At 43.5% G+C, this 144179-nt stretch overlaps 4 protein-coding genes across 10 annotated transcripts in view; 2 read left to right on the top strand and 2 right to left on the bottom strand.

Annotated features, from left to right (window-relative positions):
* The window catches only part of ccdc90b (coiled-coil domain containing 90B), a 17393-nt gene extending 14701 nt beyond the window's left edge, over nucleotides 1-2692 (bottom strand). Inside the window, exon 1 of the mRNA XM_055943050.1 lies at nucleotides 2202-2692. Coding sequence (XP_055799025.1) covers nucleotides 2202-2307 — 106 coding nt within the window. The 5' untranslated portion in view covers nucleotides 2308-2692. The remainder of the gene's footprint in view (nucleotides 1-2201) is intronic.
* alg8 (ALG8 alpha-1,3-glucosyltransferase) lies at nucleotides 2639-30277 on the top strand. Of its 2 annotated transcripts, none has more exons than XM_055943049.1 (13): nucleotides 2639-2831; nucleotides 3181-3259; nucleotides 4941-5134; nucleotides 10165-10274; nucleotides 10607-10674; nucleotides 15753-15879; nucleotides 16142-16245; nucleotides 18450-18570; nucleotides 19512-19651; nucleotides 24235-24374; nucleotides 24640-24737; nucleotides 24875-24947; nucleotides 29579-30277. In XM_055943049.1, exons 1-13 carry the CDS (start codon nucleotides 2743-2745, stop codon nucleotides 29802-29804), a joined length of 1569 nt encoding a protein of 522 aa, XP_055799024.1. In that variant the 5' UTR covers nucleotides 2639-2742; the 3' UTR covers nucleotides 29805-30277. The 2 variants fall into 2 exon arrangements, with proteins under 2 accessions (XP_055799024.1, XP_055799023.1); XM_055943048.1 differs by having other exon boundaries at nucleotides 15753-15888.
* An 8964-nt stretch (nucleotides 30278-39241) lies between these two features.
* On the top strand, nucleotides 39242-56771 carry guca1d (guanylate cyclase activator 1d). Its single transcript, XM_055943047.1, has 4 exons — nucleotides 39242-39879; nucleotides 43141-43290; nucleotides 53633-53720; nucleotides 53798-56771. The coding sequence occupies exons 1-4, from the start codon at nucleotides 39685-39687 to the stop codon at nucleotides 53920-53922; spliced, it is 558 nt and encodes a 185-aa protein (XP_055799022.1). The 5' UTR covers nucleotides 39242-39684; the 3' UTR covers nucleotides 53923-56771.
* An 11488-nt stretch (nucleotides 56772-68259) lies between these two features.
* rap1gap2b (RAP1 GTPase activating protein 2b) lies at nucleotides 68260-142568 on the bottom strand. 6 transcript variants are annotated; one of them, XM_055943041.1, is made up of 25 exons: nucleotides 142220-142568; nucleotides 139782-139817; nucleotides 97173-97263; nucleotides 95556-95591; nucleotides 95065-95115; nucleotides 94547-94579; nucleotides 94082-94321; nucleotides 91307-91410; nucleotides 90809-90887; nucleotides 90568-90621; nucleotides 90391-90474; nucleotides 90177-90277; nucleotides 88647-88776; nucleotides 75182-75337; nucleotides 74676-74747; nucleotides 74432-74518; nucleotides 74045-74188; nucleotides 73802-73909; nucleotides 73509-73609; nucleotides 73111-73215; nucleotides 72850-72970; nucleotides 72622-72724; nucleotides 72420-72490; nucleotides 72245-72287; nucleotides 68260-72136 (listed from the first exon to the last, which is right to left on the bottom strand). In XM_055943041.1, the coding sequence occupies exons 1-24, from the start codon at nucleotides 142261-142263 to the stop codon at nucleotides 72279-72281; spliced, it is 2160 nt and encodes a 719-aa protein (XP_055799016.1). In that variant the 5' UTR covers nucleotides 142264-142568; the 3' UTR covers nucleotides 68260-72136; nucleotides 72245-72278. The 6 variants fall into 6 exon arrangements, with proteins under 6 accessions (XP_055799016.1, XP_055799017.1, XP_055799018.1 ...); XM_055943042.1 differs by having other exon boundaries at nucleotides 95065-95112; XM_055943043.1 differs by lacking the exon at nucleotides 97173-97263 and having other exon boundaries at nucleotides 142220-142237.
* Nucleotides 142569-144179: the final 1611 nt, after the last annotated feature.

Genomic DNA, 144179 nt, shown 5'->3' with positions numbered 1-144179 from the left:
ACATTTCATGAGCATCACCAGTGGCATGCCAGCAAGGATGGGGATAATCATGGCATGGGGAGACATTGTCAGACAGAAGTTGTTGGATAGCTAACAATATAGGGACTAACTATGTTAGTTAGACAAACTGTTCTCAACTAGCCTACCTGGTTAAATATATATATATATATTTTTTTTTTAACTAGCTAGGCTAGTAAGCTAGCAACACTATCAGTTGGACTGCCCTCAAGCTAGCTAGCTAAGTGAGTTAGCTAGGCAACAATTATATAGCTACAGTATGTTAAGACTTAGGAGTCTTAACATAGTTAGCTAAGCTTGCTAGTTAAGTTAGCTAACTTCTGCTTGATTCAGGACATCCCATATGTGACAATAGCTAGCTAACAACTACCTGTATGTGTTGATGACCTGATGAGATGTCACCTTCCGGTCTGTACTGGAGTATCATAGCCCAGCCGCTTCTCATAGAAGGGATGCTCTTCAGTTGGCCTCTTGTCCACGAAGTGATAGGATCAAACGTTGGGTCAGTTTGGTGGTTTCTTCAAGTTCAATGCTTTGAGCCAAAGAGACTCATCCTTCTTAGGAGGTGGGTGCAAATCAAAAGGCACCTAACAACTGCACTAAAAAAAAACTGGTGGTCAAAACACTCCTCCATGAACAGCTTCCATTTATGCCAGTTATTGTGGAATCCCCTTACCGAACATAAAATGCCAGTTTTGCATGAATCCATGTTTGGGAAGTTGTGAGAAGCGGAAGCGATTTGCTTTATCTTGGCCAGGTCGCAGTTGCGAATGAGAACTGGTTCTCAACTAGCCTACCTGGTTAAATAAAGATTTTAAAAAAAATAGTGAGCTAGCTAGCTGCGAACTATTGGCCGGAAGTGCTTAAGTCCCCCATTTAAAAAAACGGAACAGACCACACCCATATTTCTGTTGAAAATGAGGTACATAAAGTCTGGATGTTGTAGACGGAGCTAGAAAGTTGGCTGTCAGAAGTATTACTATGTAAACTTACTGTCTGCATATTTCAAGACATGGCCTATGGGGGTGTAGTGAAATACCAAATGGGTTGGACGATTCTCTTGAAAAAAATTATACTAAAACCGTAGAAATCAATCAACCCACCATCATTAACACAATGGAAAAATCTTATGATTTATTTTTGAAATATTGAAAGTGCGTGGGCTATGGAGTGAAACAAAATTGTGCAGTTTCAGGCCATGTGGCGGAAAGTGATGTGGGGGCTGGAGATGTGTGGTGTGTGCTAGTGGGTTTGGGCAGGTGTGATAGTTGATGTATGATGTTGTCGTTTGTTTTGTATTGCTTATAAAATCGTACCAAAAACATTTATGGGCAGTTTTACAAGCATTGAATAATAACGACTCAATGTAGTCATTGGTAGCCCAGATAGCAATGAGGAATTGGCCCTGAATCCGCCCTCTAACGAAAGCATTGATGCAGTGTCTTAGACCGCTGCACCACTCTGGAGGCTCCATCCACAAAGTATCAAAATACTATACTACTTAAACAGGAATCTTAAATAAATTAATTTAAATGTTAATTGTATTTTTTGATCACAGAAACAATGAGAAAAAAATGGAAAAATAAATAAAGAATGAAATGTTAATTATATAAAGCAGCCCGTTTAATCATCTGCCATTGAGTAGCCTCAATCGGCCCGAGCCCCAAGTAATATTTGGGCCAAATAACTCTCACCGGAATCAGCCGAAGCTCAATCCCCGCATCCTAGCCATACGTAATATGCCTAAAGTGGCCCAGTTTCGGGCCACATGACGTCGGCCGAGCCTGACTCTCAGTTGGGTGCCCCGACTCTCAGCCGGAATAGGTCCAGATCCACTGCGCTAGCTGGGAGGCTAGCTACACTCCGTCAAAACGAATATAATCTAATTTAACGCCGTGCCACTCAACTTCATTGAGCAGTGTGGATTTGAGAATTATTGGCTAACAAACAGACACACGTTTTGTTAAGGATAATAAACGTGTGCCCACTTGTGTAGTAAACAAAAGTTAGGCCTGCAATGCTTAATAGCGAAGGAAAGGAGTATACCTAGTCACTTGCACAACTGAATGCATTCATTAAATTGAAATGTGTCTTCCGCATTTAACACAACCCCTTTGAATTAGCGTTAGTACACGGGTATAGAGTAATTACCTGCAAGACTACTAATATACCAAAACGCTTACCTCTCCAACTCTGTGTTCCCCTGTATGTGCCATTGTTCGGATGCCTCTGACAGTGCCGGAATACTGACCGGAAAAGAGTTACACAGTGTCTGTTTACACTGATCATCGCCCCAGACACAAAGACTTTGAAACTCACGGAGCAACAAATTCTCTTTCAGTTCCAACACTCTTACGATCTGAGTTGTATTACACGTGTGTTATCTATATATTGAAGTACAAAGTGTGATATCTATCCCACACCGACTCACACACAGAGGACAAGCAAGCGTTTATGACACCGGATGGTACGTAAGAATGCAGTTTACGAAGTTTTTCTTCAACGTTGCGCAACATGTGACCATTCCGCACGGCGACGGTCCATATCTAGCTAACAATTCAATATGTCTACTCGTCTTCTTTTGCTTTGTTTGTATAATTGAATGTGCTAATTCGACAATGTGATTGCGGGGAGGACCGCGTAACAGTCTAGAACCGATACTGTACATCAAAATACTGTACATCTCAATAAAGTTTATTTTTACAACCCCCCCCAAAAACTGTCATGGCGGCGCCCAGAGCAGACGACTGGAGTTGGTTTCCTGCATTAGCACTTGGCGTTTCTTTCATGAAATGTATTTTGATAAACGCATAGTAAGTGAAACATTCAAATAATTTATAATATATTTCTCAACATGTATATTTCAACGTATGTTATCTGTTCTACTTCATTGACTAGTTGTGTCGCTAGCTAGCGTTAGCTTGATATCTGCGTTGGCAGCTTTGCCACTGTATTGAAAAAGTTATTCAACCATACACGTTTACACACATAACTAACTATAAATAAGTGGTTAGGGCATTTATTCTCACCAGGAAAATATGTCATAAGAGCATCAAACCTCCTAACTACACTGTCCTATAACTATCTGTGTGACGTTTTTTTTAACAGTGAGGTACATTGTGTTGTGTCGTTGACTATGACAGTGTTTTCTGGATATTTCAGTCATTCCACAGATTTTGAGGTTCACAGGAACTGGCTCGCCATCACTCACAGCTTTCCTGTGTCAGAATGGTACCATGAGGTTTGTACATGCATGCATGCATACATACATACATGCATACATACATACATACATACATACATACATACATACATACTGTACATACAGGGTGCCGTCTTTCGGATGGAACGTTAAACGGATGTCCTGACTCTCTGAGGTCATTAAAGATCCCATGGCACTTATCGTAAGAGTAGGGGTGTTAACCCCAGTGGTCCTGGCTAAATTTCCAATCTGGCCCTCAAACCATCATGGTCACCTAATAATCCCCAGTTTACAATTGGCTCATTCATCCCCCTCCTCTCCCCTGTAACTATTCCCCAGGTCGTTGCTGCAAATGAGAACGTGTTCTCAGTCAACTTACCTGGTAAAATAACGGTAAAATAAATAAATACATACCAATCATGTATTATGCATGTATAAAAGTGTGTCACTCACCCCTTAAGTGCTATTTCAAGCTACAAATCCTGTAGCTAAATCATTATTTTGCGCGTGACGAATTCACATGGAGATTGAGGGAAAAGTGACGCTACCTGTCGGCAATGTTACCTCTAAAATATCATTAGTCGAGGTAATTGACGTACTATGTACATGTAGGCAGTGGTGGAATCAACGCAATATTAGCCACTGTCTCATACATAGACATGTACAACATTGGTCATCATGCTCAGACTTTAAACATAATGCAACATACCGAAACTCTGCAAAACTAACTAAGCAAGAGATTTTGTTGTAGGCAGAATGCTTTGGAGTAGGATTCTATGGCATTGACAGGCATGACTCAGGCCTGTACTCTACATAGACCAGTGCGCCATAACCAATCAGAGCTGCTGTAGGCCTATATGCAAATAGACCATTGCCATAATGCATCTGTGCCATTCACTTTGAATTGGAATGTGTTTACTGCATAAGTGGTCGTGAGTAGATTAGTTTGTTTTGAGATCAAAGCAAGAGCTGCCTGTTGCCACTTGTGCACATTTGTTCATATCCTTTGCTAGTTAGTGAGTTATTAGCCCCGTTATAGATCATTTGTAGTAAGCAATGGGGGAGTGATTGCTTCTTACAAGAGCACAAAATGTGTACATTTCTAGACATCTTTGAAAAGCGAGTCGGGTAAAGAGCTTTTTTTTTTTTTGCCAATAGGCAGAGGGTAGCATCATTTGTCTGATTCACTGTAATAATGGTATGGGAATAATGCATTTTATTTTGTAAAGTGGTTTCTTGAATTAAACAACACAACAACATTTTTAATCACCTCCTTGTCTGAAGGACAAGTGGATAAACAGTTTAATGTCAAGCCCTGCATGTTTTTTTCCAAAAGTTTAATGGAAAGTAGGCCTACATTGAACACCATACATTGACCATTGTAGGCTGAATGATAGAACAGCTATTTCCATGTTATGGAATGCATTTTCTCTATTGTTTCAGATGGTAGGCCACTCTGGTAGGCCTACATTATGATCATCCCCAGGAGCCTACTTGACCACTTTCTTAAACTGTAACGTAAAGTGGGTACAGCTTCAGTGTTCACAGTAAACGCACGCTGGAAGATGCACAGAATTTTCAGAATGTTCAAGTTTGCCCTCATCAGACCTGAAATTTGCTCACTGCCCCCACAAAATAGAGGGAGCATTGCCTGTCGGAAGTCAAATTTTACCTATAGAATACAAAATGTTTATGACTGTGTGTTTGTCTTTCTGTGTAGAACACCTCAGAGTGGACCCTGGACTACCCTCCTTTGTTTGCCTGGTTTGAGTATGGCCTGTCCCACGTGGCTCAGCACTTTGACAAGGAGATGCTGGTGGTTCAGAATCTCCTCTACACCAGTCCTGCTACCGTCCTTTTCCAGAGGCTCTCTGTCATCGTGACGGACATGGTCTTCATTTACGCTGTCAAAGAGTGAGTGTTTTCTCCAGGGGAAAGGGAGAAGCTAAAGAAATGCAAATATGTTTTATGCATGGAGGATGCCTTAAGTATTAAAGTATCATAAATAGACATGTACTACATTGGTCATCATGCTCAGACTTTTAAGGTATAATGCAGCTGTGTTTATCATTTCTGGGTAACAATTAAGTGCTTTCTGAACAACGTCCTATTACTGTCAATTTGTATGAACATAACAAGATTCAACAACTGAGACATCCACAGATGTGACTAACAGAAATTAAATAATGTGTCCCTGAACAAAGGAGGGGGGGGGGTGTCAAAATCAAAAGTAACAGTCAGTATCTGGTGTGGCCACCAGCTGCATTAAGTACTGCAGTGCATTTCCTCATGGACTGCACCAGATTTGCCAGTTCTTGCTGTGAGATGTTATCCCACTCTTCCGCCAAGGCACCTGCAAGTTTCCAGACATTTCTGGGGGGAATGGCCCTAGCCCTCACCCTCCGATCCAACAGGTCCCAGACGTGCTCAATGGGATAGAGATCCGGGCTCTTCGCTGGCCATGGCAGAACACTAACATTCCTGTCTTGCAGGAAATCACGCACAGAATGAGCAGTACGACTGGTGGCATTGTCATGCTGGAGGGTCATGTCAGGATGAGCCTGCAGGAAGGGTACCAGATGAGGGAGGAGGATGTCTTCCCTGTAACGCACAGCGTTTAGATTGCCTACAATGACAACAAGCTCAGTCCGATGATGCTGTGACACACCGCCCCAGACCATGACGGATCCACCTCCAAATCGATCCTGCTCCAGAGTATAGGCCTTGGTGTAACGTTTTTTCCTTCGACGATAAACGAATCCGACCATCACCCCTGGTGAGAAAAAAACACAACTCGACTCGTCAGTGAAGAGCACTTTTTGCCAGTCCTGTCTGGTCCAGCGATTGTGGGTTTGTGCCCATAGGCGACGTTGTTGCCAGTGATATCTGGTGAGGACCTGCCTTACAACAGGCCTACAAGCTCTCAGTCCAGCCTCTCTCAGCCTATTGTGGACAGTCTGAGCACTGATGGAAGGATTGTGCATGGTGTAACTTGGGCAGTTGTTGTTGTCATCCTGTACCTGTCCCGCAGGTGTGATGTTCGGATGTACTGATCCTGTGTTGTTACACGTGGTCTGCCACTGCGAGGACGATCAGCTGTCCGTTCTGTCTCCCTGTAGCGCTGTCTTAGGCGTCTCACAGTATGGACATTGCAATTTATTGCACTGGCCACATCTGCAGTCCTCATGCATCCTTGCAGCATGCCTAAGGCAGGGACCCTGGGCATCTTTCTTTTGGTGTTTTTCAGAGTCAGTAGAAAGGCCTCTTTTAGTGTTCTAAGTTTTCATAACTGTGACCTTAATTGCCTACCGTCTGTAAGCCGTTAGTGTCTTAACGACCGTTCCACAGGTGCATGTTCATTAATTGTTTATGGTTCATTGAACAAGCATGGGAAACAGTGTTTTAAATTAAATTAAGATCTTTTTACGAATTATCTTTATCTTTGGTCCTGAAAAAGGGAGGTTTCTTTTTTTTGAGTTTACTTGAAGTCCTTGGCCACTTTAATAAATGGAACACTAGTCAGTCACTTTAAATAATCACTTTAATGTTTACATATCTTGCATTACTCATCTCATATGTTTATACTGTATTCTATTATATCTACTGTATCTTAGTCTATTCCTCTCTGACATTGCCCGTCCATATATTTATAATTTCTTAATTCCATTCTTTTACTTAGATTTGTGTGAATTGGGTATATGTTGTGAATTGTTAGATATTACTTGTTAGATAATGCTACCCTGTCGGAACTAGAAGCACAAGCATTTCGCTACACTCTCAATAACATCTGCTAAACACGTGTATGTGACAAATACAATTTGATTTGTCTCAACTATGGAGTCCATGCAGTCTCGTTCCCGAGGAGAAGCAAAAACAATAAGTAGCAGTGCTTTCTTGCTGCGTTCAAGTCATGTTGGGACCATGTGCAATATCACCTTCCTTCTAGGAAAATTCATGTGCATGCCCGTCCAACTCTGGTTTATGACTAGGCGACTTGGGTATGATATCTGGACCCCAATCTTTTTCATATGCTGGGCTTCAATGTCATGCACCACTGAGAATGGCTGTCAATGGTGACATTGAACATTTACATTTTGTTCATTTGGTGGATACTCTTATCCAGAGGGACTTGCAGTAGTAAGTCCAGTGCTTTGTTAAATATTTTTTTTAATTTAACTAGGCAAGTCAGTTAAGAACAAATTCTTATTTACAATGACGGCCTACACCTGCCAAACCCTTTTACCCAAGGCCCTATGGTGTCCGAGGGTATCGAAAGTATGGTATCACCCATATGTGAGCATAAATCACTCTCTTCAGGCACAAGAGTGGCGGGTGTGTGAGGACATGACAAAATAACCACATTATCCCAGTCCTCAAGGTGGTGCTCCACCCCTCCAGATGACAATATATAGGTGGTTGACCGCATGCTCCGCCCAGCGGCGGGCATTCAAGGCGTCACCGTGGGTGTGTCCTATCGCCTGTTTTGAGAGAGAAGATTTCCTCTCTTTGGAAGTGGGCTATTCGGGTGGTTCCCATGTCGGAAGCACAGAGCGGTTGGTACAACCTGTATTTTCGAGTTCCAAACAGCAATGGAACGCTGTGTCCCATCCTGGACTTGCGTGGTTTGGACAAGCACCTCAAGGAGTGCATGTTCAAAATGCTCACCCTTCGGTGGCTAATACAGTCGGTGCGTCCCAGCAATTGGTTTACGTACAGCGCCTTCACAAAGTATTCACACCTTTTGACTTATTCCACATTTTGTTGTGTTACAGCCCTTAGATGTAGATGTTTTGTCACTGGCCTACACACAGTACCCCATGGCGTCAAAGTGGAATAGTGTTTTTATACATTTTTACAAATTTGCGGAACAAGTCACAAGTTGCATGGATTCACTCTGTGTGCAATTATAGTGTTTAACATGATTTTGTAAAGACTACCTCATCTCTGTACCCTCACACATACAATCTGTAAGGTCCCTTAGTCAAGCAGTGAATATCAAACACAGATTCAACCACAAAGACCAGGGTGTTTCTCCAATGCCTCATAAAGAAGGACACCTATTGGTATTAATTACACTTTGGATGGTGTATCAATACACCCAGTCACTACAACGATACATGCATCCATCTTAACTCATTTGCCGGAGAGGAAGGAAACAGCTCAGGGATTTCACCATGAGGCCAATGGTGACTTTAAAACAGTTACAGAGTTTAATGGCTGGAATAGGGGAGAACTGAGGATGGATTAACAACTGCAGTTGCTCCACAAAGCTAACCTAATTGACAGAGTGAAAAGAAGGAAGCCTGTACATAATACATATGATCCATCAGACACTATCTTCTATCCTGTTTGCAACAAGTCACTAAATTAATACTGCAAAAGTTTTAGTCCTGAATACAAAGTGTTAGGTTTGGGGAAAATACAACACATTGAGTACCACTCTCCATATTTTCAAGCATAGTGGTGGCTACATCATGTTATCTGTATGCTTGTAATCATTAGGGGCTGTGGAGTTTTTCAGGATAAAAAAGAAACGGAATGGAGTTAAGCACAGGAAAAATCCTAGAAGAAAATCTGGTTGTCTGCTTTCCACCAGACACTGGGAGATAAATTCACCTTTCAGCAGGACAATAATATAAAACACAAGGCCAAGTCTACACAGGAGTTGCTTACCAAGAAAACAGTGAATGTTTATGAGTGGCCGAGTTACAGTTTTGACTTAAATCTAGTTTAAAATCTATGACAAGACCTGAAAATGGTTGTCTAGCAATGATCAACAACCAATAGGACAGAGCTTGAAGAATATTTTTTATTCACACCGACGCACGACGTCGGTGGCGTACATCAACAGGCAGTCTCTCTCCTAACCCATTACCTGCTCTTAGGGCGCAGTGCGCATACACCCTCCGGATCTCTCAACGTGGGTGCGGATACACTTTCAGGGGGGTTGCGCATTATCAAGTCACAGCAGGTGTCATGTTGTTTTGGACTTGCAGTTCCTTGCGTGAGTTCTGACATTCCAGACTCCTTTGGTCTCTGTGCAAGCCTTTTTGGAACCAGTAAGGTCTATGGACTTGGGCCGCCGTGGTCGATGTTAGGCAGTGTTTTATCCTGGTTACCACAGTTCTCTGTGGGTTTGAGCCTTGTGCTGTCATGGGAGCGCGTGAGTACCGGTACACAGTTCCCAGGCTACTGCAGGCTTCCTGTGGGTTTGAGCCTCGGGCTGCTGTGGTTCAACGACTCTGGTCGGTGCTATGCAGCGTGCATGTGCGCTTTACCAAGTCACGACAGGTGTTCTGTTGTTTTGGACTGACTGAAAGGTAACGTTTATGAATATACCCACTGTTCCCTGAAGGAGGGAACGAGGTATAACATATTTTGGGCCGCACCGTCAGGTGGTTTGGGCTTGCTGAAGAGCAGTACTGAATTGAGGAAAGTAATGGGAGCGCTGGTGTTATAGCTAGGAAGGTGGGGCTTGCAAGGGCAGGCTCTGCATTTATTAGCCCATTGGGTGTGTTTTAGTGTTCTTCAGGTGAATGTGATTGGTCGTTGACTCCCCATACTATGTTATACCTTGTTCCCTCATTCAGGGAACAGTAGTTATGTTCATAACTGTACATTATTGGCAGAGAGGAGGGCACACTCTTTGTTATTGGTCTGATAATTTATAGCAAAAACACCACCCATGCAAAACAAGCTGACTTTTCAGGTACTTTTCAAACAGCTCTTACACTAAAAGGGCATCATCATTTTCACGATTGCATAGTATTATTCCAACCTAAGAGTGTGGAAATATATTTAACACACGGGAAAATAATGTTTTTGACTGCCCTGCCTCTTTAAGGATTTTATTTGTTAATGTTTCTTTTTTGTGTTTTGTATATACTGTACAGTGTATGTTTCAGTGCCCCATTTATAACCACTGTTTTTCTCTCTTCCTCCAGATGCTGTAGAAGTGTGAGAGAAGAGAAGGGTTCCAAGGACCTCCTGGGGCATCCATTTTTCATCCTGGCAGCTCTGCTTTTGTGGAACTTTGGCCTCCTCATCGTTGACCGTATCCTTCAGTCACTACTCTGAGAGCTGGGTTGTGTTTTTCAGGCCTCAAAATGAAAGAAAACACACTGAAACATGGAAGGATTACCGAGACCTGTCCAATAGGAAACTCATATAAAACTCCTGTTTTAAAACGGTGTGCCCTTATGAACATGAAAAGAAGAGAAAGGCCTGCACACTGAATTTGCTCCGAATTACCACCTTAATTTACTTTTTGATCCACAAAGATCTTCATCGGGTCACGAAGTGGTTAATAGGGATCACTTAATGCTGTTAGCTACCATAACAGGTATTAACCAGCTAGTCTCTCAAGTCCTTAGCGTTTCCATCCAGACATTCATTTCCAGTACAATGGATTCCTGTTTGGAATACTACTGCTATCAGTGGCAAGACATTTACAGGTACTGTACCTACCCAACCACCCTTCTCCACAACACCAATGATTCCTGCTTAACTCAACCATGCTGAATCATGAGCAAAGTTAAGGTCCTTTATTTAGATTAGTTTAAGAAACATGAATGGTTATGCCATCTTGTTCTTCATTTGAATGTAGTATTGATCAAATAATATTGTATTTGTGACATGCACCGAATACAAGAGGTGTAGACTTTACCGTGAAATGTTTACTTACGAGTCTTATCCCAACCATGCAGAGTTAAAAAGTCTGAAAAAAATACACACAAAAATAACAATAACGAGGCTATATAGAAGGAGGACTAGTACCAAGTCAATGTGCAGGGGTACGAAGTAGTTGAGGTAATATGTACAGTGCCTTCAGAAAGTATTCACACCCCTTGACTTTTTCCAAATTTTTTGTATTACAGCCTGAATTAAGAATGGATTAAGTTGATATTTGTTGGTCACTGGCCTACACACAATATCCTATGTCAAAGTGGAATTATGTTTTTTGAAATTTAAAAAAATTTGATTCAAAATGAAAGGCTGAAATGTCTTGAGTCAATAAGTATTCAACCCCTTTGTTATGGCAATGGAGTCAAAATTTGCTTAACAAGTCTGTGTGCATTAATAGTGTTTAACATGATTTTTTTCATGACGACCTCATCTTTGTACCCCACACATACAATTATCTGTAAGGCCCCTCAATCGAACAGTGAATTTCAAACACAGATTCAACCACAAAGACATGGGAGGTTTTCTTTGCCTCGCAAAGAAGTGCATCTATTGGTAGATGGGGGAGGGGGAAAAAAGCTGCCATTTAATTTCCCTTTGAGCGTGGTGATGTTATTAATTACACTTTCGTACACCCATTCACTCCAAAGATACATGTGTCCTTCCTAACTCAGTTGCCGGAGAGGAAGGAAACCGCTCAGGGATTTCACCATGAGGCCAATGGTGATTTTAAAACAGTTACAGAGTTTAATGTCTGTGATAGGAGAAAACTGTGAAAAGAAGGAAGCCTGTACAGAATTTTTTTTTCCCATCGGACACTGTTCTGCTGAATTCACCTTTCAGCAGGACAATAACCTAAAACACAAAACCAAATCTACACTGGAGTTGCTTACCAAGAAGAAAATATAAGTGGTGCAGTGGTGTAAGGTACTACATCGCAGTGCTAGCTGTGTCACTAGAGATCCTGGTTGGAGTCCAAGCTCTTTCGCAGCTGGCTGCGACCGGGAGACCCATGGGGCGGCGCACAATTGGCCCAGCATCTTCCGGGTTAGGGGAGGGTTTGGTCGGCAGGGATGTTATTGTCCCATCGCGCTCTAGCGACTCCTGTGGCAGGCCGGGTGCAATGCACGTCGACGCAGTCGCCAGGTGTACGGTTTTTCCTCCGACACATTGGTGCGTCTAGGCTGGGTTGTGCACCTTGGCTGTTCACCTTGGCTGGGTTGTGTTTCGGAGGACGCGTGGCTTTCGACCTTCGCCTCTCCCGAGTCTGCACGGGAGTTGCAGTGATGGGACAAGACTGTAACTACCAATTGGATACCATGAAATTGGGGAGAGAAGACAAGAAAATATTAATGTTCCTGAGTAGCCGAGTTACAGTTTTGACTTGTTCTTTTTTAAATTTATTTTTATTTAACTAGGCAAGTCAATTAAGAACAAATTCTTATTTACAATGACGGCCTACCAAAAGGCAAAAGGCCTCCTGCTGGGATTAAAAATGAAAAATAAAAATATAGGACAAAACACACATCACGACAAGAGAGACACCACAACACTACATAAAGAGAGACCTAAGACAACAACATAGCAAGGCAGCAACACATGAAAAAACAGTATGGTAGCAGCACATGACAACAACATGGTAGCACAACATGGTAGCAGCACAAAATATGGTGCAAATTATTGGGCACAGACAACAGCACAAAGGGCGAGAAGGTAGTGACAACAATACATAACACGAAGCAGCCACAACTGTCAGTAAGAGTGTCCATGATTGAGTCTTTGAATGAGGAGATGGAGTTAAGATGATCCAGTTTGAGTGTTTTTTGCAGCTCGTTCCAGTCACTAGCCGCAGGGAACTGAAAAGAGGAGCGGCCCAAGAATGTGTGTGCTTTGGGGACATTTAACAGAATGTGACTGGCAGAATGGCAGTTGTATGTGGAGGATGAGGGTTGCAGTAAGTATCTCAGATGGGGGGGATTGAGGCCTAAGAGGGTTTATAAATAAGCATCAACCAGTGGGTCTTGCAACAGGTATGACCATTTTACAGAGTATAGAGTGCAGTGATGTGTCCTATAAAGAGCATTGGTGGCAAATCTGATGGCCGAATGGTAAATAACATCTAGCCGCTCGAGAGCACCGTTACCTGCCATCTATAAATTACGGCTCCATAGTCTAGCATGGGTAGGATGGTCATCCTAAATCTGCTAGAAAATCTATCGCACAATCTGGAAATAGACTTGCCAGAGCTTGAAGAATTTAAAGAACAATGGGCAAATTAAAGACTCACAGCTGTAATAGCTGCCAAAGGTGATTCTAACATGTATTGACTCAGGGGGTTGAATACTTATCTAATCAAGATATATTAGTGTTTTATTTTTCATTACGTTTTTTTTTTATATTTTTTTTTTTACAAATGTTAGAATTCTTCTTCCACTTTGATATTAGAGAGTATTTTGTGTAGATCATTGACAAAAAAAGGACAATTAAATCCATTTGAATCGCACTTTGTAAACAACAAAATGTGGGAAAAGTCAAAGGGTGTGAATACTTTTTGAAGGCACTGTAGGCAGGGGTAAAAGTGACTAGGCAATCAGGATAGCGCAACAGAGTAGCAGCTGTGTGTGTGTGTGTGTGTGTGTGTGTGTGTGTGTGTGTGTGTGTGTGTGTGTGTGTGTGTGTGTGTGTGTGTGTGTGTGTGTGTGTGTGTGTGTCTGTGTGTCTGTGTGTCTGTGTCTGTGTGTGTGTGTAAGATGGCAGTGAAGTGTGTGTGTGTGTGTGTGTGTGTGTGTGTGTGTGTGTGTGTGTGTGTGTGTGTGTGTGTGTGTGTGTGTGTGTGTGTGTGTGTGTGTGTGTGTGTGTGTGTGTGTGTGTGTTAGATGGCAGTGAAGTATGTGTGGGTAGAGTCCAGTGAGTGTGCATAGAGCCAGTCCAAGAGAGTCTGTGCAACAAAAAAAGGTCAATACAAATACTCCGGGTGGCCATTTGATGAACTGTTCGGCAGTCTTATGGCTTGGGGGTAGAAGCTGTTCAGGAGCCTTTTGGTCCCAGACTTGGCGCTCTGGTACTGCTTGCCGTGCGGTAGCAGAGAGAGCGGTCTTGGGTGGCTGGAGTCTGACAGTTTTTGGGGCCTTCCTCTGTCACCGCCTAGTATAAATGGCAGGGAGCTCGGCCCTAGTGATGTACAGGGCCGTACGCACTACCCCCTGTAGTGCCTTACGGTCAGATGCCAAACAGTTGCCAAACCAAGCGGTGATGCAACCAGTCAAGATGCTCAAAATGGTGCAGCTGTAGAACTTTTTGATCATCTGAGGGCCCAGGATAAATCTTTTCAGCCTCCTGAGGGGGAAGAGGTGTTGTCGTGCCCTCTTCACGACTGTGTTGGTGTGTTTGGACCATAATAGGTCCTTAGTGATGCATACACCGAGGAATTTAAAGCTCTCGAACTGCTCCACTACAGCCTCGTTGATGTGAATGGGGGCGTCATCTGCCCGTCGTTTCCTGTAGTTCGAATCAAATTTTAATAGTCACATGCGCCGAATACAACAGGTGTAGACCTTACAGTGAAATGCTTACTTACGAGCCCCTAACTGACAGTGCAGTTTCAAAAAACATGAATAAGAGATAAAAGTAACAAGTAATTAAAGAAGAGCAGTAAAAAATAGCAATATATACAGGGGGGTGCCGGTGCAGAGTCAATGTGCGGGGGCACCGGTTAGTTGAGGATGATCAGCTCCTTTGTCTTGCTTACATTGAGGGAGAGGTTGTTGTCCTGACACCACACTGCGAGGTCTCTGACCTGCTACCTATAGGCTGTCTCATCGTCGTCGGTGATCAGGCCTACCACCGTCGTGTCGTCGGCAAACTTAATGATGGTGTTGCAGTTGTGGGTGAACAGGGAGTACAGGAGGGGACTTAGAACGCACCCCTAAAGGGGCCCCCGTGTTGAGGGTCAGCGTGGCAGATGTGTTGTTACCTACCCTCCCCACCTGGGGGTACCTGTCCGGAAGACAAGATCCATTTGTAGAGGGAGTTGTTCAGTCCCAGGGTCCTTAGTTTAGTGATGAGCTTGGAGTGCACTATGGTGTTGAACGCTGAGCTGTAGTCAATGAACAACATTCTCACGTAGGTGTTCATTTTATACAGGTGGGAAAGGGCTATGTGGAGTGCAAAAGAGATTCCGTCATCTGTGGATTTGTTGAGGGGGTATGTGAATTGGAGTGTGGCCAGGGTGTCTGGGATGATGGTGTTGATGTGAGCCATGGCTTTCAAAGCATTTCATGGCTACAGATGTGAGTGCTGCGGGACGATAGTCATTTAGAGAGGTGGCCTTGGCGTTCTTGGGCAGAGGGACTATGGTGGTCTGCTTGAAAAATCTAGGTATTACAGACTGGGTCAGGGAAAGGTTGAAAATGTCAGTGAAGACACTTGCCACCTGGTCAGTGCATGCTCTGAGTACGCGTCTTGGTAATCCGTCTGGCCCTGCGGCCTTGCGAATGTTGACCTGTTTAAAGGTCTTATTCACATCAGCTACGTAGAGAGTGATCACATGCATGGTTCAGTGTTGCTTGCCTCAAAACGAGCATATTAGACATTTAGCTCGTCTGGTAGGCTCGTGTCACTGGGCAGCTTGCGGCTGGGTTTCCCTTTGTAATCCGTGATAGTTTGCAAAAAATGCCACGTCCGACGAGCATCCGAGCCGGTGTAGTAGGATTCGATCTTAGTCCTGTGTTGAAGCTTTGCTTGTTTGATGGTTTGCAGGAGGGGGTAGCGGGATTTATTAATAAGCGGATTACTGTCTTTTCATACAGACATTTGAAGCTATTTTATGACATTATTTCTGGTTGAGCAGGGCAGACACCTGGAGGGGGCGTTGCTCTTCGCTGTTCTCCTGAACCTGAAACACATCTACCTGTACATTTCTCCTGCCTACGGGATCTTCCTGCTGCGGAGCTACTGCTTCACCGAGGACAACACAGGTAACAGAGGTAACACCAGAGCTAGCAGGTTACACAGGGTAACTCAGAGTTAGCTGTTGGGTGATAAACAGAAAAGGAACATTTTCAGGAGAAACACCAGAGACGTTACCTGGGTAACAGTAAGCGTGAATACTGGTTGATGACACCTTAAAATGAATTTAATTCCGAATAATGAGATAATATGATTGTAATAAACTTACTGATCAAAGGTTTTGTATCCAACCATACAGTTTATTCACTCTCTGTTGTTTGTTTTCTTCAGATGGCTCTGTGAGATGGAGCAGTTTCAGTCCTGTTCGTCTGGTAGCTCTGGGATCTATCGTGATCTCTGTCTGCGCTCTGTCCTTTGGTCCGTTCATTGCTATGGTACAGTAGGTACTCTGTCAGTACAACAGCAGAATTCTAGCAGAGCATGCTGATGTAGATACCATTTCTGTTTATTTTTACCTCTGTCAGGCTCGCATTAACGCAATTTTTCACGCAGAAAGAAATCCAAGCTTTTGTGAGTGTAGCTTTCAATGCTACAACAGCTAGCCCCAAATTAGCATGGTCACGAAAGTCAGAAAAGCAATAAAATTAATCGCTTACCTTTGATAATCTTCGGATGTTTCCACTCACGAGACTCCCAGTTACACAACAAATGTTCTTTTTGTTTGATAAATATTACTTTTATCACAAAATAATGCCATTTGGGTTGCGCATTATGTTGAGAAATCCAAAGCCGTGTTCCGTTCGACAAATTCCAAAAGGTATCCGTAATGGTCGTACAAACATGTCAAATGTTTTTTATAATCAATCCTCAGGTTGTTTTTAACAAACATAATCGATAATATTTCAACCGGACCATAACCTATCCATTAAGAGACAAAAGGAAAATGGGGTGCCCCTCTCTCGCACGCAGGAAATATTCAGAGGACACCTGACTACTTTTGAAAAATGTCGCTAATTGTTCAAAATAAAAGCCTGAAACTATGTCAAAGCCTGGTCACAGCCTGAGGAAGCCATTGGAAAAGGAATCTGGTTGATACCCCTTTAAATGGAGGTTAGACGGGCCAGGAAACAGATTTCTTAAAAATATCACTTCCGGGTTACATTTTCTCAGGTTTTCGCTTGCAGAATAAGTATTGTTATACTCACAGACAATATTTTGACAGTTATGGAAACTTTGGCGTGTTTTCTATCCTAATCTGTAAATTATATGCATATTCTACAATCTGGGCCAGAGAAAATGTCCGTTTACGTTGGGCACGTTATTTAAAATAACAATTCTGACCCCTAACGCTAAGAAGTCAACTGTAGTGTATGATATACCATTTTCTAGCTCTGAGTCTCTACTTTTATTGGCAGTAGAATGGCCTTACTGAAGAGCTCAGTGACTTCCAACGTGGCATTGTCATAGGATGCCACCTTTCCGACAAGTCAGTTTGTCAAATTTCTGCTCTGCTAGAGCTGCCCCGGTCAACTGTAAGTTTTGTTATTGTGAAGTGGAAAGTAGAAGCAATGACGGCTCAGCCACGAAGTGGTAGGCCACACAAGCTCACAGAACGGGACCGCTGAAGTGTGTAGCGCGTAACAATCGTCTGTCCTCGGTTACAACACTACAGTTCCAAACTTTCTCTGGAAGCAACGTCAGCACAATAACTGTTCATCTGGAGATTCATGAAATTGGTTTCCATGGCCGAGCAGCCACACGCACACAAGCCTAAAATGCAAATGAATTACTTAAAAATCATACAATGTGACTTTCTGGATTTTTGTGTACCTATGATAAAAAATGACAGACCTCTACATGCTTTGTAAGTTTGAAAACCTGCAAAATCGACAGTGTATCACATACTTGTTCTCCCCACTGTATATGTTGTTCTCTGGAGCGCAAAAAATATATACTTTGGATAATATACATATTGATTGTGTCCCTGCTTACAAATTTCTGGGCGTCTGGATAGATAAAAAGCTGTCTTTTTAAAAAGCATATTGATGAGTTAGTAAAGAAGCTGAGAATAAAATTGGGCTTCTATAGAACTAGGTACTGGCTCTCGCTAAATAGTAGAAAGTAGTTATTCGGTCGATGTTCCTATCGGTGCTAGACTATGGCGACATCATCTGCATGAACGCAATTGCCACTTCGTTAAAGCCGTTAGATCCAGTTTATTATAGGCGTGAATTTTAGTACTCATCACTGCATTCTCTACCAGAAAGTTGGTTGGCCCTCTTTGATTTCACATAAGTTGATACATTGCTGTTTTAATTTATAAAGCCCCAAAAAGGCCCACTGTACCTAACGTCTTTACTAAACTTTAGACATACGAGTTACGCACTCGGTCTCCGGGATGGCTAACTCTGGAAATTCCTTTGGTCTCTACTGAGTTAGGTAAATCAGCTTTTAGTTTGTTCCACCAGTAAGGTGTAAGAAATCTTAAAATCTTAAATGTGATGTTTTGGTGCCTCTAGGGGAATTCAGAAAGCTGATTGAGTACCTTATGATGAATGTGTTTGTTTTTTATGACCATGTTTTTCTTTCTGTTTGCATTAGTTTAGGGATAGTTTAGTGACTGTAATTTCTCTCTCAGGGCCAGCTCCCCCAGGTCCTTTCCAGACTCTTCCCCTTTAAGAGGGGCCTGTGCCACGCCTACTGGGCCCCTAACGTCTGGGCCCTCTACAACATGGTGGATAAAGCTCTGTCTGTGCTGGGTAAGGCACTGTTTACTCTCTCTATGATTTCAGTATGGGCCCGTATTCACAAAGTGTCTCAGAGTAGGAGTGCTGATCTAGGATCAGGTCCTCCCTGTCCATATAATCTTACGCATCATGATTTAACCCCCTAAAGTCGATTGACACACCGGTGCGTCAATCTAAGTAATATATATTTGATCAGTCAGTTTAAGCTAGAGATATGTTTAGCGTTGTATGCATCTCAATCCAGCACTTCTGCCGATGTCGAACTTTAGATGTCGCACCGCATCTGCGGTTGAAAGGTGGCAGAGCTAGAGCGGTGTTCGTCAGACCATGGGACATCTCGAAAATCGGTCTTCTCACAAAAACGTCTGTAGTGTTATGACTCACGAACACAATGGTGGTCTCCGTTTTGCTCTGCGACCCACACAAGTGTCAGGGGACTCATCTGAAGTCGGTACCGTCGATGTGTCAACTTCTGTTTGTAGCGTCCAAACCATTTGGGCTACAAACTAATGTGACCCCACTGTGGAAAGGGGACTCGTCTGAAAGTAACCGGTACCAGTTTTAAAAATGAATGGAAGTATTGAGGTAGTTTTGTGCTTAACCAAAAAAAGAGGTAAAATACTGTAAAAAAATATATATATATATTTTATTGAGCTTTCTTATATCTCCAAGACACTTCAATACCTTGTTTCTTTGGGGGGAAAATTGGACTGTCTTTTTTTACATTTAGGAATGTGTTATTCAATGTGTTTCAATGGGATATAGTAGTAAAGGCCAAATTCAATAGGGGGTTGTCAGAGAATTTTGGATTGATAGAAAGTAGCCTATTAATGGGCTGGAGAGTATTTGTATTTATTATGGGCTGGAAAGTCACCGATTCATGGAATAATATTACCGGTTTGAAGGTATTTGAGGGGATTTAACAGGGGTTTAATGGCTGGTGTGTTTCTCAGGTGTGCGTCTGAAGCTGTTGGATGTGGCAAAGCTTCCCAAAGCCTCAATGACTGGTGGATTGGTGCAGGAGTTCCAGCACTCTGTCCTCCCCTCCGTCTCTCCCTCCATCACACTCATCTGCACTCTACTCTCCATAATGGTGAGCATCATCTCAGGCTAAAATTCTACAGCCCTGTTCAGAATCACCACTAAAGACCAGGGGTTGGAACCAGTTCAGGGAACAGAATCAAAAACTGGTAGACATTTTTCGAGGAACAGATTTAGAACCGGAAACGAAAGTGATCTAGCTATACTGTTCCGGAACAGAAGCATTCTTTTAAAAGAATGGGAACCGTTTAATAACATTATTTTACATTCCAGGCATTTTTTTCAGTCCCACAAAAAACATAAGGCACCTATTTTCTGTGTCTGCCTGCTAGCTGAAAATCTTTGCCAGTGTGTGTGCATGTGTAGACAACCTGCACCCTCCAAAGCTGATGTTACAAGGGTGATTCAGAAATTAGGGAGAGATTTTTTTTTACTTTAAAGAGGAATGTATTAATGTATTCAATTCTAGTTACAGATACTATAGTTATCACTTTTCACATTGGATTTATTAACTACTAAAAGGTAAGATGTGTTTTTAATTCTGGTGCCGCGCTGAACACACAAGCTTGTTAGCTAGCTAGCCAACTCAACGTTAAGCCAACTCTAGGAAGTTCAAAGACATTCAAAGTTCCTCCATAGAAGCCGCTCCTCCGTAGGTATAATTGTGTGGGCCTAATTCAGATAATGCATGTCATCACAAGGTGCCCAGCGCTTCAACCCAAGCCTCCCCCTCCACCCTCTCTCTCCCCATCCGCAAAATTCCAGTCGCATCTCGCGCACTACACCATCGTGCATGTAAACAACTATAGCCTAGGTAGCCCAATAGCAAGCTTCTCTATCTGCACTGATTGGGGAAGTAATTTAATAACGATTTCAAAGGTTTAAAAAGGAACCATATAAACCTGTTTTTTTGTGGTTGGGACCGGTTTCAGAACTTTATTTTACAAGTCGGACCAATGGAACAGAACAAAAATAATAATGGTTCTGTTCAGAAAGAAACAATTGGAAAATAATTTTGGTTCCAACTGTCACATTGGAGAGATGAAGCAGGTACGGGGTGTAAAACATTTAATACAGTTGAAGTCGGAAGTTTAAATACACCTTAGCCAAATACATTTAAACTCAGTTTTTAACAATTCCTGTCATTTAATCCTAGTATTCCCTGTTTTAGGTCAGTTAGGATCACCACTTTATTTTAAGAATGTGAAATGTCAGAATAATAGTAGAGTATGATTTATTTCAGCTTTTAATTCTTTCATCACATTCCCAGTTGGTCAGAAGTTTACATACAATCAATTGGTATTTGGTAGCATTGCCTTTAAAATGTTTAACTTGGGTCAAACATTTCATGTAGTCTTCCACAAGCTTTCAACAATAAGTTGGGGGAATTCCTCCTGACAGAGCTGGTGTAACTGAGTCTGGTTTGTAGGCCTCCTTGCTCGCACATGCTTTTTCAGTTCTGCCCACAAATTTTCTATAGGATTGAGGTCAGGGTTTTCTGATGGCCTTTCCAATACCTTGACTTTGATGTCCTTAAGCCATTTTGCCACAACTTTGGAAGTATGTTTGGGGTCATTGTCCATTTGGAAGACCCATTTGTGACCAAGCTTTAACTTCCTGACTGATGTCTTGAGATGTTACTTCAATATATCCACATAATTTTCCTACCTCATGATGCCATCTATTTTGTGAAGTGCACCAGTCCCTCCTGCAGCGAAGCACCCCCACAACATGATGCTGCCACCCCCATGCTTCACGGTTGGGATGGTGTTCTTCGGCTTGCAAGCCTCCCCCTTTTTCCTCTAAACATAACAATGGTCATTATGGCCAAACAGTTCTATTTTTGTTTCATCAGACCAGAGGACATTTCTCCAAAAAGTACGATCTTTGTCCTCATGTGCAGTTGCAAACTGTAGTCTGGCTTTTTTTATGGCGGTTTTGGAGCAGTGGCTTCTTCCTTACTGAGCGTCCTTTCAGGTTATGTCGATATAGGACTCGTTTTACTGTGGAAATAGATACTTTTGCACCTGTTTCCTCCAGCATCTTCACAAGGTCCTTTGCTGCTGTCCTGGGATTGATTTGCACTTTTCGCACCAAAGTACGTTAATCTCTAGGAGACAGAACGCGTCTCCTTCCTGAGCGGTATGACGGCTGCGTGGTCCCATGGTGTTTATACTTGCGTACTATTGTTTTTACAGATGAATGTGGTACCTTCAGGCATTTGGAAATTGCTCCCAAGGATGAACCAGACTTGTGAAGGTCTACAATGTTTTTTTGGTCTTGGCTGATATCTTTTCATTTTTCCATGATGTCAAGCAAAGAGGCACTGCGTTGAAGGTAGGCCTTGAAATACATCCACAGGTACACCTCCAATTGACTCAAATTATGTAAATTAGCCTATCAGAAGCTTCTAAAGCCATGACATAATTTTCTGGAATTTTCCAAGTTGTTTAAAGCCACAGTCAACTTAGTGTATGTAAACTTCTGACCCACTGTAATTGTGATACAGTGAATTATATGTGAAATAATCTGTCGGTAAACAATTGTTTGAAATGCACAAAGTAGATGTCCTAACCGACTTGCCTAAACTATAGTTTGTTAACAAGAAATTTGTGTAGTGGTTGAAAAACTAATTTTAATGACTCCAACCTAAGTGTATGTAAACTTCCGAATTCAACTGTATATAACGGACATGGAATGAGACAGGAACAGCGTTAGTAAACAGGTAACACAAACCAAAAAACAATTAATGCAGCAGCGGGGAACAGAGCAAGGGAACTGACAAATATAGGGGAGGAATTTTACAGATGGGTGAGTCCAGGTGAGTCCAATATCGCTGATGCGCGTGATGAGGGAAGGCAGGTGTGCGTAATAGATGATAGGAGTGAGTGATGCAGTGCAGCCTGGCGCCCTCAAGCGCCAGGGGGGGAGAGCGGGAGCAGACGTGACACCAACCCCAGCCCAACTAAACTAACTTCATCTACCGTATGTACATGTAATATTGCAGTTGTTTTTGAACAGATAATATCAGAGCTACAGTACCAGTCAAATGTTTTGACACCTACACATTCAATGGTTTTTCTTTATTTTTACTATTTTCTAAATGAATAGTGAAGATATCAAAACTAAGAAATAACACATAGTAATCAAAAAGTGTTATAATAATCTAAATATATTTTTGATTTTAGATTCTTTAAAGAAGCCACCTTTTGCCTTGAAGACAGCTTTGCACACTCTTCGCATTTTCTCAACCAGCTTCACCTGGAATGCTTTTCCAACAGTCTTGAAGGAGTTCCCACATATGTTGAGCACTTGTTGGTTGCTTTTCCTTCACTCTGTGGTCCAAATCATCCCAAACCATCTAAATTGGGTTGAGGTCGGGTGATTGTGATTGCAGCCCTTACACAGCCTGGAGGTGTGTTGGGTAATTTTCCTGTTGAAAAACAAATAATAGTCCCACTAAGCGCAAACCAGATGGGATGACGTATCGCTGCAGAATACTGTGGTAGCCATGCTCGTTAAGTGTGCCTTGAATTCTAAATAAATCACAGACAGTATCACCAGTAAAGCACCATCACACCTCCTCCTCCATGCTTCACGTTGGGAACCACACATGCGGAGATCATCCGTTCACTTACTCTGCGTCTCACAAAGACATGGCAGTTGGAACCAAAAATCCCAAATTTAGGCTCCTCAGCCGATTGCTTGTGTTTCTTGGCCCAAGCAAGTCTCTTCTTCTTATTGGTGTCCTTTAGTACTGGTTTCTTTGCAGCAATTTGACCATGAAGGCCTGATTCATGCAGTCTTCTCTGAACAGTTGATGTTGACATGTGTCTGTTACTTGAACTCTGTGAAGCATTTATTTGGGCTGCAATCTGAGGTGCAGGTAACTCTATTGAACTTATCCTCTGCAGCAGAGGTAACTCTGGGTCTTCCTTTCCTGTGGCGGTCCTCATGAGAGCCAGTTTGATCATAGCGGTTGATGGTTTTTGCAACTGCGCTTGAAGAAACTTTCAAAGTTCTTAAAATGTTCCTGCTTGACTGACCTTCATGTCTTAAAGTAATTAATGATGGACTGTCATTTCTCTTTGCTTATTTGAGCAGTTCTTGCCATAATATGGACTTGGTCTTTTACAAAGTTGGGCTATTTTCTGTATACCACCCCTACCTTGTCACATCACAACTGATTGGCTCAAACGCATTAAGAAGGAAAGAAATTCCACAAATTAACTTTTAATAAGGCACACTTGTTAATTGAAATGCTTTCCAGGTGACTACCTCATGAAGCTGGTTGAGAGAATGCCAAGAGTGTGCAACACTGTCATCGAGGCAAAGGGTGTCTACTTTCAAGAATCTAAAATCTAAAATATGTTTTGATTTGATTAACAATTTTTGGACACTACATGATTCCAAATGTGTTATTTCATAATTTTGATGTCTTCACTATTATTCTACAATGTAGAAAATATTAAAAAATAAAGAAAAAACGTTGAATGAGTAAGTGTGTCCAAACCTTTGACTGGTACTGAATATATTTAGAAATTAATATATGGCTTTGGATAATGTGCACCAGCCGTAAGTAAAAGGTTAAAAGTTAATATACCCCCCTCTCTTCCTACCCCCCACCCCCCTCAGCCTGCAGTGTTGAGTATCTGGCGTCGTCCGCGTGGTGCCCGGGGGTTCCTGCGCTGCCTGGTGATCTGTGCCCTGGGCTCCTTCATGTTCGGCTGGCATGTCCACGAGAAGGCCATCCTCATGGCCATACTGCCCTTCAGGTGAACTGCTGATATCAGAATCTGCTATCATTGAACCGTTGATAGCAACTGGGTCATATTCATTGGGGCACACTGTAGCAAAACGTTTTGCAAATGAAAATAAAATGGGCTTTCTTATTGGACATCTCTGGTAGTCCCTCCCTGTTTCAGTAAATGTTCTTCCGTTTGGTGCCTAATGAATACAACTCTGTGGCATAGTTGGTTACGTCTTTATTGTACAGCTACTCTTCCTGTTGTAATGGGTTTTGTGTTGTTGTTTGAGCAGCATACTAGCAGTTGAGAGCAGAGAGGATGCTGGGATCTTCCTGATGCTGACCACCACAGGGCATTACTCTCTGTTTCCACTTCTCTTCACTGCAGCAGGTAAAGAGCCTCTGCAACTAGCCACCACTGGAGCCATTTGGGCTCCCTCTGAGAAGGCATTTTGTTATTTGCAATTAGAAATTTCATATTGTATGATTAGGATCTTAATGTTTGTTTCTCAATCTTTGTTGTCACAGAGCTGCCCATCAAAGTCCTGCTGATGCTGCTGTTCACGCTCTACAGCTTCACCTCCTTAAAGAAACTGTTCAGGTGGTTGAACTTCCATGTTAGAGTCGATTTTGGGTGGTATTGATACATACAGTGCATTCGGAAAGGATTCAGACCCCCTTGATTTTCCCCCACATTTTGTTACGTTAAAGCCTTATTCTAAAATGGATTAAATAGTTTTTTCCCCCTCATCAATCTATACAAAATACTCCATAATGACAGAGCAAAAACAGGTTTTTAGAAATGTTTACAAATTTATGTTGAAGCACCTTTGGCAGCGATTACAGCCTCCTTCCTTCTTGGGTATGTCGCTACAAGCTTGGCACACCTGTATTTGGGAAGTTTCTCCCAGTCTTCTCTGCAGATCCTCTCAAGCTCTGTCAGGTTGGATGGGGAGCGTCGCTGCACAGCTATTTTCAGGTCTCTTCAGAGATCATTGATCAGGTTAAAGTCCGGGCTCTGGCTAGGCCACTCAAGGACATTCAGAGACTTGTCCCGAAGCCACACCTGCATTGTCTTGACTGTGTGCTTAGGGTCGTTGTCCTGTTGGAAGATTAACCTTCGCCCTAGTCTGAGGTCCTGAGCGCTCTGAAGCAGGTTTTCATCAAGGATCTCTCTGTACTTTGCTCCGTTCATCTTTGCCTCGATCCTGACTAGTCTCCCAGTCCCTGCCGCTGAAGAACATCCCCACAGCATGATGCTGCCACCACCATGCTTCACCGTAGGGATGGTGCCAGGTTTCCTCCAGACGTGACGCTTGGCATTCAGGCCAAGTAGTTCAATCTTGGTTTCATCAAACCAGAGAATATTGTTTCTCATAGTCTGAGAGTGCTTTATATGCCTTTTGAAAAACTCCAAGTGGGTTGTCGTGCCTTTTACTGAGGAGTGGCTTCTGTCTGGCCACTCTTCGATAAAGGCCTGATTTGTGGAGTGCTGCAGAGATGTTTGTCCTTCTGGAAGGTTCTCCCATCTCCACAGAGGAATTCTGGAGCTCTGTCAGATTGACCATCGGATTCTTGGTCACCTCCCTGACCAAGGCCCTTCTTCCCCGATTGCTCAGTTTGGCCGGGCAGCCAGCTCTAGGAGGAGTCTTGGTGGTTCCAAACTTCTTCCATTTAAGAATGATGGAGGCCACAGTGTTCTTGGGACCTTCAATGCTGCAGAAATGTTTTGGTACCCTTTCCCAGATCTGTGCCTCAACACAATCCTGTCTCGGAGCTCTACGGACAATTCCTTTGACCTCATGGCTTGGTTTTTACATGCACTGTCAACTGTGGGACCTTATATCGACAGGTGTGTGCCTTTCCAAATCATGTCCAATCAATTGAATTTACCACAGGTGGACTCCAATCAAGTTGTAGAAACATCTCAAGGATGATCAATGGAAACAGGGTGCACCTGAGCTCAATTTCAAGTCTCATAGAAAAGGGTCTGAATACTTATGTAAATAAGGTATTTCTGTTTTTAATTTTTAATAAATGTGCAAACATTTCTAAAAACCTGTTATCACTTTTTCATTATGGAGTATTGTGTGTAGATTGATGAGAAACATTTTTTATTTTATCGATTTTAGAATAAGGCTGTAACATAACAAAATGTGGAAAAAGTGAAGGGGTCTGAATACTTTCCAAATGCACTATGTCAAGCTGGTGACAACTAACTATATCATTATACATTTAAATACTACTTGAGTAAATGTAATTGCTAAAATATTCATAAGTATCAAAAATAAAAGTAAAAATCATTTTAAATTCCTTGTATTAAGCAAACCAGATGGCACCATTTAAAAAAATATATAATAAATGATATGTCCTGCTAAGCATTCAAAATCTAATGAGCGCTTTTGGGTGTCAGGGAAAATGTATGCTGTGAAAAGGACATTATTTTCTTTAGGAATCTAGTGAAGTAAAAGTTGTCAAAAATATAAATAGTAAAGCACAGAGCCCTGTTCCATAAAACATTTTAAGTACATTTTATTTTTTATCTTTACCCATAAAGTTTTCTTAACTTTAAAGGAAAAAGTTTTTAGTCAAATGTCCCCCTTAAATTAAGTGAAAAGTTGTAGTAGGTGCCCATGACGTCCCTTAAGTGCTTCTTTCAGTATGGAGATCAATGTAAACAACATTTATGGAGGTAAATGTTGCTGTCCTCTGCCCTATTTTCAAAAGAAAAACACCTAGCTAGCTAGGTAGCTACTTAGCTAAACAATGGAAGGTGCATGGCTACAAAGCTAGCTGGCTAGCTAGCTACCTACTCCGTAAGTTATCTTGTCGTGCCAGAAATTAATATAAACAAGTTGAGAAAAAGTAAGTCAAAGAAATGTATTTTATTATCTTATGAATCTATTTGTTTCTCCTGTCTTAAGTGTAGGAGTTCTATTTTGCTATCTCCCAAAATAATGAATATCTCCTCAAAGATATATATTTAAGGGAATCAGGTCATCTCCATGATACTTTTTCTGCTGTACATGCTTTCAAACTACCGTAAAACCCTTAAATGATGCCCTTACCCAAGGAAATGTTTGATGGGCTTTATATAACACCCTTTTACATTTTCCCCCGGTATACGGAAAAATAATTCCTTAAAGGAGACACTTAAGATGTTTTTATGCATTCGGGCCCAGTTAAAGTATTTTTACTTAAGTACTTTACACCACTGTCCTTGATGATTAGTTGACAGTTCAATCAGATGTGTAAGTGCTAGAACAAACCCTGCATGCCTTGTGAGTTCTGGGATCTGAGAACCACAGCATACAAATGCACACAAACATCAAGGACATCACACCTGCCCAGACCCACCTGCTCCCACCCCCATTTCCAGCGCCCGCATCACTTTCCGCCACAAGGCCTCAAACTGTCCCATTTTGCTTCACTCCATCACCCACGCCCTTTCAACATTTAAATAACAAAGCATTTGACCTTTCCAGTTTTTAAGTATATGTTTTTTCAAGATGATTGGCGAGAAAAGTAGTTTCCAACCCATTGGGTATCTCACTGCATCCGCATATGTTGTGTCTTGAAATATGGAGACCGACAGATTAAAAGTTAATTTACATTGTAGTACTTCTGACAGCCAACTTTTGGACTTCATAGCATTCCACAAAGGCATAAATTATTGACTCATTGATAGTTTTACACTTAAGACATGACTCTGTCGTTGTGCTGTAGAATTTGTGAATTTTGTCTCTTGTATAATACATTCTATAAATTAGTTTATACTGGATTAAGCGTACATTTTAGTTAACAGTAATTTGGTTAGTTATGTTCCAACATTCTCTCAATCTTCTGCCAATGTCAGTTCTTTTTAAGTTTATATTTTTTTTCTAAGAGGTTGTCAGTTGGATAGGCTCTCTGCAAGGTTTTGTATATCTTATCTATCATTTGAATATCCTTTTCTGACTCATAGGATTCCCTCAAGATTACTCTGATGTCTAAAAGATTTCAAATCGGAATTCCGTGATATCAAACTTTTAAGTTGCATGTATTTGAAAATATCTACATTGGTCAGTCCAAATTGCTTTTTAATTCTGTCATGGAAATACATGTATTTCCTATTACCAAGACATTTACAATTTCTATGCCTTTAGTTTTCCATGTCAAATCAAATCATTTCTATGCCTTTAGTTTTCCATGTGGTCCAATTTCAGTGAATTCTGAAACGCTATTCAAGGATTGTTCCATAGGGTTGTGCTTTTGGTTCTTGTAGAAACCGTTTTATTTTCTTCCATGTTGTTATAGTGTTCTTAACTATGAAGTTGTTAATGTTCTTAGCTTTATCCTAAAATAGACACGTGAAAAGATTCTGGGGATGAGCGTGCACATCTTCAATATGTACCTTTTGTTCGTCTTTTGTGCTTTTAACTATGTTGCAAGTAAAAGCCTTGGGTGGCGTGTTGATACAATTCCAAGTCTGGAAGGTTAAAACCACCCTCAGACTTAGGAAGATGGGAAAATGTTTTATTTTTATTCTATGAGTTTTATTTGCCGGAATATAAAGTCTGTTATGACTGAGCTATACTTTTTTAATAAAGGATGTTTTTGGTGGGATATTTGGTATTACCAAGAATAAATATAAAAACTTTGGGAGCAATGCCATTCTGAAGAGGTTTATTCTACCTGTAAAATGTATGGGAAGATTGTTCCATTAAATTAGATCTGCTTTCATATTGTTGAGTAATGGGATAAAGTTATCTTTATATATTTGTTGTTTGTGGTCCACTTCAAGAATTGCTGTAGATCATGAGTTTTTATTTTTCCTATTGCCATTATTTTGGGTTTTTTCTACGTTCATGTTTATATCCTAAGATTTTAGAGTATTCCCGAAAATATTTTTGGGGAGGCATTGAGTTTTCAATATTGGTCAGGTATATCAAGAGATAATCTGCAAATAAGTTTAGTTAATATTCATGTTTACCAAAACCTTTTGCGTTTGGGTCCTGTCTAAGAGCACTGCTTTTTTACAGAGCATAATTAGCTCCTATCTTGGTATAAGCAGTGTCACTGTGTGCTGCTTAACATTATAGCTTCCTCGCTCACAAGTCCTTACCAGTATTGATCTCGGGTACATGTGACCGCCCGTTTGAAAATGTACTAGCCAGTTGCACCATCGAAACAACACAAGTGGAAACATTTCAAGCTGTGTGAGTTTACACTACGATCTTAACTCTGTTACAGGGGTTCCCTCCTTAACCCTCTGGAAACCACCTACCTCCTGGGCCTGGTTGCCGTAGAGATCCTCTGTGAGGTTGTTTACCCTCTGTCGCCGTGGCAGCATACCCTGCCCTTCGTGCCCCTGCTGGTGACATCCGTGTACTGCTCTCTGGGAGTCTCTTACTCCTTCATACGCCTCTACGTCTCTCTACTGAGGCAGGACGGGACAGACAAACACAAACAACTATGAGACAGAGAGAGACACTAGTGAGTAGTGACCAATTCACAATCAACCCCTGTGTTGTATCCCAAATAGTATACTATTCCCTGTGTAGTGCATTACTTTTGACCAGGGCCATATAGAATGTCATTTGTGATGCACTCTTTGTCTTACGTTGGTGTGTAAAGAAAAAGGGTGGCGTTTCAAACTTTCTGCGATTCTGTTACGAGTCCATCCAGAGCAGATCTTCAAGTGTGCATCTAGAAGTGTAGATTTGGGATGGGAAACACCAAGGAACAGTCACTTATAAATGCACAATCGAAGATCGGCTCTTGGAGGATGTATCATAGCATGAATAATATGTCTGTCTGAATGTGTGAAAACAAAAAGAACTTTGACCAAATGTCACTCAAATGACAATGGAAAAGTGGGGAAATAGTATGGAATGGGATGAAGTTCATGCTGTATTTCTTATGTTTACAAATAAAAAGATAATAAACAGATTTTTGTATTATGATTATTTTGTGTGCGTGTGGGGCGTTTGTGTGCACAGTGTGTGTGTAAACTGTATGTACAGTCGGGTCCAAAAAATGTGGCACCCTTGATAAAGATGAGGAAAAAAGACTGTGCATAATAAATAATACAAATACTGAGCTATGTCTAATGCAAAAAAAGGGAAGATTTTATTGTTTTATACTAATACAATTGCTCAGAGAAAAATATTTAGTTTAACAAGTAATACTTGTTATACAAAGATAGGGGTCAAAATTATTTCCACCCCTGTTTTCAATACTTCACCCTGCGAGGATGACGGCACGGAGCCTTTTTCTGAAATGTTTTCTGAGATTGGACAACATATTGGGAGGGATCTTAGACCATTCCTCCATACAGAATCTTTCCAGATTCTTGGATATCCTTAGTCTGAGTTTATGGACTGCCCTCTTCAATTCAAACCACAGGTCTTCAATGGGGTTCATGTCTGGAGACTGATATGACCATTGCAAAATGTAGATTTTTGTGGTCAATTAATGTGCTTGGGGGTTATTGTCTTGCCCGAAGATCAAATAAAATAACATTTTATTTGTCACATGCACCGAGTACAACAAACTTACAGTGAAATGCTTACTTACAAGCCCTTAACCAACAAGGCTTTTTTTTTTTAAGTGTTAAGTAGAAAATAAAAGTAACAAATAATTAAACGGCAGCAGTAAAATAACAAGCGAGGCTGTATACAGGAGGTACCAGTACAGAGCCAATGTTCGGGGGCACCGGTTAGTCGAGGTAATATGTACATGTAGGTAGAATTAAAGTGACTATGCATAGATTATAAACAGAGAGTAGCAGCAGCAGTGTAAAAGAGGGGTCTGGGTAGCCCTTTGATTAGCTGTTCAGGAGTCTCATGGCTTGGGGTAGAAGCTGTTAAGAAGCCTTTTGGACCTTGACTTGGCGCTCCAGTACCACTTGCCGTGCGTAGCAGAGAGAACAGTCTATAACTAGGGTGGCTGGATTATTTGACAATTTTTAGGGCCTTTCTCTGACACCACCTGATATAGAGGTCCTGGATGGCAGGCAGCTTGGCCCCAGTGATGTACTGGACCGTACTCACTACCCTCTGTAGTAGTGCGTACGGAGGCTGAGCAGTTGCTGAACCAGGCAGTGATGCAACCAGTCAGGATGCTCTCGATGAAGACTCATGCCAAATATTTTCAGTCTCCCGAGGGAGAATAGGCTTCGTTGCTCCCTCTTCACGACTGTCTTAGTGTGCTTGGACCATGATAGTTTGTTGGTGATGTGGACTCTCAACCTGCTCCACTACAGCCCCGTCGATGAGAATGAGGGCGTTGCCTGGTCCTCCTTTTCTTGTAGTCCACAATCATCTCCTTTGTCTTGATTATGTTGAGGGAGAGTTTGTTGTCCTGGCACCACACGACCAGGTCTCTGACCTCCTCCCGATCCACTTGCGGGCCAAGTTTCAGCCTCCTGGCAGAGGCAACCAGGTTTTTGGCTAAAATGTTCCGGGACTGGGTAAAGTTCATGATGCCGCTGACCTTAACAAGGCCGAAGGACCAGTGGAAGTAAAATAGCTCCATTATGTTAAAGCTCCACCACCCTATTTTACAGTAGGTATGGGATTATTTTCTGCGTATGCATCTTTCTTTCTACGCAAAACCCACCACTGGTGTGGCCTAAGAGCTTTCTTTCCATATCAGTCTCCGGACATGAACCCCATTGAGGTCAGTCCAGAAACTCAGACTAAGGATATCAAGAATCTGGAAATATTCTGAATGGAGGAATGCTCTAAGATTCCTCCCAATGTGTTCTCCAATCTCAATTCTTTTTTGTATTTTTTGCTAATAGGATGCCAATCATTTTGGACCTGACCGTATGCATGAGTGTTTGTGTTGGTGTTCCGACTGTACTGTGCAGTTTGCGTGCCCTGGGTTCCTGTGAGGAGTGTGTGTGTGAATAGAAACAGTGGCCGTGCTAAGAGCTAAGCTCTTGAAAGCCCGCCAACACCCAGACATGAGAAAGACTGCCAAGCACTGTGCTGTACCCAATGCACTGTGCCTAGCTCACTGCCAAGGGGTCGTCCTTACAACCCAGCTTCCAAGGCTAATACTATACACTTCCTAATACACTACCAAGGAGTCTGCCTTCTCTGAGTCTGCTTTCTCAGAAACACCTCTCAATGACATTGCATCAAGGACAGACAGGTGACAGCTCGGCTGCAAATTGATGTGAGGTTGGCCTCCAGCGCTCACTCTCTCACTCACTCACTCACTTCTCATCCCTTTGCCTCTTTCTGCACATACTTCCCTCCCTCCTTCCCTTATCTTTCCAACCCATTCACCTCAACCCCTGACCTCACCCATTCCCAATCTCAGTTGGCGCCGACAGTCCTTAGGCAACTTTGCAGTGTTTTGTTTAATTTACGTATTATTTCTTACATTGTCAGCCCAGCAAATCTGAAGGGTTATTGCATACAGCCGGGAAGAACTATTGGATATCAGAGCGACGTCAACTTACCAGGACTATGACCAGGAATACAACTTTCCCGAAGCGGATCCTTTGTCCGAACCACTCAGGGCATTGGAACTGATTCCAGAGGCTGACCCAAAACGATGTCGCCACAGAAGAGGTAGACGGAGCGACCTTCTGGTTAGCCACCGGGATTCTTTGTGCGTCGCGCCGACAGAAATAAACATATATCCGGGAAGAAGGACGGGGGTGCATGTTTCATGATTAACGACTCATGGTGTAATTGCCACCATCACAGCCCGCTTAGAAGGACTGCGCCCCTCCTTCTCCGTGTCCGACGTGAGCAAGCCATTTAAACGTGTTAACCCTGGCAGGGCTGCCGGCCCGGACGGCATCCCTAGCCGCGTCCTCAGAGCATGCGCAGACCAGCTGGCTGGTGTGTTTACGGACATATTCAATCTCTCCCTATGCCAGTCTGCTGTTCCCACATGCTTCAAGATGGCCACCATTCTTCTGTACCCAAGTAGGCAAAGGTAACTGAACTAAATGACTATCGCCCCGTAGCACTCACTTCTGTCGTCATGAAGTGCTTTGAGAGACTAGTCAAGGATCATATCACCTCCACCTTACCTGTCACCCTAGACCCACTTCAATTTGCATACCGCCCCAATAGGTCCACAGACGATGCAATTTCCATCACTCTGCACACTGCCATATTGCACCTGGACAAGAGCAATACCTATATAAGAGTGCTGTTCATTGACTACAGCTCAGCAGTCAACATCAGTAAGCTTGAGGCCCTGGGTCTCAACCCCGCCCTGTGCAATTGGGTCCTGGACTTCCCGACGGGCCGCCCCCAGGTGGTGACGGTAGGAAACAACATCTCCACTTCGCTGATCCTCAACACTGGGGCCCCACAAGGGTGCGTGCTCAACCCCCTCCTTGTACTCCCTGTTCACCAATGACTGCGTGGACATGCACGCCTCCAACTCAATCATCACGTTTTTAGACGGCACAACAGTAGTAGGCTTTATTACCAACAACGACGAGACAGCCTACAGAGAGGAGGTGAGGGCACTCGGAGTGTGGTGTCAGGAAAACAATATCTCACTCAACAAAACAAAGGAGATTATCGGGGACTTCAGGAAACAGCAGAGGGAGCACCCCCCTATCCACAGCAGTGGAGAAGGTGGAAAGTTTTAAGTTCCTCTGCATACACATCACGGACAAACTGAAATGTTCCACCGACACAGACAGTGTGGTGAAGAAGGCACAAAGCGTGTCTTCAACCTCAGGAGGCTGAATACATTGGGCTTGTCACCTAAAACCCTCACAAACTTTTACAGATGCATAATTGAAAGCATCCTGTCGGGCTGCATAACCGCCTGGTATGGCAACTGCACCGCCCATAACCACAGGCCTCTCCAGAGGGTGGTGCGGTCTGCACAACGCCTCACCAGGGGCAAACTACCTGCCCTCCAGGACATCTACAGCACCTGATGTCACAGGAAGGCCAAAAAGATCATCAAGGACAACAACCACCCGAGCCACTGCCTGTTCATCCCGCTATCATCCAAAAGGCGAGGTCAGTACAGGTGCATCAAAGCTGGGACCGAGAGACTGAAAAATAGCTTCTATCTCAAGGCCATCAGACTGTTAAACAGCCATCACTAACACAGTGATGCTGCTGCCCACATTCAGACTTGAAATCAATGGTCACTTTAATAAATGGATCACTAGTCACTTTAATATTGCCAATTTAATAATGTTTACATAACTTGCGTTACTCATCTCATATGTATATACTGTATTTTCTACCATCTATTGCATCTTGCCTATGCCGCTTGGTCATTGCTCATCCATATGTTTATATGTAAACTCAGCAAAAAAATAAATGTTCTCTCACTGACAACTGTGACAACTTCTCTCACTGACAAGCAACGCATTACTGGTCAGGCACCGTGTTATGCGGGTAAGCGCACGGTGTCGCCAGTACGTGCCCATAGACTCCGGCCGCAAAACCCTAATCTAAAGGGGAGGGTCCGGGTGGGCCTCATTCATGGTGGCGGCTCGGGTGCGGGACGTAGACCCCACTCTACCATAGTCATTGCCCTCTTCAAGGGCCTCTTCAGAGGGACGACCATCGCCTCCGACCTAGGGTCTAAGATCCTAATTAAAGGCCCCACTGGACTGAGAGGCAGCTCCGGACTGAGGGGCAGCTCCGGACAGAGGGGCAGCTCCGGACAGAGGGGCAGCTCCGGACAGAGGGGCAGCTCCGGCCTGAGGGGCAGCTCCGGCCTGAGGGGCAGCTCCGGCCTGAGGGGCAGCTCCGGCCTGAGGGGCAGCTCCGGCCTGAGGGGCAGCTCCGAACTGAGGGGCAGCTCCGGACTGAGGGGCAGCTCCTGACTGGCGGGCGGCTCTGGCAGCTCCTGACTGGCGGGCGGCTCTGGCAGCTCCTGACTGGCGGGCGGCTCTGGCAGCTACTGAATGGCGGGCGGCTCTGGCAGCTCCTGACTGGCGGGCGGCTCTGGCAGCGCAGGCGGCGCTTGGCAGACGGACAGCTCAGACGGCGCTGGGCAGACGGGCAGCACAGGCGGCGCTGGGCAGACGGACAGCTCAGACGGGGCTGGGCAGACGGACAGCTCAGACGGCGCTGGGCGGAGACGGAGAGACAGCCTGGTGCGTGGGGCTGCCACAGGACCCACCAGGCTGGGGAGACCTACAGTAGGCTTGGTGTTAGGAGGAGGCACCTGAAGGACCGGGCTGTGGGGGAGCACTGGAGCTCTGGTGCGCAGCCTTGGCACCACTCCCCCAGGCTGGAATACTACTCTAGCCCGGACCCTCCAGAGTGCAGGCACAGGTTGAACCGGGCTGTGGGTGAGCACTGGAGATTTAGTGCCTACTACACGCACCTCTCCCTTAGGCTCCACTCCCACATTTGCCCAGCACGAGCGGAGCGTAGGCATAGGACGCACTGCACCCTCCCAGCGCTCCGGAGACACAGCACGCAGAGCCGGCGCAGGATAACCTGGACCGAAACCGCGTACCGGAGACCAGACACGCTGAGCAGGCACAACACACCTGCAGGTGTGATGTTCGGATGTACCGATCCTGTGCAGGTGTTGTTACACATGGTCTGCCACTGCGAGGACGATCAGCTGTCCATCCTGTCTCCCTGTAGCACTGTCTTAGGTGTCTCACAGTACGGACATTGCAATTTATTGCCCTGGCCACATCTGCAATCCTCATGCCTCCTTGCAGCATGCCTAATGTGTAGGGACCCTGGGCATCTTTCTTTTGGTGTTTTTCAGAGTCAGTAGAAAGGCCTCTTTAGTGTCCTACGTTTTCATAACTGTGACCTTAATTTCCTACCGTCTGTAAGCTGTTAGTGTTTTAACGACCGTTCCACAGGTGTCACGCCCTGGCCTTAGTTATCTTTGTTCTCTTTATTATTTTGGTTAGGTCAGGGTGTGACGAGGGTGGTTTGTGTGTTTTTGTCTCGTCTAGGGTGTATGTACTGTCTAGGTTTTTTTTGTAGATTTATGGGGTTGTGTTCATTCTATGTGTTTATGTAAGTCTATGGTTGCCTAGATTGGTTCTCAATTAGAGGCAGGTGTTTATCGTTGTGTCTGATTGGGAACCATATTTAGGCAGCCATGTTCTTTGGGTATTTTGTGGGTGATTGTTTCCTGTGTCATTGTTTGTGCCACACGGGACTGTTTCGGTTTGTTCATGTTTGTTGTTTTTGTATTTGTGTTCATGTTCAGTTTTCCATATTAAAACATGGACACCTACCATGCCGCGTATTGGTCCGATCCTTGCTACACCTCTTCAGAGGAAGAAGAGGATGACAGCCGTTACAACAGGTGCATGTTCAATAATTGTTTATGATTCATTGAACAAGCATGGGAAACAGTGTTTAAACCCTTTACAACGAAGATCTGTAAAGTTTTGGGGATTTTTACGAATTATCTTTGAAAGACAGGGTCCTGAAAAAGGGACGTTTCTTTTTTTGCTGAGTTTATAGATTCTTATTCAATTCCTTTACTTAGATTGTGTGTATTAGGTAGTTGTTGTGGAATTGTTTGGAATTGTTTGTTGCTTGTTAGATGTAGCTGCACTGCCGGAACTAGAAGCACAAGCATTTCTTTACACTCGCAATAACATCTGCTAACCATGTGTATTTCACCTCCTCACCCTCTCCTCTCTCACCTACAGGTTCCTGCTTCAAACTTAAGTGTAATTCTACAATTTCTGATTCCTGTAGTGTATATCTATCCCTGGCCATGAGGAAACCCACAGGTTCAGATGTGATTAAATCAAAAGGAAGGATATAATCCAGATACAAGGATCCCATAGGGATAATCTGAGAGTTAAGTTGGGGTGTGTGCTGAAACAGTAGGATCTTCAGTTGAGAACTAACTCTGTTTGACCACAGGCTGTTCTTATAGCATCAACCCCATCAAAGGTCACAACTGTGACCTCTTCACCTTTCCCTGCAGTGAGATCAGCTCTTCTTTCACCTTTTCACCTCTCGTGTGAGATCAGCACTCTGATGCTTGATGCCATTTTCCTTCAAGAATGTCTGAATAACGTGCCTTCAGTTTGTTCAATAATGCACCGGGGCTAGACTGGGAAGAAGAGATAATACTTTATGCTTTCTCTGTTAAAGGTAATCTTATGTAAAATCAACATGACGTCCCCATAACATCACCATAACATCCCCATTTTGTCCCCATTACATCAACAGAATATCGAACACCATAACCTTACAACATTAGACCTTTTAACATAAGCCTTTGTCATAATGTCATAACCTTTGACCTATGTCGTAATGTCACCATAATGTCTCCATAACGCCTTCATAACGTACCGATAACATCACTATTTTGTCCCCATTACATCAACATAATGTCAACATGATATCCAACACCATTACCTTAAAAACGTTTACCTTTTAACATAAGCCTTTGTCATAATGTCATAACCTTTGACCTATGTCATAATGTCACCATAATGTCTCCATAACGCCTTCATAACGTACCGATAACATCACTATTTTGTCCCCATTACAACATGATATCCAACACCATTACCTTAAAAACGTTTACCTTTTAACATAAGCCTTTGTCATAATGTCATAACCTTTGACCTATGTCATAATGTCACCATAATGTCTCCATAACGCCTTCATAACGTACCCGATAACATCGCTATTTTGTCCCCATTACATCAACATAATGTCAGCATGATATCCAACACCATAACCTTACAAACTTTTACCTTTTAACATAAGCCTTTGTCATAATGTCATAACCTTTGGCCTATGTCGTAATGTCACCATAACGTAATGTTTGATCCAGGTAAAGTACTGATTGGTCCTCTAGGAATAGCCTGATTACTGTAATTTATAACATCGTTAACTTAGACAGGGGTGCTCCCTTATATGTCTGCTCTGTCTCCCTGTCTGGTCTGCCTTCCTGTACCTGTGTCCTTGTCTTTGACCATGTCTGGTCTGTCTACCTATTTCCCTGTACCTGTCTACTTGTCTTCCTGTACCAGTCTACTTGTCTTCCTGTACCTGTCTCTCTATCTGGACTGACTCCATGTTTCCCTGTCTGGTATGCCTCCCTGTCTGGTCTGTCTGGACTGCCTCCCTGTCTGGTCTGTCTGGACTGCCTCCCTGTCTGGTCTGTCTACCTGTCTCCCTGTCTGGTCTGACTCCCTGTACCTGTCTCCCTGTTTCCCTGTCTGGTCTCTCTCCCTGTACCTGTATCTCTATCTGGACTGACTCCATGTTGACATGGTATGTCTCCCATTCTTCTTGTCTGGTCTGTCTCCTTGGCTGGTCTGTCTGGCCTGTCTCCCTGTCTGGTCTGTCTACTTGTCTCTCTGTCTGGTCTAACTCCCTGTACCTGTCTCCCTGTTTCCCTGTCTGGTCTCTCTCCCTGTACCTGTATCTCTATCTGGACTGACTCCATGTTGACATGGTATGTCTCCCATTCTTCTTGTCTGGTCTGTCTCCTTGGCTGGTCTGTCTGGCCTGTCTCCCTGTCTGGTCTGTCTACTTGTCTCTCTGTCTGGTCTAACTCCCTGTACCTGTCTCCCTGTTTCTCCCTGTCTCGTCTCTCTCCTTGTGTATCTGTGTCCCTGTACCTGTTGCCCGGTCTGGTCTCTCTCCCTGTCTGGTCTTTCTCCCTGTACCTGTCTCCTTGTCTTATATCTTCCTCTTATTGTCTTGTCTGTTTGGTCTGTAGAGACGGAAGGTCATGTCTCTGAGCAGAGCAAAGGGGAGCTTCTGTGTCCAGCTGCTGTAGCTCGTTAGTTATATAATCACCCCTGTTTCAGTGCCAGTACCCCGTCCTTCACTTGCATGTCAAAGTCTAGCAGAGGGTTGGGATGGGCTGGTTATCTCATTAGGGTGTTATTTAAAGTGTTTCCCTCCTGTTCTGTGTCCTGCAGCAACACTAAGAGGTTTAAAGAGTCCTGTTCTCTGTCCTTCCTGAAGTACATTACTGTACTGTACAGGGCCAGACTGGAGTGACTGATCGCAGCCAGGAAGCAGCTCCTCACGCAACATTGCAACATCTTCTCTACTCTTTTCTTCTGTCTCTTGATTCTCTGAGGGACACAGAGCCAGGGAGTTGGACAGGGACTGCAGCTCCCTCAGTCCCCTAGCAACCTACCTTCTCTACAGGTGAACCTCAGGACCTCTGCATCCATCAGCTCTCCAGAACCCAACCTAATCCAGCAGAACTACCCCATATCACCCAAAAGGGTGACAGCAGAGTCAGCCAGAGAAAACAGGGTCCACTCTACCTCTACAGGTCATTGATCTCAGCCCAGCTTTCCTGTAACCAGTACTCATCCCTCAGAAGGCGAGAGGCTCCATCGACCGTCCCTCTTCTCAGCCCAGCGCCACCTCTCAGACATGGGGAACCATGGCTCTAACCTGGATGATATCCTGGCAGAGGATATGCACCACTGGTACAACAAGTTTATGAAGGAGTCTCCGTCAGGACTCATCACGCTGTTCGAACTCAAGGGCATGCTGGGTCTGCGGGGGATGAACGCGAACGCTACCAGCTACGTGGACCAAGTCTTCTTCACCTTCGACATGGACGGGGTGAGATGATCATGATGATGATGAAGATACACACGTTTATAGAGGGACTGGGAGTGACAGTGCATTAGGATGGTATAAAGCCAATATAAGTCATGTATTTCAAGTGTATGTTAATGTGGGACCTCTATTGTGACATCATGGGACTTTTATTTTGACATTCTGTATGTTGGGAGAAGAGCAGGGGTAATTGGGTCAGTCTTGAGTTTGGAGTTACTGCAGGTGCCACGTTCTAAGTTCCCTCTATTATTTTGTCTCTTCTGTCTCTCACTGCTTAGCTGCTTAGCTGTCACTGGAGCTGCAGGTCCCTGGTCCCAGATCTGTTTATGCATGATGTGTTTGGCATAACAATTAATGAAAAGGAGTGGGCATAAATAGACTAGCACTCAGGCTTGCAGGACCTTACGGTAGGTGTGCCATAGTTTCTTTCTGCAGACTGCACTATTGAGTTGGATGCAGAGATGCAATTGCTGTCATCCTCAGTTTTAATGCATTGGAGTGCATTTTAATGCATTTTAATGCATTGGAGTGCATTTTCAGAGTACATGACATTTTCAATTGTAGACTGTAGCATGTGAGAGGTGGAAGATGGCAGAGCCACTTATAACATGAATATGCTAACATGCTTTGATATAGATCTAAGAGCTGAACCGTCAGCTGAGAGAACAGGAGCTTCCATTGGCTCACACACCAATGTGCTGACAGAGCCACTGTGTAGGGCCAATATACCTCAGCGGAGCCTGTGTGTGTTTATAGTGTTCTAAGTAGATTTGTGTGGTGTGTGTGTGTGGTGTGTTTTCTGTAGGAGAATGTGTGAGGAATGAGCTGAGTTAAAGCAACTGAAGGCAATAAACAACTAATTTGGTAGAAAATGGCCTATGTGGCATTGATATTTGACAGAAACATTTATTCGAGATTCAAAATGTAGTACGTGTAAATAGGATAATTTTTGTCATAAAGTCAGTCTCATCCAAAACTGCAATTTGTGAGATTATTAAGAAAAAAATGGTATGTCACAGAATGAAGGGTACCTTAACAGTTTTCCTTGGGTTGGATTTATATCAATCCAGCCCACATGCCCGATCATTGCGTATAAATCCTTTTTTTTTTTTTACGTATATTAAGCAAACCAGATGGCACGATTAAATGTTTTATTTATGGATAGCCAGGGGAACACTCCAACAGACATAATTGACAAAAGAAGCATGGATTTGAGTGAGTACAACAGATCAGAGGCAGTTGGGATGACCAGGGATGTTCTCTTGAATTTGACAATTTTCCTGTCCTGCTTAAGCATTCAAAGTGTAACAAGTGTTTTTGAGGATTAGGGAAAATGTATGGAGTAAAAGTACATTATTTTCTTTGGGAATATAGTGAAGTAAAAGTTGGTTAAAATATAAATAGTAAAGTACAGATACCCCCCAAAAACGACTTAAGTAGTACTTTAAAGTAGTTTTACTTAAGTACTTTACACCACTGCAAATCTGTTTGTGCTTTTGCCTACTCCATTGTCATTGTCAAGCTAAACAAAATGATTGGCATGACAATTCCCAGCCTGGCCTCAGAACGATACAAAATATACTTCATGTATTTCTGAGCACCTCCAAGACCTATGATACCTACTAATGGTCTAGTTACTTTAGGCAGAAAGGCTAGGTTGGTTGTGGAGAGTGGCTCATATTTTAGCCAGGGACATTTCTATTTCAACGAATCCTTCAGAACTAACCTGCTAACCCACTTAGCCTGAATGAAATTGCTGATTCGCCAGTTGAGGACCAACTAAATCAAGCTCCCTCTTGCAAAGATTGCATCATCATCACCTTCATTTGCAGAAGACATCTGATTAATAATTTTCTAAATTTTATTTTAGTGTGTTAAAAAATGGTCATGTTAATATATGTCACATTACACAATGGCAGAATGTATTTTAAACTTCATGCAATGTAACACTTCTTTCTGTATGACGAATAATACAAAATATATCGATATGAGCGGGGGGAAAAAAGCTTGCACACCAAAGATGGCATTAACGATAAGTAATAAAATAAAGACTGCATTTCTAAAAGCCTATTTCACACCATAGTCTCCTGAATTTGCTAGATCACTTTTCTTTCATTTTGATTTTGGCACAAATGAAAAGGTGTCACTGCCTAGCCCTTGGATTGATGTTTCAGCATTGTCTCAATGAAGAGTTCGTTGTTCAACTTTACTTACCTGGGCAAGTCAGATAAGAACAAATTCTTATTTTTACAATGACCGCCTACTATAATTCATATGGTATTGTACTACAGCTATTACTTTCCTAACGTAAACTAACGTAATATGTCATTCTAAAAGGAGTGTTACAGATTTACATACAGACTAATATGAATTGCCTTGAGACCACGTTGCAATTCCATAAGAAGTTGGCAAGAGAGCAAAAACAGACTGGCACCAGGCAAGTGGAGTAGAATTTGTGACACAAAGACTGTTGAGTAGACGTAGGAGCGGAGATTGTGATCTTTAAATTTGCGTGCTGAGGGAGTGACACAGCTCTAACGTTATCACAGAAAGACACTTAATAGATAAACCTGCTAATTACCTTAACTACCTATGTACTGTAGGTAATCTGGGGATAATACCCCACTACAGTTAATTGACCTACAGTACGCTGACAATGGAAGAGTAGTAAAGTACACACGGCAGAGAAATTAGGTTTTGTACTTTTTTTTGTTCGGTTTCGGATTACATTGTCCAGAACAGACTGGACATGTTGGTATGATAAACTATGTGGGATTCCTCCTTCAGGGGTTGTGCCCACCGGGTGAGTGATCAAAGTGTGCCGTTCTCGAAGTGTGCCATTAGCTAAGTCTCTTAGTTGTCACGGGCTCAATGGAAAGCTTCGTACAGATGGAGAGAGCTTTAGTGGTGGTGCTGTCGCCAGGGGTGGATTGTGGGTGGATGTGTTGACCAAGACGGACAGAACACGGGGTAAACCCAGGACATGACACGACACCCACCTACAGTAGGACAGGTAAACTAGGTTTAACTTTATGGTGCATCCAGTGTCCCTAAGACCATGTGTCCAGAGATATATTTAGATATACAGCATGGCTATGTATCTAATATATGTAATTACAGAAGGTGGGATATATTAAATCAAATATATTATTCTGTGCACTGAGGAGACATTGTTTTGACAAAATGGCTGCAAAGGCATGCAAAAGTATTGTTGTTTGTACCCTTTCTTCACCCTTTCTCTCTCTTTCTCTTTCTCTGTTTTAGGACGGGTACATAGATTTTGTAGAGTACATCGCAGCCATCAGTCTGATGCTGAAGGGAGAAATCAACCAGAAACTCAAGTGGTACTTCAAATTGTTTGACCAGGACGGCAACGGGAAAATCGACAAGGATGAGTTGGAGACAATATTCACGGTAATATAGGCTACACATCGAAAGCGGTCAAGTCTTATGCTAATTGACTAAATCATTTAGGTAAAGGACAGGTATTTGTTGGATGTACGAGGCCTGCCAGGATTCTTTACCATGCATGACTAGAGCAAGCTGCAAGAGGCTTAGCTTAGCCTTAGTTGACTTCAAGACAGGGTGACATCACCATGCAAGGCTAATGCTATTCTATTTTGCTAACCATATCCACAACAAATAGTGTACTACAAGACTGCTTATCAGGGCTTCTAAACATGAATCAACATCATGTCTTAAAAACGTCAAAAAACACCAGGTTGGTGACTTCCCATGACATAAAAAGTAATGGTTAATTTAACAACTTCCTAGAAAAAGTTGAATGGCATCCAATCTAATCCTCAAATGTTACTTTGAAACGGTCAAAATAGAAGGCATCAAGGGAGATTCATTTAAAGAAGTAGGTTGGATTGAACTTGAAATTGGACGAAACAAGGACACTTATTTAATCTGTGGAGATGAGCTCAACTAATCCCTCCCTCACACAGAGAGAGACAGGAAGGAACTCCCATGCTGTGACCTCATTGGTGGAATGACCTCATTGGTGGTGACCTCATTGCATTGGTGGTGTGACCATAGAGTTAGAAGTGATAGAAAGGAAAAAGGTACAAAGCCCCTCAGACCATAGATTCTATACTGAACAAAAATATGAACACAAAATACTGGTCCCATGTTTCATGGGCTGAAATAAAAGATCCCTGAAATGTTCCATACGCACAAAAAGCTTATTTCTCTCAAATGTTGTGCACAAATTTCTCCTTTGCCAAGATAATCTATCCACCTGACAGGTGTGGCATATCAAGAAGCTAATTAAACAGCATGATCATTACACAGGTGCACCTTGTGCTGGGGGAAATAAAAAGCCACTTTCAAATGGGAAGTTTTGTCACACAACACATTGCCACAGATGTCTCAAATTTAGAGGGAGCGTGCAATTGGCATGCTGACTGCAGGAATGTCCACCAGAGCTGTTGCCAGATAATTTAATGTTAATTTCTCTACCATAAGCCACCTCCATTGTTGTTTTAGAGAATTTGGTAGTATGTCCAACCGACCTCAAAACCGCAGATCACGTGTAACCACGCAAGCCCAAGATATACACATCCAGCTTCTTCACCTGCGGGACCCTCTGAGACCAGCCACCCATACAGCTGAGGAAACTGAGGTTTTGTGCAACCAATAAACCAGAAAACATCTCAGGGAAGCTCATCTGTGTGCTCGTCAACCTTACTAGGGTCTTGACCTGACTGCAGTTCGGCGTCGCAACTGACTTCAGTGGGAAAATGCTCATATATTGTAGTGTAATATATAATATACAGTATACTGTATATACAGTGCACTCGGAAAGTTTTCCGTATTCAGCTTCATTTAAAAAAAACATCAATCTACACACAATACCCCATAATGACAAAGCAAAAACAGGTTTTTAGAAATGTTTGCAAATTCATTAAAAAAACTGAAATACTTTATTTACATAAGTATTCAGACCCTTTGCTATGAGACTTGAAATTAATCTCAGGTGCATCCTGTTTCTCTTTAAGGGGTCACATGTGAGGCCATGTGCTAAACAGAGTGAGTGTGGTAGTGTACTAAACAACCAATGATTTGAGGACTAAAGGCTGGTTTGGAATATGTCTATCGACATGTCTGTATGTAACCGATGTGAAATGGCTAGCTAGTTAGCGGTGGTGCGCGCTAATAGCGTTTCAATCGGTGACGTCACTCGCTCTGAGACCTTGAAGTAGTTGTTCAAGGACTGCGGCTTTTGTGGCGCGCAACGATGCTTCGTGGGTGTCAGTTATCGATGTGTGCAGAGAGTTCCTGATTCAAGCCCAGGTAGGGGCGAGGAGAGGGACAGAAGCTATACTGTAACATTGGCGCCGTTACCCGGATCACTGGTTTCTGCGGAAAAGGAGGAGGTCAAAAGGGGGGTGAGTGTAACCGATGTGAAATGGCTAGCTAGTTAGCGGTGGTGAGTGCTAATAGCGTTTCAATCGGTGACGTCACTCGCTCTGAGACCTTGTAGTAGGAGCGAGGAGAGGGACGGAAGCTATAATGTAACATGTTGTCGCAGTGACATCAAGAACATTCTATTGTCAAACTTGTCGTTGACGTTTTGAAAAAGTATAAACACAAAAACAACAGGCTGCATGACATCAGCAGCCTGGTGGCTCAAAATAGCATAACTGGTGTATTTTCACACCAATAAACCCATCCGTTTAAAAATGAATTTAGTATATGTCAATCGAGGAAACCAAGCAACTAAAAGCAACTTTATAAACAATGTTTTGGTTCGTTTCTAGCTTATTGGCTAGCGAGCTAACATTAAATTCAAATAATGACCATATCATATAGTTGACAACGTCTTAACTTTAGCTAACTTGTATTCATTATTACAGGAAAATAAACTCTCAACAAGATCATTATTAACAAATAAATGGTGAGTTATTTACAGAAAATAGCTTACGGTTGTGAGTGTAAGGAAATAAAAGCAGGGCATTTTACCAGAGAATTTTTTAACTTTGACACTGTCTTGTTGGCCTAACTAATCTGACTTTGGTGCAGGTCATGTTGTTCTTCACATTACCATCTCTGGTAAACAGACACTATATCAAATAAAATCAAAGTTTATTTGTCACATGCACAGGATACAGGAGGTGTAGACGGTACAGTGAAATGGTTACTTGCAAAGTGGAGTCTTTTGTTTAGACATGAAGCTAGCTAGCTAGCTAAACAATGAGCCATAATCCCAACTCATATTGTTACTACCCTGCATGAATCTACAGGTAGCTAAAGCTAACCAACTAGGTTCAATATTAGCTAGCTAGTTAACATTAGGCTATTACTAGCAATGCAAAGGGATCTGAAATACGAATAATATTACTACACAGATCATACACGTAATGTTAGCTAGCATGCCAGCCAGCTAACGTTAGCTAGCTAGCTAACAGTATTCTTTAAAATGCAATGAGAAACATGTAATATCTGAAAATGTAGCTAGCTAGAATCTCTTACCTATATACAGTGGGGCAAAAAAGTATTTAGTCAGCCACCAATTGTGCAAGTTCTCCCACTTAAAAAGATGAGAGAGGCCTGTAATTTTCATCACTTCAACTATGACAGACAAAATGAGAAAAACAGTCACACTCCAAACTCCACTATGGCCAAGACCAAAGAGCTGTCAAAGGACACCAGAAACAAAATTGTAGACCTGCACCAGGCTGGGAAGACTGAATCTGCAATAGGTAAGCAGCTTGGTTTGAAGAAATCAACTGTGGGAGCAATTATTAGGAAATGGAAGACATACAAGACCACTGATAACCTCCCTCGTTCTGGGGCTCCACGCAAGATCTCACCCCGTGGGGTCAAAATGATCACACGAACGGTGAGCAGAAATCCCAGAACCACACGGGGGGACCTAGTGAATGACCTGCAGAGAGCTGGGACCAAAGTAACAAAGCCTACCATCAGTAACACACTACGCCGCCAGGGACTCAAATCCTGCAGTGCCAGACGTGTCCCCCTGCTTAAGCCAGTACATGTCCAGGCCCGTCTGAAGTTTGCTAGAGAGCATTTGGATGATCCAGAAGAAGATTGGGAGAATGTCATATGGTCAGATGAAACCAAAATATAACTTTTTGGTAAAAACTCAACTCGTCGGGTTTGGAGGACAAAAAATGCTGAGTTGTATTCAAAGAACACCATACCTACTGTGAAGCATGGGGGTGGAAACATCATGCTTTGGGGCTGTTTTTCTGCAAAGGGACCAGGACGACTGATCCGTGTAAAGGACAGAATGAATGGGGCCATGTATCGTGAGATTTTGAGTGAAAACCTCCTTCCATCAGCAAGGGCATTGAAGATGAAACGTGGCTGGGTCTTTCAGCATGACAATGATCCCAAACACACCGCCCGGGCAATGAAGGAGTGGCTTCGTAAGAAGCATTTCAAGGTCCTGGAGTGGCCTAGATCTCCAGATAGTCTCCAGATCTCAACCCCATAGAAAATCTTTGGAGGGAGTTGAAAGTCCGTGTTGCCCAGCAACAGCCCCAAAACATCACTGCTCTAGAGGAGATCTGCATGGAGGAATGGGCCAAAATACCAGCAACAGTGTGTGAAAACCTTGTGAAGACTTACAGAAAACGTTTGACCTCTGTCATTGTCAACAAAGGGTATATAACAAAGTATTTAGATAAACTTTTGTTATTCACCAAATACTTAATTTCCACCATAATTTGCAAATAAATTCATTAAAAATCCTACAATGTGATTTTCTGGATTTTTTTTTCTCATTTTGTCTGTCATAGTTGAAGTACCTATGATGAATTACAGGCCTCTCTCATCTTTTTAAGTGGGAGAACTTGCACAATTGGTGGCTGACTGAATACTTTTTTGCCCCACTGTACATGGAGTCCTTATGAAGTAATGTAATGTATTTTTCTTCTTATCTTTTGGAAATAAAATATAGCTTCAGACTAAACATTACTCACTCAGTTCCAGGTTGGATGGTGTTTTCAGGTTTCTGTTGTTTTCCAGAGCATTTGCTGTATAGCTTTGGAATAATAATCTTTGGTAGTTTTAAGCCTTCCAGGTGATTCTGTAATTCCGTTTAAAATCAGGTTGTAGGTTTTGATTTGGAGTGAAGGTTTTGTTGTAGAGGGTAGCATCCTGTACATGTCCCTGACAAAAAAAGTTTATCTAACTCCAAATCTATCTTTATTTAAGAACATGCTGAAAAATGCAGGAGCTCATCTGCTCATGACCTCTCTACTCTCTCTCTCCCACCACAAATTGTATGACTTTACGACAGGTCATAAATTCCTGGCAGAGACTCTCGCCCCCTGGTCATGCAGAAAGAGAGGGGAAAGAAACCTATGGAAAGAAACCTGAACTCCTAATCCCCAAAATTGGAGGATTAAAAAATATTTGAAATTTTTGAGAATGTGGGAATGGTCCATGGGTATTTAAAGAACAATCCTGTCAAAGTTGTTTGATTTTGTGACATCATGAAGGACAGAAAACACACAACTATATCTCTTCATGTGTACATTTCCCAGCTGTCAGGTTAACATCTAAATGTTGGATTAAATGAATGAGTAAATATGAAACTATTTGTGAAAATATGTAATGTGATGTTAGCCTTCTAAATGAGAATAGTTCTCCATATAAAAGTTTTAACTAGTCAGTGGCCACGCCCCCGTGAGGCCAGACAATACATTAGACGTCATGGACCGCCCTTCTTCCACAGAGTATAAAACCCACTTCTTACAAAATATACATTAAGTCAGAGAACGCCGGGACAATTCTATAGGCCACGGAGACCATACAGCTGTAGTTTTGGCTACACTGCTGGAAATGGTTAAACTCTGAGACTATCAATCACTACAGAATAAGAGCAAATCTTAGACATATAATTAGTAGTCTGCAGCTTGAAATTACGTAAATCTAGTACGAGAATACCAACAACCGCCGAAACATCTATTCTAAGAACATGGTATGCCTGCTGTATCCATTACAACAGACACTATCCAGAGCCGTGGGGAAAGCTACAAACACTAAGGACATTGTGGCTTCTGGGGAAATTAACCAGAGGCTCTCTGATGAACTGACTCTCCAGCAGACGGACAGGCGATTCCAACAGAGAAGACAACATAAATATATACGTTGCAATTATTCTCGAATGAGCGGCCGTTCATGTGCAAAGATTAGCATTTCAATTAATATAATATCCACTGTGTGTAGTGAATCCATTTAGTCTTTTCCGCTCTTTCTCAGTCCCCACCCCTTTCCTATGTCTACCAAGCCGTCATATCGGCTTCATCCGCTAGGGACTTTTTCTTTGTATCATGTAGTAACCCAAATATCTACTGTTTGTTTGTTATGTAATTCTGTGTGATTATTTAGTTAGTTAGTTAGTTAGTTAGTTATTAGTTAGTTAGTTAGTTATTACCTCCCAGGCCCGCCCATGGCTGCACCAGTGCCCAGTCATGTGAAATCCATAGATTAGGCCATTTGAATGTGAAATCCATAGAATAGACCTAATTCATATATTTCAATTGACTGATTTCCTTCTATGAAGTGTAACTCAGTAAAATCTTTGAAATTGTTGCATGTTGCATTTATATTTTTTGTTATGTATACTTAGTATGTTAGCTAACCCTTCCCCTAACTCTTACCTTAACCCTTTTTGCTAACCCTTCCCCTAACCTTAACCCTTTAACCTATCTCCTAACCCTAACTCCTAGCCTAGTTAACGTTAACCAGCTAGCTAATGTTAGCCACCTCGCAACAATTTGTTGTTCAAATTCATAACATATTGTATATTTTGCAAACTCGCAACATATTGTACGTTTTTGTAAATTAGTAACATATAATATGAATTGTAATTCATAACATATCATACGAAATTGCTGATGGACATCCACAAATGAATACATACCATACGAAACGTAACATATACTAAAGCGATATCGGATTTACATACAGAATAATACAAAATGCTTTGAGACCAGGTTGGGTAGATGTGTTAAAAAAAGCATTCCCTTTCCCTTTGAGAATGGTGAAGTTCTTAATCACACTTTGGATGGTGTATCAATACACCCAGTCACTGCAAATACACAGGCATCCTTCCTAACTCAGTTGCCTGAGAGGAAGGAAACTGCTTAGGGATTTCACCATGAGCCCAATGGTGACTTTAAAACCGTTACAGAGTTGAATGGCTGTGATAGGAGAAAACTGAGGATGGATCAACAACATTGTAGTTACTCCACAATACTAACATACTGTAAAAGACAGAAAAAAGGAAGCCTGTACGGAATAAAAATATTTCAAAACATTCATTAAGACACTGAAATTAAATTGCTGAAAATGTTGCAAAGAAATTAACTTCATGTCCTGAATACAAAGCGTTATGTTTCGGGCAAACACAGCACATCATAGAGTACCACTCTTTATATTCTCAAGCATGGTGGTGGCTGCATAATATTATGGGTATGCTTGTCATCGGCAAGGACTAAGGAGTTTTTTTTAGGGTAAAAATAAATGGAATAGAGCTAAGCACAGGCAAAATCATAGATAAAAACCTGGCTACGTCTGCTTTCCAACAGACACTGGGAGACAAATTCACCTTTCCGCAGGACAATAACCTAAAACTCAAGGTCAAATATACACTGGAGTTGCTCAGCAAGACGACATTGAATGTTCCTGAGTGGCCGAGTTCGTTTTTACTTAAATCGGCTTGAAAATCTATAGCAAGATTTCAAAATGGCTGTCTAGCAATGATCAACAACCAACCCTGACAGATTTTGAAGAATTTTTTTCAATAATATGCAAATATTGTACAATCCAAGTATGCAAAGTTCCTAGAGACTTGCCAAGAAAGACTCACAGCTGTATACACTGCCAAAGGGGCTTCTAACATGTATTGACTTAGGGGTGGGAATACTTATGTAAAAGAGATATTTCTGTATTTAATTTAAAAAATACATGTTTTCACTTTGTCATTATGGGGTGTTGTGTGTCGATGGGTGATACAACAAAAATCTATTTCATCAGTTTTGATTTCAGGCAGTAACACAACAAAATATGAATAAGTCAAGGGGTAGGAATGCTTTCTGAATTCTTTCCATTAGATTATGTGTTTTATAAAATGAAGGGAAAAAAATACATGTATGATAAAATCTGGAAACCTTACATTGACCATCTTGAGGAGTGGGACATTACCTAACAGACATAATGGTGTTTGAATGTTATATGTGCACTGAGTGCTCTTTCAGAGGGTGAATGGGCAAGACAAAATATTTAAGTGCCTTTGAAAGGGGTATGGTAGTAAACTCAGCAAAAAAAGAAACGTCCTCTCACTGTCAACTGCGTTTATTTTCAGCAAACGTAACATGTGCAAATATTTGTATGAACATAACAACATTCAACAACTGAGACATAAACTGAACAAGTTCCACAGACATGTGACTAACAGAAATGGAATAATGTGTCCCTGAACAAAGGGGGGGTCAAAATCAAAAGTAACAGTCAGTATATGGTGTGGCCACCAGCTGCATTAAATACTGCAGTGCATCCCCTCGTGGACTGCACCAGATTTGCCAGTTCTTGCTGTGAGATGTTACCCCACTCTTCCACCAAGGCACCTGCAAGTTCCCGTACATTTCTGGGCGGGAATGCCCCTAGCCCTCACCCTCTGATCCAACAGGTCCCAGTCCCTGTAGCTCTGTTTTAGGCATCTCACAGTCCTGCCAAATCTGCAGTCCTCATGCCTCTTTGCAGCATGCCTAAGGCACGTTCACACAAATGAGCAGGGACCCTGGGCATCTTTCTTTTGGTGTTTTTCAGAGTCAGTAGAAAGGCCTCTTTGGTGTCCTAAGTTTTCATAACTGTGACCTTAATTGCCTACCGTCTGTCAGCTGTTAGTGTCTTAACGATCGTTCCACAGGTGCATGTTCATTAATTGTTTATGGTTCATTGAACAAGCATGGGAAATAGTGTTAAATCCTTTACAATGAAGATCTGTGAAGTTATCTGGACTTTTATGAATTATGTTTGAAAGACAGGGTCCTGAAAAAGGGACGTTTCTTTTTTTGCTGAGTTTAGGTGCCAGGCACACCTATTTGTGTCAAGAACTACAACGCTGGTGGGTTTTTTACGCTCCACAGTTTCCTGTGTGCATCAAGAATGGTCCACCGGTGACCCAATGGACATCCAGCCAACTTAACACAACTGGGGGAAGCATTGGAGTCAACATGGGCCAGCAGCCATCATCCCTGTGGAACACTTTCGACACCTTTTAGTCCATGACCCGACAAAATGATTCTGTTCTGAGGGCCAAAGGGGGTGCACCTCAATAATAGGGGGTGCACCTCAATAATAGGAAGGTGTTCCTAATGTTTTTTATCTATATGGAAAGGGGAGGCTACTGTGTGTTTTTGTACCTTCATGGACAGGGCATGTTGTGGTGTGTACCAGGTGTTGTGGTTGTGTTGTTGACATGTTGTTTGTGTTTATTTTTTATATTTTTTATCAAAGATAAAATAATTATGTTTCATGTATTTATAATTTTGTTCGTCATGATCAATGGCTCTATTCAAACTGTAAAGCTGAAGTGTTACAGATTCCACTGGAGAAATGTAGAGGTCATTTCCGATTGCGCCAACGTAAGCAGTAGGGGTGTGCCGATTTTGTCATACTTGTATTCGCAATCATATCCGTTTATCACACTTGATACTTGTAATCGGATTTACTCGTGGTTGGAAAACCCGGAAGTCTGCTTTAAATGCCGGTAAAGCCTATCCCTCAAGTGCGCATTACTTCTTCACTCAGATCACATTGTTATGTTCCTTCACTCATTCACACACATTATTCAAATGTAAATGACCCTGACAGATGACAATGCACATTAGGGCTATTTACTTACTTAGTCCTACTCAATTATCAAGGAAATAGGCTAATACAGTAAATGGACTAATGCATGGCTGGCTACTACTGCCTGCATTTACTCCAGACAGATTTAGATGAGGGTAGGGTAATTCACTTTACCCATATAGGGGTTCACTTTAGAGAGGAGCAAAACTTCTCTCCTGACAATTATGCCAGAACATTTGATCAATCAAAATAAACTACATTTGTCGTGTTATTTTCTAATGATCTGTAGCTCAGTAAACATGCCTGGGCGAGAATAAATAATAATAGCAAGAAGCATGGGCTTGGATCACGACGTAACAACAGACATTGTCAGCAATAGAATAATTACACAGACAGAAGAGGAGTACTAAACAACACCAAGTAGACAGACAAAAACAACCCTATGGCCTCAGCAAAGTCTACAGAAAATAACTAGATTGAACAACAATGACAAGCAACGGATTCTGATTCATACATGATGTTTGGAGAAGGGGAGACTTGTGCCCTGAGATGAGTGGCTGAGTGATACGTGTCTGTCGGAGGAAATGAGAGCAGAGGGAGAGCGGCTTGTTCTAATCCAATCTCGTTGCAGCAGGCTCAACCGATACCCCGCCCGCTTCTTTACAGGCAGAAGAAGTAGCCAATAGTTGTTTTGAGCACACAAGCGCTTCACACTGTTTGAGTGAAAGAGAGATGATGTGTGCTGGCAGCTGAAATGAGCTTTTTTCCGATCACGGATAATACAAAAAATACTTGTCATAATCGTATTCCAAAAATTAAGAAGCAATTAAGAAATGTTTCTCTCTCTCTCTCTCTCTCTCTCTCTCTCTCTCTCTCTCTCTCTCTCTCTCTCTCTCTCTCTCTCTCTCTCTCTCTCTCTCAGGCAGTCCAGGACATCACGCGGAACCAGGATGTCACCCCAGAGGAGGTTGTGTCGCTCATATTCAAGAAGATCGACATCAACGGAGAGGGTAAGAGTCACCGCCTGTCTGTCTTCCTGGAGGTTATTGTGAGTTGACCCCTGACTTGTCCCCTCCTCCCCCCTCAGGTGAGCTGACCCTAGAGGAGTTCATCGAGGGGGCGAAGGGTCACGACGACATCATGGAGATGCTGAAGAAGATGATGGACCTCACGCCCGTACTCATCATCATCGTCCAAGGGATAGTAGTCTGAGAGAGACCGGGCCAACCACTGCCGTAGCCACTATGTACACCTGCGACCGGGAGAGAGAGATGACAGAAAGACTTAAGTCCATTACAAACATTTACCCCACAAACTAATAATTGTGAGATTTGCCCGCACAACGGACCTGAGGGAATGCGTTACCTTATGAAACAAGACTGTTGTTCCCCAATGAGGTTTCTATGTCACACTGCCAGGTCTGGGGGTGGAGACAATGTAGTCCGTACGTAGTGGACCCTAGGAAGAGAAGCAGCTAACAAGGGTTCCGAATAACTAATTCATAAATAGTCCCAGACTGCTGAAGACTGAGGCATCCAGTCCTGTACTGCAGCCCACTAACCATCCACAGATGAAGGGATGGATGAAGGGATGAAAGAGAACATCTACAAACAAACTGAATGAAAGAGAACATTTAAAGGGACAGCTATGGAGAGCGGTAAAGATACCATCTTCACATTCTGCATGTTTGTGTTTGCTCTCTGACCACTCAGCAAGATGAACACTTGGATTCTAAGAGAGAGAGAGAATTCTCTATCATAAATCATCACTATAGGGCCAGGAGTTTTCCTGACCATTTGACCGCCACAAGGAGATGCTTTGGGCTTTAATTATAGGCTATGTTCAGGAGTCAGGTCATGTCATGAAGGTCATGAAGGTCATGAAGGTCTTGTCTCTAATCATCTCCTCTGTAGGTATGATCATAAACAAGCACAGATAGAGACCCTAGGTGTTCTGAAGTGCCTGCCCTTTTTCCCTCCTTTCGATTGGTGGAATTACTTTGTTCTTTTCTTCCCAGCCCTTTCCCCCTCTTTTGACACCAGGAGAGCCGAGAGCGTCATGTTGCCATTTTTATTTACTCTGCCATTTTTAAAGTCACGCACCCTCCCCCCGTCCTTGACTTTTCCTTAATAAGTCTATATAACACATAATCTTATTATCACAAACAGAATTTGTGTCATAAGTGGTTTTAAGAGGTCATTTCTTGTCCCTGCTCCTCATTCACCACCAGTCATTCACACTCTGTCAGCCTGCCCAGCTGATGGCCCATCGAAACTGCACCTAAACTATATCGAAACTAATTTCACACATATAATAATAGAATTAGCCTAAAGACAAGACTTCATTGACAATAGTCTGATGGGTGACAATATTATCAATTGTCAAATTGTATATGAAGAGATGGGCGCATCTTGGAATTGACACAGAGGCAGGGAGCGCTACAAAGTCACTTTTTCAAACCCTTCTGCAGAGTTACATACATGTAAGATGTTTTGATGTCTATATAGTATTAGAAAGAGCATATTCTGCAGTTTCTTATACGATTACCTTTGTCAAATAATGCTGCAAATTTACTGTACATACACAGTTTATTAGGTACACCCATCTAGTACTGGGTCGGGACCCGCCTTTGCCTTCAGAATAGCCTGAATTCTTCGGGGAATGAATACTACAAGTCGGAAACTTTCCACAGGGATGTTGATCATGCTGACGCGATGGCATCATGCAGTTGCTGTAGATTGGACAGTGGTACACCACCACCCGCTTGTACCGTTGACATCAGGCAGGATGGATCCATGGACTCATGCTGCTTACGCCAAGTCCCGACTCTGCCATCAGCATGACGCAACAGGAACCGGGATTCGTCGGAGCAGGCAATGTTTTTCAACTCCTCAATTGTCCAGTGTTGGTGATAGCGTGCCCACTGGAGCCGCTTCTTCTTGCTGGTAGGAATGGAACCCGGTGTGGTCGTCTGCTGCAATAGCCCATCTGTGAGGACCGACGAGTTGTGCATTAGCCTACAATGTGTGATGTTTTTTTTTGCTGAAAATGAAGGCCTATGCAAAACAATTAATAATGGTGAATTTGGCAAAAGGAGAAGTAGAACACTTTGAATTCAAAACCTGCTCCATCAAAGGTCTGTGTACGACCCCGATCACAAATCATGAATCTCTATTATCAATCTAGTCCAGTCTTTCAGGTCTTCGGTCTGTTATGTTTGCTCGGTGCACACACACGTCTCTATCATATCTATCACTATCTACCAATCATAGTAGTCATCACTGGGCTAGCTAGCAACATGACAGAAGTAAAAAATCAGAAGTAGGCTTTCAAGATCATATCATGATTTTCCAAACATTTTGTAGGCAAAGTAGACTAGTACAGTGTATGATTTATATGGTGTGAAAGGTGTGACTACAGTGTGACTGTAGTTAATTACTTTCTGTATGTTTCTCAGTTATCTGTAATACCGTTTCCAGAGCCACTGTGGAAGGAATCAAGAATTCCTTTCATGACAATGTCACAACATTTCATTATGGGAATTCTAATGAATGCTGTAAGTATTGTTTAATTTGTCTTACATATATTTTTATATTCTGAGAATGAGTGGGTATGTGCTGTATACTGATAAGAAGGCTAGAATGAAAGGCTTCCAAGTGTTGTATCTAATAATTTATGTTTTTATATATTATTATATGCAATCAGATTTTGATTTGTCAACTGACATCGGTTATAGACATCTGCAAAAGTACAACGGGTGAACAAAATGAATATTCCTTTGAGCGTGTTGATGTTATTAATTACACTTTGGATGGCGTATCAATACACCCAGTCACTACAAAGATGCAGGCCTCCTTTCTAACTCAGTTGCCTGGAGGAAGGAAACCACTCAGGGATTTCACCATGCCAATGGTGACTTTAAAACAGTTTGAGTTTAATGGCTTTGACAGGAGAAAATGGAGGATGGATCAACAGCATTGTAGTTAGTCAACAATACTAACCTAAATGACAGAGTGAAAATAAAGAAGCTTGTACAGAATAAAAATATTTCAAAACATGCATCCTGTTTGCAATAAGGCAGTAAAGTAAAACTGCAAAAAATGTGGCAAAGAAATTAACTTTTTGTCTTGAATACAAAGTGTTATGTTTGGGGCAAATCCAACACAACACCACTGAGTACCACTCTTCATATTTTCAAGCATGGTGGTGGCTGCATCATGTTATGGGTATGCTCGTCATCAGCAAGGACTAGGGAGTATAGAACTAAGCACAGACAAAATCCTAGAGGAAAACCTGGTTCAGTCTACTTTCCAACAGACACTGGGAGACAAATTCACCTTTCAGCAGGACAATAACCTAAAACAAAAGCCAAATATAAACTGGAGTTGCTTACCAAGACGATGTTGACTGTTCCTTAGTGGCCTAGTTCCAATTTTGATTTAAATTGCCTTGAAGATCTATGGCAAGACTTAAAAATTACTGTTTAGCAATGATCAACAAACTTCAGAACTTGAAGTTTTTTTTAAAGAAACGTACCCAGAAAGACTCACAGCTGTAATCGCTGCCAAAGGTGCTTCTACAAAGTATTGACTCAGCGGTGTGAATACTTATGTAAATAAGGTATTTCTGACTTTCCTTCTAAACATGTTTTCACTTTGTCGTTATGGGGTATTGTGTGTAGATAGGTGAGAGAAAAAAAATCTATTGAATAAATTTTGAATTTACGCTGGAACACAACAAAATGTGGAATAACTCAAGGGGTATGAATACTTTCTGAAGGCATTGTAGGTTGACTTCTATTAAATAAGTGCAGTCATGGCTACTTTGGTTGTCAGACTTGTGACTATTGTAGTTTTTTTGACTGTAGAAAAATAGGAATCTCTAAATATGTCCCAGGTGAGGCATGCGAGGGAGGTGCGACTGCACAATCCACCGACTGAGCAAAGGAACATGCCCTTAACTGTGGTTGTCACTAGCTTCCATAGCCACAAAGTCATAATTATGTCTAATCCTGCCCATTTCTACAATTTCTCTTCTCAAAATTATATTTTAAACATAACCACACTGCTAACCCCATTTAATTTTTTTTTTTTTCATCACTGCAACACGCTTGTGAGGTGAAGGTCAAGCCATGAGTCCCCAGAAACATGACCTGCCAAACCATGCTTCTTAACACCTGCCCACTTAACCCGGAAGCCAACCACACCAACATGTCAGAGGAAAAATGATTCAACTGACAACCGAGGTCAGCCTGCAGGTGCCTGGCCCGCCACAAGGAGTCGCTAGAACGCAATGATCCAAGTAAAGCGCCCCCGCCCAAACCCTCATGACCCTGGGCCAATTGTGCTCCGCCCTATGGGACTCCCGATCACGGCCAGTTGTGATACAGCCCAGGATTGAACCCGGTTCTGTAGTGACGCCACTAGCACTGAGATGCAGTGCCTTAGACCGTCGCACCACTCGGGAGGCCCCACACTGCTAACCTTAATTAAATTAAGACCAAAATAAAAAAAAATTGGCCAATTTGTACTTTGTGGCCATGAAAGCTAGTGGAAATCTTTAACTGTCAAATAGTGACTGAACTTCCTGATTTGGCCTTGTTTTGAAGCTTGGTTAAGAAATGCAAAAAAATTGTTATGTTGGTGGTGTGGTTTGATTTGGGTGTTTCTTGGGGGTGTCTTTGCCATTCAATCACAACAAACAAGGGAAGTAGTGAGTACAGTGAGGTAAGCTAAGCTATTGTAGCTTTTCTATGGAGAGAACAAAGTCTTGAACTTGAGGACTTCTCCCCTCCTGACTGACTCGCCATCTCAAGATGGCCAGGAAATTCAGTTCTATGTGTAGGTTAAAGCCTAGTCTCGAACGAATCATCCTGATGTAAGCTCGCGAGATCAAGATGGTTCGTACCAGGCTAGGTTGAGGAAGGATTTGCTGCTTAGGTAGATCTGGTTGTCGTTGGCGTAGTATTGGAAGTCGAGGTTGAAGTGGTAGAGGATCTGACCAAGGGGGAGAATGTAGATGATGAAAGAGTAAGGGGCCCAGCACACAAAATGTGTCTTGAAGATTAATATCTTATATTCTGAGAACATAGCAACCATGTTCTGTGTATGTTTGCTATGATGTTGACGGAATATTTTTCCTAACCCTCAAAATTAGACACTGGAATAGTCCTGCAAGGTTCCAATGAAACATATCTAGAACATTCATACTGAATATTCTGAGAAAATGGTAACCACGTTATGGGTAGGTTCTTTTGACATTTAGGGTATGGTCTTATGGAAACAGTCCTTTCACATCACTGGAACATTCCTATGAAAACGTTAGGTAATGACCTAATGAAACTCTTAAGGGAATGGTCTCTAAAATCGTGAGAACGTTGTTGTCTGGGGGTCTACTGTATATATTTTTAATGCAGACATCTCGGTTTTCATTTTTCCATCGCGTGTTCAATTGCGAAGACATTGGCAACTTTGTATAAAGTGACACAGAAGGGCAAAGAAGCATCTAACAACACACTTACAGTGCCTTCAGAAAGTATTCACACCCTTTACTTTTCTACTTTGTTTTACTAAGTGGGATTAAAATTGAATTATAATTTTTTTGTCAAAGATTTACACAAAATACTCTAATATCAAAGTGGAAAAATAAAAATAAATTATTATTGAAAATAAAACACCAGTATAAACTCAGCAAAAAAAAGAAACATCCCTTTTTCAGGACCCTGTCTTTCAAACATAATTCATAAAAATCCAAATAATTTCACAGATCTTCATTGTAAAGGGATTAAACACTGTTTCCCATGCTTGTTCAATGAACCATAAACAATTAATGAACATGCACCTGTGGAATGGTCGCTAAGACACTAACAGCTGACAGACAGTAGGCAATTAAGGTCACAGATCTGAAAACATAGGACACTGAAGAGTCCTTTCTATTGACTTTGACAACACCAAAAGAATCCAGGGTCCCTGCTCATCTACATGATCGTGCCTTAGGCATGCTGCAAGGAGTCATGAGGACTGCAGATTTGGCCAGGGCAATAAATTGCAATGACTGTACTGTGAGACGCCTAAGACAGCGTTACAGGGAGACAGGACGGACAGCTGATTGTCCTCGCAGTGGCAGACCACGTGTAACAACACCTGCACAGGATCGGTACATCCGAACATCACACCTGCGGGACAGGTACAGGATGGCAACAACTACTGCCCGAGTTACACCAGGAACGCACAATCTCTCCGTCAGTTCTCAGACTGTCCGCAATAGGCTGAGAGAGGCTGGACTGAGGGCTTGTAAGGCCTGTTGTAAAGCAGGTCCTCACCAGACATCACCGGTAACAACGTCGCCTATGGGCACAAACCCACCGTTGTTGGACCAGACAGGACTGGCAAAAAGTGCTCTTCACTGACAAGTCGCGGGTTTTGTCTCACCAGGAGTGATGGTCGGATTCGTGTTTATCGTCAAGGGAATGAGCATTACACTGAGGCCTGTACTCTGGAGCGGGATCGATTTGGAGGTGGAGGGTCCGTCGTGGTCTGGGGCGGTGTGTCACAGCATCATCGGACTGAGCGTGTTGTCATTTACAGGGAAAACATCCTCCTCCCTCACCCTTCCTGCAAGCTCATCCTGACTTGACCCTCCAGCATGACAATGCCACCAACCGTACTGCTCATTCTGTGCGTGATTTTCTGCAAGACAGGAATGTCAGTGGTCTGCGATGGCCAGCGAAGAGCCCGGATCTCTATCCCATTGAGCACGTCTGGGACCTGTTGGATCGGAGGGTGAGGGCTAGGGCCATTCCCGCCCAGAAATGTCCGGGAACATGCAGGTGCCTTGATGGAAGAGTGGGGTAACATCTCACAGCAAGAACTGGCAAATCTGGTGCAGTCCATGAGGAGGAGATGCACTGCAGTACTTAATGCAGCTGGTGGCCACACCAGATACTGACTGTTACTTTTGTTTCCCCCCCCCCCCCCCCCCTTTGTTCAGGGACACATTATTCCATTTCTGTTAGTCCCATGTCTGTGGCACTTGTTCAGTTTATGTCTCAGTTGTTGAATCTTGTTATGTTCATACAAATATTTGCAAATGTTACGTTTGCTGAAAATAAACGCAGTTGTCAGTGAGAGGACGTTTCTTTTTTTGCTGAGTTTACTACCATACCCCTTTCAAAGGCACTTAAATATTTTGTCTTGCCCATTCACCCTCTGAAAGAGCACTCAGTGCACATATAACATTCAAACACCATTATGTCTGTTAGGTAATGTCACACTCCTCAAGATGGTTAATATAAGGTTTCCAGATTTTATCATACATGTATTTTTTTCCCTTCATTTTATAAAACACATAATGTTTCTTTTTTTGCTGAGTTTACTACCAAGTACCAAAGGCACTTCAATCTTTTGTCTTGCCCATTCACCCTCTGATTGGATAAGTATTCAACTCCCTGAGGAAATACATGCTAGAACCACCTTTGGCAGCAATTAAAGCTGTGTGCCTCTCTGGGTAAGTCTCTAAGAGCTTTGCACACCTGGATTGTACAATATTGTCTTACAAATATTCTTTAAGCTCTGTCTAGTTGGTTGTTGATCATTGCTAGACAGCCATTGTCAAGTCTTGCGATAGATTTTCAAACTAAAACTGTAACTAGGCAACTCAGGAACATTCAATATCGTCTTGGTAAGCAACTCCAGTGTATATGTGGCCTTGTGTTTAAGGTAATTGTCCTGCTGAAAGGTGAATTTGTCTCCCAATGTCCGTTGGAAAACAGACTAAACCAAGTTTTCCTCTAGGATTTTGCCTGTGCTTATGAAAATGTGAAGACTCAGTACTCAGTACTCAGTGATGTGTTTCATTGGATTTGCCCCAAACATAACACTTTGTATTCAGGACATAAAGTACATTTCTTTGCCACATTTTTTTGCAGTTTTACTTTAGTCCCGTATTGCAAACAGGATGTATGTTTTGGAATATGTTTATTCTGTACAGGCTTCCTTCTTTTCACTCTGTCCTTTACAGTATGTTAGTATTGTGGAGTAACTACAGTGTTGTTGACCCATCCTCATTTATCTCCTATCACAGCCATTAAACTCTGTAACTATTTTAAAATCACCATTGTTCTCTTTGTGAAATCCCTGAGCGGTTTCCTTCCTCTCCGACAACTGAGTTATGAAGGACACCTGTATCTTTCTAATGACTGGGTGTATTGATACACCATCCAAAGTGTAATTAATAACTGCACCATACTCAAAGAGATATTCAATGTCTGTTTTCTTTACCCATGTACCAATAGGTGCCCTTTGCTTACCATTGTAAAACTTGCCTGGTCTTTGTGGTCGAATCTGTGCTTGAAATTCACTGCTTGACTCAGGGACCTTACATATAATTGTGTGTGTGGGGTACAGAGATGGGGTAGTCCATGCAACTTATTATGTGACTTGTTAAGCACATTTTTACTCTTGGACTTATGTAGGCTTGTCATAACAAAAGGGTTGAATACTTATTGACTCAAGACATTTTTTATTAATTTGCAAACATTTCTAAAAACACAATTCCACTTTGATATTATGGGGTATTGTGCGCAGATCAGTGACACAAAATCTCTATTGAATCCATGTTAAATTCAGGCTGTAAGAAAATGGGAAAAGTCAAAGGGTGAGAATACTTTCTGAAACCACTGTAGCTGTTCAGTGGTAGTGGTCTCAGGCAGTCGGTAAATAATGAGCGTTTTCAAGTGCAACTTTAGTAACAATTGTTTCGGGAAAACATTCTGAGATTTATGCTCCTATGAAGGTTCTAACGATGAAATTAGCCTTAAGATGCTTTTGGGAAACTGGGCCCTGCGCAGGTTTGACTGAATAAGGTGTACTCTGTCACGATGTGACCCTTTTTGGGTATAGCTAGTGGCTTCCCCCTCGATCTCTCCTACACCCAGGTTCTGTTTTCTCAGGTCGTAAATTCCTGGAGGAGACTCTCTCCCCCCGGCCATGCAGAAAGAGACACATAGAGAGAACAAAGGATTTCACATGGCGAACTCCTAAATCCCCAAAATGAGGATTTTGATACAAAATGTCCACTTGTGGGAATGGTCTGTGGACACTTATGACAGATATGACGAGTGTGTTTCATTTGGTGACCTCAGAGAAGACAGGAAACACACATGACTATATCTCTGAATACAGTTCAGAATATTTGGCCAAGGAAACATTTCTGGTTGGTCTCAGGGAAGGTAAAACAGTTAGGAAGGGAGACTTTTAAAACAGGGTTGAGTGAAGTAGCACCATGTTAAAGAGCAACTAATGGACATCGAGTGCCTCACACGTTTGACAATGAGCTTATACAGTTGAAGTCGGAAGTTTACACACACTTAGGTTGGAGTCATTACAACTCGTTTTTCAACCACTCCACAAATTTCTTGTTAACAAACTATAGTTTTGGCAAATCTACTTTGTGCATGACACAAGTCATTTTTCCAACAATTGTTTACAAACAGATTCTTTCACTTATAACTCACTGTATCACAATTCCAGTGGGTCAGAAGTTTACATACACTAAGTTGACTGTGCCTTTAAAAAGCTTGTAAAATTCCAGAAAATTATATCCTTTCTTTAGAAGCCTCTGATAGGCTAACTGACATCATTTGAGTCAATTGGAGGTGTACCTGTAGATGTATTTCAAGGACTACCTTCAAACTCAGTGCCTCTTTGCTTGACATCATGGGAAAATCAAAAGAAATCAGCCAAGACCTCCAATTTTTTTTGAGACCTCCACAAGTCGGGTTCATCCTTGGGAGCAATTTCCAAACGCCTGAAGGTACCATGTTCATCTGTACAAACAAAAGTACACAAGTATTAACACCATGGGACCACGCAGCCATTATACCACTCAGGAAGGAGACGCCTTATGTCTCCTAGAGATGAATGTACTTTGGTGCGAAAAGTGCAAATCAATCCCAGAACAACAGCAAAGGACCTTGTGAAGATGCTGGAGGATACAGGTACAAACGTATCTATTTCCACAGTAAAACGAGTCCTATATCGACATAACCTGAAAGGCCGCTCAGCAAGGAAGAAGCCACTGCTCCAAAACCACCATTAAAAAAGTCAGACTACGGTTTGCAACTGCACATGGGGACAGAGATCGTACTTTTTGGAGAAATGTCCTCTGATGAAACAAAAATAGAACAGTTTGGCCATAATGACCATCGTTATGTTTGGAGGAAAAAGGGGGAAGCTTGCAAGTTGAAGAACACCATCCCAACCGTGAAGCACGAGGGTGGCAGTATAATGTTGTGGGGGTGCTTCGCTGCAGGAGGAACTGGTGCACTTCACTGGATATATTGAAGCAACATCTCAAGACATCAGTCAGGAAGTTAAAGCTTGGTCGCAAATGGGTCTTCCAAATGGACAATGACCCCAAGCATACTTCCAAAGTTGTGGCAAAATGGCTCAAGGACAACAAAGTCAAGGTATTGGAGTGGCCATCACAAATCCCTGACCTCAATCCAATAGAACATTTGTAGACAGAACTGAAAAAGCTTGTGCGAGCAAGGAGGCCTACACACCTGACTGTGTAGGCAAAACCAGCTCTGTCAGGAGGAATGGGCCAAAATTCACCCAACGTATTGTGGGAAGCTTGTGGAAGGCTACCTGAAGCGTTTGACCCAAGTTAAACAATTTAAAGGCAATGCTACCAAATACTAATTGATTGTATGTAAACTTCTGACCCACTGGGAATGTGATGAAAGAAATAAAAGCTGAAATACATCATTCTCTCTACTATTATTCTGACATTTCACATTCTTAAAATAAAGTGGTGATCCTAACTGACCTAAGACAGGGAATTTTTACTAGGATTAGATGTCAGGAAATGTGAATAATTGAGTTTAATGTATTTGGCTAAGGTGTATGTAAACTTCCGACTTCAACTGTATGTACATTTCTCAATTATGAGGTTTGCATCTAATTCTTGTATAAAATTAATGAGTTAAGATGAAACTGTGTGTGAAATGATGTAATATGATGTTAAACCTTTAATGTGAAAGAATTGTATTCCCTTTAAAGTTTAACTAAGTAATTGGCCCACCCCCGTGAGCACAGACATGATCTGGCGTCATGGAATCACCCTTTTCTGCTGTTACGAATAAAAACCCCTCCTGAGGAAATCCTCTTCAGACCACGTGTACCTCGATGGACACCGAGGGGGCAAAGGTTGAGTTTAGACCACAAAAACCTCAGTATAAGCTTAGGTTACAATGGTTGTTGAATTCCTAACCATACCACGTGGAGCATTGGCTACACCGGTGGAAATGGTTAAACTCGGAGACTATCGAGCCCGACAGAACAAGAGCAAATCTTAGATACTAATTACTAGTCTGCAGCTAGAAAATATGTCAATCTGGGATGCGAAGACCGACAACCGCCGAAACATCTATTCTATGGGATAATTTCTGAATGGTACTCTGAAGTACACATTCTAACCACGAAAGACTTTCGATCTTCAGGGAGGCAGAGAGAGAGACGATGATGAACTGACTCTCCAACAGAAGGACTGACGATTCCAACAGAGATCACAATGACACACTGGCCGTAAATATATACACTGCTCAAAAAAATAAAGGGAACACTTAAACAACACAATGTAACTCCAAGTCAATCACACTTCTGTGAAATCAAACTGTCCACTTAGGAAGAAACACTGATTGACAATACATTTCACATGCTGTTGTGCAAATGGAATAGACAACAGGTGGAAATGATAGGCAATTAGTAAGACACCCCCAATAAAGGAGTGGTTCTGCAGGTGGTGACCACAGACCACTTCTCAGTTCCTATGCTTCCTGGCTGATGTTTTGGTCACTTTTGAATGCTGGCGGTGCTTTCACTCTAGTGGTAGCATGAGACGGAGTCTACAACCCACACAAGTGGCTCAGGTAGTGCAGCTCATCCAGGATGGCACATCAATGCGAGCTGTGGCAAGAAGGTTTGCTGTGTCTGTCAGCGTAGTGTCCAGAGCATGGAGGCGCTACCAGGAGACAGGCCAGTACATCAGGAGATGTGGAGGAGGCCGTAGGAGGGCAACAACCCAGCAGCAGGACCGCTACCTCCGCCTTTGAGCAGGAGGAACACTGCCAGAGCCCTGCAAAATGACCTCCAGCAGGCCACAAATGTGCATGTGTCTGCTCAAACGGTCAGAAACAGACTCCATGAGGGTGGTATGAGGGCCCGACGTCCACAGGTGGGGGTTGTGCTTACAGCCCAACACCGTGCAGGACGTTTGGCATTTGCCAGAGAACACCACGATTGGCAAATTCGCCACTGGCGCCCTGTGCTCTTCACAGATGAAAGCAGGTTCACACTGAGCACATGAGCACATGTGACAGAGTCTGGAGACGCCGTGGAGAACGTTCTGCTGCCTGCAACATCCTCCAGCATGACCGGTTTGGCGGTGGGTCAGTCATGGTGTGGGGTGGCATTTCTTTGGGGGGCCGCACAGCCCTCCATGTGCTCGCCAGAGGTAGCCTGACTGCCATTAGGTACCGAGATGAGATCCCCAGACCCCTTGTGAGACCATATGCTGGTGCGGTTGGCCCTGGGTTCCTCGTAATGCAAGACAATGCTAGACCTCATGTGGCTGGAGTGTGTCAGCAGTTCCTGCAAGAGGAAGGCATTGATGCTATGGACTGGCCCGCCCGTTCCCCAGACCTGAATCCAATTGAGCACATCTGGGACATCATGTCTCGCTCCATCCACCAACGCCACGTTGCACCACAGACTGTCCAGGAGTTGGCGGATGCTTTAGTCCAGGTCTGGGAGGAGATGCCTCAGGAGACCATCCGCCACCTCATCAGGAGCATGCCCAGGCGTTGTAGGGAGGTCATACAGGCACGTGGAGGCCACACACACTACTGAGCCTAATTTTGACTTGTTTTAAGGACATTACATCAAAGTTGGATCAGCCTGTAGTGTGGTTTTCCACTTTAATTTTGAGTGTGACTCCAAATCCAGACCTCCATGGGTTGATAAATTTGATTTCCATTGATAATTTTTGTGTGATTTTGTTGTCTGCACATTCAACTATGTAAAGAAAAAAGTATTTAATAAGAATATTTCATTCATTCCGATCTAGGATGTGTTATTATAGTGTTCCCTTTATTTTTTTGAGCAGTGTATATTGATTGCAATTATTCCCGAATGAGTGAGCGTTCATGTGCAAAGGATTAGCATTTCAATTCATATAATTATCAACTGTGTAGTGACTCATTTTGTCTTTCCCGCCATTCTCAGTCCACACCCACTTCCCTTTGTCCACCAAGCTGTCATATCGGCTTAGCCCACTAGGGAACCTCCCATATCATTTCCTTGTAACTATAACTGTTGTTTGTTTATGCATTTCTGTGATTATTTAGTCAGTTAGTAAATAAATGATTAAGACAATTGGTGTATGGATGATTCATTGTAAAGGCTGGGTTCGTGCAGGTAACCAACAATTTACGACGTTTGGAATGAGACTAACGTGAGGTAAAGAATAATTCATTCATTAGAAGAACAATTGATCAGATATTAAAATATCTTGAAGAGTTATATTAGGAAAATTAGAACTTTGTAATCTGAAGATTTCCCCTGGTGCCCCAACTTCCTAGTTAATTACATTTACATGATTAGTTTAATCACATAATAATAATTACAGAGAATTGATTTGATAAAATAACAGTCTTCAATTGAATGATGCCAAAGACATGACACCTCAAGGGTGATTAATACTAATTGGCACAGGTTTCTACTTTTCCTGTTATGTGTTGTTGGCTATGTGTGTTTTGCGTTGCTGTGAAGAAGAGAGACAATGGGGTGGCACATCTGTGGATAGGTTTCCATACAATTGGCTAAATAAAATATGATTTTTTTTTCACCAGAGATGTTTCAATCAAATTGACTTGTTGCGGATAAACGTCTGTTTGTGATGACATAGTGCACATAAGAATACATTTGCTGTTAATTTCCCATGTACCTAATAAAAATGACAAGTTTAATGGGTTTCCATTGCATTGAACTCTACTGAGGGTTTTGTCACAAAATAATTGTGTTATATAGTGAATGTGCCCACTCTGGTATTGGCACGTATGCTCTAGCTAACAGCTCACAGATACAGTGTGGGTTTAGCCTACTACATGATGAAATTATTATGGACAAAAGAGCCAGATTATTTTAATGTCAAACGGCAGCCAATCATCATGTCACCAGAATAAGACCCTTGATATTTATTGGAAAGGAGAATCAAGCTCATCACCTTGTACTTTCACCACCTTGTGAAGTTCATCATAACTTATTTTATCTGTAGCCTAATAAATGTCATTCTTTCCCGTAACACACGTCATCACGTGACTGCAAGTTTACTTTGATATTTGCGCATAAAAGCATTTCCACCACCATTTAACAAATTTTACAGACACAAAAAGATTTTTTAAATGTGCTGTTTCCATCAGGCTTGTCATGACATTTTTTTATCCAACATGTACGTTACTCGCATAAAAACGTTGGATGGAAACCTGGCTTGTGACACAAAATACAGCATTTTATTCAGCAAATTCTCCATTGGCACATAAGTCAATTTGATTTACATGAGTTAAAGACATGAGAGTCAAGACAATGGCAACACAAAACCTACATTTTTTATTGTTTATGTCTGACCCATATATCACAGTCATAGGGTTAGCTATGTGCTCAATCATAAATAGTATATAGGCTATAATCTATACATTACCAGGGGTAACAACAATAGACATCAGGAAACGTCCACAACTGTTGTCCCTCATCATACAATCACACATAAATCCAAATAGGCATTTGTCAATCATATAACATACATATTATATATTCATATACTATATTTATATGTGAAAATCACTGTACACAATTACTTGATTCAGTGCTTGGTTATGGGGATAATTTAAGACACTATTGATAAGGGTTTACCACTTGGGTAAAATAAGGTTTGGTAAGGAGAGGTTAGGTGCATAATGGTTGGAAAATAAGTACTCGTGCTTTCAGTGCTATTTTTATTTTTGTATATCTTTGAAAAATAATTTTGACAACAACATCAACAGTGCAATGCAAAGACAACACAAATGGCCGCTCCCATTAGTGGGTGCTCTGGTCAGTGGGTGCTCTAGTCAGTGGGTGCACTTGACCCCAGCCCAAAGGGATTTTCCAAGGGTGGGAAGTACCAAGACCCGCCTGACACCCGGGCGAGCATGGAAGCAAGCGCACCCATAACCAGCAGGTATTTTAGTGCAATTACATGAGAGAATGAAAACAATTTTCAAGACGTGTGCTCTTTAAAAGAAATAATAATAATAATAATATATATATAGATTTATATAAACACTACCGTTCAAAAGTTTGGGTTCACTTATAAATGTCCTTGTTTTTGAAAGAAAAGCTCATTTTTTGTCTCAGACTGGCCAATAAAAAGACTAGATTAAGATGGGCAAAAGAACACAGACACTGGACAGAGGAACTCTGCCTAGAAGGCCAGCATCCTGGAGTCGCCTCTTCACTGTTGATGTTGAGACTGGTGTTTTGCGGGTACTAATTAATGAAGCTGCCAGTTGAGGACTTGTGAGGCGTCTGTTTCTCAAACTAGACTCTCTAATGTACTTGTCCTCTTGATCAGTTGTGCACCGAGGCCTCCCACTCCTCTTTCTATTCTGGTTAGAGCCAGTTTGCGCTGTTCTGTGAAGGGAGTAGTTACACAGCGTTTCTTGGCAATTTCTCGCATGGAATAGCCTTAATTTCTCAGAACAAGAATAGACTGACGAGTTTCAGAAGAAAGTTATTTGTTTCTGGACATTTTGAGCCTGTAACCGAACCCGTAATTGCTGATGCTCCAGATACTCAATTAGTCTAAAGAAGGACAGTTTTATTGCTTTTTTAATCAGAACACACAGTTTTCAGCTGTACTAACATAATTGCGAAAGGGTTTTCTAATGATCAATTAGCCTTTTAAAATGATCAACTTGGATTAGCTAACACAACGTGCCATTGGAACACAGGAGTGATGGTTGCTGATAATGGGCCTCAGTATGCCTATGTAGATATTCCATTAAAAAAATCTGCCGTTTCCAGTTACATTCCAGTCATTTACAACATTAACAATGTCTACACTGTATTTCTGATCAATTTGATGTTATTTTAAAGGACAATTCTTTTTGCTTTTCTTTCAAAAACAAGGACATTTCTAAGTGACCACAAACTTTTGAACAGTAGTGTATATGTGCAACATGATTACACGGCACATTTATATCAATATCACTTACTAGGAATTATTCACAACAGTGTGTCAGTTTAGTGCAAAAATATACCCAGTAAACATGTCCACATTGGCAAGATGTGGGCCCAATGGGGGCAAAAATATTGGCCTCATGTAGGCTGCCAATATTAGGCCAATGCTCCTTTGCTCATCGTCTCAAAGGCATTTGTGCAGAGTGGGCAGCCCATATCTGGTAAAGGCAGCACTCACGTTGCCTGAAACAAGCCCATCTTTTACCAGGAAACATTCCCACATTGGCATGATGTGGAAACAATGTGTAGAGGAAGTTTTCACCACTATTTCAATGTCATTTCTTGTCCTAGAGAGGAAATGCATGTTTAGATTCCACCTCCGAAGAATGACGAAGGCGACTTATACATATTCACAAATTGGGTTTGTGAATTTCCACATAGAGTTTAATACAGCTAATATGTTATCTGTATTCAAAAGATTAGCCAGCTGGCTCTATGACTGGTTCTGGAGCTGGATTTGTCATACGCATAGATTTTGGGAAAACTTTTCCACAGATCGCTCGCTCGGATGCTTTCTCCGGTTCGATACATTTCATCCAATTCACAAGAGGCTGAAGTTATGAAACACAGAGAGACAAAAGACAAATAATTGTGTATGTATTTTTCTTTTTTCCTTGGTACGTTTTTGGGGGAAGCCTGGATTCTCTTGGCATCAATGAATACATGCTACTGGCTTGGTGTGGACTGGCCTGTGTTGGGCTGATGTGGGATTGCTGTGGGCTAGTCCATGTTGGGCTGGTGTGGGCCTGGTGTGGGCTAGCCCGTTCCCACCTTGCCAACCGAATACCCACATGGGGCCAATAGAGTGATGTTTGCTGGGTACATTTTTCTTTTTCTTTGATTTTGAATTGTCATTTTCTCTTTTGCATGGATGATTGTTTCAGACAGAGAAATAGAACAATTAGAACAGAATCAGGAATCACTTTATTCCTTCTGAACAAAAATATAAATGGAACACGCAACAATTTCAACGATTTTACTGAGTTTCAGTTCATATAAGGAAATCAGTTAATTGAAATAAATGAATTAGGCCCTAAATCTATGACTTCACATGACTGGAAATACAGATATGCATCTGTTGGTCACAGACACTTAAAAAAAAGGTAGGGGCGTGGATTAGAAAACCAGTCAGTAACTAGTGTGACCACCATTTGCCTCATGCAGTGCAACATCTCCTTCGCGTAGAGTTGATCAGGCTGTAGAATGTTGTTCCACTGATTGTCCATGGCTGTGCGAAGTTGCTGAATATTGGCGGGAACTGGAGAAAACTGTCGTACATGTAGATCCAGAGCATCCCAAACATGCTCAAAGGGTGACATGCCTGGTGAGTATGCAAGCAATTGGAAGAACAAGGTGCACATGAAATGATCATGCTGTTTAATCAGCTTGTTGATAGGCCACAGCTGTCAGGTGGATAGATTATCTTGGCAAAGGAGAAATGCTCAGTAACAGGGATGTAAACAAATTTGAGCACAACATTTTAGAGAAATAATATTTTTGTACGTATCGTTCTGGGACCTTATTTCTTGCTAATGAAACATGGGACCAACACTTTACATGTTGCATTTATATATTTGTTCAGTGTAGAAATTCCAGGGACCCTCAGATTGTAACATTTTATTTTGTATGGTAAGCCATGATTATTTTTCCCTTTCCAAGAATGGCAGTCTGGACATAAATATTGCCTCCATTGGTGATGCCTATGGCCAGAGTTTTTCCTGTTTTTTCCAGGAAAAACTCCTGGCCTTAGTGATGTTAAATTGAATCTATGCCTTACAGTTATGTTTGGTATTGAATGCAGTTCAGTTGCTGACAAGGACCCATGTCAGAACCACTCATAGAATTTTGATCAGTGTTCAGGAAACAACCACACAGACAGCTGAATATGAAAGGACCGTTACCCACTCGGCAGAGCACAGCTTTGCCTGGGCCTAAAACTTCCACTGTAGTGTGTGTACCGAATCATCCATCTTGAGCCATTTCTCTTCTTTCATCCTCTTCCTCAGGTTGGAGGGGCCTTTTCTCTCTTGTTATTTCTCTCCACCCATCCCTAATGTACTGCCCTTCATACCTCCATCCCATTTGAACTGAGAAAGTGGGAAAAAGAGAAACAGTTCCAACCACAAAATGAGAAATAACAGCGTGAGAAACAAATTAAAACACAACACATGTCAATTCACAACAGCCTCCCTCACCTGTTTTATCTCTCTCTCATCCCACGTCTCTCACCTAGTGTCCCTGTTAGAAAAACAGGAGGGGCTGGTGACACACACAGGTTCCCTTTCTTATACACACACACACACACACACACACACACACACACACACACACACACACACACACACACACACACACAGAGACAATACTTACTGCTGCAGAGTGACTCAATTTATCAAAACGGAACTTCAAGTTGGATCTAGGAGAACTCTTATTCTTTAACTCTAGATTGAAAAGAGAAACAAAACAAGCATTTACAAACAAACATTTCCTCTGATGTAATAACTAAGAAATATTTACGTTAAGTTAGAAAAGTATGATTATGAAAAGTACAGGAAGCTGTTGTCGTGGTTACCTGTGGGGCTGCGACACATAATGACAGGGGTCCCTGAACTCTGACCTTCAACAGTGAGGGAGGGGCTGTGAACAGAAGGGAACACTGAGGGTGCCAGGGTGTTCTAGAGAAAGACATGGGGAGGGATGGAGAGATGTAGAGAAAGGATAAAGTGAGAAATACACATACACAACATTCTCATTCTCTTTGGAGCACGCACATTCACTCAAACTAACAGGTCCCACTCACAGGGTCAGTGTCGGTGGCCTCTCCCTCTCCTGCTGCACTGCTGAAGCTACTTGTACTAGATGAGGAGCATGAGACGTTAGTCCTACTGGCACTGCACTCATTCAACTTTACACTGATGGGCCTAGGGGGGGTGTAAGAGAGACGTTAGTCCTACTGCGCCCCTTTAACTTTAAACTGCTGGGCATAGAGAGAGAGAGAGAGAGAGAGAGAGAGAGAGAGAGAGAGAGAGGGATCCAATTTGGGGCAAACACACGCACACACCTTTCCTTAAGGGAGACCTCTGGAGAGCTGGGGTTAGAGAGGGTCTCTGACCTCACTTCCTGCGTGGGGTGGCCAGTATCAAAGCTTCTCTGGTCACTATGGAGACTGTAAAGGACAAAAGCGGCACTATCATGTACTAAATATTTTTTATCTTAATTGACTTAACAGAGTCCCATTGAAACCAAGGTCTATTTTGCTAGGGAGCCCTGCGTCGTACAATGACATAACACATTTCAAATAGGAAATACATCAGAAATACAAACACAAACAAAAAAACAGTGATGAAAAACGATTCCAGTCCAACAATGAACACTCTGAACTGCCCGAAAGGCACCAACACATTCATTACATCTATAGATGTGATCTACATCCATAGTCTCTGTGTGTCTGTGTCCTACCTGCGATGATTGTGGTTATGTCTCTCTGTCTGGCTGTCTATACTGAGCAGACGAGGGAAAAGACCAGAGCGACGTTTCACTGGAGACTTAACATTAGTTGCCTGAGAGAGAGGAGTACGGAAGAAGTAGGGAAAAGAAAGCAGAATGGGTGAGAAGTTGTAACAGCATTTTATCAACTACAAGACTCACTGTCCCCCTGTCCTCGCCTTTTTAACCACCTATCATCCCCACTCCCCCCACTCTCTCCCACCTCCTGACCCCCGCCTTCACTTCTAACCCCCCCCCCCCCTCACATCAGAGCTGCTGTGGAGCAGAACTCCTCCACTCAGACTGGTGGACAGGCCACCTCCTCCACCCTTTGCCATCATCTCCATGGAGACACTCCTTCCTCGCATCGCCCTCTGAGAGAGAGAGAGAAAATGTATTCTTGTTCACTCATTAATGAATGCCTTTTTGAGTTAAAATATGTGGAGGTAGGAGAGAGAGGAAACATGAAAAGAGAGAGATAGTTGTGTGTGTGTGTGTGTGTGTCTGACCTTGATGGACTCCAGCAGTCCTCCGTGGCCGTGTCCATTCTCCGCCCGCTCCTCCTCGGGGCCGATGCCCACTCCCAGCATGCGCTGTGTGTGTCTGTGCAGCTCGTCATGTAGACCGTCGAGCAGGGCCGCCCGCGTCCGCTCCTACACACACGCAAGTAATATAAACCCCATAAAATGCACTTAAATATGTTATACATTTGACCTGAGGTAAAATCTTGACCTTGTGGTCTTTGGCTTGAGAGACCATTCAAGACCACATAAACACAGTTTTGGCTTGGGTCTGGGGTTGTCCTCCTAGGTTTAGGTGGGTCTGAGACTCCCTCTGTAGTACGCAATGTGCTTGCCATACAATATAATCATTAAAATAACGTATTTATTACCCACCTCCAGCCTGGCGAATCTGTCACTCTTGTAGCAGGCATTCTCTGCATTGATCAACTTAGTAAGAAGATACTCTCTAAACTCTGGACCCTGGAAGGAGAGAGAGGGTGAGAGAAGAAAAAACGGACAAATGTAACAAATGGGCTCAAAGCCCAGAGCAATTATTCATGAATAGGTAAAAGCTGAAATCTATTTGAATTCTTTCAGAATAGACAATGTTTCCTAAATCTCTTCAGGCTGCTCTCACCTTTTTAAACACTGCTGGACTGGGGAGGGGCGGGCCAAATGAAGGTACACCCTCTCGGGCCGTGACTGACACCTGTCAACCATAACCATAATGACCAGAGTTGTCGTCATGTGCGTATGTATGTTAGGTTAGAGAAAGGGTAGACAACTTGATTCAGCCATGGGCGGATTTTTGTCGGAGCAGGTGGTCGGGGGGCCAGAACATGATTATAATAAACTGTACAATGCAAATGGACCAAAACTTAGACCAAAAAGAAATTGTATTTGAAAATAACAATAATTTCATACAATCACGTCTCTTTTTTTATTTGCGGGAATACTTGGGAACAGATTTCCAAAATTATACAAATGTTTTGTTGAATTCCTGGTGATTTTACAAAACAACCCCCCCACCCAAAAAAAACTACGTTACTATATATTGTTTTAAAAAACATTTTTTGGGTGCCTAAAAATATTACTTGCGGTGTTGCCGACCCCTGGGTTGGAGTGTGTGTGTTTGTTCAGTACCTTGTAGGTGGTTTGTTGGGTACAGGGGTTGTCCACCTGCACCAGTATGAAGGCATGGAGGAAGTTTGAGGCAATCATGTCTGCTACGAAGGGTGTGGCCTCTTCCTGGAACACCACTCCTACGATGTCATTTCCTATGTGTCGCTTCCTCTGGAGCTGTGGGGGCGGGGTTACTTTCTATTTCATCAAAAGTTACGAACCAATGTTTTGGTAGCAAGCTACTACCTTTGTCAGGGTTTCTTTCAAATACTTATTTCGATGTATCACATGTGGGGGTTTAGCTAGGAACTCCTACTCTCTCAGAAGTACCTATTAAAAGTGTCTGTTGGAGACAGGTGACCCTCACTTCCATAAAAGGAGCGACTCTCCCGCCCTCTGGTTATTCTCACTTCTCTTTGTCACAAAGAGTGTCGCTCACCATTCTAGCGCTCCTAATATTGACTGGATACCCGTTGCCTGCTTAATCTTCTCACATGCAAACCGCAAAGGATATTGCTGCCAAGCGTAGGTCTTCAGACCATGTCGAGAGGGCGTAGGTGTTTTTTTGTGGAGCAAAACTTTTTTGTGCAAGATACTACGCTGTGTACAGACCCCCATGCGCACTCAATGTCATCAAGATACATAGAGTTTCCTTGTAGGCCTATTTGGCGGGGAAACTGTGAAGCGAGCTGTGAGCCTATTTCCTGTTTCTGAGTCTTTTATTAAAGAATGTGAAACAATATAGTCTGTTAGCTGCTTTTTATTAAGTCATGTAGCTGTTTTTTTATTTATATGGCCTAACGTAAATGTGTTCACATGGGGAGAATATTATCTATAGGCTATAGTATACCTTGATCAGTTATGAAAATAAAACAGTTAATGTGGAAAAAATTATTTTGATAAAAGAGACACAAATATTATCTTTGTCACATGACCATATAAATCAAAACATTGTGATTTTAGAGAGACAATGTAAAAATAATCTATGATTAAGGGGACTACAGTCAATCTGTTACTGGGCTCTCACCATCATCATTAGGCTATTCACATAATTAAAATGAATTCAAGTCACATGCACAATGCTCCGGGAGAAAAAAGGTGTTCTGATTGTATAACATTTTAAAATGTTGCTTGGAAAACACAACTCTCCTCTCTGTTGTCATAGATGGAGAGAGGATGTTCTCAGCTTTCTGTAGGTCTACTTTTTATTTCTCAACTCAAATGTTGAGCTTAATATCAACTATTTTACAGAGAAGATAATGCGCATTGGTCATTACGAGTGCATAGGACTAATAGGGCGGTAGGATATATTTAACAGTTTTTTTACATTAAATGTTCTGTTAGATTAAAACAATTCCATATGTTAGCATGATGGAGAAAATGTTAATGAGCTGGTGCCACCAACTGAAAAACGATGTCTGAAATTGTTAGTCTGGAGCCTGCTACAAGGGGAATGTCCTCTGTGTGGACCAGTTTTAATATTGTAGTGGACAAAGATGAGAAGAACATTGATTTGGCCAAATGCAGGGTACTGTGCAACTCGCTATTCAGGTAAGATGCAATTTTGGAACTTTAATTTATTTATTTGTTAATATTTTTAAATCACTTGTTTTATAATTATTGTTATTGTATATCATTGCTATTTTTGTAGGCCTATTTATTAATCTATTTAATCTAGTTCTTTAAATATGCAACAAGTGTTTTGCTTCATTCTGTTGAGACATTTTTGTTGGTTAAATTAAGTTTGATCTGTCTTTTTAATTGTGCTCCATATTTAGATTAAGATCGGTTATAAGTAGGGGAGACCGGGGATGGTTGTAACATGGGATAGTTGTAACACTCAATATTTCTAATCAGGAACAAGCTTGAATCATGTGACTCACTGCTCACATGCTCAATTTAGTCCTCAACCCTCATGTGAAGAAGTAAGACCCTGTGATAGGCTTTGATAGATTTTGAGGTAAGAAAGAAAATGTTTTGACCAAATTTTTGTGAAGGCATCATCTGCTTTGTAGTTAGATTCACTAAACATGTGAGGTTAATAACCAGTGTGTATATATACACTGAGTATAAAAAAATGAAGAACACCTGCTCTTTCCATGACATAGACTGACCAGGTGAATAAAGGTGAAATCCTACGTCACAGCCACTGACAAAGCATATGCCTGCAATCCTTACATTGTAGCACAGCAGGAGAGAGTGGCTTCAGCACTGTAATGTAGTGTAAAGGCAGTCAATGTTGTTCTCCTCCTCAAACGAGGAGGAGCATGGATAGGACCAAGATGCGGATTGAGGGAAATAAGCCATCTTTTAATGAAAACAGCAAAACAATACAAAACTACAAAACAACAAATGAGACTAACCTTCAACTGTCCTGTGAGGACACAGGAACAAACACCCACAAAAGCCTACTGCCTATGGCTACCTTAAATCTGGCTCCCAATCAGAGACAAATGAATGACAGCTGTCTCTGATTGAGACCCAATCTAGGCAGCCATAGACAAAACTAGACAACCTAACAAACACTATCCCATACACATACAACACCCACGGACTAACCAAACACACACAACATACAATGCCCACCCCAACTCACGCCCTGACCAACTAAACATAATCAAAATAACATAAAAATAGGTCAGGAACGTTACAGAACCCCCCCCTCAAGGTGCGAACGCCGGGCGCACCAGCACAAAGTCCAGGGGAGGGTCTGGGTGGGCAGTTGACCACGGTGGTGGCTCAGGCTGAGGGCGAGGTCCCCACCCCACCATAATCAATCCCCGCTTCTTTATCCCCCTCCCAATGACCACCCTCCCACTAACACCACCTAAATGAGCGACCAGCACCGGGAGAAGGGGCAGCACCGGGACAAGGGGCAGCACCGGGACAAGGGGCAGCACCGGGACAAGGGGCAGCACCGGGACAAGGGGCAGCACCGGGACAAGGGGCAGCACCGGGACAAGGGGCAGCACCGGGACAAGGGGCAGCACCGGGACAAGGGGCAGCACCGGGACAAGGGGCAGCACCGGGACAAGGGGCAGCACCGGGATAAGGACCAGCACCGGGATAAGGGGCGGCAGGTCCTGGCTGAGGGACTCCGGCAGGTCCGGGCTGAGTGGCAGCTCCGGACTGTAGGGCAGCTCCGGACTGTAGGGCAGCTCCGGACTGTAGGGCAGCTCCGGACTGTCGGACGTCTCTGGCAGCTCCTGACTGGCGGGCGTCTCTGGCAGCTCCTGACTGGCGGGCGTCTCTGGCAGCTCCTGACTGGCGGGCGTCTCTGGCAGCTCCTGACTGGCGGGCGTCTCTGGCAGCTCCTGACTGGCGGGCGTCTCTGGCAGCTCCTGACTGGCGGGCGTCTCTGGCAGCTCCTGACTGGCGGGCGTCTCTGGCAGCTCCTGACTGGCGGGCGTCTCTGGCAGCTCCTGACTGGCGAGCGTCTCTGGCGGCTCCTGACTGACGGACGGCTCTGGCGGCTCCTGACTGACGGACGGCTCTAGCGGCTCCTGACTGACGGACGGCTCTACTGGCTCGGGACAGACGGGCGGCTCTAATGGCTCGTGGCAGACGGATGACTCAGACGGCGCTGGGCAGACAGATGGCTCAGACGGCGCTGGGCAGACAGATGGCTCAGACGGCGCTGGGCAGACAGATGGCTCAGACGGCGCTGGGCAGACAGATGGCTCAGACGGCGCTGGGCAGACAGATGGCTCAGACGGCGCTGGGCAGACAGATGGCTCAGACGGCGCTGGGCAGACAGATGGCTCAGACGGCGCTGGGCAGACAGATGGCTCAGACGGCGCTGGGCAGACAGATGGCTCAGACGGCGCTGGGCAGACAGATGGCTCAGACGGCGCTGGGCAGACAGATGGCTCAGACGGCGCTGGGCAGACGGGCTGTTCAGGCACCGCTGGGCAGACGGCAGACTCTGGCCGGCTGAGACGCACTATAGGCCTGGTGCGTGGTACCGGAACTGGAGGTACCGGGCTGAGGGCACGCACCTCAGGGCGAGTGCGGGGAACAGGAACAGGGCACACTGGACTCTCGTGGCGCACTCTAGGCCTGGTGCGTGGTACCGGAACTGGAGGTACTGGGCTGGAGACACGCACCATAGGGAGAGTACGTGGAGGAGGAACAGGGCTCTGGAGATCCACTGGAAGCCTGGTGCGTGGTGTAGGCACTGGTGGTACTGAGCTGGGGTGGGAAGGTGGCGCCGGATATACCGGACCGTGAAGGAGGACACGTGCTCTTGAGCACCGAGCCTCCCCAACCCTACCAGGTTGAATGGTCCCCGTAGCCCTGCCAGTGCGGCGAGGTGGAATAGCCCGCACTGGGCTATGCAGGCGAACCGGGGACACCACCTGTAAGGCTGGTGCCATGTACGCCGGCCCGAGGAGACGTACTGGAGGCCAGATACGTTGGGCCGGCTTCATGGCATCCGGCTCGATGCCCAACCTAGCCCTCCCAGTGCGGCAAGGTGGAATAGCCCGCACTGGGCTAAGCACGCGTACTGGGGACACCGTGCGCTTCACCGCATAACACGGTGTCTGACCAGTACGACGCCCTCTTACTCCACGGCAAGCCCGGGGAGTTGGCTCAGGTATCCAACCCGGCTTCGCCACACTCCCCTTTAGCCCCCCCCCCAAGAAATTTTTGGGTGAGCCTCTCGGGTTTCCAGCCACTCTGCCTTGCAAGCGCCTCATAATGCCGCCTCTCCGCTTTCGCTGCCTCCAGCTCCGCTTTGGGGCGGCGACACTCCACTGGCTGTGCCCAGGGTCCTTCTCCGTCCAGAATCTCCTCCCAAGTCCATTCCTCTTTTCCCCATTGCTGTAGTTCCTTTTCTCTCTCCTCAATCCGCTTGGTCCTGTTGTGGTGGGTGTTTCTGTAAAGGCAGTCAATGTTGTTCTCCTCCTCAAACGAGGAGGAGCATGGATAGGACCAAGATGCGGATTGAGGGAAATAAGCCATCTTTTAATGAAAACAGCAAAACAATACACTACAAAACTACAAAACAACAAATGAGACTAACCTTCAACTGTCCTGTGAGGACACAGGAACAAACACCCACAAAAGCCTACTGCCTATGGCTACCTTAAATCTGGCTCCCAATCAGAGACAAATGAATGACAGCTGTCTCTGATTGAGACCCAATCTAGGCAGCCATAGACAAAACTAGACAACCTAACAAACACTATCCCATACACATACAACACCCACGGACTAACCAAACACACACAACATACAATGCCCACCCCAACTCACGCCCTGACCAACTAAATATAATCAAAATAACATAAAAATAGGTCAGGAACGTTACATGTAGCAATTCAGAGATCGATTTATAGCCATTAATCTAAAATAATTTAAAACAAAAACACTTTGTCATATACAGACAATATTAATATGAAATGAAAGGCTAGTTCCTAGTGAGTTCAGGAAGCCAAGCTAGAGCTATGTGAAACATTCATAGTGGTAGCGGCAGACATTTTATAATATTTGGAATGTATAAAAATCATTCACTTGAGTATTTGTCCTCAAAAGTGACTGCACCTGTCACACCCTGATCTGTTTCACCTGTCTTTGTGCTTGACTCCACCCCATTCCAGGTGTCACCCATCTTCCTCATTATCCCCAGTGTATTTATACCTGTGTTCTCTGTTTGTCTGTTGCCAGTTCATCTTGTCTTGTCAAGCTTACCAGCGTGCTTTTCCGTGCGCCTGCTTTCCTAGTCTCTGTTTTTCTAGTCCTCCCGGTTCCGACCCGTTCTGCCTGCCCTGACACTGAGCCCTCCTGCCTGACCATTCAGCCTGTCTTGACCTCGAGCCTGCCTGCCTTTCGGACTCTGACCTGATTAATGAACTTCTGTCTGTCCCTGACCTGCCCATTGCCTGCCCCTTGTATTTCAATAAATATCAGAGACTCAAACCATCTGCCTCCGGTGTCTGCATCTGGGTCTCGCCCTGTCTCATTATAACACCTCAGCAATTTATAACTATTTTTGAGATTAAGTTGAGATTTGAACCTCCGACAGTTGAATTTGAGTTGAGGAAGAATGCTTTAGGACTACCAGAGTTACTGCTATAATCAAACAATATAATGCTTATCTTTATAAGAAATATTCTGATAGAAAATGAACTATTTAGCCTCCTCCTGTACGCCTATATCTGTATAGCAGACGCAGTAGCCTATCTGACATATCTATCTCTGTCTCTGGGCTAAGCCATAGCTTCTCTTCATTTATATTCATTTTTATATATTAATATCATAGAAAACAATAGGTTTTGCAAATGCTACACATCTAAACACAAGGAATTGTGTTTTTGTAATTAGTTGTAGGCTGTTTTTAAGGACACAAATGTGGCTCGTTTGGCGAACATCCCTCGTTTATTGATGGCGCTGGCTGTGTGGGTGGACGCCCTAATGGATTACACACCCAGTGCATATTGATGACCAGTAAATGTCTCAAATGTCCAATATATTTAAATCTTCTTGGTCACTAGTACGGAAACCTTGCTGTGCAGGTCAGTCATATTTCAGTCTCCAATTTTCAAATTGAAAAAAATAACAATTGACAGACAATTGACACAGACTTTCCAAATTGGTGCCGATCACTAGTAGCCTAATAACACCCCTCTAAACTATGGCGAGATATTCAATGTTGCTGAGACACATCATGTTTGAGACCCTCAAGGGAATTGGCCCGAGTAAGCCGCTATGCAGAATATCTAATCCAGTTACTCCCAAAGGGCTGTCTACTATTACGAGGGGATACAAGCTTCAGTTCGCTATGAAATCACCCTTTTCCTACAGGGCTCTACTTTCAATAGCCAACGGTGACTTAACTAAAGTCTCCGCCATGCAGCAGAAGTGTAACATCCGCAAGTTGGTGCATTGTTTTGTGTGTTTTTGTCGTGGAGATGTGATAATGGAATTTATATGCTTAAATTAATGATTAGAATATTCCACCCTGAAACCATATAAGTGTTTGAAATTGATTAGAATCATAAAATTATATTCTGATGATGTGTGTAGTTTTAGTCAGAATTAGGTTAAAACAATGTATCTGTATAGAGGAAAACCCCGGACTGTCTGAGCAAGGTGTAGCTCAAGATTTGAACTTGTATAGGGGGGGGGGGGGGGGGGGGGGGGGGGGGGGGGGGGCGAAGAAAGATACCGAGAACAGTTAGACTGTGTTTGAACCCACCTGGCAGGAACTGAGAAAACTTAGGAGGACAGGGAAGATTTCTCAAGGTTTCCCTAATCTCGGGGGAATGAAACTGCCGGCTTGGTAGTGATAAACAGTGGATACAACTCACCTACTGTTCGTGTGTATGTATGTGCGTATGATATCTACTGTTTGTGTGGAAGTATGTGCGCCGCTATAAAATGGATTTCTTTGTATTGTGGACTTCAGAGCGCTCTCGTGAATAAACATGTGACTATTGTAGGCTGGGCCTCTGTCTGTTTTCATTTCAACCAGTATTTTAGAAATTCTGGGTTGCAGACTGAGTAGTTAATTGAAGTTCAGTTTATGAACATTGAAAACATAATTCTCTTAACAAGATGGTACGTTCCTACACTCCGTTTTCCATGGTCCTATGCTCCTTGCAGGATATTAAGGTCATTTTTCCGCTTTCTCGGCCTGCCGAGGCACCGACAGTGGCCGTCCGAATACCCATACCGGGCTCCCCTGATTTAAATAAAAGTACCAAAAAAGTATAATACTTGTTTCGATGTATCGATGTATCACAGGATTTGGCCAACTCCTGTATCATAAAACATGCTCTCTGAAGCCAGGGTATTCCCAACATCAGCAACCCTCAGATGTTCCGTAAGTAAGAAGTACTTACCGAGAAAGTGTTGAGACACATTGAGTACTATTTAAACCATTTCACATACTATACAACTGTTAGTATAGCATGTGGAATTTTGAAAATAGTATTCTAAATGTGTCATCGAATGTGCGATTTCATTGACTCCCGCCATTTGTTCATTTTGGTACAGCGCGTCAATTATTCTGATTGTCAGCTGCTGTCAAAGCTCAGAAAAGACGAGTGAATTCTACTAGATAAAACACAGAAATGAGTATGCAGTTTAAGTATGTAGTATGCTAGAATGGGTATTCTAGCATACTAGAATGCCGGGGACTTTAATGCAGGGAAACTTAAATCTGTTTAACCACATTTCTATCAGCATGTTAAATGTACAACCAGAGGGAAAAAAACTCTGGACCACCTCTACTGCACACACAGAGACTCATACAAAGCTCTCCCTCGCCCTCCATTTTGCAAATCTGACCATAATTATATCCTCCTGCTTACAAGTAAAAATCTAAGCAAGAAGCACTAATGACTAGATCAATACAAAAGTGTTCAGATGAAGCAGATGCTAAGCTACAGGACTGTTTCACTAGCACAGACTAGAATATTTTCCGGGATTCCTCCGACGGCATTGAGGAGTACACCACATCAGTCATTGGCCTCATCAATAAGTGCATCGATGATGTTGTCTGCACAGTGACCGTACGTACATACCCCAATCAGAAGACAGGGATTACAGGCAAAATCTGCACTGAGCTAAAGGCTAGAGCTGCCGCTTCCAAGGAGAGGGACTCGAACCCGGAAGCTTATAAGAAACGCCGCTATACCCATCCTGACAGGCTGCCCCCAGGTGGTAAGGGTAGGTAACAACATGTCCACCACTTTGAGCCTCAACACAGGGCCTCTCAGTGGTGCGTGCTCAGTCCCCTCCTGTACTCCCTGTTCACTCATGACTGCACGGCCAGGCATCACTCCAACACCATCATTAAGTTTGCCGATGACACAACAGTGGTAGGCCTGATCACTGACAACAACGAGACAGCCTATAGGGAGGAGGTCAGAGACCTTTCCTTGTGGTGCCAGGACAACAACCTCTCCCTTAACGTGATCAAGACAAAGGAGATGATTGTGGACTACAGGAAAAAGAGGAACGAGCACGCCCCCATTCTCATCAACGGGGCTGCAGTGGAGGAGGTTGAGAGCTTCAAGTTCCTTGGTGTCCACATCATCAGCAAACTAACATCGTCCAAGCACACCAAGACAGTTGTGAAGAGGGCACGAGCATCCTGACTCGTTGCATCTCTGACCGCAAGCGGTATCGGAGTGCTAAGTCTAGATCCAAGAGGCTTCTAAACAGCTTCTATCACCAAGCCTTAAGATTCCTGAACACCCAATCAAATGGATACCCAGACTATTTGCATTGCCCCCCTCACCCTCTTTTACATCGCTGCTGCTTTCTGTTATCATCTATGCATCGTCACTTTAATAATTCTACCTACATGTACATATTACCTCAACTAACCGGTGACCCCGCACATTGACTCTGTACTGGTACCCCCCGTATATAGTCTCGCTATTGTTATTTTACTGCTGCTCTTTAAAAACGTGTTACTTTTATTTCTTATTCTTATCCGTATTTTTTAAAACTTCATTGTTGAATAGGGGCTCGTAAGTAAGCATTTCCCTGTAAGGTCTACACTTGTTGTATTCGGCACATGTAACTAATACAATTTGATTTGATGTCACTTAGTAGTAAGAATTGTAACGCTGCTGGGTTTTTCATGCTCAACAGTTTCCTGTGTGCATCACGAATTGTCCACCACCCAAAGGACATCATGTCAACTTGACACCACTGTGTGAAGCACTTGAGTCTAGAGTTGGGCGATATACCGTCCTTCTCTCATCCCGGGATTTACAGTATTACCGGCTTAGAACACAAGGGGGCGCCAAAAAAGCCCACAAAAAATCCCATTGGGTGTCTATTACCAGAATGCTAAAATTAGCACATATTGAGAGTTTCCATGGAGGCTGCTAGCTAAATATGCTAAAGAGCGCAAAGACAGGCTCATAAAGTTATATATGTATATAGTTGAAGTCGGAAGTTTACATACACCTTAGCCAAATACATTTAAACTCAGTTTTTCACAATTCCTGACATTTAATCCAAGTACAAATTCCATGTCTTAGGTCAGTTAGGATCACCACTTTATTTTATGAATGTGAAATGTCAGAATAATAGGAGAGAGAATTATTTATTTCAGCTTTTATTTCTTTCATCACATTCCCAGTGTGTCAGAAGTTTACATACACTCAATTAGTATTTGGTAGAATTGCCTTTAAATTGTTTAACTTGGGTCAAACGCTTCGGGTAGCCTTCCACAAGCTTCCCACAATACGTTGGGTGAATTTTGGCCCATTCCTCCTGACAGAGCTGGTGTAACTGAGTCAGGTTTTTAGGCCTCCTTGCTCGCACACGCTTTTTCAGTTCTGCCCACACATTTTCTGAAGGATTGAGGTCAGGGCTTTGTGATGGCCACTCCAATACATTGACTTTGTTGTCCTTAAACCATTTTGCCACAACTTTGGAAGTATGTTTGGGGTCATTGTCCATTTGGAAGACCCATTTGCGACCAAGCTTTAACTTCCTGATTGATGTCTTAAGATGTTGCTTCAATATATCCACATAATTTTCCTGCCTCATGAAGCCATCTATTTTGTGAAGTGCACCAGTCCCTCCTGCAGCAAAGCACCCCCACAACATGATGCTGCCACCCCCGTGCTTCACGGTTGGGATGGTGTTCTTCGGCTTGCAAGCCTCCCCCTTTTTCCTCCAAACAGAATGATGGTCATTATGGCCAAACTGTTCTATTTTTGTTTCATCAGACCAGAGGACATTTCTCCAAAAAGTACAATCTTTGTCCCCATGTGCAGTTGAAAACCGTAGTCTGGCTTTTTTATGGCGGTTTTGGAGCAGTGGCTTCTTCCTTGCTGAGCGGCCTTTCAGGTTATATAGGACTCGTTTTACTGTGAATATAGATACTTTTGTACCTGTTTTCTCCAGCATTTTCACAAGGTCCTTTGCTGTTGTTCTGGGATTGATTTGCACTTTTCGCACCAAAGTACGTTTTATTTTTTTATTTTTTTTTATTTTACCGTTATTTTACCAGGTAAGTTGACTGAGAACATGTTCTCATTTGCAGCAACAACCTGGGGAATAGTTACAGGGGAGAGGAGGGGGATGAATGAGCCAATTGTAAACTGGGGATTATTAGGTGACCATGATGGTTTGAGGGCCAGATTGGGAATTTAGCCAGGACACCGGGGTTAACACCCCTACTCTTACGATAAGTGCCATGGGATCTTTAATGACCTCAGAGAGTCAGGACACCCGTTTAACGTCCCATCCGAAAGACGGCACCCTATACAGGACAGTGTCCCCAATCACTGCCCTGGGGCATTGGGATATATTTTTTTTAGACCAGAGGAAAGAGTGCCTCCTACTGGCCCTCCAACACCACTTCCAGCAGCATCTGGTCTCCCATCCAGGGACTGACCAGGACCAACCCTGCTTAGCTTCAGAAGCAAGCCAGCAGTGGTATGCAGGGTGGTATGCTGCTGGCAATGAGACAGAACGGGTCTCCTTCCTGAGCGGTATGGCGGCTGCGTGGTCCCATAGTGTTTATACTTGCATACCTTTGTTTGTACAGATGAACGTGGTACCGTCAGGCATTTGGAAATTGCTCCCAAGGATGAACCAGACTTGTGGAGGTCTACAATTTTTTTCTGAGGTCTTGGCTGATTTCTTTTGATTTTCCCATGGTGTCAAGCAAAGAGGCACTGAGTTGAAGGTAGGCCTTGAAATACATCCACAGGTATACCTCCAATTGACTCAAATGATGTCAATTAGCCTATCAGAAGCTTCTAAAGCCCTGACAACATTTTCTGGAATTTTCCAAGCTGTTTCAAGGCACAGTCAACTTAGTGTATGTAAACTTCTGACCCACTGCAGTTGTGATACAGTGAATTATAAGTGAAATAATCTGTCTGTAAACAATTGTTGGAAAAATTACTTGTGTCATGCACAAAGTAGATGTCCTAACCGACTTGCCAAAACTATAGTTTGTTAACAAGAAATTTGTGCAGTGGTTGAAAAACAAGTTTTAATGTCTCCAACCTAAGTGTATGTAAACTTCCAACTTCAACTGTAGGTAGGAGTCACCCAAATGTCATTGTGCAAATAAACAAAGTTTTGACGCATGCTTGTCTTAAGGAAAAACAGTGCAGGCTCTGGAGCAGCATGTGTACATGCTGTGTCTATGTGGAGTCTGGATTTCCTAGAGCAACTGGCCGCCTGCTCTGCTCCGAGAAGATGGGGGAGGAGCAGACGGGGCCGAGAACGGAGAAGAGAAAAAACGCAAGGAAATAAAAAGATAGCTGTGGCAGCTGTACAGGTAACTCATCCAAAGGGCTTTGACTTCTCAAACACAGCTAATACAATATATGTCACCTTATTAATTCAGCCACTTACTTAGATAACTAGCAAGTTAAACTTAGGGGTCATGTTAACGCAGAATTCTTTGCTTTTCACGCAGATAAAATATATAAAACACAATAAGAAATAACTTGCTGTGTTTTGTAAACGCACAACTAAATGCTTCTTTTTGTGATTTCTGCTCGGCATTAGATTAATTTTGTGCTTCAGTTGCACTTCTCCACTCATGTGAATTTACAAATGGGCAATTTATGAGCAGACAGCGTTCTGACTGATGTCTAGCTACTTTTCCCTTGTACTTTTCTTGGTGTAGCCAGCCTACTTTTGTCCAATAAAATGCAAGATTAACTTTATGCAAAACATTAGGAAATGCAGCTGACCACATTCTTTCTATGATAAACAGAAACATGATGGCCATTCATAATCTTTGCAAAAAATACCTTGCTTTTTCATTGTAAGCTCATTTACTTGTGTGGCTGCCAGCCAAATTGCGTTGCACTTGTGACTCAATATTAGAAAGGTGCTCTTAATGTTTTGTACGCTTAGTGTACACTCCCATAATTAAAAAAAAACGGGTACCGGGCTACCTTCAGACGAGATTCTCATCTTTCCATTGAGTGGTCATATTAGACTGTAGGTCAAATCGTTCGGACTCTACAGACGTTTTGGTGAGAAGACCGATTTTCGGGATGTCTCATGTTCTGACAAACACCACTCTAGCTCTGTCACCTTTCACCACAGATGTGGAAGGCCACCATTGGCGGATGCGGTAAATTGAGATGCAGCCCATGCAATAGAACTGATATCGCTATCTTAAACAGACAGATTTTGATGGGGACTTTTTTATTATTATGCTAATTTGATTCAATAGCAAAACTATTTGCTGCTCTTGCCATGGCAAAACCTGCACTAACTAGAGGTGAGGGGAGGTGGAGTCCTGCAGCATATCCAAGTGCCCTGATTGGTTGAAGGAACAGAGGTGTTAAGGGTGATTGACAGGGCTGCCTATCAGGTTGAAAGGGCCTGCCTTTTCTACAGAGAGAGTAGGCGGTCCTAGCGAACCCCCACATGTGATACATCTCAGTCATATTATCAGAGAACCCGGGGTTATGCAAGTAACCATACGTTTTCAGGAAGGTGTCTGCCGTTACGTGTAGGATTTTAGGTGTGTGTGTACCTGTTGCATGTCTCCCTCTGTGTAGGGCAGCTTGGTAGAGATGTGGAACATGATCTCCTGTTCTCTGTAGTCTGTGTAGACCGACTGTGAACCTGTCTGACCATGACACACATCCAGACCACCACGGAACCTACAGGGACAAGGAGAGAACGAACAGGGGGTTAGGATTAGAGCCTGTGTTGTTCCTAACTTCTCATTTCTTTACCTCTCACCGTCAACTCCCATTCTCTCTTTCTTTCTTTCTTTCTTTCTTTCTTTCTTTCTTTCTTTCTTTCTTTCTTTCTTTCTTTCTTTCTTTCTTTCTTTCTTTCTCTTTCATCCTCCCTCTACCACTCACTCTCCCCCACTCCCCCTTCCTATTATCTCTCTCTGTCTTCACCCCCCTGTCTCTCTCTGTCTCTCTTTCTCTCTCTCACTCACTCTCTCTGTGTCTCTCTTCACCCCCCCCCCCCAATTCAATTTCAATTCAAGGGCTTTATTGGAATGGGAAACATATGTTAGCAATACCAAAGCAAGTAAAGTAGATAATAAACAAAAGTGAAATAAACAATAAAAATGAACAGTAAACATTACACTCAGAGAAGTTCCAAAAGAATAAAGACATTAAAAATGTCATATTATGTCCATATACAGTGTTGCACTGTTGGTTAGGGCCTGTAAGTAAGCATTTCACTGTAAGGTGAAATACCTGTTGTATTCGGCGCATGTGACAAATACACTTTGATTTGATTTGTAATGCTGTGTAAATAATTAAAGTACAAAAGGGAAAATAAATAAACAAATATGGGTTATATTTACAATGGTGTTTGTTCTTCACTGGTTGCCTTTTTCTTGTGGCAATAGGTCACACATCTTGCTGCTGTGATGGCACACTGTGGTATTTCACCCAGTAGATATGGGAGTTTATCAAAATTGGGTTTGTTTTCAAGTTATTTGTGGATCTGTGTAATCTGAGGGAAATATGTGTCTCTAATATTGTTATACATTTTGCAGGAGGTTAGGAAGTGCAGCTCAGTTTCCACCTCATTTTGTGGGCAGTGTGCACATAGCCTGTCTTCTCTTGAGAGCCAGGTCTGCCTACGATGGCCTTTCTCAATAGCAAGGCTGTGCTCACTGAGTCTGTACGTAATCAAAGTGTTCCTTAACTTTGGGTCAGACACAGTGGTCAGGTATTATGCCACTGTGTACTCACTGTTTAGGGCCAAAAAGCATTCTAGTTTCCCTCTATTTTTTTTGTTAATTCTTTCCAATGTGTCAAGTAATTATCTGTTTGTTTTCTTATGACTTGGTTGGGTCTAATTGTGTTGCTGTCCTGGGTCTCAGTGAGGTCTGTTTGTGTTTGTGAACAGAGCCCCAGGACCAGCTTGCTTAGGGACTCTTCTTCAGGTTCATCTCTCTATAGGTGATGGCTTCTCTCCCTCCCTTCTCTCCCCCCCCTCTCTCTCTCTCTGCCTCTCTCTCTCTCTTTACCCCGCCCACTCCCTCTCTCTCTCTGTCTCTATCTCTCTTTACCCCCCCCCCCCCTCCTACCCTTTAAAGTCCTGTAGATCTACAGTCTCTCCCAGTAAACTGAGGAACTCAATGAAGGCTGGTGTCTCCTCACTGTTTCTAAACAACTCCTCCTCCGAAACCTGACAGACAGACATTGAGAAAAAGAGAATAGTGTTAGATTTATTTTTTGGGGCTGTTATTAAAACGTAAACAGCATCACTAAACTCCAGCACACACACAGAGCAAAACTCACCTGTCCAAACCTCTGGTAGATGACCCCAAACTTGAAGGTGGTGTTCACCTCATGTTCATCATAGCTCACTATGAGCTGAGAGGCCTGGTAAATACGCAGAGTAATCACTTAGAGCAGTGTTGTTGGTCATGGCGTGATATACTGCGTGTATTTCTGTGTATCTGATGTTGAGCTCACCTTGGGATACAGAACTGGACTGAATCTGAGACCAACAGCATCCTCACACAGCAGCTGAACACACAAGTTATGAACACACCGAAACACACAACATTTAGTTAGGAAGATATGTACATCGTACATAGCTAGATCTTATCTCAATGAACCAAGATAATTCAACAATATTCATAGTTTGCCAATTCCTCCGGCAATATGGTGGTCCCCTGTGGTTTCTGTAGAAACTATGTAGTGGTTTGGTTACCTTGGCTAGTTGAGGGACACTAGGCAGCTCAGGAAGTTCTGCTAGAGAGATCCTATCATACATTGTTTTCATCCTAGACCTGAGAGAGAGCGAGAGAGAGCGAGAGAGAGCGAGAGCGAGAGCGAGAGCGAGAGAGAGAGAGAGAGAGAGAGAGAGAGAGAGAGAGAGAGAGAGAGAGAGAGAGAGAGGGAGAGAGAGAGAGAGAGAGAGATGCATTGTATGGCAACTGCTCGGCCTCCGACCGCAAGGCGCTACAGGGTACCCCCTGTACATAACATTTTTTAATTTTGTTTAATTTAGTAAATATTTTTCTTAACTCTTATTTTTCTTAAAACTGCATTGTTGGTTAGCTTGTAAGTAAGCATTTCACTGTATTCAGTGCATGTGACAAATACAATTGGATTTGAAATCGTGCATGTTTTTCTTACTCATGTTAAGTGTGAGCTGTCACAAACGGTGTGTAATGATCAGTTGTGTTAAGGAGTGTTGTGTTCTTACCTGAGGATGACATGTAGATACTCCTGACCCTTCACTTCCTCGTGTTTCACAGACAGAATGAGGTTGCCATGACTACTGGCCATGCAGTAAAAATTCAAGTGGTCCTATCACATAAAGAGGGAATAGGACAACAGTTATAGGAGACAGACAGACAAGCACGAAAAAAATATAGGACAACATGAACAGTACATAACACTGAAAGAATAGGACAGTGTAAGTGTTTATACTCTACAGAGTCAGTGTCACGCCCTGGCCTTAGTATTCTTTGTTTTCTTTATTATTTTAGTTAGGTCAGGGTGTGACATGGGTAATTTATGTGGGTTTTGTAGTGTCTAGGGTGGTTGTAAGGTTTAGGGGGGTTTATTTAGAGGAGTTGGGTTTATGTTTAGTATAGTTGTCTAGCTGTGTCTATGGTTGAGTGTAGGTGTTTAGGAAAGTCTATGGTTGCCTGAATTGGGTCTCAATTAGAGACAGCTGGTTATTGTTGTCTCTGATTGGGAGCCATATTTAAGGTAACCATAGGCTTTAGCTGTTTGTGGGGGAATTGTCTATGTCTAAACGTTAGTAGCTTGTGTGTGCACTTTCGTTTTGTAGCTTCACGGTCGTTTGTTGTTTTGTTAGTTTGTAAGTGTTTTGTTTCGTTTTTCCTTCTTCAAAATAAAAAGAAGATGCATTTTCCACACGCTGCATGTTGGTCCTCACTCTCTCCAAAAGACGATCGTGACAGTCAGAGAGAACGGTCAGAATGTGATGCATTAACAGAAAGTATAAGACCCATGGGGCTCTGGTCAAAAGTAGTGCACTACAGTGCCTTCAGAGACTATTCACACCCCTAGACTTTAAAAAAATGTATTACGTTTAAAAAAAAATGTCACTGGCCTACACACAGTACCCTATAACACCGTTGTGGAATTATGTTTTTCATAATTGTCTTGAGTCAATAAGTATTCAACCCCTTTTGTTATGGCAAGCCTACATACATTCAGGAGTAAAACTGTGCTTAACAAGTCACATAATAAGTTGCATGGACTCACTCCGTGTGCCATAATAGTGTTTAATAACATGCTTCTAAATGACTGTCTCATCTCTGTACCCCCACACATACAATTATTTGTAAGGTCTTTCAGTCAAGCAGTGAATATCAAACACAGCTTCAACCACAAAGACCAGGGAGGTTTTCCAATGCCTCACAAAAAAGGGCACCTATTGGTAGATGGATAAAAATAAGAAAATGCAGACATTGAATATCCCTTTAAGCATGGTGTAGTTATTAATTACACTTTGGATGGTGTATCAGTACATCTAGTCACTCCAAAGATACAGGCGTCCTTCCTAACTCAGTTGTCAGAAAGGAAGGAAGCTGCTCAGGGATTTCACCATGAGGCCAATGGGGACTTTAAAACAGTTACAGAGTTTAATGGCTGCGATAGGAGAAAACAGAGGATGGATCAACAACATTGTAGTTACTCCACAATGATAACCTAATTGACAGAGTGAAAAGAAGCAAGCTTGTACAAAATAAAAATTTATAAAAACATGCATCCTGTTTGCAACAAGGCACTAAAGTAATACTCCCAAAAAATGTGGCAAAGCAATGCACCTTTTGTCCTGAATACAAAGTGTTATGCTTGGGGCAAATCTAGTACAACACATTACTGAGTACCACTCTCCATACTTTCAGCATAGTGGTGGCTGCATGATGTTATGGGTATGATTGTAATCGTTAAGGACTGAGGGATTTTTCAGGATAAAAAAAATGGAATTGAGCTAAGCACAGTCAAAACCCTAGAGCAAAACCTGGTTCAGAATGCTTTCCACCAGACACTGGGAGATGAATTTACCTTTCAGGAGGACAGTAACCTAAAACACAAGGGAAAATCTACACTGAATTTGCTTACCAAGAAGAAAGTGAGTGGCTTTCCACCAGACACTGGGAGATGAATGTACCTTTCAGGAGGACAATAACCTAAAACACAGGGGAAAATCTACACTGGATTTGCTTACCAAGAAGAAAGTGAGTGGCCGAGTTAGAGCTTTGACTTGAATCTGCTTGAAAATCTATGGCAAGACTTGAAAATGGTTGTCTAGCAACTATCAACAACCATTTTGACAGAGCTCGAAGAATTTGGAAAATAATTTGACAACAACCAATTTGACAGAGCGTGCAGAATGTTTAAAAGAGTAAAGGCCAAATGTTGCACAATCCAAGTGTGGAAAGCTCTTCGAGACTTAACCAGAAAAACTCACAGCTGTTATCGCTGCCAAAGGTCATTCTATTGACTCAGGGCGTTGAATAAATATCTAATCAAAATACATCTACATATCTATATATATTTTTGTTTACAAATGTTAGAATTTTTATTCCACTTTAACATGTGTAACCTTTTTTTACCTAGGCAAGTCAGTTAAGAACAAATTCTTATTTACAATGACGGCCTACTGGGGAACAGTTCAGGGGCAAAATGACAGATTTTTACCTCGTTAGATTGGGGATTTGATCCAGCAACCTTTTGGTTACTGTCCCAATGCTCTAACCACTAGGCTACCTGCCGCCAACATTACAGAGTATGTTGTGCCGATCATTGACAAAAAATGACAATTATTGAATCCCACTTTGTAAAACAACAAAATATTGAAATAGTTAAGTGGTGTGAATACACTCTGAATACATATTGGGAATATGGTGCATTTCGAGAGGCACATTAGGCAGCACAGTATTTAAATGATTGACATGTTACATGTCAGAGAAAAAAGTGGTGTTCCCATGGCACTGACCTTGCCCAGGAAGTGCTTCCTGTAGGCGCGTGCTGCGTCGTTACTCTCCAGCCGGTACCCATAACCCACTAGGGCAGCGTCCCCCTCTTCCCCTTCTCCTCCCCCTCCATCGTCCCCCCTGTCACACAGGTTGGGGTACCGAGAAGGGGGTGTGGGGAAGAGGGCGTCAGGGTCCTCGATCCAGTATCCCCCAAACTCTGGCAGGATCACCTGGGGGTACGGACCACCCCTCTCCAGCACCTGGGGAGGGACAAATAACAGAGTAAGAACCATCCTCTGTGTGTGTGTGTGTGTGTGTGTGCGTGTGCGTGTGCGTGTGTGTGTGTGTGTGTGTGTGTGTGTGTGTGTGTGTGTGTGTGTGTGTGTGTGTGTGTGTATGTGTGTGTGTGTGTGTGCGTGTGTGTGTGTGTGTGTCAGTGTGTCAGTGTGTCAGTATGTCTGCATGTTATCAGTTTGCTGACGTACCTCCTCTATCCTGGGGTATGGGATGTAGTCATCCTGTAAGAGAGAGTGGAATCAGGTTCGGCTGTACATAGAACACACACACACACAGTAGTCTGTACAAAGATTTGAAAAGCAGCTAACACAAAGGACAAGATGAGCTCGACACAAAATGAATATGACCATGAGGTGTTTTTTGTCTTTCTCTTGTAACAATGTAGTATGAATACATTTGTGCTTTATGTTTTTACACCACAAAGACAAGCAAACTCACATGCATTACTGTCTGAACTAAAAGCTCCAAAAAACTTTACTTGAATTTTCAAATCATTGGTGAATGGGATAAGGACCGCCGAAATGAATGAATGACAACAGAGAATATGAGTTTGTAAATAAAGAGGTATGAAAGTCATTCATAGTCAATTTCCACTATATACAGTATATTCAGTGAACGGATGGATATGAGGACAGACAGACAGACAGACAGACAGACAGACAGACAGACAGACAGACAGACAGACAGACAGGTAGGCTGTCCACACCTTCAGTCTCTGAGGACCAGCCACTGTTTTTTCTGCTACCTCTGGTACCTGCTTAGGGGAGTTAGGGGTTATACGTGCAATGTATGGGGTAGATGTTAGAGGTCAGGGGCAGAGGGTTGGGGGGTTGGGTAGATCGGTATGGCGTGATGTGGAGGCAAGGGTTTAGGATGTAAGGGATAGAGGTTTCGGGAAAGAATGTTGGATATTTATGAGGGTGAGATGTTTGATGATAATAAGGGTTGTAGGCGTTAGAAAGCACAAATAAGAGAATATTAAAAGCGTAGTAGTAAGAGTGTAGAGTGAGTGGTTCTGAAACCTAGTTGCTATATATAATGACTGACAATGCATTCTGGGAAGTGTCAAAAGTCATGAACCCCCTGATGACCTCATGGTAACCTTTGACCTATGACATTATTATCAGTTCTGTTGTCACCTGGAGGATTCTGGGTTATTAATCATACAGACACAGACGGCAGGAGTTCCATGCTTACCTCCATCTTCTCCATCATGTCGAAGAAATGGGCAGACTGGGGAGGGAGAGAGAGAGAGAGAGGTGAGATTCTTTCTCACTCTTTTTAAAGTCATTTTTTGGGCCATTTCTCTGACATCGCTTCTTCTCACATCACTTCCTGGTCCTGACTGAACTGCAGCGGAGAGGAAGAGGCAGAGCGAGAAGTTTTACTCAGTCCAAAATCTGTCCAAGTGAAAATAACTTGGCATACTGCCAAGTGAGGAGTTTTTGTATGGGGGTCAATGAGAGAGTGTTGAATTTAGTCAAGATAAAAATGTATTGTTATTTTTATACATGAGGCTTATTTGATCGAGTAGAAGTTTGGTAATGCTTAGGTTGTTCGAGTGTTCTGATATAAATGTGATGCAAGTGACATCCCGGCAACTTTGAGAAAAAACACTTTATATCGGAGTTGTCCCTGTTGAAATTCGAGATGACCTATGCATATTCATGAGGCTAGCATAGCATCTCATTCTCCATTTAATATGTCAATACCTCTCATAGAATATTCTAAAATGTATTAAAATAACGAGATGTATCCACCAATCCAAAGAGAGGAATAGAGCTTGATAGCCCGCCGTTCCACTCGGTGGTCAACGAATCTAATTGTTAGGGTGGAGACACAAGCATCTCATCATTATACCCATTATCTCTGGCTGCAGAAGCACTCCCTCCCAGGCCGGACTCGGGTGACCCAGAATTTCACTGAAATAGACCCTGACTGTAGACTGTACTCTAACAGCTATTATAAACTGTGTGGTTTGAGCCCTGAATGCTGATTGGCTGAAAGCCGTGGTATATTTAAGCAATCAGGAATGAGGAGCTGTGGTATATGGCTAACGGCTGGTCACGATGCAACGCGGAGTGCCTGGACACAGCCCGTGGTATATTGGCCATATATCACAAACCCCTGAAGTGCCTTATTGCTATCATAAACTGGTTACCAAAAACAAATTACGTTGGTAACCAGTTTATAATAGCAATAAGACACCTCGAGAGTTTGTGGAATATGGCCAATGTACCACAGTTAATGGCTGTATCCACCCACTCCGCTTGCGTTGTGCTTCAGAACAGTATTCATATCCCTACTCAGCTGCGCGCAATCTGTGTATTGTTGAAATGTCCAGCTGAACAACAGCCAACTCCTACATTACACATACTGCAGACATAGTAGGATCTGTACTGCAGTAACGTTTTTCTCTATGAACGCTTGTACCTAGGAGTGTTGATTTCACACACACGGAACCCAACACACATTTACAGACACTCTCTCACACACAATCATCACCTACAGTATGCTGTGGCACAAGAAATGAATGGTTGAGAACGCAATGCCGCTAACAGATATACATTTACATAAGTGTACACATTCAAAACGTCCTACTACCTGCTGGGGACGGTCAGTCACTGTCCATTAGAAACTGGTTCTCTCTCCTTCTCCATTCTCTATGCCTGTGTGGGTGTGTGTATGTGTGCGTGCGTGTTTCTATGTGTGTGCGTGTGTGTGTGTGCGTGCATGCTTCTATGTGTGTGTGTGTATGTGTGCGTGCGTGTGTGCGTGCATGTTTCTATGTGTGTGTGCATGAGTGTGTGTTACCTTCATGGTGGGGGGTGCGGTGCGCGGAGGAGAGGGGGGGCAGTCAGCCAGGGGAACATTAGAGATGGTCAGCAGCTCTCTCTCCTGCTTCCTAAAACAATCAACAGCAACAATAAAATGGTTATCACTCCTACAGTACACCTTTAAAACGGTCCTCTCTCTGTCTACCTCGTTCTATCACAAACACACACAACAATCAGTATGTGTACTAAACTTCTCTGTGCGACACAGAAATTAAATATGTCCTAGTTTGACCATTGCTATCATCAGCACGGTGAAAAAAGAGAGAAAGGGAAATTCAAAGAGAGACAGAGAGAGAGACGGGGGGAGAGAGAGAGACGGGGGAGAGAGCTAGAGACGGGGAGAGAGAGAGAAAGAAAGAGAGACAGAGAGAGAGACGGGGGAGATAGAGAGACAGCGAGAGAGAGAGAGAGACACACACACACACACACACACACACACACACACACACACACACACACACACACACACACACACACACACACACACACACACACACACACACACACACACACACACACACACACACACACACACACACACACACACACACACACACACACACACACACCTATTGCACTAGAATTTACTTGTTCAATGAATAGGAATGTTTATATATATAACAGAAAAAATGTTACCTGTTATCCTGTTTATCTCACTCTTAACAACTTATTAGTTAGTAGTTACTGTATTTCTGACTGCTATTCTTTCTTTTTGCAACATGAAATCACTATCAGTTAGCATGTGGAACATTCAGTGCCTAAACTCATCAACCTTTGGACTGAAGAGTTCAGCACTGGAGTTCAACAAAAATCTTAAAGATGTTGATGTCATCATTCTGCAGGAGACATGGTGTAAGGCTGACATTGTCACTCACTGTCCCACAGGTTACAGAGAGGTAACTGTGCCGTCACAAAAACACAGCTCTGTCAATAGAGGCAGAGACTCTGGAGGACTGATCATTTGGTACAAATCCAAACTACGACATCTAATTGATCCCCTCAAAACGGGCAAATATCACATTTGGTTAAAACTAAAAAAAGAACTTGTACTGACAGAAAAAGATGTGTTCCTTTGCGCAATATATATCCCCCCCTCAGAATTCCCATATTACTCAGAGGAGATCTTCCCCACCCTTGAGGGACACAAATGCGCGCACAGCAACACCACCTGATCTAACGACCACACGAGGGGACAGCTTTATTACAGGCCATACTGTTTCTAACTGTCTTCATCTCCCCCATAGAAACAACAGTGACAGCACCGTCAACAAAAACGGATTGGATCTTTTGCAGCTTTGTAGAAGCCTGGGTCTGTACTTTGTCAATGGTAGGTTACGGGGGTACTCGTTGGGGAGATTCACCTACTGCTCACCTCTTGGCCACAGTACAGTAGACTATATGTGATCACAGACATTGACCCTTTCTCTCTCAGCTCATTCACTGTCAAGCCACTAACACCTCTGTCTGATCACAGACAAATTACGTTGTTCCTCAAAAGAACAGACATGGAAACAACCACACATTCACAACCCAGTAAGCTGTACAACATCAGAAATTCATACAGATGGGCCCAAAACAGCACAGAAGAATACCAGAAAGCAACCTGTAACCAAAATATCCAAACACTCTTAGATAACTTTCTGGATACCACATTCACTCACAGTAAAGAAGGCATCAATCTATCAGTACAAAACATCAACTATATATTCAGGCAACCGGCAAAAGAAGCACAATTTAAATTGATAAAAAACAAAACAAAAAAGATCACAGATGACAACTGGTTTGATGCAGATTGTAAAATTATAAGGAAAGAAATTAGAACACTACCCAACCAAAAGCACAGAGACCCAAATAATGGTGAATTACGCCTTCATTACTGTGAGACTTTAAAACTCTATAATCGTACACTCAGAACCAAAAAAGCACAGTACAACAGCAAGCAGCTGACACTAATTGAGGAGTCCATAAACACAAGCAACTTCTGGCAATTTTTTTTTTTTTAAATGCACATTTGTGGCCTGCTGGAGGTCATCTTGCAGGGCTCTGGCAGTGCTCCTCCTTGCACAAAGGCGGAGGTAGCGGTCCTGCTGCTGGGTTGTTTCCCTCCTACGGCCTCCTCCACGTCTCCGGATGTACTGGCTGTCTCCTGGTAGCGCCTCCATTCTCTGGACACTACGCTGACAGACACAGCAAACCTTCTTACCACAGCTCGCATTGATGTGCCATCCTGGATGAGCTGCACTACCTGAGCCACTTGTGTGGGTTGTAGACTCCGTCTCATGCTACCACTAAAGTGAAAGCACCGGCAGCATTCAAAAGTGACCAAAACATCAGCCAGGAAGCATAGGAACTGAGAAGTGGTCTGTGGTCACCACCTACAGAACCACTCTTTTATTGGGGGTGTCTTGCTAATTGCCTATAATTTCCACCTTTTGTCTATTCCATTTGCACAACAGCATGTGAAATTTATTGTCAATCAGTGTTTCTTCCTAAGTGGACAGTTTGATTTCACAGAAGTGTGATTGATTTGGAGTTACATTGTGTTGTTTAAGTGTTCCCTTTATTTTTTTGAGCAGTGTATATTGGCAATATGTGCAGCATTAAAATTGGTAAGAAAATAACATAATTTTTTAACCAGGGGCGGGCCCTTCGCCAGGGTTGCAATCTGAGCCCTGCACTCTCTAATATTTACATTAACGAATTGGCCACTATTCTAGAAAAATCCTCAGCCCCTGGTGTTAGTCTCCACAATTCAGAAGTTAAATGCCTACTGTTCGCAGATGACCCATGCCTGCACTACACAGCACATGGCCTACAGTAGAGCCTGGACCTGTTAGAGCAGTACTGCCAGACCTGGGCCCCAAAAACCCCCCAAAATACTAAAATAATGATTTTTCCAGAGAAGATCCAGATCTCAGGGAATTAGACCAAAGTTCTCAATTGGTACAAAATATATAGAGTACTGTACACACTACAATTACTTAGGTTAAAAAATAAGCTCAACTGGACACCTTAATGAGGCAGTGAATGAACTGAGAGAGAAAGCACGTAGGGCATTCTACGCCATTAAAAAGCTAATTCAAATTGAAATACCTATTCAAATTTGGCTAAAACTAATTGAATATGTCATTGAACCAATTGCACTTTATGGCAGCGAGGTGTGGGGTCCACTTGCAAAACAAGATTTCATCAAATGGGACAAACACCCCATTGAAACCCTGCATGCAGAGTTCTGTAAGATTCTCCTACATGTCCAGAGGAAAACTACAAACAATGCATGCAGGGCAGAATTAGGCCAATATCCACTAATAATAAAACCTCAAAAAAGAGCAATTAAGTTTTGGAAACATCTAAAATACAGTGACCCCCTCTCATATCATTACCAAGCCCTGCAATGCCAAGAGCTGAGCAAAGAAAGGAGTCCCCTCATCCAGCTGGTCCTGGGGCTGAGTTCACAAACCTGTTCTACTAACACACGGAAGCCTCAGGACCAGAACATCCAATCAATCAGAATAAACCAAATTACAACACAGTCAAAACAAAACTATATTGCTTATTGGGAAACACAAGCACAAACACAAAGCAAAATGCAGTGCTATCTGGCCCTAAATTGACAGTACACTGTGGCTAAATATTTGACCATGGTTACTGATCAAAACCTTAGAAAAACCTTGACAAAGTACAGGTTCAGTGAGCACAGCCTTGCCATTGAGAAGGGTAGACACAGGAAAACCTGGCTCCCTGTAGAGGAAAGGCTGTGCAACCACTGCACAACAGCAGAACCTGAGACGGAGCTGCATTTCCCGACAAAATGTCAAAAATATAAAACAATTAGAGAGTGTAATTTTCCCAAATTTGAAACCCTTATTCAAGGTTTCAAAGACCTCTCTGATGAGGATAGGCTACCCGTCCTGTTGGGGGAGGACGCAGAGAGCTGTGGGTTGGCAGCGCACTACATTGCTGCCTGCCATAAGATGAGGGACAGTGTCTGACAGACCAACCAACCTGCACATGTACTCTACTGTATGCTTATTGTTATTGTTCAATGTATGGTTATTTTGACCCTTGGTTATTGTTGTTACTGTTGTCCCGTTGACAATTTTGATTCTCGGTTTTATTTATTTTTATATTGTAAATATCCAAAATAAGCTTTGGCAATATGTACATTGTTACGTCATGCCAATAAAGCGAATTGAATTGAATTGAATTGAGAGAGAGAGAGACGGAGAGAGAGAAAGAGAGACAGGGAGAGAGAGACAGGGAGGAGAAAGAGAGACTGAGGAAGAGAGACAGAGAAAGAGAGAGAGAGAGAGAGAGAGAGAGAGAGAGAGAGAGGAGAGAGAGAGAGAGAGAAAGATAGAGAAATGATCTGTTCTCTATAAATACCAGGCCAATCCCTCATAAGCTCTTTCTCTGTAAATAGACTGCATAGATTCTTCACTGAACTCACTATTACTAAAGAGACAAGAACACTTAATTTATTATAGGGGACTAACACACACACACACACACACACACACACACACACACACACACACACGCACGCACACACAAACACACACACACACACACACACACACACACACACACACACACACACACACACACACATGAACTCCTCTACCAGCTCTACCCCTACCTCTCACTCTTCCCCCCCCCTCTCATTCTCACCCTCCCTCTTCCTCTTCCTCTCTCTGCAACGGCTTCCATTGTTGTTGTAAAACAAAAGGTGCTCACCTGTGGTCTTTTCATAGTGCTTACTTCCTGATTGAAGTGGTACCAATTAACCATTGAGGTGTTTGGCCAGGTGGCACATGTATTGGCCAACTAGCTCATGTAGTGTCATTTTGAATGGCAGTGTTTTGAAATGGCAAACATGTGACTTTATGTCAGATTGTTGTGTCTTATGCAGAGAACCGTGTGCAGTGCATTTAAAAAGTGCCATTTTGAATTGCAAAATGTGTGTAAACAGAAAATGTGTTTAGACTTTTGGAGACTTGAGAAGAGGTTTTGCTCTCTGTGTGTCAGTTTAAATAATTGTGCTGTGCATGTCATTTTAGTGTGTTAGCAATTGGAAAAAACTGTAATGCTGTTACAATCAGTGCCAAGCTGGTGGTCCAGTAACTCTATTACTATGGTAACAGCAGACAGTACGGTTACGGTGCCAGCGGTCAAGTCATCATTACACTCTGTTACGAGATGGTCCTGCTAACCCAGATACTACGGCAACAGTACAGCACCCTTGAGCCGGTGGTCCAGTTACTCTGGTTAGTAGCATAACTAACCACACAGGGTCTTCTGCTGTTCTAGACGACAGCCTCGCGAGACTAACATGGCAGATAGCACTGTAGACTGACACAGGCAACCTTTCTCTACTTCTTGCTGTTGCTCCCTCCTTCTGCCTCTCTCTTATTCCCTCTCTATCTCAGTCTCCCTCTCACTAGTTGTCTAACATATACACAGCAGTCTCACTAAACTTCACTGTCACTGTCTCTCCCTCTGTCTACAATAACAGATACACACGGTCTCACTAAACTTCACTGTCACTGTCTCTCCCTCTGTCTACAATAACAGATACACACAGTCTCACTAAACTTCACTGTCACTGTCTCTCCCTCTGTCTACAATAACAGATACACACGGTCTCACTAAACTTCACTGTCACTGTCTCTCCCTCTGTCTACAATAACAGATACACACAGTCTCACTAAACTTCACTGTCACTGTCTCTCCCTCTGTCTACAATAACAGATACACACAGTCTCCCTAAACTTCACTGTCAACTTACCTGCTCTTCTCCTCTCTCTATCTCTCTCTTTTTCTCTAGACAATTTGTTGTGGTTGTTAGATACTACCTGCTCTTCTCCTCTCTATCTCTCTCTCTCTCTTTCTCTAGGTACTTTTTTGTGGTTGTTGTACCTCTCTCATTACCCACTCTCTCTCGCTCTCCATCCCTCATTTTCTCTCTCTTTTTCCCTCCATCATTTCTCTGTTGTTTTATTTTTGCTCCAGACACAGTAGAAGTGTTAACCTGTGGTTTAATTGAGTTGATTGGTGCAACAAGCAAGAAGAACATTGTGTTTTGACACAGATAATTGCTAACTTTATTGATAAGTGGAAATGTAATTGTTCTATGTTCCTTTCTCACAGCGGAATGCATTGATATCAATGTGAAGGTATGTATTGTCTTTTTTGGCATCTATGTTGATGCATGTAACTGGTATATTGTGGCCTGGATAGGGTATAAGCATTGAGGAGAAAGTGAAATGTTCCTCGTCACATTCCTTTCCAAGATGGCGTAGCAGTCAGACGTCCTTTGTCCTCGTCTTGTCCCGTGTATATATATTTTATATCTTTTTATCTTTTTCTTCGCATATCTTTTATCTATTTTTCTTTTATCTACTTTTATCCAGTGGGGTTAATTTGGAGGGTCGCCGTTAAGAGGAGGCCACGGAAGCGGGAATTAACTATGGTGGGGTGGGGGCCACGTCCAGCGCCAGAGCCGCCACCGTGGACAGATGCCCACCCAGACTCTCCCCTATAGGTTCAGGTTTTGCTGCCGGAGTCCGCACCTGATTGGGAACCATATTAAGGTTGCCTGTTTTCACAGTTTGTTTGTGGGTGATTGTTCCTGTTCGTGTGTTCATCTGTTCTGTGTTCCCATGTTCAGGACTGTAGCGTTTTCGGTTCCTTCTGTCAGTTTGTTGTTTTTGTTCGTCGTTTAAATATCCTATTAAAATATGGATTATCATCACGCTGCATTTTGGTCCTCCTCTCTTTCACCCGAAGACAGCCGTTACAAAAACTGTGTTTGTAAATTATGTCTGAGTGTTTTAGTGTGCCCCTGTCTGTCCGTAAATTAATAAAACTAGAAAATGGTGTTGTGTGGTTTGCTTAATATAAGGAATTTATGCATACCATTAACTTTAACTTTGTACTTTTATTCAAGTATGACAATTTAGCACTTGTTCCACCACTGAATGTGTGTATGTGTGTGTGTGTGTGTGTGTGTGTGTGTGTGTGTGTGTGTGTGTGTGTGTGTGTGTGTGTGTGTGTGTGTGTGTGTGTGTGTGTGTGTGTGTGTGTGTGTGTGTGTGTGTGTGTGTGTGTGTGTGTGTGTGTGTGTGTATATGGGCTTGTATGTGTGTGTATGTAAGAGCTGAGCAATTAGTGCATTTTGAGGTCAGTTTGGTTTTGGTTCGATTATCAAAATATAATATTTTTTACATTATTAAATGCACTATGCATTATTTGGGTTGAATGCTGTAATAGCACAGAACAAAACAAATAATAAAAGTCCCATGGTGCTAGTGACTGCCCATTACTGCTTATCACTTATTAACAATCATTTATTCACATTACTTTACTTTAATCAAATATTTCAGTTGTTGTGTATATTACATTGGTTTTATTTGATGACTTTATTATTTCATTCCAAGTCATCTCATCTCTATAGAGCTGCTGCCTATGCTGTCTGCCAAAATCACTATTTTAGTAGTGCTTCAAAGTAAATAATGCATATTTTATGACTGCTAAATACCAAATATCAATCACTTAGATCATGTATTTTCAGGTAGAGATACCTCTCGAAGCAATTGCTCTCTATCCCTCTCCATCGCGCATTCTTCGGTCACTTCTCACCCTCTCTGTGTCTGCCCCACACTAACCTAAAGTAGCAGGTGTAAAAGAAACACACAGATCGGACAAGTAGGCGAGCAATGGATTATGGTCATTGTAGTTAATTACCACATTTTCTGCGCTAAACTATGTCGAATATTGTCCTGTTGGAAACTACAACTCCCTATTACATCGCAGAGTTCAGGCTTGATCTGATTTATCTCTAGAGAAACTGTGCCATGTGTGCATTGAGCTCACAAACATTTTTAATAACAGTTGTTATTTTAAACAATTAGTTGTTTAAAAACGTGTATGTGTGTGTCTTTCTGTATGTCTGTAGAAATAAACATTATTGCATAAGATGAAGAGATGAGTATACAAGACTGATGTAAACTGTATAAGATCTGGTTGAGTAGCCAAAAAGTGTGTGAGTGACAACATGTACGCTGTAAGTACCCCCACCACACAACCATACACACAGACACACACTGTTTCTCTTTCCCACTCATTTATTGATTCCTCCTCTCTCTCTGTCTCTCTCCCTCTTGCACTCTCTCTCTTCTCTCTGTCTTTATGACTGTATGAGGTGAGGCTGGTTGGTGAGGTGGGCTCAGGCTGTGTATTATTTCATCAAGCTGGGAGCAGAAGGAGCCGTAATGGATTTAAGGAGGTAATTTTGAAGATAACATTTCCACTGGATTGTCTGTCAGCCAGCCCACAGGCCATGCATTTTAAGGTTTATGACATTGTGTTAAGGTGAGTGTGTGTGTGTTCAGGCAGATCTAGGGCCCTATAAAATCAGTTTCATTTTTTTGCCTGATACCGTTTTCCTTGTTTATTTACAGGTTTTTGTTCCCAAAAGCACACTTTTTTAATAGGAAAACAACAATTTAAAACAATTGTTTAAACCACATCAGGAGACACATTTTTTTTAGGTAGGTCTGGGATGAATATTTTTTATTTTGAGTTTTGGGTTTAGTTATCCTTCAATGCCAGTGCACACCAGGAAGAGACCGTTGTTTGGTTAGCTGTGATGCTGTAGTGCTCATGTGATTGCAGAGTTTGAAAAACAAATGGCCACTGGATTGATGCAAATAATCCTGATATCATTCTGTCAGGTAAGCATAGGATACTTTGTAGTTAACATTTCATTGAGAAGGTTTTTTGGGAAAGCCTTTCCATCTCGACCAGACGAATATTATCATTAGCATCATCGCTAACGGCTACACAAAAAGTAGACACAGGCGCGCACAGCACACATACACACAGACGGGCATTCCTGTGCCGTTTCAGAAAGTGTCATGAAAATACAAATCACTGATTCATTTTGTTCATGTCTTATGATTGGTCAAATTAAATGCATTTTCTTATAAGTGAAATAGATTGAGTTGATTTCCTACTAAGTTCAATAAATGTTTCAATATTGTTGAACTCCGTTTTAATGTCTGGATTCCGTGATTCAGTCCATGTTCTCCGCAGCCTGGATTTTATAGGGCCCTACAGATCGCTCAAGAGTGACTTTGAAACTGGACGTCTATCCATGTCCCTGAGGACACTGGGAAGTGCCTTCAAAACCGGCCACTAGGGGCAACAGTGAGCACTATTACCATCAAGTAGGCTTGGGTTTTCCTAAGACATTATTGATGGGGGTGGCAGATGGGCACAATCCCATGACTCTGGATCAGAGAGGTGCATGTTTGATCCCAGTGGTGGACACATGTTTTAAATTTATTTTTAAATTTTTTACACCCTATCCCAAACCTTAACCCTTAACTGGAGTTGTGCATAAAAGGTGTGACCACTGAAGAAGTTGAAGAAGCGGAACTCCTAGAAATAACATTAGATGGTCAATTGTCATGGTGACTTCATATTGACAAGGTAGTTGTGAAAATGGGGAGAGGTATGATCGTTATAAAAATATGTTCTGCGTTTTTGACACACAGATCAACTGTACTAGTTATTTAGGCTCTGATATTGTCTCATCTTGATTACTGTCCAGTAATATGTTCATGTCCAGCTAAGAAACACCTAGCGCAGCTGGCTCAAAACAGAGCGGCACGTCTTGCCCTTAACAGCACATACCAAACTAACATCAACAACATGCATGACAGGCTTTCATGGTTGAGGGTTGAGGAGAAATTGACCACTTCTCATGTAGTCTTTATAAGAAACATTTGTGTGTTGACAATGTCTAACCAATTATATAATGTATTTGCATTAACTTCCAACAGACATAAATCCCACCAGACACGCCAGTATGGGTTTCTTCACGGTACCCAAACCGTTATGTATAGAGCCATGTCATCATGGAATGCTCTGCTACCAGAGGTTACTCAGTTATGTATAGAGCCATGTCATCATGGAATGCTCTGCTACCAGAGGTTACTCAGTTATGTATAGAGCCATGTCATCATGGAATTCTCTGCTACCAGAGGTCACTCAGTTATGTATAGAGCCATGTCATCATGGAATGCTCTGCTACCAGAGGTTACTCAGTTATGTATAGAGCCATGTCATCATGGAATTCTCTGCTACCAGAGGTTACTCAGTTATGTTTAGACAGTAATGGTACAGGGCAACCCCAAACAGTTTCAGCTGGACATTCACATTATCAAAGAGATAGCTCAGCAGGATAAGCTCTCTCTTGAGAAAGATACCCCCACCCCGAGCATGTCAGACCAGGCCTCTTCAATAATCAACCCCACAGACGAGCAACCCCAAGCAGAAAGTCATCCTCCCAGCACAGAGTACCACTCCCTCACTACAATTATGGATAAATTCACCCAGCTGGCGGTAAGGCAGGTGGAGCTGGAACAGCAGGTGAACACACTCCAGTCAGGACATAAAATATTTCAGCTCAGCAACACCCCTTCAACCAGACCCGGAGAGCTGGAGGTGGAGAGAGACATATCTGCACTCTGGACTGTGGCGAGACAACATCAACAGGAGAAAGAGCAGGAGCAGGAGAAGAACAGAGCACTAGAGGAGAGGATTAGAGTGCTGGCGGAGAGGGTGTGGGGGATGGCGTGTGACAGAGAACAACCTATTAGAGAGCTGGCCACCCCCACAGAGAAGCCAGCAGAACAGCCCACCTCAGCCCCCTGCCAAAGTCTTGACACCACAGCAGAACAGTCCACCCCAGACCCTGACCATAGCCTCGATATCACAGCAGGAAAGAAAAATGAAGAACCCCAAGCCCAGGGGATCCCACCCTCTTTGAGCACCCCCCCTGTCAGCCACCCAGATAGCCCTCCTGACAACCCCCCCCACACCCACTAAGGACATACACAAAACACAGACTGTACTCCTTATGGACTCAAAGGGGAAATATATACAAGAAAAAACTTTTTCCAAAACACAGTGTGTCTAAGCTCTGGTGTCCAAACACCCAGCGCACCCTAGACCTTCTGTCTGAGGACCAACTAGGGTCACCCAGCCACATAATAATACACACAGGCACAAACGACCTGCTAACATACAGTGGGTAAATGCAAGTATTTCCCGTGACTGTGGCTCAAAACCAAATGTTTACCTGGCCCATCACTCCACCCTGGACCTGAACAGCCTTTACGACCAGGTCCACCTATACAAGAAAGAAGTGCCCACCTTTGCCCGGACCCTAAAGGACATCGCCCTCAACCGCAGCTCCAACACCTCATACAGGAGCAACAGATCAATAGACAACCCGCCCAGACCAGTGAGACACCAGCGAGACCCCCCCCCCCCCCCCACCTGACCTACATAGAGAGGACACACGCCAAGAGGACCTACATCCAGACCACAGCACCACCGGCCACATCCACATCCACATCCACACCCCCACCCCCACGCCAATCAATCAACAGCCCCCCAAGTCAACCATGCCCACACCCCATTTGGGCCCCCTCAGATCAGACCTATGCCTCTCCTGCCCACCCCATGCCCCCCACTCCCACAAAGAGGGCCTCAACATGAAAGTCACACACCCAGGCCGCGAGCAGGCCCAATCCCCACTCAATTCAATTCAATTGACTTTATTGACATGGCAAGTTCATTATTACTTACATTGTCAAAGTATACATATCGAAAAATAAAAATAAATATTTATGTATATATATACAAAATATATATATATTTATATATATACTCTTTCTCTAGCCAAAGCCAATGGCATGTACCAGATGCTCAGCTGACTCTGCTCACACTTACTGGTCTGAGGCCAAACCACACGACTAACAACATTGGACACTCTCTCTAAACCTATTACAGAGTCACTGGCTTACTGGTTTTCTTCCATGCCGTCCCTAGGAGGGGTGCGTCACTTGAGTGGGTCGAGTCACTGACGTGATCTTCCTTTCTGGGTTGGCACCCCCCCCCCTTGGGTTGTGCCGCGGCGGAGATCTTTGTGGGCTATACTCGGGCCTTGTCTCAGGATGGTAAGTTGGTGGTTGAAGTTATCCCTCTAGTGGTGTGGGGGCTGTGCTTTGGCAAAGTGGGTGGGGTTATATCCTTCCTGTTTGGCCCTGTCCGGGGGTATCATCGGATGGGGCCACAGTGTCTCCTGACCCCTCCTGTCTCAGCCTCCAGTATTTATGCTGCAGTAGTTTATGTGTCGGGGGGCTAGGGTCAGTTTGTTATATCTGGAGTACTTCTCCTGTCTTATCCCGTGTCCTGTGAGAATTTAAGTATGCTCTCTCTAATTCTCTCTTTCTCTCTTTCTCTCTCTCTCTCGGAGGACCTGAGCCCTAGGACCATGCCTCAGGACTACCTGGCATGATGACTCCTTGCTGTCCCCAGTCCACCTGGCCGTGCTGCTGCTCCAGTTTCAACTGTTCTGCCTGCGCCTATGGAACCTTGACCTGTTCACCGGACGTGCTACCTGTCCCAGACCTGCTGTTTTCAACTCTCTAGAGACCGCAGGAGCGGTAGAGATACTCTTAATGATTGGCTATGAAAAGCCAACTGACATTTACTCCTGAGGTGCTGACTTGCTGCACCCTCGACAACTACTGTGATTATTATGATTTGACCATGCTGGTCATTTATGAACATTTGAACATCTTGGCCATGTTCTGTTATAATCTCCACCCGGCACAGCCAGAAGAGGACTGGCCACCCCTCATAGCCTGGTTCCTCTCTAGGTTTCTTCCTAGGTTTTGGCCTTTCTAGGGAGATTTTCCTAGCCACCATGCTTCTACACCTGCATTGCTTGCTGTTTGGGGTTTTAGGCTGGGTTTCTGTACAGCACTTTGAGATATCAGCTGATGTAAGAAGGGCTATATAAATAAATTTGTATTTAGTCCAACGCTCTAACCACTAGTCTACCCGGCCGCCCCACTGAGAACTGAGAACTGAGAGAGAAAGCATGTAGGGCATTCTACGCCATAAAAAGTTAATTCAAATGGAAATACCTATACAAAATTTGGCTAAAACGAATTGAATGTGTCTTTGAACAAATTGCACTTTATGGCTGCGACGTGTGGCATCCACTTGCAAAACAAGATTTCACCCAATTGTTTTGAATTATATATATCTTTTACCTTTATTTAACTAGGCAAGTCTTAAGAACAAATTATTATTTACAATGACGGCCAATGAGACAAACACCCTGAAATCCTGTTCTGAAAGATTCTCCTACATTTCCAGAGGAAAAATACAAACAATGCATGCAGGGAAGAACTACGGCAATATCCACTAATAATAATAATAAAAAAAGAGAAATTAAGTTTTGGAAACAAATATCATTACCAATCATTACCAATCATTACCATTACCTCTCATATCATTACCAAGCCCTGCAAATGCCAAGAGCTGAGCAAAGAAAAGAGTCGCCTCATCCAGCTGATCCTGGGACTGAGTTCACAAACCTGTTCAACTAACACACTGCAGCCTCAATCAGAATAAACCAAATTACAACACAGTCAAAACAAAACTACATTACCTATTGGGAAACACAAGAACAAGAAGAAAAAATGCAGTGCTATCTGGTCCTAACTCAACAGTACACCATGGCAAACTATTTGACAAAGTACAGGCTCAGTGAGCACAGCCATGCCATTGAAAAGGGTAGACACAGGAAAACCTGGCTCCCTGTAGAGGAAAGGCTGTGCAACCACTGCATCACAGCAAAACTAGAGACAGAGCTGCATTTCCTGCCAAAATGTAAAAAATGTATAATTTCCCCAAATTTGAAAACCATGTTCAACGTTTCAAAGACCTCTCGGATTAGAATAGGCTACCTGCCCTGTTGGGGAAAGATGCAAAGAGCTGTGGGTTGGCAGCGCACTACATTGCCGCTTGCCATAAAATGAGGGACAGTGTCTGACAGACCAACCAACCTGCACATGTCCTCTACGTCATTGTTATTGTCCATTGTATGGATATTTTTACCCTTGATTATTGCTGTTACTGATTGTCCCGTTGACAGTATTGATTATTATTATTTTAATTATGTTCATATTGTAAACGAATCATTTGATCTCTAAAGTACGCTTTGGCAATATTTACATTGTTACGTCATGCTAATAAAGCACAATGAATTGAATAGAGAGAGAGAGAGAGAGAGCGAGAGACATGAGGACAGAAGAACACAAGAGAAAGAGAGGTATTCTTTCCTCTTTAAATTCAAGGCTATTGTTGTACTTCATTGATTAGATTTCTACCCAGACATACAGATTGGGAAAATGGCAGAGAGATGGAGGAGAGATGGAGAGAAATAAATGGAAAGATGGACAGACGAGAAGAAGGGCAAGGCAACTTTCTCTTGGCGAGAATCTCAGCCCCCTATTGATAGGAAAAGGTCAGAGCAGACGGACTCCACATGGGGTGTGTGTGTGTGTGTGTGTGTGTGTGTGTGTGTGTGTGTGTGTGTGTGTGTGTGTGTGTGTGTGTGTGTGTGTGTGTGTGTGTGTGTGTGTGTGTGTGTGTGTGTGTGAGATTGTATATGTGTGTCTAGTAGTCAACTGCTTCTGTAAACAAGTGTCCAGATTAACTCAATATACAATGCAAATTTGCCACAGCTTACTCTCTCTCTTCATCTCTCTAACGCTTTTTACTAAGCCATTTATAGCTCATTCAAGGGCTGTAACTTTTTTTTTTTTAAATTGATTTTTATTTTACCTTTATTTAACTTGGCAAGTCAGTTAAGAACAAATTCTTATCTACAATTACGGCGTACACTGGCCAAAACCGAACAATGATGGGCCAATTGAGCGCCACCCTATGGGACTCCCAATCATGGCTGGTTGTGATACTGCCTGGATTCGAACCAGGGTGTCTAGAGTGACACCTCAAGCACTGAGATGCAGTGCCTTAGACCGCTGCGCAACTCCGGAACCAACTAGGGTCTCTAACAGACTGTAACTAGAGGCTGTAACTCCCCTGTTTTTATTTATTTTTATTTCACCTTTATTTAACCAGGTAGGCTAGTTGAAAACAAGTTCTCATTTACAACTGCAACGCAGTGCGACACATACAACAACACAGAGTTACACATGGAATAAACAAATATACAGTCAATAATACTATAGAGAAAGTCTATATACAGTGTGTGCAAATGAGGTAGGATAAGGGGCAATAAATAGGCCATGGTGGCGAAATTATTACAGTACGGCAAATGAAACACTGGGGTGATAGATGTGCAGAAGATGAGTGTGCAAGTAGCGATACTGGGGTGCAAAGGAGCAAAATAAATAAAATAACAATATGGTGATGAGGTAGTTGGATCGGCTATTTACAGATTGGCTATGTACAGGTGCAGTGATCTGTGAGCTACTCTGACAGCTGGTATTTAAAGCTAGTGAGGGAGATATGAGTCTCCAGCTTCAGTGATTTTTGCAGTTCGTTCCAGTCATTGGCTGCAGAGAACTGGAAGGAAAGGTGGCCGAAGGAAGAATTGGCTTTGGGGGTGACCAGTGAAATATACCTGCTGGAGCGCGTGCTGCAGGTGGGTGCTGCTATGGTGACCAGTGAGCTGAGATAAGGCGGGGCTTTACCTAGCAACGACTTATAGATGACCTGGATCCAGTGGGTTTGGCGACGGCGACGATATGAAGCGAGGGCCAGCCAATGAGAGCCTACAGGTCGCAGTGGTGGGTAGTATATGGGGCTTTGGTGACAAAACGGATGGCACTGTGATAGACTGCATCCAATTTGCTGAGTAGAGTGTTGGAGGCTATTTTGTAAATGACATCGCTGAAGTCAAGGATCGGTGGGATAGTCAGTTTTACTAGGGTATGTTTGGCACCATGAGTGCCCTAACAATGGTATTCAAACTACTTTTGAAGTTTGATGTGCTACTATTGCCTGAATATTGCAGGGAAGTGCTAACACTTGATATTATGATTTTGCCTAAGACCATCATGGTACTTTCTAGGTGAAAGTCGATTGAAATTCGCTCAGGAACTAGACAACAGGGTGTATTCAATAGGAACCAAACAAAAGCAAACAGTTGCAAATGGAACAAAACAGGGAGGGAACTAACATAATCTTTTAAATAGAAACTCTAGTATTTCGTTGCAAAACATTTTGCAACAAACATTTTGCAACAAACATTTTGCTACAGTGTGTGACTAATGAATACACCCCAGAAAGCATAATGGTTTGTTTAACATGGTGGTTCTCATGCTTTAAGTTAACAGGTAGCTACAGACCATTAGTTTTATTCAGTCTATGCTACTCACATGAAAAAGCACAGTTTACTATAGAATACTACAGTACTTACTATAGAATTATGTAGTAAACTGTAGTATACTGTAGAATATACTATACACAGTAGTATACCTTGATCGTGTGTAGAACCTACTAGTAGATGTTGTAGTATACTGTAGAATACCAGAGTAATAACTACAGTAATGTATGCAAAAAACGAAAGTAATTACTATAGTATATACGACAACTACAATATTTAACTTGCATATAACCTGCCTATTCCCATATATTGTATATTGTGTTCCCTACAGGTTATAGAAAAGAGCAGAAGCACTCAACTGTCCATTCAGACCACAGTCCTACCTACCTACAGGTATAAATTTGCTCTGAGTATTTTGTCCAGTAGGTTTACTCAAGGACTAAGCACCCACTACTATGTCAAAGATAATAAAACAAAAACACTATAGTAAATACTACAGTAATGTCTGCAAGAATAAAACAGTAAATACCACAGTCCGCAAAAACACTACAATAATTACTATAGTATATACACCACAGTTATTTTTCTTACCACAGCATTTAAACTATAGTAAAAGGCAAATACTACAGTATACTACAATCATGTCCGCAGTGTTTTTCGGACTTCATTGTATTTAATCATAGAATCCTATAGTATTTTCTATAGTATAGTATTTTCAACCACTGATCCAGAGTTACACAACCTGCTGAAACATTTAACAGGACAACCTCTCTCTCTCAATCTCCCTCTCTCTACCACGCACTCTCTTACTATCCCCCATCGCAGTCATTGCCCCTCTCTTTTTCCAGCGTGTCTCTCCCCCTTCCTCTCTCCCTCTGTGCCAGGAGGCTGAGACTGTGGGTTGATGTTAAACACTAGAATGACAAAGGACAGCATTTATGTCAGAGAGAGGTGGGCCAAGGTTGAGTCCACACTCTTCTTTTCGTATCCAATTCAGTCTGATCTATCATATACTGTTCTATTGTACTGTTTTACACTGTATCCCTTAATTTTCTATTTCAGTTGTTTTATTAGTTTAAAATGGCTGTCATGACTTACATTCAACTTTGCAAAAACTACAACTGTATTTCATTATGTTCCCTAATTTTATTTTCTATTTACGCTGTTCTGCTATCGTTAATACTGGGATAGAAATACCCATTCTACACATATTATGTCGGATTTTCATAAAAGCAGGACAATATCTGTGGAGAAACTTGACAACAGGCAAAATGCATGTTCCAAATGTAGACTGGCTGTCGCTTGGTAAATAGATGAAGGGCATAAGAGCTATTGTTCTACACTGAGACAATAACATCACTTCAGGGAGGAGCATTACTGCAGGACTCTTTTTGTTCTACTGTACTATCAGTGCAGAAACAGATACGGAAACACCATCCAACCTGGAATTGAGTGAGTAATGTTTAGTCTGAAGCGATATTTTACTTCCAAAAGCCAAGAAGAAAAATTTGTGACATTACTTTATAAGGACTGAATGCTAAATTAAGGCTGCCAAGCTTGATACAACTTCCGTTAGCACTGACGTGTCAAATGAGAGGTGTCAAAGCCCTTTAGCCCAACAATGGCAGGAGAGTCACAGTCTGCTCCAACCGAATGGAGAGGGATTAGAAGCTGCCTCCCGCTGTTCAGAAGTAATTAAAATACAGTACCCTGTGTATGTAAAAAATGATAAGGCAAGAAAAGATCACAAAATGAAGCTCCTTATGGAAAATCCTGAGACACTTTTTGCTGGCTATTATACAAATGGGAACATCAGCAACCTCATCTTCCACACAAACCATCCCCTGGCATGGTACGGTGCTATATTAGCACACTACAACTCTGTTAAGAGGGGGGGTGTTAACGAGGGGTGGAAACTCAGGACACTAGACAACGAGGACTGAGTCAGCTAATATACATCTCCATAAGTCTGGAACAGTATTGGTACAGGGCAACCCCAAACAGCTTCAGCTGGACTTTCACCTAATCAAATAATTAGCCCAGCAGGAGAAGCTCTCCCTTCAGAAAGATACTCCCATCCCGATCAGGTCAGACCAGACCTCTTCATTATATAACCCCACAGATGAGCAACCCCAAGTGGAAAGTCAACCTCCCAGCACAGAGTACTACCCCCTCATTGAAATGAAGGATGCATTTACCCAACTGGAGGTAAGGCAGATGGAGCTGGAACAGTAGGTGAATACACTCCAGTCAGCACAGACCCAGACAACAGTCCAGCACAACAACACCCCCTTAACCAGACCCGGAGAGCTGGAGGTGGAGAGAAACATATCTGCACTCTGGACTGTGCTGAGACAACATATATAAAGCAAGAGCAGGAGAAGAACAGAGCACTAGAGGAGAGGATCAGATTGCTGGAGGAGAGAATGAGGGGGATGGTGTGTCACAGAGAACAACCCACTAGAGAGGTGGCCACCACCACAGAGAAGCCAGCAGAATAGCCCACCTCAGCTCCCGACAAAAGTCTCGACACCACAGCAGAACAGTCCACACCAGACCCTGACCATAGCCTCGACATCACAGCAGAACAGACAAGTGAAGAACCCCAAGCCAAGGGGATCTCACCCCCTCTGAGCACCCCCCGTCATCCACCTTGATAGCCCTCCTGACAACCCCCCCACACCCTGAGGACATACACAAGACACTGATTGTACTCCTTATGGACTCAATTGGGAAATATATACAAGAAAAACTACTTTTTCCCAAACACAGTGTGTCTAAGCTCTGGTGTCCAAACACCCAGCTTCTAGACCTTCTGTCTGAGGACCAACTAGGTTCACCTAGCCACATAATAATACACACAGGCACAAACAACCTGAGAACACAGCAGGAAAGGGTCGCCACAGCACTGAAGGGAGAGATTGAAAAAGATTTTTCCTCAATGCACAAGTGGTTATCTCCACCCTGCTACAACGAAAAGACTTCCACCCTGCTACCATACAGCGGGTACCCGCAAGTATTTCCCGTGACTGTGCCTCAAAACCAAATGTTTTCCTGGCCCACCACTCCACTTTGGACTTGAACAGCCTCTATGACCAGGTCCACCTACAAGACAGCACCTGCCCACCTTCACCCGGAATCTAAGGGACATCGCTTTCAAACGCAGCCCCAACACTTCACACAGGAGCAACAGATCAATAGATACCCCTCCCAGACCAGCGAGACACTCTCCCAGACCTGTGGGACCCCCCCTGGACCTACACATAGAGGACCCACGCCGAGAGGACCTACATCCAGACCACAACACCACCAGCCACATCCACACCCCCACCCCAACCAATCAACACCCCCCCAGTCAACCATGCCCACACCCCATTTGGGTCCCCTCAGATCAGACCTATGCCCCTCTTGCCCAACCCATGCACCCCACCCCCGCAAAGCGGGCCTCAACATGGAAGTCACATATGCGCCCAGGCCGTGAGCGGGCAAACAGGCCCAAACCCCACCCCAATTATTCAAAGCGTTTCCCCCAGCTGTAAACAGGGAGTTATGCCAGATGGGACAGGATGGAAGAGACAGACCTTTTACACCCAACCTTATGTGCAGCATCTTAACAATGCTACATGAGAACCTGATAATTCCACTGTCAAGGGCAGTAGGGGGTTTGGGGCAGTACAACATTGATGCCAGGGAAACAGACCTGTGTTGTTACATTATCCTCTCCTCTAACCACTCCCGGCTGCGTATCTTATATTCTTATTTGTAAGGGGATATCTTGAATTATATGGCAATAACAGAAGAATACATCTGGTGCACCCAGCCCACCTTTGAATCTAGGTACGGTCAGTTTCCTACACCCTATCCTGGGTTTCTGATTGTTCCATAAGAACTGCGAGGAGAGAGTTTGTACCTCCTTAAACCATGACTGTGGGAACTGGAGAAGGATGAAGAGATGACATAGGCTAGCTTAGGTAATACACTCATCTTCAAAATTTCAGCTCTACCCCATAAAGATAGGGGGAGTGTTACGGATTCCGCCGGTACTGCTCCGGAGGTCTACGTCACCGGCCTTCTAGGAGTCACTGAACTGGATCATTACCACCAACCCCGGACTGTCTTGTCTCATTACGCACACCTGATTCCTATTTCCCCTGATTAGTATGTGTATAATTGTGCCCTCTGATCCCCATTGTCCTCATCGATTAATGTTCCATGTCCGTTGGTCTTGTGAGTACCTGTGCTCTGTGGTATCAGCTTTCGTGCTACGTTTGCTGTACATTGCATTACGGTTTACATACCTTGTTAGTGTGCACTTGTTATTATGGGTCTCGTCCCGTGTATCATTATTACGGGTCTCGTAATAACACAAAACCCTATTTCGTATTCCTGCGCCTGTCTCCAATCAGTATACAACGTGACAGGGAGAGTTGTCAATGTCTTAATATCATCCCCGATGACCTGGACAACTCTAGTTCCATTTAGGCTCAATATCTTGGTTATGGGGGATACTATATTAATTCCTAGATACATCACGCAACTAGTCTTCCAAACAAATGGACAACCCACTAAGTAAGCCTGAAATGTGTGTCGGTTGAGAGGAATATTGTCACTCTGACTCCAGTTGATCTTGTATCCCGAGAGGGAGCCAAAGGCGTCAACCAGCTTTAAGACTGCTGGTAGGGAGATGGCAGGGTTACTAAGGGTGAGTAGGATGTCGTCAGCGTATAGATTCCATTTGAACTCATGTTCAGAAATGTGCACACCTGAGATGGTCTCTTCTGTGCGTATCGCACACGCCAGGGGTTCTAAGGTTAAAATAAATATGAGGGGACTAGTGGAACAACCCTGTCTCACACCTCATGAAGACAAAATGAGTCAGACACTATTCCATTCGTTTTGACGGATGAGTCGGGGGCACTGTATCAGGCCCTGGCCCAGCTAACGAACATGGGACCAAAGCCAAACTTGGTGAGTGTATGAAACAGGTATGGTCATTCTATCCAGTTAAAGGCCTTCTCAAGGACGCTGCTATAACTTGAGTATTAAGAGATTGAGCCTTGGGTATGACATGAAACAGCCTACGCATGTTATTCACAGAGAGACGAACTGGGATGAACCCAACCACTCCTCTTTCTATTCTGGTTAGAGCCAGTTTGCGCTGTTCTGTGAATGGAGTAGTACACAGCGTTGTACGAGATCTTCAGTTTCTTGGCAATTTCTCACATGGAATAGGCTGAATTTCTCAGAACAAGAATAGACTGACGAGTTTCAGAAGAAAGTGCTTTGTTTCTGGCCATTTTGAGCCTGTAATCGTAGCCACAAATGCTGATGCTCCAGATACTCAACTAGTTTAAAGAAGGCCAGTTTTATTGCTTTTTTAATCAGAATGACAGTTTTCAGCTGTGCTAACATCATTGCAAAAGGGTTTTCTAATGATCCATTAGACTTTTAAAATGCTAAACTTGGATTAGCTAACACAACGTGCCATTGGAACACAGGAGTGATATTCCACTAAAAATCTGCCGTTTCCAGCTACAATAGTCATTGACAACATTAACAATGTCTACACTGCATTTTGGATCAATTTAATGTTATTTTAATGGACAAAAATGTGCTTTTCTTTTTAAAAATAAGGACATTTCTATGTGACCCCAAACTTTTGAACGGTAGTGTAGGTATTACAGACTCGGTCAGGGAGAGGTTGAAAATGTTTGTGAAGACACTTATCAGTTGGTTCGCGCATTTCTATTTTTTTATTTAACCTATATATAACTAGGCAAGTGAGTAAAGAACAAATTCTTATTTTCATTGACGGCCTAGGAACAGTGGGTTAACTGCCTTGTTCATGGGCAGAACGACAGCTTTTTGCCTTGTCAGCTCGGGGATTCAATCTAGCAACCTTTTGGATACTGGCCCAACTCTCTAACAACTAGGCTACCTGCCGCCCTGTGCATGCTTTGAGTAGAGTTGTCCAGAACAGCTGGTGCTCTCATGCTGGCTTCAGTGTTGCTTTCCTCGAAGCGAGGATCAGACTGCTAATCATGCTAATGGCGCCGGAGAGGATGGCTGCCGTTTTATTGGCTCTTCACCAACCGTGCTATTTTGTTTGTTTTTTCGCATTGTTTGTAACTTATTTTGTCTCTTATTGACCGAAAAGTGCTTCTGGACATCGGAACAGCATGTTCTCCCCTTGAATTGGACAAAGAGTTTTTCTTTAATGAGTTGGACGAGAGGGATTTACTCCAGACACCCGAACAGGCCCTCATCCCCATCAGTCGCAGGAGAAAGAGACGGAGGTTTCGCGGAAAGAGATCGGGGTGCCTTGTGAGGATCAGGCGACGAGTGGCTAATCTGCCTTTGCTATCCGTATTATTGGCCAACGTACAATTGCTGGATAATGAATTGGACGAACTAAAAGCACGTATATCCTACCAACGGGACATTAAAAACTGTAATATCTTATGTTTCATGGCTGAACGACGACATGAATAACATACAGCTGGCGGGTTATACACTGTTCTATAGGCAGGATAGAACAGCAGCTTCTGGTGAGACAAGGGGTGGCGGTCAAGGTATATTTGTAAACAACAGCTGGTGCACAATATCTATTGATGAAGCCAGTGACTGATGTGGTGTGCTCCTCAATGCCATTGGAAGAATCCTTGGAACATATTCCAGTCTGTGCTAGCAAAACAGTCCTGTAGCTTAGCATCTGCTTCATCTGACCACTTTTTTATTGACCGAATCACTGGTACTTCCATCTTTAGATTTTGCTTGTAAGCAGGAATCGGGAGGATAGAAATATGGTCCGATTTCCCAAATGGTGGGCGAGGGAGAGCTTTGTATGCGTCTCTGTGTGTGGAGTAAAGGTGGTCTAGAGTTTTTTTTCCTCTGGTTGCATGTTACATGCTGGTAGAAATAAGGTAAAACGGATTTAAGTTTGCCTGCATTAAAGTCCCCGGCCACTGGGAGCGCCGCTTCTGGATGAGCATTTTCTTGTTTGCTTATGGCGGAATACAGCTCGTTGAGGGCGGTCTTAGTGCCAGCATCCATTTATGGTGGTAAATAGATGGCTACGAATAATACAGATGAGAACTTTTGGTAGATAGTGTGGTCTATAGTTTATCATGAGGTATTCTACTTCTTTAATATTAGACATTGCACACTAGCAGTCATTGACAAATAGACACACACCCCCGCCCCTCGTCTTACCAGACGTAGCTGCTCTGTCTTGCCGATGTACCGAGAAGCCACGTCTTGGTGAAACATAAGATATTATAGATGTTAATGCCCCGTTGGAAGGATAGTCTTAATTGTAGATCGTCCAGTTTGTTTTCCAATGATTGTATGTTGGCCAATAATACTGAGGGAAGTGGTGGTTTACCTACTCGTCTGCGAATTCTTACAAAGCACCCCGCACTCCTCCCCCTTTTCCTCTGTCTTCTTCATGCTGATGACGGGCATTAGGGCCTTATCTTGACAAAGCAGTACAGCCTTCGAGTCGGACTTATTAAAGAAAAAATCTTTGTCCAGTTCGAGGTGAGTAATCGCTGTTCTGATTTGCAGAACCTCTTTTTAATCATAAGAGACGGTAGCAGCAACATTATGTACAAAATGAGTAACAAACAATGCGAAAAAACTAACAAAATAACACAGTTGTTTGGGAGCCCGTAAAACGGCAGCCATCCCCTCCAGAGCCATTACGACAGATAATATGAGATAATAACCATGTCACATGGTAATTGTATTAGACAATATACAGTACATCCCACCTGGTTCACCAGGCATTGAGAGTGTATAATCTAGAGATCAAGAGGAGAGAAAGTGGGTTTGGTGCTTGGTGTTGCATTGGGCAACAGCCTAAAACATTTGACTAATAATAGCTTTGAGGCTAGCAAGATACTGTACGGTCACAGTTTTTTTCTTCCACCTCTGGTCTGGTGGAAGTTTCGCCGCCGTATCGGCTCTCCACAGCCGACTGGCACGTGCTAGGCAGGGTTCCATCCCTGACATGGTCTCCTCCTTCCCTGTATAACGGAGCTGTTCTCGACCCAACCAACCAGCCATGGAGGTACGCCACTCGCCGTGGAAGTCGAAGAGGGTGTCCTCTGGCAACGGTGGTCTCCATGGAGATGTTGAGCCTGGAACTGACACAGACCAGAAACAGCTTTGCCGCCCTGGATCCAGAGGTTCCGGCGCCTTCGTCATTGGTGGCTTCCCAATCAAGATCGGATCCGAAGGTACCTGCGTCTTCGTCCTCGGTTCTGTCTCCCTCTCCGGTGGCTTCTACCTCGGGTTCAGATCCTCGGAGCTCCCAGCCTCACCAGACCGTGAGGCTGCCTGAGAGACTGGCCCATTCAACATCACCAGCTGTCATCATAGGCAGCTCTACGGTGAGAAACGTCTCGGTCCCCAAGGCAAAAACCCTGTGCTATCCAGGAGCACGAGTACAGGACATAACAAGGCTGCTTCCGACTGTTCTACCACAGATGCTGGGAGCTGACACTGTCGTAGTCCACGTGGGGTCAAACGACATCAGGAGGGCTAGCTCGGAACATTTGAAAATGGATGTTAAAGAACTGATTTTAGCATTAAAAGACTCCAAAAAATGTCTATAGGGAGGAGGTCAGACCTGGCATTGTGGTGCCAGGACAACAACCTGTCCTTCAACATGATATAGACAAAGGAGATGATCGTGGACTGCAGGAAAAGGAGGGCCGAGCATGCCCCCATTCTCATCGACAGGGCTGTAGTGGAGCAGGTTGAGAGGTTCTTTCCTTGGTGTCTACATCATCAACAAACTATCATGGTCCAAACACACCAAGACAGTCGTGAAGAGTGCACGACAACACCTATTCCCCTCAGGAGACTGAAAATATTTGGCATGGGTCTTCATGTCCTCAAAAAGTTATACAGCTGCACAATCGAGAGCATCCTGACTGGTTGCATCACCCCCTGGTATGGTAACTGCTCGGCCTCCGACCGCAAGGCGCTACAGAATGTAGCACGTACGGCCCAGTACATCACTGGGGCCAAGCTTCCTGCCATCCAGGACCTCTATATCAGGCAGTGTCAGAGGAAGGCCCTAAAAATTGCCAAAGACTCCAGCCACCCTAGTCATAGACTGTTCTCTCTGCTACTGCATGGCAAGCGGTACCAGAGTGCCAAGTCTAGGTCCAAAAGGCTCCTCAGCTTCTTTGGGACTGGGGGGCAGTATTGAGTAGCTTGGATAATAAGGTGCCCAGAGTAAACTGCCTGCTACTCAGGCCCAGAGGCTAGGATATATCCATATTATTAGTAGATTAGGATAGAAAACACTCTGAAGTTTCTAAAACTGTTTTAATGATGTCTGTGAGTATAACAGAACTCGTATGGCAGGCAAAAACCTGAGAAAAAATCCAATCGGGAAGTGGGAAATCTGAGGTTTGTAGTTTTTCAAGTCATTGCCTATCGAATATATAGTGTCTATGGGGTCATATTCCACTAGATTCCAACAGTCTTTAGAACCTTGTTTGAGGCTTCTACTGTGAAGTGGGAGAGAATGAGAGCTGTTTGACTAAGGGGTCTGGCAGAAGGCCATGAGCGCCTGTGAGAGTTAGCTGCGTTCCATTGCATTTCTAAAGATAAAGGAATTGTCCGGTTGAAACATTATTGAAGATTTATGATAAAAACATCCTAAAGATTGATTCTATACATCGTTTGACATGTTTCTACGAACTGTAATATAACTTTTCGTCTGAAACTTTCACCTGGACTTGCCCGCGCCTCGTGAGTTTGGATTTGTGAACTAAACGCGCGAACAAAAAGGAGTTATTTGGACATAAATGATGGACTTCATCGAACAAAACAAACATTTAACTGGGATTCCTGGGTGTATTCCTGGGTGTACATTCTGATGAATATCATCAAAGGTAAGTGAATATTTATAATGCTATTTCTTATTTTTGTGACACCTCTCTTTCTTTGGAAAATGGCTGTATGTTTTTCTGTGGCTAGGCGGTGACCTAACATAATCGCAAGGTGTGCTTTCGCCATAAAGCCTTTTTGAAATCTGACACAGCTGTTGCATTAAGGAGAAGTGTATCTATATTTCCATGCATAACACTTGTATCTTTTATCAATGTTTATTATGAGTATTTCTGTAATTTGATGTGGCTCTCTGCACTTTCACCGGATGTTTGTTTGAGACAATGCATTTCTGAACATAAAACACCAATTTCAAATGAGGTTTTTGGACATAAATATTAACTTTATCGAACAAAACACACATTTATTGTGTAACATGGAGTCTTGGGAGTGCCATCTGATGAAGATCATCAAAGGTTTGTGATTCATTTAATCGCTATTTCTGACTTTTGTTAGGGCTCTCCTTGGCTGGAAAATGTCTTTATGGTTTTCTGTGACGAGGTGCTGACCTAACATAATCGTTTGGTGTGCTTTCGCCGTAAAGCCTATTTGAAATCGGACACTGTGGCTGGATTTACAAGAAGTTTATCTTTAAAATGGTGTAAAATACTTGCATGTTTGAGGAATTAACATTATGGAATTTCTGTTGTTTTGAATTTGGCGCCCTGCAATTTCACTGGCTGTTGGCGAGGTGGGACGCTACCGTCCCACATATCCCAGAGAATAAGACTTCTGAATACCTTATCAAATGGCTATTTGCCAAAAGGGTGCAAAGCTGTCATCAAGACAAAAGGGTGGCTACTTTGAAGAATCTAAAATATATTTTGATTTCTTTAAAGGATCGGACCCTTTTTTTCAATTTTTGCCTAAAATGACATACCCAAATCTAACTGCCTGTAGCTCAGGACCTGAAGCAAGGATATGCATATTCATGACACCATTTGAAAAGAAACACTTTGAAGTTTTTGGAAATGTGAAATGAATGTAGGAGAATACAATACATTAGATCTGGTAAAAGATCATTTAAAAAAAAATTGTATCATCATCTATGAAATGCAAGAGAAAGGCCATAATGTATTATTCCAGCCCAGGCATAATTTAGATTTTGGCCACTAGATGGCAACAGTGTATGTGCAAAGTTTTAGACTGATCCAATGAACCATTGTATTTCTGTTCAAAATTTAGTATCAAGACTGCACAAATATTCCTAATTGGTTTATTAATACATTTTCAAGTTCATAACCGTGCACTCTCTTCAAACAATAGCCTGGTATTATTTCACTGTAATAGCTACTGTAAATTGGACAGTTCAGTTAGATCAACAAGAATTTAAGCTTTCTGCCAATATCAGATATGTCTATGTCCTGGGAAATGTTCTTGTTACTTACAACCTCATGCTAATTGCATTAGCCTACGTTAGCTCAAACGTCTCACGGGGGACCCACCAATCCTTAAACACTTTTTTTGGTCACTACCTGATACCATATGTGTTATTTCACAGTTTTGATGTCTTTGCTATTATTCTACAATGTAGAGAATAGTACAAATAGAGAAAAATCCTTGAATGAGTAGGTGTGTCCAAACTTCTGAGTGGTACTGTATATTAAACCACATATTGTAGGTCACCCTCTGTTTCAGGACTCAGATCTGGTTAGATGCTCATCCTCTTCTCCACATAGGTCAGATCCCCCGATTCCACTGCGAGGCGAGCAATTTGCCATTTGACTTTAAAACTGTGCATTCGTACTCTCATACAACAAGATCCATTCCGGAGAGAACCAGTACGATGTGCAATGTTTATCAACGTCATGGGACCTAGCTTCTCCTGCCCAAACAGTTCATAGAAAGGATTGCTCATGAAGGAAGATGAGTTGCCGGCTTCCACGCAAGTCCTGCGACCTGCACTTTTAATTTACAGGAATGATTTTATGTTTTCTTTTTCAGGAATTGATTTCCCTTTCTAGCTTAGTTTGTTTCCAGGTCATGGAGACGCCCTTCTGTCACATTGACCTCTGTCTCCAAACTTTTCACTTTAGTTGAGTAGTGTAGGTATCCACTTTAGAAGTGAGCAGTGCAAGATATTAATTTATCGGCTTACATTTAAATTGCAAGTCAAGGGCAGAGGTAATTTCCTCATTAACAATGTCTCGTCAGTAGTGGCAAACTCTTTCTATTGTCAGTTGTTGAGAGTCGCCATGTTTTCAGCTACTGGAACTAAGTAGAACTGGTATCGTTCATTATAATATAGTAAACATACCACACCTTTAATGCGATGTTATATGTTGACAATTATTTGAAAATAAGTCAGTCAATTCATAGTTATTTTGCAAAGGAAAAGCCATCCGTTTCAATGCATGCCACCGGAACCGGACACCTGGTCATGGTTTTTCAAACACTTCTTGATTTTCAAATGCCTCTGAATGTACACTGAGCAGAGTGTCTGTCTTCGACCAATCAGACACACAAACACAAGCAAAAATGTGCGCGCAGGCACACACACGCTCATACGCACACGCAAAATTACATTTTGCTTAGAGCACCCTAAGTGCCAGAGCCAGAATGTAACCATATTATATTCATGACTTACTGTAGGAGCCATTAGATGATTACATAATAGTGAATTATTAAACTGTACAGTCCAGGGCTTCATCCCAAACAGCACCCTATTCACTATATTTGACTAGAGCTCTGGGATCCACCCTAGCTGTAGACCACTTTGCTATTAGTATGACGTAACCAGGCCATGCATTCTCCATTTGACTCTGCATCCTGGAAAGAACCTGGCTAGAAGCATGGCATCAAAGCTTTTACTTTAAACTATAGCCTAGCCCTAAACAAGGCTGGTATTGGTAGCAGACTTGGACTAAAAAGGTTTCTAAACACGGTTCAGTGTCCATCACAATCTAAAACTAAAACAATGCAACAGACTTGCACCCCTTGAAAAACTCAAACACATTAAAAACACTCACTCAAACACATCAAACAAACTCAAACACATCAAAAACATACACTCAAACACATCAAAAACACATAAACTCAAAAACACTTACTCAAACACATCAAACAAACACAAACACATCAAAAACACATCAAAAACACACACTCAAGCACATCAAAAAACATCAAACACACACTCAAACACATCAAAAACACATCAAACACACACTCAATCACATCAAAAACACTCACTCAAACACATCAAACAAACACAAACACATCAAAAACACATCAAAAACACACACTCAAACACATCAAAAACACTCACTCAAACACATTAAAAACTCTCCAACACATCAAACACTCAAAAACATCAAAAACACACACTCAAACACATCAAACAAACACAAACACATCAAAAACACATCAAAAACAAACACTCAAACACATCAAAAACACATCAAAACACACACTCAAACACATCAGAAACACTCACTCAAACACATAAAAACACACTCAAACACATCAAAAACATAAAACACACTCAAAGACACACACACTCAAACACATCAAAAACACTCAGTCAAACAAAACAAAAACAATCACTCAAGCACATCAAAAACACTCCAACACATCAAAAACTCTCCAACGCATCAAACACATCAAAAACGAACAATAAAACACATCAAAAACACTCACTCAAACACATCAAACAAACACATCAAAAACACTTAAACCTCAAAGTTGCATCAAAACAAACACTCAAACACATCAAAAACAATCACTCAAACAAAATAAAAACACACACTCAAAACCATAAAAAACACACACTCAAACTGTCATGTTTTGTCTTTGATCATCATGTCTTGTCCCTGTGCTTCCCTCTGCTGGTCTTATTAGGTTCTTTCCCTCTTTCTATTCCTCTCTCTCCTCCTCCCTCTTTCCCTCTCCCGCTCTCTCTCTCTATCGTTCCGTTCTTGCTCCCAGCTGTTTCTCATTCTCCTAACGACCTCATTTACTCTTTCACACCTGTCCCCTATTTTGCCCTCTGATTAGAGTCCCTATTTCTCCCTCTGTTTTCCGCTTCTGTCTTTGTCGGATTCTTGTTTGAGGTTTGCTGTTCTGTGTCCTTGTTCCGCCCTGTCGTGTTTTTGCCTTTGTCAGATGCTGCGTGTGAGCAGGTGTCTATGTCAGCTACGGTCTGTGCCCTCCTGTAGCGACCTGCAGTCTGTGGTCGCGTCTCCAGTCGTTCCTCACTACTGACGAGAGGTTTTCAGTTTCCTGTGTTGGAATTACCTTTGAGAATATCCAGGAGAATCATTGTTTGTTTAAGACTGGAATAAAGACTCTGTTTCTATTACGTCGCTTTTGGGTCCTCCTTCATCAGCATAACAGAAGAATCCGACCAAGAATGGACCCAGCGACTACGGATTCTCTCAACACTGCCGTCAAGATCCAGGGAGCAATGCTCGGCAGACACGAGCAGGAATTGTCTGCTGCTCGTCATGCCGTTGAGACCCTGGCCGCTCAGGTCTCCGATCTCTCAGGACAGTTTCAGAGTCTTCGTCTCGTACCACCAGCTACTTCCTGGTCTTCCGAGTCTCCGGAACCTAGGGTTAATAATCCACCATGTTACTCTGGGCAGCCCACTGAGTGTCGCTCCTTTCTCACCCAGTGTGATATTGTGTTCTCTCTCCAGCCCAACACATACTCTGGAGAGAGAGCTCGGATCGCTTACGTCATATCACTCCTTACTGGTCGGGCTCGGGAGTGGGGCACAGCTATCTGGGAGGCAAGGGCTGAGTGTTCTAACGTTTATCAGAACTTTAAGGAGGAGATGATACGGGTCTTTGATCGTTCAGTTTTTGGGAAGGAGGCTTCCAGGGGTCTGGCTTCCCTATGTCAAGGTGATCGATCCATAACGGATTACTCTATAGAGTTTCGTACTCTTGCTGCATCCAGTGACTGGAACGAGCCGGCGTTGCTCGCTCGTTTTCTGGAGGGACTCCACGCTGAGGTTAAGGATGAGATTCTCTCCCGGGAGGTTCCTTCCAGCGTGGACTCTTTGATTGCACTCGCCATCCGCATAGAACGACGGGTAGATCTTCGTCACTGAGCTCGTGGAAGAGAGCTCGCGTTAACGGGGTTTCCCTTCTCCGCATCTCAACCATCTTCTTCCATCGGCTCAGAGACTGAGCCCATGCAGCTGGGAGGTATTCACATCTCGACTAAGGAGAGGGAACGGAGAATCACCAACCGCCTTTGCTTCTATTGCGGTTCTGCTGGACATTTTGTCATGTCATGTCCAGTTAAAGGCCAGAGCTCATCAGTAAGCGGAGGGCTATTGGTGAGCGCTACTACTCAGGTCTCTCCATCAAGATCCTGTACTACCTTGTCGGTCCATCTACGCTGGACCGGGTCGGCTGCTTCCTGCAGTGCCTTGATAGACTCTGGGGCTGAGGGTTGTTTTATGGACGAAGCATGGGCTCGGAAACATGACATTCCTCTCAGACAGTTAGGGAGGCTCACACCCATGTTCGCCTTAGGGTAGTCCTCTCCCCAGTATCAGATGTGAGACACTACCTTTAACCCTCACAGTTTCTGGTAACCACAGTGAGACCATTTCCTTTTTTATTTTTCGTTCACCTTTTACACCTGTTGTTTTGGGTCATCCCTGGCTGGTATGTCATAATCCTTCTATTAATTGGTCTAGTAATTCTATCCTATCCTGGAACGTTTCTTGTCATGTGAAGTGTTTAATGTCTGCTATCCCTCCTGTTTCTTCTGTCCCCTCTACTCAGGAGGAACCTGGTGATGTGACAGGAGTGCCGGAGGAATATCATGATCTACGCACGGTCTTCAGTCGGTCCAGAGCCAACTCTCTTCCTCCTCACCGGTCGTATGATTGTTGTATTGATCTCCTTCCGGGGACCACTCCCCCTCGGGGTAGACTATTCTCTCTGTCGGCTCCCGAACGTAAGGCTCTCGAGGATTATCTGTCTGCTGAATGCATTCAGATGGATCCCGCTAAGGTCCAGGCTGTCAGCGATTGGCCCGTTCCTAAGTCACGTGTCGAGTTACAGCGCTTTTTCGGTTTCGCTAATTTCTATCGGCGTTTCATTCGTAATTTCGGTCAAGTGGCTGCCCCTCTCACAGCTCTGACTTCTGTCAAGTCTTGCTTTAAGTGGTCCGGTTCCGCCCAGGGAGCTTTTGATCTCCTCAAGAAGCGTTTTACATCCGCCCCTATCCTTGTTACTCCTGACGTCACTAAACAATTCATTGTCGAGGTTGACGCTTCAGAGGTGGGCGTGGGAGCCATTCTGTCCCAGCGCTTCCAGTCTGACGATAAGGTCCATCCTTGCGCTTACTTTTCTCATCGCTTGTCGCCATCGGAACGCAACTATGATGTGGGTAACCGCGAACTGCTCGCCATCCGCTTAGCCTTAGGCGAATGGCGACAGTGGTTGGAGGGGGCGACCGTTCCTTTTGTCGTTTGGACTGACCATAAGAACCTTGAGTACATCCGTTCTGCCAAACGACTTAATGCACGTCAAGCTCGTTGGGCGTTGTTTTTCGCTCGTTTCGAGTTCGAGATTTCCTATCGTCCGGGAAATAAGAACACCAAGCCTGATGCTTTATCCCGTCTTTTTAGTTCTCCTGTGGTTTCTACCGAACCCGAGGGGATTCTCCCTGAAGGGCGTGTTGTCGGGTTGACTGTCTGGGGAATTGAGAGACAGGTAAAGCAAGCACTCACTCACACTGCGTCGCCGCGCGCTTGTCCTAGTAACCTTCTGTTCGTTCCTGTCTCTACTCGTCTGGCTGTTCTTCAGTGGGCTCATTCAGCCAAGTTAGCTGGCCACCCCGGCGTTCGGGGTACGCTTGCTTCTATTCGCCAGCGGTTTTGGTGGCCTACTCAGGAGCGGGACACGCGCCGTTTCGTGGCTGCTTGTTCGGACTGCGCGCAGACTAAGTCAGGTAACTCTCCTCCTGCCGGTCGTCTCAGACCGCTTCCCATTCCTTCTCGATCATGGTCTCACATCGCATTAGACTTTATTACCGGTCTGCCTTCGTCTGCGGGGAGGACTGTGAGAGCCGCCAATAAACGTAGGATTAAGAGTCCTAGGTATTGTCGCGGTCAGAGAGTGTGGCTTTCCACTCGTAACCTTTTCCTTACGACAGCTTCTCGCAAGTTGACTCCGCGGTTCATTGGTCCGTTCCGTGTCTCTCAGGTCGTTAATCCTGTCGCTGTGCGACTGCTTCTTCCGCGACATCTTCGTCGCGTCCACCCTGTCTTCCATGTCTCTTGTGTCAAGCCTTTTCTTCGCGTCCCCGTTCGTCTTCCCTCCCCCCCTCCCGTCCTTGTCGAGGGCGCACCTATTTACAAGGAACGGAGGATCATGGACATGCGTTCTCAGGGACGTGGTCACCAGTACTTAGTGGATTGGGAGGGTTACGGTCCTGAGGAGAGGAGTTGGGTTCCATCTCGGGACGTGCTGGACCGTTCGTTGATTGATGATTTCCTTCGTCGCCGCCAGGGTTCCTCCTCGAGTGCGCCAGGAGGCGCTCGGTGAGTGGGGGGGTACTGTCATGTTTTGTCTTTGATCATCATGTCTTGTCCCTTTTGCTTCCCTCTGCTGGTCTTATTAGGTTCTTTCCCTCTTTCTATTCCTCTCTCTCCTCCTCCCTCTTTCCCTCTCCCGCTCTCTCTCTCTATCGTTCCGTTCTTGCTCCCAGCTGTTTCTCATTCTCCTAACGACCTCATTTACTCTTTCACACCTGTCCCCTATTTTGCCCTCTGATTAGAGTCCCTATTTCTCCCTCTGTTTTCCGCTTCTGTCTTTGTCGGATTCTTGTTTGAGGTTTGCTGTTCTGTGTCCTTGTTCCGCCCTGTCGTGTTTTTGCCTTTGTCAGATGCTGCGTGTGAGCAGGTGTCTATGTCAGCTACGGTCTGTGCCCTCCTGTAGCGACCTGCAGTCTGTGGTCGCGTCTCCAGTCGTTCCTCACTACTGACGAGAGGTTTTCAGTTTCCTGTGTTGGAATTACCTTTGAGAATATCCAGGAGAATCATTGTTTGTTTAAGACTGGAATAAAGACTCTGTTTCTATTACGTCGCTTTTGGGTCCTCCTTCATCAGCATAACACAAACACATAAAAAACTCTCCAACACATCAAACACACACTCAAACACATCAAACACACACAAACACATCAAACACAACAAAAACACACTCAAACACAGTCAAACACATCAGACAAACTAAAACGTACACTCAAACTTATCAACAATCCACACTCAAACAGATCAAAAACACAAACTTAAAAACATAAATAACACCCAAACACATTAAACACAGTCCAACACATCAAAAACCCTCCAACACATCAAACACTCAAAAACATCAAAAACACACATTCAAACACATAAAAACGACCCACTCAAACACATCAAAAAGACATACTCAAACACATCAAAAACACTCACTCAAACATATAAAAAAAACACAAACACATCGAAAACACATCAAAAACAAACACTCAAACACAACAAACACACACTCATACACATCAAAAACACACACTCAAACATGTCAAAAACACTGAAACACATCATGCACAGTCCAACACATTAAAAAGACACACTCAAACACATCAAAAACACACACTCAATCAAACACATCAAAAAGACACACTCAAACACATCAAAAACACACACTCAATCAAACACATCAAAAAGACACACTCAAACACATCAAAACACACACTCAAACATATAAAAAACACATCATACTCATAAAAACACTCAAACACAAAACCACAAAAACCATAAAAACACTCAAACACGTCATACACAGTCCAACACATAAAAAAGAAACACTCAAACACATCAAAAACACTCATTCAAACATATCAAACAAACACAAACACACCAAACACATCAAAAACACAAACTCAAACCCATCAACAAAACTCCAACACATCAAACACACTCACTTAAACACATAAAAAAACACAAACACATCGAAAACACATCAAAAACGCATCAAAAACAAACACTCAAACACATTAAAAACACATCAGAAACATACACTCAAACACATCATACACAGTCCAACACATCAAAAACACTCACTCAAATACATCAACAAAACTCCAACACATCAAACACAGAAAAGAACATCAAACACATCAAACACAACAAAAACTCATACACACCAAAAACACTGAAACAAATCAAAACACTCAAACACATCAAAAACACTCACTCAAACACATCAAACACACACTCAAAAACATCAAACACACTCCAACACATCAAAAACCATCAAACACATCACAAACACTCAAACATATAAAAAATACACACTCAAACCCATCACAAACACGCAAACACATCAAAAACACTCAAACAAATGCATTTAAACATCAAAAACACTCAAACATTCAAAACAGTAAAATAGTCAGCGTGCTACTTAATCTTGAGCATGAGTACCTATCAGAATCTTTTCTTGACACACACACACACACACACACACACACACACACACACACACACACACACACACACACACACACACACACACACACACACACACACACACACACACACACACACACACACACACACACACACACACACACACAGAGAGAGAGAGCGCAAGGGAGGGAGGGAGAGAGTGAGAGTGTGTGAATTAATGAGTCAAGCTCTAAATAAAGGGATGACAGGGAAGATGATTGTGTGCTGTTTAGAACGTTACATGGACATTGAGTACTCATTCATAAAACATACACAGTTTAAAACCAACTTTAATAAGTTATACACAAACCGACTAAGCATACATAGTCATATGAACGTACTCTAGACTCCTGCAGAATACAAATACAACACACCACAGGCATACACGCACGCACGCACATACCCATGAGCCTACAGGAATATGCACATGTAGCCTACATGATGCTAACCTGACTTGGCACACCCTCCAGTCTCACTATCTCAATTCATCATGCTCATCTAAACATAATATACAGACATTCACACACCAGAGATGGGGTTAACTCCATCTCAGTATAGCCATCAAGTCCGGAACTGAACTGCGCTACAAGAGAAATTCCATTAAAAACGTAATTGATATGAACTGAAACAGATGGAGAGACAGATGTGCGCACACACACATACACAAACTCAGATCACAGAGGAGTGATCACACATGCACAGATCTCTCACACACACCCAGGTTATCAGCAGGTAAGAACACAGACAGGGGGAATTCACACACCTTGCTGCCACCACTGAGGCGACACTAAAACAAATCTATAGTTACACTTCCTATCTACTAACACACAAACACACCAAACAACACGTGTTTAATGAAATGTTAATTTTCAGATGGAAGTCCCACAGATTTCCCCTTTGATTAGGTTAGCACTAATTCATTTCATATCATACATCTTTACACTCATGTCACATCAAATGTAATACATTATATTATTTCTATGATGCCTTTTGATTAGGATGGCACTAATATTATGTAACATAACAGGCATGTAATCATAGCCTACATAATATAATTCCTATACGACGCTAATACCCAATGTAAAAGGCAGGGGTAAATCTTAGAGATTACTGCTGCTGCTGACTTAATGAGTTCTTTATGCTATCATATCATTCCGGGCGTGCTACCTGTCCCAGACCTGCTGTTTTCAACTCTCTAGAGACAGCAGGAGCGGTAGAGATACTCTGAAGGATCGGCTATGAAAAGCCAACTGACATTTACTCCTGAGGTGCTGATCTGTTGCACCCTCGACATCCACTGTGATTATTATTATTTGCATGCTGGTCATCTATGAACATTTGAACATCTTGGCCATGTTCTGTTATAATCTCCGCCTGGCACAGCTAGAAGAGGACTGGCCACCCCTCATAGCCTGGTTCCTCTCTAGGTTTCTTCCTAGGTTTGGCCTTTCTAGGGAGTTTTTCCTAGCCACCGTGCTTCTACACCTGCATTGCTTGCTGTTTGGGGTTTTCGGCTGGGTTTCTGTACAGCACTTTGAGATATCAACTGATGTAAGAAGGGCTTAATAAATACATTTGATTTATTAAATCCATGGATAAATCAAGCAGATTATTATACATTACTGCTGCTGCTAACTATATAACATACAGTGCCCTCCATAGTTATTGGGACTGTGAAAAATGTATAAAAATAAAAAAGGATTTCAAATCAAACAATGCCTGTGAGTTTAGAGGGTCAGCTTTAATTTATTTGAAGGTATTTTCATCGGGTGAACCATTTAGAAACTACAGCATGTTTTGTTCATAGTCCCCCCATTTTAGGGGACCAAAAGTACCGGGACAAATTTAATCATATGTGTAATAAAGTAGTCAAAAATGAGGTATTTGGTCCCATATTCATAGCATGCAATGACTACGTCAAGCTTGTGACTCTACACATTTGTTGCTTGCTTTGGTTGTGTTTCAGCGACAAACGTTAGAGACGCACAACTATTATACCCCGAAGACATGCTAACCTCTCACCATTACAATAACAGGGGAGATTAGCATTTTATATCACACCTCCAAGACATGCTGAACTCTCACCATTACAATAACAGGAGAGATTAGCATTTTGGGGAGGGTATGATGTGCGTCTGTAATTTTCTCACTCATTATTATTCACGATTCATTCAGGATCCTCCGTAATCATGGTAGCATCCACATGAATGTAGAAGTGTTTAGAAACGTATTCTTATTTACAGTAAAAGTGACTCCAAAATGACACAATACATTATTTACCATTCATTTCTATTGGGCACTAAATAAATTAAAACACAACCACAACAAACAGCAAATGCAGCCAAAAGAAGAAAAAAAAATCACTGTATAACTCTATTATCTGTAAGACTGTGTGTGTGAGGTTGTGTGACTGACAAAGCCACAGAACGGTATGGCTGTGAGTCTCACCTTTGCACAGAGGGGTCATATCAGTGTGTAGCCCAAACTGTTAAGACGCTACAAACAGAAGTTGGCAGATCGGCTGTGGCGACTTCAGACGAGTACCAAGAGAGTTTGTGGGGGTCATAGAGCAAACAAAGAACGTGTAAAGGCAGTCAATGTTGTTCTCCTCCTCAAACGAGGAAGAGCATGGATAGGACCAAGATGCGGATTGAGGGAAATAAGCCATCTTTTAATAAAAACAGCAAACAAGACACTACAAAACTACAAAACAACAAAATTGACTAACCTTCAACTGTCCTGTGAGGACACAGGAACAAACACCCACAAAAGCCTACTGCCTATGGCTACCTTAAATCTGGCTCCCAATCAGAGACAAATGAATGACAGCTGTCTCTGATTGAGACCCAATCTAGGCAGCCATAGACATAACTAGACAACCTAACAAACACTATCCCATACACATACAACACCCATGGACTAACCAAACACACACAACATACAATGCCCACCCCAACTCACGCCCTGACCAACTAAACATAATCAAAATAACATAAAAATAGGTCAGGAACGTTACAGAACCCCCCCCTCAAGGTGCGAACGCCGGGCGCACCAGAACAAAGTCCAGGGGAGGGTCTGGGTGGGCAGTTGACCACGGTGGTGGCTCAGGCTGAGGGCGAGGTCCCCACCCCACCATAATCAATCCCCGCTTCTTTATCCCCCTCCCAATGACCACCCTCCCACTAACACCACCTAAATGAGCGACCAGCACCGGGACAAGGGGCAGCACCGGGACAGGGGGCAGCACCGGGACAAGGGGCAGCACCGGGACAAGGGGCAGCACCGGGACAAGGGGCAGCACCGGGACAAGGGGCAGCACCGGGACAAGGGGCAGCACCGGGACAAGGGGCAGCACCGGGACAAGGGGCAGCACCGGGATAAGGGGCGGCAGGTCCTGGCTGAGGGACTCCGGCAGGTCCTGGCTGAGGGACTCCGGCAGGTCCTGGCTGAGGGACTCCGGCAGGTCCTGGCTGAGGGACTCCGGCAGGTCCTGGCTGAGGGACTCCGGCAGGTCCTGGCTGAGGGACTCCGGCAGGTCCTGGCTGAGGGACTCCGGCAGGTCCTGGCTGAGGGACTCCGGCAGGTCCTGGCTGAGGGACTCCGGCAGGTCCTGGCTGAGGGACTCCGGCAGGTCCTGATGAGGGACTCCGGCAGGTCCGGGCTGAGTGGCAGCTCCGGACTGTAGGGCAGCTCCGGACTGTAGGGCAGCTCCGGACTGTAGGGCAGCTCCAGACTGTAGGGCAGCTCCGGACTGTCGGGCGTCTCTGGCAGCTCCTGACTGGCGGGCGTCTCTGGCAGCTCCTGACTGGCGGGCGTCTCTGGCAGCTCCTGACTGGCGGGCGTCTCTGGCAGCTCCTGACTGGCGGGCGTCTCTGGCAGCTCCTGACTGGCGGGCGTCTCTGGCAGCTCCTGACTGGCGGGCGTCTCTGGCAGCTCCTGACTGGCGGGCGTCTCTGGCAGCTCCTGACTGGCGGGCGTCTCTGGCGGCTCCTGACTGGCGGGCGTCTCTGGCGGCTCCTGACTGGCGGGCGTCTCTGGCGGCTCCTGACTGGCGGGCGTCTCTGGCGGCTCCTGACTGACGGACGGCTCTAGCGGCTCCTGACTGACGGACGGCTCTACTGGCTCGGGACAGACGGGCGGCTCTAATGGCTCGTGGCAGACGGATGGCTCAGATGGCGCTGGGCAGACAGATGGCTCAGACGGCGCTGGGCAGACAGATGGCTCAGACGGCGCTGGGCAGACAGATGGCTCAGACGGCGCTGGGCAGACAGATGGCTCAGACGGCGCTGGGCAGACAGATGGCTCAGACGGCGCTGGGCAGACAGATGGCTCAGACGGCGCTGGGCAGACAGATGGCTCAGACGGCGCTGGGCAGACAGATGGCTCAGACGGCGCTGGGCAGACAGATGGCTCAGACGGCGCTGGGCAGACAGATGGCTCAGACGGCGCTGGGCAGACAGATGGCTCAGACGGCGCTGGGCAGACAGATGGCTCAGACGGCGCTGGGCAGACAGATGGCTCAGACGGCGCTGGGCAGACAGATGGCTCAGACGGAGCTGGGCAGACAGATGGCTCAGACGGAGCTGGGCAGACAGATGGCTCAGACGGAGCTGGGCAGACAGATGGCTCAGACGGAGCTGGGCAGACGGGCCGTTCAGGCACCGCTGGGCAGACGGCAGACTCTGGCCGGCTGAGACGCACTATAGGCCTGGTGCGTGGTACCGGAACTGGAGGTACCGGGCTGAGGGCACGCACCTCAGGGCGAGTGCGGGGAACAGGAACAGGGCACACTGGACTCTCGTGGCGCACTCTAGGCCTGGTGCGTGGTACCGGAACTGGAGGTACCGGGCTGAGGGCACGCACCTCAGGGCGAGTGCGGGGAGAAGGAACAGTGCGTCCAGGGCTCTGGAGACGCACAGGAGGCTTGGTGCGTGGTGCCGGAACTGGAGGCACTGGGCTGGAGACACGCACCATAGGGAGAGTACGTGGAGGAGGAACAGGGCTCTGGAGATGCACTGGAAGCCTGGTGCGTGGTGTAGGCACTGGTGGTACTGAGCTGGGTTGGGAAGGTGGCGCCGGATATACCGGACCGTGAAGGAGGACACGTGCTCTTGAGCACCGAGCCTCCCCAACCTTACCAGGTTGAATGGACCCCGTAGCCCTGCCAGTGCGGCGAGGTGGAATAGCCCGCACTGGGCTATGCAGGCGAACCGGGGACACCACCTGTAAGGCTGGTGCCATGTACGCCGGCCCGAGGAGACGTACTGGAGACCAGATACGTTGGGCCGGCTTCATGGCACTCGGCTCGATGCCCAACCTAGCCCTCCCAGTGCGGCAAGGTGGAATAGCCCGCACTGGGCTAAGCACGCGTACTGGGGACACCGTGCGCTTTACCGCATAACACGGTGTCTGACCAGTACGACGCCCTCTTACTCCACGGCAAGCCCGGGGAGTTGGCTCAGGTATCCAACCCGGCTTCGCCACACTCCCCTTTAGCCCCCCCCCAAGAAATTTTTGGGTGAGCCTCTCGGGCTTCCAGCCGCTCTGCCTTGCTTTTGCCTCATAAAACCTCCTCTCCGCTTTTGCTGCCTCCAGCTCCGCTTTGGGGCGGCGACACTCCTCTGGCTCTGCCCAGGGTCCTTCTCCGTCCAGAATCTCCTCCCAAGTCCATTCCTCTTTTCCCCATTGCTGTAGTTCCTTCTCTCTCTCCTCAATCCGCTTGGTCCTGTTGTGGTGGGTGTTTCTGTAAAGGCAGTCAATGTTGTTCTCCTCCTCAAACGAGGAGGAGCATGGATAGGACCAAGATGCGGATTGAGGGAAATAAGCCATCTTTTAATAAAAACAGCAAACAAGACACTACAAAACTACAAAACAACAAAATGAGACTAACCTTCAACTGTCCTGTGAGGACACAGGAACAAACACCCACAAAAGCCTACTGCCTATGGCTACCTTAAATCTGGCTCCCAATCAGAGACAAATGAATGACAGCTGTCTCTGATTGAGACCCAATCTAGGCAGCCATAGACATAACTAGACAACCTAACAAACACTATCCCATACACATACAACACCCATGGACTAACCAAACACACACAACATACAATGCCCACCCCAACTCACGCCCTGACCAACTAAACATAATCAAAATAACATAAAAATAGGTCAGGAACGTTACAGAACGCCATCGTGTTCGTGAGAGTCATATCTTTCCACAAATGGTTCATAATAGTTTGGACGCTACTTACGATTTTGTGAGAAGGCCGATTTTCGGGATGTTTAATGGTCTGACAAACACCGCTCTAGCTCTGTCACCTTTCACTGCCGATGCGGAAGTGCGACATAGGCGGATGCGGTGGATTGAGACACATCAATGCAAAAAGAAACAGATATCTCTAGCTTAAACTGACCCATTTTTATGGGGATTTTTGAATTACGCTAATTAGATTTCCACTGAAGGGTGGACGTCCACCTTAGGGGGTTAAGTGGTCAGATGTCATATCAAAAATGGCTTCCATATAAAAAATACCTCTACTGGTTACTACAGACCTCAGTACTGTACCACACAGAGAGGGTACCTACCCAATTGTGCTCTCTCTCTCTCTCTCTCTCTCTCTCTCTCTCTCTCTCTCTCTCTCTCTCTCTCTCTCTCTCTCTCTCTCTCTCTCTCTCTCTCTCTCTCTCTCTCTCTCTCTCTCTCTCTCTCTCTCTCTCTCTCTCTCTCTCTCTCTCTCTCTCTCTCTCTCTCTCTCCTCTCTCTCTCTCTCTCTCTCTCTCTCTCTCTCTCTCTCTCTCTCTCACACACACACACACACACACACACACACACACACACACACACACACACACACACACACACACACACACACACACACACACACACACACACACACACATGCATTCACTTACAAGCATTCATGTGGACGTGAATGCCCTTCCGTCCAGCAAACCCAATTTTATGAACAATTTTTTGTGTATACTTTTTGAACGTGCGTACTACTCACCGTGCTCTGAGTGCACTGACAGTACTCTTATCAATCCTGAAGAGAGAGATAGAAGGGAGAGAGAGAGGGATAGAGAAAACGTGTTCAGTTAACGTGTCATGTAGCTATGACAACAGGGGCACACGACCCCATTCACGCTCACTGGTGAAGCACTTCCTTCCTCCACAGCCTGGCTCCAGAGATGTCCCTCACACGGACATACTCACACAGACACACGTGGACATACACACACACACAGACATACACACACACACACGTGCAAGTATGAACGCTTGCACACGGACACACACACACACACACACACGCACGCGCGCATTCTGACTCACATACACACACACGCAGACAAACATCATTTCATTTAATCACCATGGCATAGAAGGCATGCTGTTAATTATCTCTTCCTTCATACCTTCTTTCTCTCCTTCTCTTCCTGTTCTCCCTCTCTCTATCTCAGTGTGTGAGTGTTTTGTATGTCATATACATGTATGTTAGCGCCTTAGGAAGTGTCTTTACTACACTGAATTACACACTAATGGCTGACAAGCTGTCATCACATAGCTCTGCTGTTGTGACACACACACAAACACACACTCTCTTTCTCTCTCTCTCTGTGGGAGACTAGATCACACTATAACACACCCTTCCTGTGCTGGAACCCCTCCCAGTACTGCCTTAAACCACACACACGCACACATACGCGCGCACACACACACACAGTTTTCAAGACAATGATCAGTAACCCAGTGACTAGTCCATGCCATTGCATATTTTCCATCCCAAAGTTTTTTGTTGGTAAACAATCACACATACACACACAAACGCACACACAAATGCGCGCACACACACAGGTAATCTTTTGTGAACACGTTTTTCCATCATGAGAAGTCAATCTGTCTGTCAATGTTCTATTTTCCGTTTGCATTTTCAAACTAACTCAGACTCACAGTAACCATTAACCCTGCTGTGTCACTGTGTAAGGAGTAAGGAGTAAGGGAGGGAGATGGAAGAAGAGAGAGGTGGGGGGAGTAGCAGATGGGAAGAGAAGAGGGAGATAGGAGAAGGGGGAGAGAAAAGGAGAGAGGGTGTAGGAGGAGAGTTGCAGAGGGGAAGAGAAGAGGGATACAGAGATAGGAGAGGAGAGAAAAGGAGAGAGGGTGTAGAAGGAGAGTAGCAGAGGGGGAGAGAAGAGGGATACAGAGATAGGAGAGAAAAGGAGAGAGGGTGCAGGAGGAGAGTAGTAGAGGGACCAGTAAACGTTAAAAGCTTCATATGATGAGTCTGAAACCTCTGTTCTCACTGGTCATAAATAAAACATGTAGTGCTGCTACACAGCACACACACACACACACACACACACACACACACACACACACACACACACACACACACACACACACACACACACACACACACACACACACACACACACACACACACACACACACACACACACACACACACACACACACACACACACACACACTACAGCTCCACCCACACGCTAAAATCAGCCACAGAACACACACACCTCAACTGACTTAGCACACAGTGAAACAAAGCATGCTGAATAGCTGATAAAGGGGTGGAGAAAGGAAGAGAATGAAGGTGAAAGAGAGGAAGAAAGGAAAGGAGAGAAACAGATGAGAGAAGGGAGGGAATAGTAATGCTAATATCCACTCTTCCCTCCTTCCCCAAAAAGCATTTCCTGCATTATTTGTCACTGCCTCACTATTACCTCTCACACACACTCAGAGAGATGGATGGAGATGGAGAAAGAGAGCTTGATCGAGAGAGAGATTGAGGGCTGGAGAAAGAGAGGGAAAGGGAGGGAGATGGAGAGCTCGAGAAATGGAGAGAGGAAAATTGAGTATGAAAAGAGGCTTGTGTAAGTCTTGCAACTTCTCTAACCACACACACGTGCGCACGCACAGACACAGACACACACACGGACAGACGCACAGACACACACAGGCCTCTTGTGTATTCTGGGCACAGGTTAGATTTGATAGGCCATATGCCGAGCTGAGATTCAGTGAGGTACAGAGCTCTGTATCACTCAGAGAGAGAGAGAAAGAGGAGAGAAATATGCTGTCTCATACCTACAAGAAGACAAAGAAAGGGGATGTTAAGGGGATAAACAAATATCCTGGCTGTATCATAGAGGGATAGAAATAGTTATCATCCCGTTACTCTGCTACTACTGGTCTCTGTCTTACCACTTACCCGGTTTAGCAGTCACAAACTAGTCTGACTACAAACTAGCAAGGATCCCTGCCATAGACAATCAACTGTCATAACATAGCTAACACACCCCCAAACAAAACAACAAACTATTTACAATCAAAATCACATAAACACGCCACATCAAACTGAGCCATATGCAAAGTCACATACACAACACACACTTTATCTCTGTCACACATACACCACACACTTACCATCCAAACCCTCCGAAGGACACACTCCTCTTCCTCCTTAGCATGATGTTTACGTCTCTTTCTCTCTCTCTGGGAGTCTGTGTCTGCTTCTCTTGAAATTATTAGTCTTACAACACTCTCTCTCTCTCTCTACCACCACTATGTGTCGTCTGCCTCCAGCCTTCTATCTATACAGTTAGCGCTTTAGCCTTTTTACCATTTCCTCACTGTTTTTCTCTCTCTATCTCTCTCACTCCCTGGTTCCCCCTCTCTCTCTTGTTCACTCTCTCACACAGTATGAGCTTAACACCTGCCTAGTCTCTCCCTCTCACTCCACTGCACTGTTTCCCTCCCTCACCACCCGCTAGGCTGGAACGATTGAATGAGAGAGATAGGGCGATAGAGCGAGAGGAAGGGAGGTTGGGAGGGGTGGAGGGAGGGAGGTGGTGTTTTCTGTGTATTTCTCTACCTCTATTCTTCGACTCTGAGAGAGACAGACTGACAAGGCAAAAAAAGTGGCATTGATGTCAAAATAATAGACCGTGTTAATATGAGTACCTCGGTGTCTGAAACGGAATGAAGAAGGTCATTTTAGGTGCCAGTACCAATTTTAAAATACTCGTGTTCATATTCTAGAGGTGGAATATTCTAGAAGAGCTGCCGGTACAACGGAATGAAGAAGGTCATTTTAGGTGCCAGTACCAATTTTAAAATACTTGTGTTCATATTCTAGAGGTGGAATATTCTAGAAGAGCTGCCGGTACTAGAGATATTCTAAAGAAAGCAGATTGCTAGATCATCTTTTCATGAGTACTCAAGCAATAGAAAATGAGAAGTGCTGCATCAGCCTAATTCAAACGCTGGACTGGAGTGCTTTCTTTGTGGAGTCATTTATGTTTGAAACATCTCTTGGTTAAATGTCAATGAGAGAGCTCTATTAACCCGAGCCGCAGTGCACTGATCTATGGCCCGTGATGTGAACGGACAAAAGCGGTGAGGGAGGAGCGCCCTTCTCAAACCGAACAGTAATCTGCGCCGATCATACTGTCAACAAGGCAGCATGGTGTATTGTCCAGAAACATAAAATAACTGTTTTGAATTTTCTAACTATACTGAAAAAAATACGCTACCGTTCAAAAGTTTGGAGTCACTTAGAAATGTCCTTGTTTTTGAAAGAAAAGCAAAAAAAAAAATCCATTAACCTGTTGGGGGTGGGGGCGCTGTTTAGACTATTTATGCTAATGTGGCTAATTTTTTAAACGGCTTCCCACAAAATCCTTGATCGTACAATATGCATATTATTATTATTATTGGATAGAAAACAGTCTATAGTTTCTATAGGAGTTTAAATTTTGTCTCTAAGTGGAACAGAGCCCATTCTACAGCAATTTCCCTGACATGGAGTCAGATTTGAGAAATGTTGGCCACTCTTCTGAAGTCATTTAAAAGGGCACTGTCGTTGCTATGACTATACGGACACTTCTTACGTCTTCCCCTGGATGCCTTTACGTGATGACGATTCCAACGGGGTCGATTGCGCGTTCACAGGCCCTACAAATCAAAAAACCCTGAAGCTAGTCATTCTTTGGGAGCTGCGTCATGAGCCTAGAGGACCCCGGCGCGCACCTGTTCCAAGCGTTAGTTTAGCCTGTTATATTTCTCCGGTCATCTTTTCACTCGTTATAGGAGTTAAAAACATCATAAGGTAGTTAATTTAAAGCGTTTTATAGCAATTTATATCCGTTTAGTGCGATTTTGGGACATTTATTTTTGCAACGATGTGAAAAGTTGGGCACGCTTTTCAGTTCATCCCGAACGCAGTTGACATTTCCACATGGCAAGAGGACAGCTTTCCACCAAAAGACGATTTCTCCCAAGAAAGGATCCTTTGCCCAAGATACTGATGGAAGAACAGCTCAAGGTAGGACATTTTTATTATGATAAATCGTGTTTCTGTCGAAACATTTTAGTGGCTTAGGAC

This window comes from Salvelinus fontinalis, chromosome 13 (genome assembly GCF_029448725.1).
Source record: "Salvelinus fontinalis isolate EN_2023a chromosome 13, ASM2944872v1, whole genome shotgun sequence".
Classification (NCBI taxonomy): domain Eukaryota; kingdom Metazoa; phylum Chordata; class Actinopteri; order Salmoniformes; family Salmonidae; genus Salvelinus; species Salvelinus fontinalis.
Note: the sequence above shows the minus strand (reverse complement) of the source record. Positions and strands in the feature narration are given on the sequence as shown.

What these genes read in the sequence shown, in the direction of transcription:
- guca1d (XM_055943047.1), top strand. Translation starts at nt 39,685, where the DNA reads ATGGGGAACCATGGCTCTAACCTGGATGATATCCTGGCAGAGGATATG. An exon ending in AGTTGGAGACAATATTCACG is followed by an intron (nt 43,291 to 53,632) that starts GTAATATAGGCT and finishes TCTCTCTCTCAG; the next exon opens with GCAGTCCAGGACATCACGCG. An exon ending in GATCGACATCAACGGAGAGG is followed by an intron (nt 53,721 to 53,797) that starts GTAAGAGTCACC and finishes CTCCCCCCTCAG; the next exon opens with GTGAGCTGACCCTAGAGGAG.
- alg8 (XM_055943048.1), top strand. Translation starts at nt 2,743, where the DNA reads ATGGCGGCGCCCAGAGCAGACGACTGGAGTTGGTTTCCTGCATTAGCA. An exon ending in TGTATTTTGATAAACGCATA is followed by an intron (nt 2,832 to 3,180) that starts GTAAGTGAAACA and finishes TGGATATTTCAG; the next exon opens with TCATTCCACAGATTTTGAGG. An exon ending in ATGGCCATACTGCCCTTCAG is followed by an intron (nt 24,375 to 24,639) that starts GTGAACTGCTGA and finishes TTGTTTGAGCAG; the next exon opens with CATACTAGCAGTTGAGAGCA.
- rap1gap2b (XM_055943041.1), bottom strand. Translation starts at nt 142,263, where the DNA reads ATGCTAAGGAGGAAGAGGAGTGTGTCCTTCGGAGGGTTTGGATG. An exon ending in TCCTTCGGAGGGTTTGGATG is followed by an intron (nt 139,818 to 142,219) that starts GTAAGTGTGTGG and finishes CTCTCTCTTCAG; the next exon opens with GATTGATAAGAGTACTGTCA. An exon ending in GACTGCTGGAGTCCATCAAG is followed by an intron (nt 73,910 to 74,044) that starts GTCAGACACACA and finishes TCTCTCTCTCAG; the next exon opens with AGGGCGATGCGAGGAAGGAG.